General features: G+C 40.5%; 1 protein-coding gene across 1 annotated transcript; it reads right to left on the bottom strand.

Annotated features, from left to right (window-relative positions):
• Positions 1-36890: 36890 nt before the first annotated feature.
• Positions 36891-108243, bottom strand: PPARG (peroxisome proliferator activated receptor gamma). Its single transcript, XM_063113559.1, has 7 exons — positions 108162-108243; positions 83169-83396; positions 81621-81790; positions 72843-72981; positions 63211-63410; positions 53438-53888; positions 36891-37204 (listed from the first exon to the last, which is right to left on the bottom strand). Exons 1-7 carry the CDS (start codon positions 108241-108243, stop codon positions 36957-36959), a joined length of 1518 nt encoding a protein of 505 aa, XP_062969629.1. The 3' UTR covers positions 36891-36956.
• Between the last annotated feature and the right edge of the window lie 17577 nt (positions 108244-125820).

Here is a 125820-nt window from a genome sequence, read left to right as displayed (position 1 = left end):
CTTATCCTAAAAAGGAGGTATAGAGAACCTTTTGTGTTTTGTTCTCTCTTTCTCTCTCTCTCTCTCAAAATGACATCAAAATCTTTGTTCCAAGTTGCTTTTGTCTTATGTGTGACCCATATAGATCCCCACTTCTGAGCTCTGGATCATAATTTCCTTGGTGGCTGAAAAACTCTCTTGTCTGTTCACAGGAGAGAGGAGAGAAGAGGATCTCTATGGCCAAAACCTGGCTTTCCTGCTTGCCTGGGTACATCTGCCTCAGATGTCAAAAGGCCTGAATTCCAGGCAAACCAGGAATAATGCTCCAGTCATCAAATTTAAAACCAAAATTCAGCAAAGACATGTATTTGCTGCCAGAAAGCAAAGAGTTTTTTCTTTTCTTTCTCATTTTTTTTTCGCCCAAACAAAACATCCTCTTATGAAATATGTCCAATTTGCAATATTTACTTTCCCTTTATTTAATAACAGGAAAGGGTTTGCTGGACTTTTGTTGATTTTTGCATTTCTTATTAAAATTCTTAAGGGGGTTTTGGGGGAACTTAATCAGCAAAAAGGAGGAGGAAAAAAATGTCATCTGCATTCCACAGGACTTATTAATGGAGGAAACTTGCTGTTTGTTTGAGAGCATTTTCTGAGGGGAGAAGGCAAATTGTCATGTGTTCCAGAGCCTTCCTCTTGCTCTCTTCTTTACTGTCCTTCCTTATTATCTGTCTCCAAAGCATCTCTGAATCTCTTGTTCCAAGCTTTTTGCCGAAGAAGATGGAGCTGGCTTTCATGCCCCACCTCCAGACTGGGAGCGAAGCTAATATTCATTGAACACCCCAGCACAGTTGCTGCACCCACGAACTCAGCTTACCTCAAGCCAGCCCCCCAGGGCGGCTCTTATGTGTACATTTGGCAAATGAGGAAACCGAGGCTTAGAGGGGTAAAGTCCCTTGTCCAACCTCCCTTTCCTAGTAACTTACATTCCTTAGGACTAAAAGGAAAGGATTCCCAGTATTCATGGAGTTAGCCTACATCTGAGTCTTCACAGTGACTCTCTGAGATAGCTAGAAAATCTCCAATTTTCAAGGCTTAGAGAGGTAAGGTGACTTGCTAAAGATCACACGGCAGGAGGGTGGTAGGGTGGGGATCTGAGCTATGGTCTGCTTGACTGTCACGTCCATGTTTATTTCACTTTACCACATAGCCGTAGCCTCGTCAGGGCCAAGAGCAGCATAACGTTTCCTGTAATGGTATACACTCCTTGCCCAAAGGTTAAAATTCTCTTCCTCTGAAAGGTCTTGGACCTGCCTTCCTAGGTTCCAGAAGTAGACTGCAAGTAATTTCAAGGACTTGGTATTTCCATTCTACCAGAAAGGTTTATATTTGTGTACATTATTACTGAAAGCTTTATAATATTATTGTTATTATAAGTATGTATGTTTCTAGAATAGGGCCTTGTACAGAGTAAGTCTTAAAAAAATAGTATTGCAAGATAGTCAAGTCTCAATGTTCTCCTTCTACAGACAGGGAAACTGAGGCCTAAAGAGAATAAGGAGTTTACCTAAGGTCCTGGAAGACCAGAGCTGGAAGCCAGATCTTCTGGTTCTGTCCACATGGTTCTTTCCCCAGAGCATGCCTACGATACAACCTTCTCGTTCATTCAGTTCCTATGTGCTGGCACCATGCTGGAGGTTTGGGACACCCAGATAAACCAAACATGGTATTTGATGTCAAAGTTCTTATGGTCTAGCAGGGGACAATGCTCTGGAAAGTTACACTCCCATACAGTGCTCAGACTGAGGGTTTCCAAGGAGGGAGAAGGCTCAGGGAAGACTTCACAGAGGAGTGGACTTTTGCCAGATCCTAAAGAATGAGGAGTAATTGACCGAGTTGGGGAGAGCATTCCCGGCAGAGGGACCTGCCTGAGCAAAGGCCCAGAAGCATGAACACACATGGCATATTCAGCAACCATTGAGCAGTCTGCTGGGGGAGAGAAACAAGCCTGGAAAGGAAGTTGAGGCCAGGCTGTGAAGGACCCTTCATGCTGTCCTTAGAAATGTACATCTTGTCCCAAGGGTGGTGGGGACACAAGGAAGGTTTGAAGGAGGAGAGTGACTCAGTCAGGTTTGGTTTAGGAAGATCATTCTGGAGGCCTGGGGTAGAAGGAGATAGAGAGAGCTGAGGGCCCAGGGTGAGGCTGCTGCGTATTCCAGGCCAGAGATACCCAGGCCTCGCTCACCTAAAATCCTTTCTTCCCCCATCCCTTGAATGAAGTCTTTCCATTCCTCCAAGCTCCACCTCCTGCTCCAGAACCTTTCCAGGCCACCCAGCTACCTGGAACCCTCTTTCAGACTCCTCATTTTTCTTCTTTGGGTCACAGCATCAGCTCTTTTCCTTTGCATTCATGAAGTCTTCTGTAGCAATGGATCTTAACCTTTTGGAGGTCAGAAACCCCAAGAGAGCCTAAGGAAAGGCTTGACTCTCTCTCCAGGAAAATGCACAAGTATATAAATATGGGCTGCATTGTGAAGTTTCACAGGTCCCCTAAAGCTGTTTTTGTTTATGGAAGGGGACAATTGCCAGACAACCAGCGAGGCAGACACCCGAGAGGTATCAGCTACACTTTGTAAATCCCTGAGGAGGCAAAGGCATTAGGAATGAAAATTGCCCTCTGAGAGTCCAGGTATATGATGGGTCTTCAAAAAGTTCATGGAAGGATTCGCATTATCTTTTAATTCAACTTTCCACAAACTTTTTGAAGGACCTCGTACAATGCAGAAGCAATCCAAGGCCAGAGAGAGCCCCAGATGAATGTAGTAACATTCCTAAAGAAAGAACATGTCCATCTTAAGGAAAGTTGGGCAGCCAGAGAGGCAGAGAAAAGAGAGAAAGGGGGCAGGAGGATGCCCCAGGCCAAGGATTGGGAGGCCAGCGGTAGGTCTACCGTGCCCTGATGCCGTTAAACACTGGATCCTGTAACCAATCCCGCCCTTTTCTCATTCTGTGCTCACCAAGCGTTGTTCTGATTTGAATTTGGCTTTCTGTGGAGTGTGCCTACAGGGAGCCAATGTGTTGGCTGGAGGACACGTGTATCCGGTCCCTTTGGCAGTTGCATTTAATTTTTGTAAATTAGTAAATTGGGAACAGACAATTCACAGAAGAAGCAATGCAAATGACTAACAAGCATATGAAAAAAAAAAGTTCATCCTCAGCAGTATTCAAAGAACTGTAAATTCAAACCCAAACCGAGATTGTTTCCAACCTGTTAAATTAGGACTTCTTTTCTAAGTCAATGCATATTGCCTGGAAAGCTGCAAAGGCCACCCTTATGTTCAGACCGCGGGACTTGCTGGGGTGGGCGACTCTGGGTCCCATTGTGTGTGGTCCTTAAACTCCTGCAGAATCCATTGATTTGATCTCACCCACCTGAAAGGAATGGCCTGAGTTGTGGAATTGCTCAAATGTTTACTGAGCACCTACGCCATGCCAGGCTTACCAGATGCCATCTGGGGTAGGGCCCACCTAGAAATCCTTACCTCAAATGGTCTCAGACGAAGGAGGCTGGAGGCCACTCTTGGGTGGAGAAGGGGAAAAGACAGAAGGGAAGGTGACAGGGAGAAGAATCAGCTAAACAGTGTCTCTTCCCCTGGCCCCAATCCTTCTGCTAGCTCCGGGGCTTCTCAGACTTGGTCAAGCTGAGGCTCAGGTGCTCTTGTGGGAACACCAGGAACTTCCTAGAGCCGAGGTCTTTAACCTGAGAGAGAGGCTGGTCTAATTGGTCTGGGATAGGCTTGCCATAGCATTTTTAATATGCTATGATATTATGCCAGATATTTCAAGTGTGCAGCCTGGGTTGAGAACCCCTGAGAAAATGGAAAATAAGGAACTCAGAACAGGGTACTGGTTAAGAACACAAGCTTTAGGGTTACGCAGAGCTGGCTCAAGTGCCAGCTCGGCCACTACCTGGGTCCCCTCCAGCAAGACGCTTCTATTGAATCTCTGTTGTCTTCTCTGGAAAACAAAGATAAAAAATCTGCCCCATGTTGTCATGGTGACGGGTAAGCAGGCAGTGCCTGTAAAGTGCTCAGCCAGATGCCATCACATGCTAAGTCTCGGCAGGGACAGGGGCACTGGCCTCCAAAGGTTTCTGAAAACTACAACAGAGGAAAACTCAATTGAAACAGCCCTGGCCACCAGCTGAATTTCTTCGGTGAATTGGGAGAAGATCCCCCCGGATCCAACTTGAGCTCCAGAAATTCTCGTCCCAGCTATCTGCGATAGGGAAACAAGTGATCCTATCCCCAGAATCAAAGTATAGGAAGGGACAGAGCTGGAAAGCATCAGAATAGAGCTTATTTTTCAACACCAAGATTTACTGGCCCTGCTTCTGTGAAGACAGCAATTAACAGCATGGGCTTAGGGGCCCTCAGACTAATTACTAATTCTACCAGATTCTACCACTTACTAGCTATGTGACCTTGGGCTAGTGGCTTGACCTCTCTGAGTCTCATCCGTTTCCTGGGCTCTGACATGGGAATAAGGCTGTTTCCTATTCCAGCTGGCTTTGGGGAGGCTTAAGTGGGATAAATGCTGGTAGAGCTCTGAGCACAGGGTCTGGCACATGTGAGGCCTCCCTGAATGGCAGCCATATGGTCCTCTCTCCAGCCAGGAACAGCCCTTCCCACAATACTTTGATTCCCTGGTGGGGCTTAGCTGCCACACAAGGGGCTTGGGATGTAACTGCAAATGGGGGTCTTATTGGGGGCCTGGAGCTGATTCACCCCTTTCCTGAAGGCACTTGCTTCACTGTGTCACATTTGGCTGCTGCTTGGGGGATGTGTGTGGAACTGAACTGACCCCTCTCCTTTCGAGGCTTGATGATGGACGTCGCCGAGGGTTCTCACAGTGGGTACCAGACCCATGGTCTCCTCACTCTTCCTCAGCCACCTTACTCTAGCCTGGGTGCTGGGAAAGGATCCTTAAAAAGGGCCCATGCCTGGAGCAGGGTGAGGCCGAGGAGGAAAAGTAGACCATTGACACCCGTGGGGACTCCTGCCAGAGGTGGGTGAGGTGTCGCAGGTGGCTGGAGGGGTGGAGGAGGGGTGAGCGAGTAGCATTCACATTGTCATGGGTCAGGTGACTCATCTGTACCAACAGGCTGGTGAGACATAGAGAAACCCCAGGCGCAGGAAGATGACATGGGATAACGTGTCTGAAAGTTCTCTGAAAACAGTAAATCAACCTAAGAGCAGGGGCTCTGGCTTTGAATAGAGGTGGACTCTGAGCCTGCTTCTGGAACTTACCTGTGACCTTGGGCAAGGGGCTTAACCTCTCGGAGCTTCAGTTTGGTCATCTGAAAGACAGGGGAGTAGTAGTGATGGCCTCAGCCAGCCGCTCTGGGCTTTATGTGACACAATGTAGATCACACATTCAGTACAGTATTTGGCACATGGTCACACGTTTTAGCACATGATGAGGGGGGAGGAGCTGGACCCCCAGCCCAGGACACCCTCCTCACTGTGTCTTCACGGCCCATTCTTACCTGTCCTTCAGCCTCTCCTGATTCCCCTGAGCAGGAGGGCCCGCTCATGACATTGTACCTGAGCCTGTCCCACAGCTCTTGTCAGACTGGGCCTGGTGTTCATTGCCATTTCCTGAGCAGTCCTTATTGCCCCCAGTGGCCTGGGGGTCTGCAGGGCAGGGCCTGGGTCTTATTCATCTCTGTGCCCATGGGCCCCCACCCTCTCCAAAGAGTCATCGATGAACACACTTGTTGAATGACCAGAAGGCAGAAACGGCTGCTTGGTGGTAGCTTTCTTGGTCTTCCTTCCAGAAAAGAACATGTTATTTGCACTAACGAAGTACAGAAGTCCCTTGGAAGATACAGAATCCCACAGGGGATTGGTTCCAGGACCCCCTCCACCTGTGGACACCAGAATCTGCGGATGCTCAAGTCTCTGGTATCAAATGGTGTATCTGCATATAACCTACGCTCATCCTCCAGTATACCTTAAATCATCTCTAGATTACAATACAGTGTAAATGCTATGCAAATCGTTGTTATGCTGTACTTTAACATTTGTATTATTTTTATAGTTGTATTGTTATTTTTATTATTTTTTCTGAATATTTTTGATCCGCAGATATGGAGGGCCAACTGCACAGAGGAGAAATAAATCTGTAAATACATTAAAAAAAAAACAACCAACTACTGAGTTTTTTCAATTGATACAATTTAATTCATATTTCTTATGAATATAGTTTCCTGTTTGTTTTGTGTTTAGGCTGTTATGAATAAGAACTTCCTATATAACCCACAGGATGATAAATCCACCCGGAATATTTGTTAAAGAGCTGGGCAGGGAAAGTAGGCCCGATTGCAGAAAGTGCTATCACCAGCCATCAGCAGAGCCAAAACAGATAAAAAGAAAAAGAATCCACTCTCAAAGATGAGAGAACTTGAGCACTTGCTTCCATGTGCACTTGTGTGTCACGACCTTCCTAAGCCAAGGGGGGAAGCAGAGCGACCTTGCAAGGACATTGCAAGCTCTGAGGACAGTGTGCACAGTATGTGGCAGGGAGTGGGTGTACAATCCCGCCAGCTGCTATTCCAATTAGTACTTGGCAGTGACGTGAGCTTCTTTTTTGGACTAACAACATGAAGTTTAAAACGAGTTTACATAATAAAATGACCTGTATCTATGTCTAAGAGTGAGCCCAACCCAATCTCCTTTAAATGGATACATGTTTCACAATGGAGATTTTGATTTTGAGTCTTTCCATTAAATGGGAGGTAGAGTAGGGAGGAGTCAAAGAATCACCTGGCTGCGGCAATTTTCTTAAATAAGAAAGCTCAGGAACTTATTCAAATGGGCAACAGAACCCATGCTTTGTCTGCTGTTGACGACTTCCAAAACCAACCAACCAACCAACCAAGAAATAAAAAAAATTCATCTACCACATTTTCACTGGGCTGAAAAGAATTTCCTTCTCTGCCTCCCTCTTTCCTCCCTCCCTTCCTCCCCTCCTATCAGTGTAAATTGCCCTTCAGAAGCCCCCTTTCTGCCTGGTAATTTCCAAAATCTAACTCTTCCCATTCTTGGGATAGAAATGCTGGGATGCTTTTCTGTCCCTCCCAGCCTGTTGATCATGGGACAAACACACTGCTCCTGTCACACACAGCACTGGCCAGAGTCACTGAAGAGTGCAGCTCTGGCTGCCTGCCCTCCGCTTTCTCCTGGTGCGGTAGGAGCAGGAGATGCCTCTACCTCTGCCATTGTGACCCCAGCAAGGCCACGTGCCAATCTGGACTGGGGTTCCAAACTCTGCTCCTCCACCTCAGGCTGGGTCGCTTTGAGCAAGGTACACAACCATCACACTGCAGGTAACACTCGAACTTTCCCTTAGGGTCGGGGAGGGGATTAAATGAGTGCTCACTCTTGAGCCAGCACACACAAGCGCTCCATGAATGTCTCCCATTGCCACTATGCACACGAGTGTGCAATGCACATCAGCAGGTCTCACACGGACTGTGGGCCCAATCCCAGGGTCCACTCTCTGCCCATTCAGAATCTAGTCAGCAATATTGGCCAGCGTGGTGTCATCTCATATATAACACCCATGACCTTACTGGATACAGTGGCTTCTAGAGGGGCTCAGTGCAGGGCAGGGCCTTGTCTCTCTCACCCTGCTTCCAGGGGCCTCCCGCCTTGGTGCAAGGGTGGACATGTCAAGGCAAGCAGGTTGTGTACATGAGTAAATCCCATGGGTCCTGATGGAGGATTGGAGAAACATGCCCAGCCTGAAAAAGGAGATCAAATACTGTTTTCAAATGCTGCCAGCCAAACGAGATCCACGGCCCAATTCGGTCTGTAGGTTGCGTGACTGCTGGACTCGGGCTGATTAATGATCACTATCACTATTATTTATTTCTCTGTTTATTTATTTATATAACAGCTTTATTGAGCTGTAAGTCACACGCTGAGTCACCATTTTCAAGTGTACAATAGGACGGTTTTTAGTATATTCACAGAGCTTTGCAACCATCACCACAATCACTTTTAGAACATTCTCAGCACCTCGGAAAGAAATCTTATACCCACTGAGAATCCTCCTTCCTCTTGCTCCAGCCTTAGGCAGGCTTCATCTAGTTTCTATGGATTTGCCTATTCTGGACATCCCATATAAGTGGACTCTACAATGTGTGGTCTTTCATGACTTGCTTCTTTCACTTTGCATAATGTTTTCAAGGTTCATCTATGTTATAGCATCTGTTAGTACTTCATTCCTTTTTTTTTTAATTTAGTAAAGTTTATTGGGACCCAAATGTGAGGATCAACCCAGGAAACACAATCCAACAGAGTCAGAGAAGTGCTCCTAGTACTTCATTCCTTTTTATGGCTGAATAATATTCCATTGAATAGATATAACATTCTGTTTGTCCGCTCCTCGGTTGATGGACATTTGAGTTGCTTCCACTTTTTGGCTGTTATGAATAATGCTGCCATGAACATTCATATACAAGTCTTTGGTCGATATGTGTTTTCATTTCACTTTTGAAAGTGCCTGGGAGTGGATGGCTGGGTCATAAGGTAAAGTGTGTATTTAACTTCGTGATACACTGCCAAATGTTTTCCCAAGTGGCTGTACCATTTTGCACCCCCCCCTCAGCAAGGTGTGAGCGTTTAGCTGCTCTGTATCCTCGCCAGCACTTGCTGTAGTTGGTCTTTTGCGCTGTAATCACCTTGATTGAGGTGTAGTGATGCCCAGAAGTTTTTCTTTGCATTTCTGCGTCCACACCCTGAACCATCACACCCAGCCAGCGGGCCTGGCATTGGACACAGGGTGAAGAAGAGATACTGGCAGCCCTGGAGAGACCCACAGTCGATGTTCAGGGACCTCAGCTACTGCCTCAGCCTCTGTTTCAAAGGCTGTTTCTGCTGATCCTTCAAGGGTAAACAGAGGAGAGTAGGTGTCGCAGTGGAAAATCCGGCAAAGCAGAGAAAGAATGTTTGGGTGGGAGGGAGGGGAAGCTGGGCAGGGGCAGAGCAGGGCGCTTACTTAGCACTTTGCAGGTGGGCCGCCTTTGTTTGTTCAGCACATCGGAATCTCCTGGCTACTAGTCTTCTATTTCCTTTAATTAGCCTTCCCCACTTATGGCGATGGGTCAAGGTCTCTAGGAAGTGTTCCAGACAACTCTGCCTGACACACAGACATCCCAGTGATCCCAACCATGTTCCGTCCTTAGAGCCACAGCACATCTTATTCCCCAGCCCCAGACCTGATTTAGGGCAAACAGTTTTACTTCTGGTGCTTTGACTTGTCATTTCTGGCTTTCTCTCCCATACTGAATAAGTATATGATCTGCAAAATATCTCCACCGCCTAGAAGATACCTCCTTGGGAAGAATTAAACAGTTACACATTAAAACCCTTTTAAAATGCAGGCATGCATCATCTGGCATTAGTGCACTGGCCGCTGCAGACCTGTTTGGTAGAGAAACAGGTTACTGAAGTTAAAGGCAAAGCTGATTCCCTTGAAGGACACTTGGTTGTAAATCCGGGCACCATCAGAGATCCAAACAGCAACACCACACAGTCACCACTTTGCGGAGGGCAATTTACTAAATGTGGTGAGGACGTTTTAAAAGCTTAGAGCAAAATACTTGAGAATTAATTGAAGTTGAACATCAGAGGCAGAAATCACAGTGGCCAGTATCTTATGGTTTATACGACCCTTTGGCATTCAATTTCATCTAACCCTGACATTTAGTTACTTTTCCACTTCACAGATGAGGAGGCAGGAGGCCAAGAGAGGTAGATGGGGCTGAGAAAGCTTCACAGGTGTAGAAGAGAAGCCAAAATGTGAGCTTCTGACTTCTTGCTGGAGCCCTTTCCCCAGCTCCACATGCCTTGCTTGGGTTTTGGAGGAAATTCTGGCCACAAAATAATGCTTGATACTAAAGAAGATTTTAAAGAAAAAACTGGAGAGACTTGGTCATTGTCCCCTCTTGCAGGTAAAGATAGGTCAGAAAGAGATCAGCACTAGGTCTACAAACACATCCTGCTGCTCTCTCTCCAAAGACCTGTCTACAACTAGTAACTCAGTTTATTAAACTAATATGCCCTGGGCTCAGCACTGGGGATCTTGTGATAAATCAGACACATTTCCTAAGCTATTAAGCTCATGGTCCAGGTTAGGAGGCATATATCTATAGGAGTAAACAAGATGGTGTGATAGCTGTTATAACAGAGAGATGACAGGGGGCTATGGAAGCCAGAGGAGAAGGCGACTTTCAGGAGGATGTTTTGGGCTATCTTCACAGAAAAGGGAACATTTGAGTTGGGCCTTGAAGGATGAATCAAAGTTTGTTGGAAGATAACAGAAGGCACACCTGCCAGTCAGGAGAGCATGTGCGAAGCACCAAGATGTGCAATCATGGCAGGTTCAGGAAACTGCAGGTTCTTCAGTGAGTCTGAGGTGCAGGATGGTGAGAGAAATGGTAGGACAAAAGTGGGCCAGCTCAGGAGAGGCCAGACCGCAAAGAACCTTGAGGGCCAAGCGAAGGAGTTTGGGCCTAAACCATTGAAAGTTTGGAGCAGGGGAGTGACCTGGATCAGAGTACATTCTGGAGAGAGCATCGTGCCTTCCATGAGGGGAAATGGATGGGGAGAGCAAGGCTGGGTGCAACTTCATGGCTGTGTGATGTGCCAGCGCCATGCCAGGTCCTGGGATTGGAAGTCTGCTGGCAGTACTTCCAGGGGAAGCGAGCGTCTACTGGCTACAGCACCAACGACCTCTTCCCAGTGCCACCCGACTCAACCCCAGCAACCAGAAGGGGACATCAACCCTCCTATCCTGTCAGCACAGATCCCAGGACACCACGCAGCACTCTGATTCCAGGATGGGAAAATGGCCAGTGCTCAGCTGGGTCTGCAATGGCCCCAGGAATCCAGGCTCACCAATCCCTCACAACCCAGTGTCCTAAGCCTGAGTGATGTCCCAACACCCCTCACAGCCACATAACACTCTGGGAGGCAGGCAGGCCAGGAATGGTTAGACACCTTGCTTTTTCAGAGGAGGAAATCGAGGTACAGAGAGGTGCCAGGCTTGGCCAATCTCCCAGGATTAAGAAAGGGTAGAGTTTTTGGATTCCCAAATTACTGCTTCAGGCTGCTTCTCACAAAGCATCAGGAGCACGAATAATGTGCCAACGTGCTGTACATACACCTTCTTCCTCCAGTTCTCATAACTACTCCCATTTTGCAGAGGAGGAAACTGAGGCTCCAAATAAGAAGATTACATGCAGTAAAAGGTCTGTCAGTCTGAAGCCTCACAGATGCACTAAGCTGCCTCCCAATTCTGAAAACAGACTTGGATCAAAATCTCTTCCTGCACTGGCGACAAACATGCTGGCTTTGCTAAGCAAGAACTGATGAAGACACAGGCCTCTGGAGATGGCAATATTTTCCTCACTGACATGGCAAATGGCTTGCAAAATACCATGGTACTAAGAGAGATTTTTGCAACAGAATGATTGTGACAAAGCAAAGAGACCACAAAGGGACTTGTTCTTTTCAAAAATCATTTTTTTTTTTCTCTTTTTGACAAATAATTCAGATCCTGGGCTGGCATCAGAGCAGCCAAGGGAAGCTGCCCTTCCCCCCGGCACTACCCACTTCCTCCTGAAGAGAGAGGCCTGGCTGCTATCTGCCAGGCGGCGCTGCTCTCCCAGCCGGCCCCAGGTACCCGGGGTTTGTTTTATGGATGGGTCTGTTGTGAGTCAATATGATAATGTTTCCTGTGAGAACTTTATTTCCCTGCATTGTTTGCAAAGTCTGTGTGTGTCTGAGCACGTACTGCTAATCGCAGAGGAGTTTGCTGTACCCTGGTGTAGAAGACACCCCTGGGGGAGGGGAGCAGGGGCTCAGGAAGACTAGATGCAGGTTGTCCTCGTCCCCTCTGGTGGCATGGAGAGAGGATGGGGTGATTCACAGGCTCATGCCTCACCTCCAGCCTGAGATGGGTTGGCTTTTCCCCTTGCTAAAGCCGCTTACATCTGTCATATCCAGCTGGGGAGGACTCACTGCAGGCCCTGGGCTGCACCAGCTGCACCCATCCAGGGCCTCTGGGGCCACCTTGGGTGTTTCTGTTCAGGAAGGGCAGGAGGGGGCCCTCTCTTTCAGACCCTTGATTTGCAGATGGGGAAACCAAAGAGGTCGCGTGATGTGTCTAAGCTGAAACAACCAGTGGGGGTGGGGGCGAGGGGACACAGGACAGCAGGAATGCAGGGTCTTTGGAGCTTGCTGGTCCTGGGCTCAAATCCTGACTTGGCCACTCATCGTTGGGAAGTCACTTGGTCAGCCTCAGTTGTTTCAACTGCCAAATGGGTTAATACTCACCCCACAGACCAGCTGTGAGCTTCCTACCAGGAAGGAGACACACAGCACAAGCCCCAGAGGGCATTTGAAGGGTATTCGTCCTTTCTGCCATTGTCTCATAAGCGCTGCGAGTTGGAGCTGGGACTTGCAGGCAAGTGCTACATGAAAAACGTGCCTCTTGTTCGGCCTCCGGAGCTGTCAACGCACCTCGCAGAACAGTCCTCCAGGGACCATTTAATCAAAGCTACTGGGCTCCTGAGGTTTCTAGAACAAAGAGGAAGTCACCCTGGTGCTAAGAGATGGCTATCAGTATTAGTCAGTAGCTTAGCCAAGAGTTTTAAAAGAAGAAAGAAAAGAAGAAGAAGCTTTAAGTGCCCTGGTCCGCTCAGCTCTCCAGCCACTGCTTACTTCCTCCTCCACCCCTGCCCCCACCAGGACGCTCAGGGATGGGCCCACACGCCTGCTTCTGAGCCTGCCTGGCTTTGTGATATCGCTGTTAAGTCTTTTAACTCTCACTTACATCTTTTGCTGCTATAGAACTTTCCAGTGGGTAGAGGACATGGGTTGTTTTGATTGGCCCAGCATTTGTCTCCCCTTCTTCTAAAACCAGAACCCAGTTTTGGTTCTGAGACCCACCCCCACGCCCCCTTCATGAGGTACAGTCTTTAGAGGAGGGTCAATAGAAGCACCCGAGTATTTCTGGCCAAGGGAAGGCATCTGACCCAAGCCGATCAGATGCGCTTCTCTGGAATCTGAGTCTCCAGGGCAATGACACAATGGTTAGAGCTGGATCATCCTCTAGAGGTTTCTGCTGCCTAGACCCTCCCTTCCTTCCTTGGCGTGATGGACAAACCCTCTTCCTCACATCTTCCCAGTAAATTGTGTGCACCCCGCAGTTACAGTTGGTGTCTGCTGCTTGCAACCAAAGCATCCTAAGGAATGCCCTGGTGTATGTACATGTAGATATCTTGCCTCTTCAACTTGTCTCAAAGGCAGGGATTGAGCTATTTATTTACTTGCTCATTCATTTCTTCAACAGACCGTTACCAAGTACCTACTCTGAAGCAGGTCTGTGCTGGAAGTTGGGGGGTTCGGAAATGAGCCACAATGTCTGCCTTCAAGCAGCTCCAAGTCCAGTAGCATACCCTTATAAAGAATGTACATGATCTTCCTCCAGCCGTTCATTCACTCGTTCAACAAATGCTCAGCGAACACCCACCATGAGCCAGAGGCTGTGCTGAGACTGGGCTGACAGCATAGGAGACAGAATCTCTGTCCATATGTAATCCTTAGCAATTTGCACAAAGTAGGTGCAAAGAAATGAACTCAGAATTCCAGAAGGTCAGAGTCTGAAGGTCATCCAGAATCTACGCAGCCCACTGGTTTTCAGACAATCCTGTGGAGTCCTTGGGGTTGAATACTGATGTTTCATAAAACATTCTATTTTTTTACAGCTTTATTGAGGTATAATTTAATACCATAAAATTCAACCATTATAAGTGTACAATTCAAAGATTTTTAGGAAATATGTGGAATTGTGCAACTATCACCACATTCCAGTTTTAGAACATTTCCATCACCCTACAAAGTTTCCTAGTGCCTGTTTGCAGTCAATCTTTGCTTGAAGCACTCTAAAAAACAAAAACTAAATTTGTCAATCACTGATCTATTCAAAACCATTTATTCTACAGATGGGGAAACTGAGGCCCAGAGAGAAGGGGCCTACTGAGGACAGCAGTGAATCAGTAGCATTGCTGAGATTCACAAATCTCAGAGAAGCTTGAGTTCAAAGCCCAGGTTCTTTTCACTAATGGGAGGCAGTACCAAGGAGTGGTTAAAAGTCCCAGAATCACGCAGCATGATTCGAATTATGGCTCCATCATTTCTAAGCTGTGTGACTGCAGACAAGGTGTCTGACCTCACAGCCTCAGTTTCTTCATAAGCGAGTATGGAGAAGCATAGTACCTACTGCAGAGGGTGGGTATGTGGATTCTATAAGATCACATATGCGAGCATCAGACACTTAGCCTAGTGTATGGCACAGAGTAGCTCTCATGGAAAGTTGGCTGAATAAAGATCATTTCATCATTTGCCCTCAGAAATTTGGAAGTAAAAAAGACAGTAATTAAACAAAACCAGTGCAAGCCCCAAATGGAAATGCGTGTACAGAGAGGCTTTCTAAGAACGTGGTGCAACACCCACCCTGGGGTGTTGTCACCCTGCTTGGTGGCAGATGGCGCAATGCCGGGGGCTTGCTCAAGTCCCTCCGACACAGCAGGGCTGCTTCTCCTCCCCAGTTCCAGCGTTTCCTAACAGCCCCGCAACACCCGCATTTCATCAGCGTCCAGGGGAGCTTGGCGTCCTTCCCGCCCCACCCACAAGGGCCAGAGGTGATGAACGCTGGTTTTGTGATTCTGGACAGCATTTCTCAGTCATCTTTGAAGCATCGGAGCTGCATGGAGACTGGGCAGGGCACCCAGAAAGGAAGGAAGACGGCTTACCGCAACACCGCCCGCTCTGTGTTTTCTGTCGGCCCGACCAAGGAAGGTGTCAATTTCGTGAATACTTGATGTGGAGGAAACTGAAATTCAAAGAAGGAGGGTGATTTGCCCATGTAGACACCTCCAAAAAACATACAGTCTGCAGTTGGCCAAGAGACCGGAGGTGGGATTGGGTCTAGGAAATGTTGTTCCCATGAAGCAGAGTGATTTTTTTTTTTTTTTTTTAAAGCACACACACATTTAGACCCATTGGAAGAAGTTCTGCTTTGTGACTAAGTGAATATGACTTTGGGCAAGTGACTTAACCCGGGACTTTGTTGGGGGAAAGTACTGCGTAGGCTGTCCTGGTGGTTAGAGATCCTGCTCGGTGACTAGATACTTGCCCAGCTGCTCCTGAGTGCAGGGCACTGAGATTGCATAGACAAAGCAACACCCTTGACTCTAAGAGGTTCCCAGTCTTTGTGGGGGGTGGACGCACAAAATCCCACAGTGATCTAAGTTTGGTTTTGATGTGGACTAGAATAACAGCGCTATGGGAGTCAGGGAGGATTCTGCCTTGAAAGAGGTACTGACTGTTGACAGCTCGACGAGGCTTGTGGCCCTGTGTTGCTGGAACTCAGGGGTGGGAAGGGGTGAGGCTGGGAAGGCCAGCTAAAGTCAGACTGGGGGGAGGGTCTTGAATGATGGGGCATTTCCACTTTCTCATGTAGGTCAGAGGGAGCCATTGAAGGTGTTTGAGCCAGGGAATGACACCAGCAGAGAGGCCTTTAGGAAGACTGATCTGACGGCAGTTACACTCGAGCCCACAGAGAAAGTGGGGAGACCCTCTGTTAGGCCCCTTCCCTCGGCTCCATGACGGAATGCAAGACCAGCATGAATCGAGTGCCTACTGTGTGTTAGGCACCTGTTGCATTTAGAAATAATGTAAATAAATGTACTGCTGTAACTGGGTGAATACCCACTTTCCAGAGAGCAGACGATGATGTGGGGAACGGCAGCACTGCTGACACCCAGCGCTGGGGAGAGGTGCTGGCCCCGCAGAAGCAGCAGCAGAACCACCAGGGTGGCCGTGAGGTCAACAGTCCGGGGGAAGCACTCTGCCAGCAGCCACTCCATTAGAGATCACAATGATGACATGGGCAGCTAAAAAGTCACTGACACTCTGGATGCTTTGTTTGCCAACGCAGGAAGTGCTTGTCTTATCACTAATGTGAACAGTGTGCAATGAGCACAGACAGAAAGGGACAGACGCAGCACCTTCCCAGGCCCCCTGCCGGGCTCTCCGGAGCCCCAGCCGTGTGGCAGCGAGGCCAGATAAACAGGGGAGCCAAGGTGGGTGGGCAATGGGAAGGCCACTCTTTTGCCATTGGGGGTCACTGAGTGAGCTGGAGCCCAGGGTCCACCTTGACTCCAAGACCCACCGCCTCTCTTCTGCCTGGCCTCAGGCCACCTTGTGCAGCGTCGGTGCCACTAACTGGAAACATGGCTGTGGGTCTTGGGCCTCCCCATCGCTGCAGCTACAGAAAACGATGCTGAAGCTTCCCCAGCTTTCCCAATCGTTCCACTGGAGCCACAAACACCAGGTTTACCCTGACGCTTGGGCCAACACTTGCTGCTCTGGCCTGATGGACGTGTCCTGGGAGGGAATCTCCATGTGGCACTGGTGGACAAAAGGTTTGGGGGACAGATGTCCACTGTTCAACTTCATAACTCTCAGGCAAGAGCTGCTCCTGCTTAGCCCCTAGCTACTTTGTCCCAAGTATCACAAAGGGCAGGTGCAGACCCTGACCCCACCCTAGGCAAGGCACATGCCCAAAGACCACGCAAGTCCAGCTCAAGCAACAGTGGCTCCAGTCACTCCCCTTCCCTCAGGGGCCCTAAGATCCTTGATCCTGCAGCCTAAGAGTTCCAAAGAGACTGAGGCCACTGAGGGCGGGGATGATCGTGGACATGAACCAAGAAGGATGAAGAGGGGAGCTTAAGGAGGAGAGAACATGTTACCAAGAGACGGGATGGAGAAAGGTCACCAAACGGTGCGATCGCATTTTTGGTTAGTATAGGTGTACGTTCCTGGCAGGACGGTTTGTTGGCATATTCATTTCTGACTTGTTCTTACGAATGTAAGAGACTCAAGAGAGAGAGAGATCATCTCTCCCCAAATAAACTTTCCTCCAGAGAAGAGTTTACCAGCCTCCCACTGCCCCTGCCAAAGCCTGTGTTCTCAGGCACGATGGAGCTGGAATGTTCTGGATGAAGAGGGCTCAAGGGTTAGATGGTACAGAAATAGGAAAGAAAGGGCTGTGGCTATGGAAAGGTGGGGACCTGGAGGTTCTGAGCCGCTGATGTACGTAAACACTGGAGCCATGACCTGGGGACCTTGGGAAGGGACCCCTCCCACTCTGGCTTGACCTTCAGGGGTAGAGCAGCCACTCTGAGCGGCCGGTGAGAACTGCACGAGTAGCCACAACAGAACGGACACTGGAGGCCCTTCCTGAGCTTTTCAAACTGCCCCACACTGAAAACATACTTATCTGATTTAAAAAGAAAATGTGTCTTTATACTTGTGTGTTCAGTGGAACAGTTTTGTGCCCCATGATACAGGCATAGAAACATCAATCGAAAAGGAAATCTCCACCAAATATGGGCAGCAGCGTGGTGCTTGTTTTGTCTTCGTGCGTCCACAGTTTGTACTTTTTCTATCATGAACAGGGATTATTTTTGTCATAAAAATTTTTGTAAGAAGATGAAGCAGGTTTCCAAACAGGATTTTGATAAAAAATATTGTGTTAATGTATGTATCCACTTAGACAAAAAGTTTGGGAGATGTTAATCGCACTTAACCTCCTGGTGGTCAGCCTGCAGCTGATTCTTCATTTCTCATTTTCATTTTGAAATAAATTCATTTGAAATGAGTTTTTTTTTCTACCGTAAAATGAATAGCATAGTAAAGAAAAAAAATAAATGAAACGTTTTCTAAGGGGGAGATAGGAAACCCACCCCGCTCTCATCTCCAGCCCCTCCTGGACAATCAAGAAGAAGGAAGGACATTCAGGTGGGGGGATGGTCTGAGCAAAGGTCTGGAGGTGACAGCAAGGCTGGGTTGAGTTGAGGACAGTCCGGATGGCTGCCTGTGTTGAGTAATAAGTTTGGCTGGGCCGGGAGGGTGGGACTGGATTCCAAAGGCTGTCCGTCAAATCCTCATCCATCCCACCAGGAGCATTTGAATCAAGTGTTGTGAAAGTGCCCTTATCTACCCCTGCGAGGTACGCAGCAGCCCCGAGGCCCTGAAAACTGGATGGGGCCTCTCACTTGGCACTCAACGTGAGCCTTCATTACGCTTATTCATTCAACAGGCATTTATTGGGGCCCTGCTATGCTAGGCTCTGGGATGTGGAGATGAATGTGATAGGGTTGGTGGAAGGTGCACGAGCTTCTTCAGAGAAATCTGGGTTAGAGTCCCAGTTCCACTTCTTCATGGCTGTCAGCTCATTTCGCTGTAAGCATGTGAGAACAGGACGTCCCCTGCAGGGGGCTGTCACCAGGGTTACGTGGGGTACCCTGGGGGCTTTGCTCAGCCTGGAAACTGATTGGCACATAACAGATGCTCAATAAAAGTCATGCTCCTATGTCCTTCTCTTTGGTCTTCTGTAACTTCTCTACCAGGAAAGTCTGAGGGGAGAGGCATATGTAAAAAAGAAAATGTACACAATGGCCACAATGATGGTAAAAATAATGATGATACACCATCACTTCTTAAGCACTTGTGCAGTCCCTGTGCTCAGAGCTTGAACAGCATTTCATTCTCACAATAACCCTGAGAGGAGGGCGTCACCATTCCTATTTTACAGAAAAGGATGTTGGGGTCAAAGAGGCCAAGCAATTTGCCCAAGGCCACACAGCTGGAAAGTGGCAGAGGTAGAACTCAACTCTAGATCTGTCTTGCTCCTGGCCATGAAACTATATTCTTCTCCAATTTGATAAATGCCAACACAGAGGTCTGTCCAGGGTGATGAGGGGATCCAGAGGCAAGACCATAGTGATGGAGGACAGTAGGAATCAAGGGCAGCTTCTCAGAGGCAGTGACATTTTTGTTGTGCCTTGAACCATCCGTTGGAGATTGCCAGGCCCTGGGTTAGGTAGATGCAAGGTTTCATAAGACAGGACTGTACCCATAAGGGGTTCCCAGGCTCATATGGAAGTCAAGGTCCCAGATACAGAGCCTCTAACACCTGCCACCTTTCAGGAAGGCAGCCTAAATAGATTAAAAACACCCACCGATATGTGAATTAGCTCGATTTAGTCACCCCACAATGTATATATATTTCAAAACATCATGTTGTACATAATAAATATATAAGATTTTATTTGTCAATCAAAAAGAAAAATGTTAAAAAAAACCCATCAGGTCAACAAGTATTTACCAAGTGCTTCCAACAGGCTCTCCAGAGTCACCAGCTTGTAGAATTCCCTCAGCGACCTGCAACAAGGAGGCTCTTATCCCTATGCGAGGTATGAGGAACTGAGACTCGCACAGGTCCAGGACTTGCCTGAAGCCACAGAGCTCGCAAGGGGCAGATCAGGACTTTAATGTAGCTCGGTCAGGCATCTAACACCCACCCCCCCGACCCCTGAGCTACACTGCACATCTGGACAGTCTCTGTCGTAGGGATCCTCTTGTAAACACGAAGGATGGCCTCCCACCCAACCATGCATCCTGGGCACAGGGAGCTTGTCCTTCGAATGGAGGGGGTGGACGGTAGTGAAGGGGGGCACTGGGCTCAAATTCTGACCTGGACACTTAATAACTGTGACCTTGGGTGAGTCATGGCCCCTCTCTGGCCTCAGTTTCCTCATCTGTAAGAGGGAGTGGTGATAGATAACACTCCTCCCGTCCCAGGAATGTTGTGAACATATGAAATAATGTATATTCAATGCCTTTCTTATGTTGTCACTCCATGGACACCCAACAAAAGCTTGTTGTGTTTGTATCCAAGGAGCCCAGCGTTGTTTATCGGAGCCTCTGACTGGCAAACCCTTGACCCAAACCCTTGCACAACACTGGTCCTGATCATATGAGCCTTTGCGCCAGAGCTTGAGTCCCCTGAGTCCCCATGGCCCTATCCTAAGATGCTGAGCTCCACGCATGTGGCAATAATTGCCTAACATGGCAGCCGCTGTTCTTGCAATGGGGAGTATAGAGCCAGCCAACACCGTGGTGGTGTCACCTCCGTGTGCTCTGTCCCGGAGCAGCATGCCGTGCTTGGGGATTGCTAAATATGGCCATGTGTCCCTGGCACCATCCATGGAGCTCACACCAGGGCTGGAGAGGGCTGGGGAGATACACGGTCTCCACAGCCCACCACTGGTAGGGCACAGATGTTCGCTTCTACCATCTCTTCCCTTGACCCACCTTCTACCCCCGAGAGACCTATGTTCAAATCTAGGCTCCACCACTTCTTAGCTCTGTGACTGTGGAAAGCTCACAGTCTTCTCTGGGCCTCAGTGTCCTCAACTATAAATGGGTTTATGACTCCTACAGTTCAGGATTGCTGTAAAGATTAAATGACAGGATAGGTGTGAAGGGTCTAGCCCAAGACCTGGCCCAAAGCGGGTGCTGAGTGTATGTTTTCTGGTGGCCTTGAATGACCCCCTTTTCTCTCTGGGCTTCAGCTTCTCTACATCAAACATGACACCTGATGGCCTTGAGGGGTCTTTCCAGCTCTCAAAGTCTGTAGGCTTCTCCAAAACTGGAGCAACAATGTTGAGTGATATCAGGCATCAGGCAGAATCAGTTCACTGTCACTTGGCCACTCAGCTGGAAGCTCTGGGCAAGTAGCAGAGAGACCTAGAGCTTCCTACCCCCAACTTCCAAGCAGTAAGGAGTATCCCCTTACAGGGTCAGAACAGGGGTACAGTCAGCTCTCTGCCTGCCATGAACATATCTGGATCCTCTCCCGGGCCACTTTTAGCCACTGAGCCTTTTCAATTTATGGTTCTCTTGAGCACCGGTGCCTCCTTATTCAATCTGTGTCTTAACTTTCCAAGAATAATATAAGCTCTTAGGTTAAGGGGCTGTAGATTGGGCCTTGCATGGTGACAGGGCACAGTCAACAGTCACCAAATACTGAATACCTGTCCATGTGCTACCATTGGGGTGGGTGGCCAGCCTCCAAGATGGCTCCCAATGGTTCCAGCCTCTTGTTCACGCTCTTGTGTAGTCCCCTCCCACAGTGACTAGGGCTGGCCTATGCGACAAATAGGATCTTATAGAAATAAAGGAATATGACTTCCAAGGAAACCTAGGTCATAAAAGACATTGTGGATTCTGCCTTCCTCTCCTAGCTTCCACCTTCCTCTCCTAGACTGCTCACTCTTGGGGAAGTCAGCTGCCATGTTGTAAGGACACATGGGGGTGGTCTATGTGGCAAGGAATGAAGGCCTCCTGCCAGTAGCACTTGTACTAGTTTGTTAAGGCTGCCATTAACAAAATACTGCAGACTGGGGGGCTTAAACAACAGAAATTTATTTTCTCACAGTTCCGGAGGCTGGAAGTACAAAATAAAGGTGCCCGCGGGGCTGGTTTCTGGTGAGGGCTCTCTCCTTGACTTGCAGACGGCCGTCTTCTCGCCTTGTCCTCGTATGGCCTTTTGTCTGTGTGTCCATGCTCCTGGTGTCTCTTCCTCTTTTTATAAGAACACCAGTCCTGTTGGTTTATGACCATCTTTATACCTCATTTAACCTTAATACCTCCTTAAAGGCCCTATCTCCAAACAGTCACATTGGGAGTTAGGGTTTCAACATATGAATTTTGGGGGGACACATTCAGTCCACAGCACTGTGTGAGCGAGCCATCTTGGAAGCAGATTCCACAGCCCCAGTCAAGCCTACAGATGATACAGCTCCAGCTGACCTCTTGATGCAATCTCATGAGACACTCAGAGATAAACCTCCCAGCTAAGCCGTCTCCAAATTTCTGACCCACAGACACAAGGTAATAAATGATCATCATAGTTTTTAGCCACCCACATTTTGGGGTAATTTGTTCCACAGCAGTAGAATAACTGATGCAATAGGTGTATAAAATGACACACAAGTATCAGTATGATCAACTGCTCATTCCCTCTTCTGAGGGACTCTGGCTTGCTTCCAGCCTCTGGTGCCAACGCATGATATTTTATCGTGCATGGAGGTTTTTTCTGATTTTGGTTTACTCACCATCTCTTTCAGGACCTCCTGGGACTCCACACGAGACCTATTTTGCAGACGCCTATGCATCTGGTGCACCATGCCTCTGCTTGCTTCTGGTTTCAGCCACAGCTGCAGGGGACGGTTTGGTGCAAGTTCAGACTCACCTGTGCAGTCAACGCCCCGTGCCAGATACATGCAGCTCATCTCTTCATATTCTGTGCCAGGACCTTCTCCAAGGCTGCAGGAGCCTTCTCTGCTCACATACAAACATCATAAGGATGCCCCTGAGCATCCTTGGTCAGTGGGTTGGGGACTGTCTTTCAAAGGAACAATCTTGGGAGTATTTATCTACTGAGAGAACAGCAACTTTTACTCCTTGACTGTCTCCTTCTCTCACTCTCCCCCTACTTCTTCCTCCAATATCCTCCTCCAGACACCACCTGCACCCAAGTCCCTGTCTCTGCTTTCAGGGGAACCGAATCTAAGACCCAGTGAGTCAGACTGTGTACAGTGGGCCCTAGGAGATAGCATCTCTGGGTAGTTCTCAGCACCCTCGACATTGAAAAAGCTGCTTTGAAAAGTTTCCCAGCATATGGACCGAGGGCCCTGCTTCCAAGAGTTGCTGAGTTGGAAGATGTGCTGGTTGCCTTCCATTGCCCTCTGGGTCCACACCCCACATTTCTCTGCCCTACTTTGCACCCGGTAGGCTGACATGTATGTTTTGCATCAACACGCATACTTGCTGTCTGGTATCTGGCTGGCTTCTGTCCGTGGGACACATGCAGGAGGCCAGAGGGGGAAAGAGAGAGGGACCTGGAATTTATTCCCCTAGTTCCTCCCCTTGGGGTCCCCATGGGCTGGCTACCTCCCTGGACCAACGTCAGGCTCCTGTCAGGCCATCTTCTTCCCACAGCTGGCTCCCTCTCCAGGTTCTGGTGATTCTTTATGGCTGTGACTAGCCTGGGTTCTGCACTACCCCTGTGGTTTCCTTACACCCTGCTGAGCCCTTTGCAAATAATCCCTTTATAAGAAGCTCTTCGAGTTACCCAATTTAAGTGTGCCTGCTGTTTCCTGGTGGGATCCTGACACAATTCTACATGTGCTGCATGCCCCATTGGAGATGGTGTAAATCCCATGTTTCCTGCAGGTGACTGTCGTGGTTGTGAGGTATTTGCTCCCTCACGAACATCTTCTCTTCCCTTGGCAACAGCGCTAGGTTTTTGTTTGGAGAAGTTCTTGCCTCCCTGATGGGGTTTCGCTCTATCCCCTGCTTCTGGGATGGGTGGGGCAGGCAGGGATAAGCCTATTGGCTTTTTGCATCCCCTGGACACAGCGATTGGTTAGGTGGTGCCTCATGTGACCTTGGCTGGTCCAATCAGGTGGAAGTTGGGACATTGGCAGATGCTGCCTAAACCCCAGCAGTTTCTGGCCTGAGGCTGCCCTGACCATGCTGCATTTCTTGGGATGTCCAAGCTTCAGATGTCACCTGCATCTCAGACCTTGGGCTGAGATGCAGGGTGTGAAAATGGCTCCCTCCCTTCTATGCCAGCTTAAAAACTTCATGACCTTGAGCAAACTACTTAGCCATTCTGTGCCTTACTTGCCTTTTCTTAGAAAGGGGTGTAGTAATTTAACAAGTGCCTCACTGGGTTCTCATGAGACTAGAGGAGATGACTCGTGAAAAGAACTGATAGCAACTCTTCTAAGCTTTACCCAGTGGCTCTTCTGTCCTGGAACCCTGGTATAAGTGAATGGAGCTGGGCTGGAAAGAGGCTGAAGCTTGGGATTCCCCCGACCCCCAGCCCCGCTGAGGTTTTGTGACCAGACTGAGCTCCTCGAACCCAGTCACTCTTTGCTCTTCCAGAGGCTTTTCTTTTGCTCCCAGTACTGGTCTTTGGTGGCTCCATCACACTCGCTCACCAGATAGGCCCAGCCATGTCGGAACCACCCCTCCCCCATGCCCACACAGATGATCACACAAACTGGATTTTCCCAGATTTCCAACAGACAGGGATCTCTGAAGGAGCGCCCTGCGTCCTGGGAGGGGTCATGTCAGGGAGGGGCTTTGATGGCTGGTTTTTGGCTGATGAGAGGTGCTGGCCTGCTTGCTGTTCATCTGGTCTCTCTTTCCCCCGAAGCTCCCTCAGTCATCACTGCAGAGTCTGCCCCCAGCACCCTTTGCCAGCAGCCATTCGGTTCCAGCCAGGCCTGGAGCCTCAGTGAGAAGGACGAGGACTAGTGAAAGACTTTCCCTAGCACCACTACTCCTCTGGTGTCTGGAGCACACCCCTATTACAGCTTCATTTCTTGAGGTGAAACCTTGCTCTATTCAGATTTCCTTTTAAAAAATGCAAACATTCCAATGTCCAAGAGGCCTCTGAGGATCTGGATTCTGCTTTATTTCCCCTGTTCTTACAGGGGAGCCCAGGGTTCCCTCCGTAGACGACTGCTTAGTGTTTCCAGGCTTGCCTGGTTGCAACTCTGTGCCTTTACATATTCCGTCTCTTCTACCCGGAATGTCTTTCCTCACTGTCTCCTCTTGAGTGACTCCTGTTGGACTCTTGAGACTCAGCTCAGCTCTTGCCTCCTCCCTCCACCAGGCTGAGTGGGGGGCTCTCCTCCGGTGCCCGCAGCCTCCTGTCCTAAGTTCCATCGTTGCCCACATCACACTGACGGGTAAGTGTTGGTTTACTTGTCTGCCTCCCTCACTAGACAGTGCGTCTCTCAAAGACAGGGCCCCAGTGTCCCCAGCACCGACTCTAGTATACAGTAGGTGCTCAGCATGTTTTCACTGACCGTATGAATGGGTGAACGCCACCGCCCTAACTCTGGCCACCATTATGGCTAACCTGGTATCTCAGTTTGGGCTTCTGCGTCAGTGCACCCCGAGTAAGGATTTGAGTGTAAGTAGTTTATTTGGGAGGTGTTTCCTTACTCCAGTAAGGGAGTGAGGAAGTGAGACCTGGAAGAGAAGTCAGCCAAGAAAGGCACCTGCAAGCAGGTTACCACCATGAGAAACTGGATCTTAATCCCACTGGGACATGCTGGGAGCCAGTGCAGAACTGCTGCCTTCCCTGAGGAGTGGGGGAGCTGGGGTACTTACGTCTCGGCTACTGCTGGTGCTCGGTGCACGGCTGCTGCTGGGGACCGCTGAGATGCTGCTGGGGAGGGCAGCGCGGGCTTGTGGGGCTGGAAACAGGCCGTGGGCAACGGCAGGCAGGGGCTGGTGTGGGAAGTCAGGCCGGTGGGCACTCGGGCAGTGAGGGCGAGGGGTGTGGGTCATGGTCTGCCAGCTTCCAGTGTCCTCATTCCAGCCCCCACTACATACTGCTCCAGGGCAGGGATGGCCTCCCTCCTCTCTGTGTCCCTGGCATTCAGCATAAGGCCTGGCTCAGAGGAGGGGCTTGTGAGTGCTGAGTGAATGAATGAAGGAGCAGTGAAGAAGTCATTCAAAGGGTGCTGTCAAGTTAGCAAATGCCCCCCCCCACAGGAGAAATCGGGGGGCAGGTGGTGGCGCATGGCAGGGGGCAGGAAGGGGACACTGCACCGGCCGGACGATGGCTGAAAGGAAAGACTGGTTTCATGTGTTTTACGGGGCGGGGAGGCTCTGGGCTCAGGGCCCTGCGGCTGTGGGTTGCGTGACTCAGGAAGGCCGGGACCAGGGCGTGGAATGAGCAAACGCATTAGCGTATCAGCATCTCCAGGCACAGATATAGAAGTTTGAGGAGGCCCCACCGGCTCTGCCCGACTGTAAAGAGACGCTATTGAGGTGGGTCACCGGGAGGTGGCGGTGATTAGGGGGGGCAGTCCTGTTGACTTCCTGCCCAGCAGGTAGCTGCGACCCAGGAAGTCGGAGGATGGGATATTAGTCATAGCATAAACCCTCTCACTGAGCTCATAAAACCTGGGCACAGAGTTTGCTCGGGGACCTCCGATAGCAACAGAGAGAAAATCTGATACCCTGGGAGCTGGAACTGTAGCGCCCTGGGCTTATCTTCTGAGTCCACCTGGAACTACCTGCCCTGGGGCCTGGCTCGATGGGGCAAGTGTCCAGACGACAGCTCTAATAAGAGTAGTACTGACTCAGGGGTCCGTGATCGCTAGTTCACAGTGTTTGCAAAGTACTTTCTCCTCCCATGATCTCATTTGATCCTCAGAACAGCCTTGCTAGGTTTGTAAAATGACGATCATCTGCATTTTATTGATGAGAAAACAGGCTCCAAGATTTCAAGCCTGAAAAAAATGGGGGTGAAAATGAAGAATACAAAGGGATTCAAACCCGGGGGCTGAATTTCAACCATAGCAAATCTAGGTTTTGGCTGTGGCTTAAGCCCAGAGACATGCATCAGGGTGAGGCAGAGGGAGTTCCCTGGGCTGGGAACTGCAGGCAGGAGCCTAGAGAGAGAAGGAATCTGAGAGTGAAAGGACTCTGCCCTCTGGGGCCCCACCATGTGTTTGGGCCTCTGCCTCCTGACAATAAAACTCTCTCTCTAAAAGGCGAGATAGAAGGAGCTCCCGGGAGTCTTCCTTTGAGTTACCGGAGAGAATAAAGTCCTACGATGGAGTCAGAGTAAGGCACACACTTGAATGGTGTGTGTGTCTGTGTGTGCAGAGACTGGATGGAAATGCCCAAGGGGAGGTGGGGACATTTGCAGGGGTCTCTAACCCCTGATTCCTGGAGGCCCTTCATTCTGCCAATTTGGAGGATAGTCACTGAATTCAGAAGACCTGAGTCCAAATCCCAACTCTATCACTTACTGGCCTCAGTTTACTCACCTGTGAAATGGAAACCATACTACTTATCTCTAACGGTCCTTGTGTAGGAGAAATGAGATGACATATGTACTTACCCGTGGAAGGCTCTTAAGAACTGGTAGTTGAATTGGCATCCCATTTCTCCAACAGCCCCCAGCACATAGAAGGCACTCGATAAATATTTAGGGAACCAACAAATAAAAAGAAAACTAAGACAGTAAAACTTCCTGTTGACCTTAGTGGGAAAATGGGGCTTGGAGAGTCAAAAGAATTTACCCACGGCCCTGCAGGGAGTTCTGGCAGGAATATTTCTTACTGTCGCTGTTCTGTGACTGTTGTCACCTTTGGTGGCTCCCACACTTTTTCTCTAGCCTACCCACTCCTCTAAGCTCCAGTCGCCCATGCGTCCAACAGCCAACCAGACACCCTCACGTGGCCACCTGTCAGGTACATCACCCCCAGCATTTCTACACTGGTTCTTAGCCAAAAAGTTGAGAAGCGATTGCCCCCAGTATTTCTAAAACAGAACTTACTATTGCTGCCTCGAGTGAGCCCCCCATTCCAATAAAAAGCATGTCCCTGTCCCACAATCCAGGTTGCCCAAGTAAAACTCTGAGTGTCACTCTAGCATGCTGCCCCTACTTACCTCCACATGAAGGAGACTCCAGACTGTTCCCCAAATCTGTCTGTTCCTTTCTTCCCTCCCCTCATGCCACTGTCACCTCTTGTCTGCGTGACTGTCATAGCTTCCTAGTGGTCCCTCCACCTTCCCATCAAATCCTGTCTCCTCAACGCAGGGACTGCTAGAGTGAGTACTGATTTGCTGCTTGCCTGCTTAGAATCTCCCATGACTCTCCACTGTCCCTAGGATAAGGTTCGGATCCTTCAGTTCATTAGTCTAGGTCCCGACCATAATTTGATTCCGTTCTAGTGGAATCATTTCTCCTTCCCCCAGCCCCGTCATGTTCCAGCCTCACCCAAGTACCCATCCTGCCCTACATGCCACCTGCCCTTGCACACGAGCCTTCACCTGGCAGTTCTTCCTTGTCTGCCTGGACAACCCTTATGAGTCCTCAGGCCACCTCAGATGTCATTCCTCTGTGAGGCCTTCCCTTACCTCCCCGGGGCAGTTAAAACTCTTCCCCACTTGATGCAGCAGACACCACAGAACTCAGATTATCTGGGAAATTTAAAATAACCTCTTTGGATGTCGGATCACGGCACAATTTTGGGTTGGGAGACATGGCTGTCTTCTCTAGCCGTGGTGCCACAGTCCTCTATCCTGGCATCTGCCGAGTCAGCTGCAGTGCTAAGTGTGCTCGTGCTCCGTCTCCTCCACTGCTCACGTTGACTTCAAGAGGCAGGCGTGAGCTTGCCCAGTTATAAGAGAGGAAACCTAGCAAGGTTAAATGGCCTGCCCATGGTCACACTCCCACCTGCTCCAAGCCTGTCTACTTCCTTGCACTCGGCAGGTAGCGTCGTTGTTACCAGTTCACGTGTTTTCTCCTCCATGAGCCTGCGAGTTCCCTGGTTCATGAGTCATGCAGGGCTTATCTGTGTGTCCCCAGAGCACAGAGAGCTGGGAACAGAATGCCAGTGAGCATTTGCTGACATTGAGACCAAATCTTTTCCTCCTCACCGCTCTCAGGCTGACCGTGGGTGACCTTTCTTCCCTTCAGAGGCTCTCCCCTGGGTTCCATTTTGGCCAGATTTCCTTTGTCTCAACCATGCAAGGAACAGGGTCATGGGACTCAAAGTTTGACTATTAGCTGTGTTGTTGGGCAAGTGACCTCTTTCCCTGAAGAACAGGCCCTGTGTTTCTCAAAGTGAAGTACGCAGCCCTACTTTGAAGGCATAGAAGCAATATAGCACTCCATTCTGGAGAGTCTTTTTCTTCCTGAGGTTTTGGGGTAGGTAGAAATTAATAGAGTCATTTAACTTTTTTCCCCCTATACACTATGAAAATGCCTTGATGGTGATATATCTGTACAGCATATGATGTCAAAAAATAATTCGACTTCTGAAAAAGAATGAAATACTTCCATTTGCAACGACGTGGATGGACCTAAAGAGAATTATATTAAGTGAAACAAGTCAGGCATAGAGAGAGAAATACCACATGTTCTCGCTTATTTGTGGGAGCTAAAAATAAATAAATAAATGCACAAAAACCCGGGGGGCAGGGGGAGACTACATAACAATTACAATTCCTTGAAGTTGATAGGACAAGTGAACAGAAAGGACATTGTTGGGAGGGAGGGGGGAGAGGGAGGGAGAAGGGAGGTTTTGGTAACTGGCCACAACAATCAGCCACATTGTATATTGACAAAATAAAATAAAATAAAATATTTAAAAAAATAATAATTCGACTTCTAAGTGATATTTTAAACATTAAAGTGCAATATGTATATATGTATGTATACATGTATATATGGACTAAATTGCAAAGCTTACATTAACTTCCAGAATAAAACATGCGTGGGCTGCTTGAGACTATAGTCAGGGAGTATGTACAGGTCTCCAGGGAATGCGATGTAAATGTGTAGAATGCACCCCACAGGACTGCACCTGGTTCCCAGCTACCGGCATCCTCTGGCTCGGGGCCGAAGGCGATGCAGAATGAGTCAACCCTCTCTTCTTTCTGCCCCGCTCTCCTAGGCCTTCTCCTGCAGCTGGTCTAATACAATGGAAAAAGCTATGGCTTTGGAGCTAGACTGACCTGAGTTCAAATCCCAGAATGAACGGTTATCTCTCTGTGACCTCAGACTTGAGTTTTTGTTTTCTTTTCAGTACATGGGCTTAACAATACTGTCTCCCTGGACGGAATATTGGTTTGCCCCAGCAGATTCACCCTCCACCCTTTCTACCAGGCCGTGTGCTCCAGGAGGCTGAATTGTGTGAATTATAACCACTGGCTCTTTTGCTCTCTGGCTTCTGGTTGGATTTGGCCAATGACAGGAGGATGGGAGGAGAAAGAGGATGGGGGTGTTCATTTCCCGGTTTCCTCTCTGCCATACTGGAGTAAGCAGTGGCCACATTCCTCAGTGCTCAGGCTGCAGCTCCTGCCGGGGGCCCCTTAGGGTCCACAGCTCTCTGGAGTTCTAGGCGCCTTATCCTCCCCTTGCCCTTCAGTGCTGAGGGGCGGCAAAGGCTTTCCGCAGCGGGTGGCTAGCTTTTAGGTGTTTCCCATCCTTTCCTGGGTTCCCCTAACCCTCCCACAACTGTGCGTATAGCCCCTGCACTAAACTCTTGCCAGGATCCCTTCTGAATGTGCCATTTGCTGTCTGCTGGGATCCTGACCTATCAACTACCTTGCTGGGCTTGCAGGAAGATTAAATGGATGGAAAGCACTTTATGAGTAAAGCATGTACTTAGTGTTTGAAAGCAATAATTATCGTCATTAGGGGACAGAGTGGGGACACCAGGACGAGAGAGGCAGCCCTGGCTAGAATCTTGCCAGCAGGAGGCAGCTCCTAAAAAGGTCCCCCTCCACCAACAACCACTCCCCATCCAGGAGCCCTGGGAGGCCTGGCTGGGGAGAGGCTTTTCCAGGGCACGTTTCCCACTGTTGTGGCAGCAGCGGCAGCATCATTGATATCATGCTGGGCTCCTTGGAGGCCTAACTGGCTCCATCCCATCTGGCAGGCTCAGGCGGCCAGGGACCCCAGGCCAGGAGCCGCCAACTCGCTGACTCAGCACAACACCCCTCTCTCAGCAGCTTGGCTTTGGGTGGGAACCAACCAGCCATCCGGTGTCCCTTCCCCTCCCCTTGGAGGCAGCGAGCCCTCTGGCTGGACCGGCCCCAGGCCTTTAATGAGTGCTAGCTGTAGCCTGGTCCAGGCCTCGGTCGCTCCAAAGGGAGAATGCAAGCTTACAGAGACAGGCCTCTGATGGTCAGCCGGAGAGAGTCCTGTCTTCCTGCCAGCCTCCCCCAGAGGCCCCAAGGCATTCAGATGTTGGAGCTGGATGGGCAGAACAGGCCTCTGACTGTGCAGATGGGGAAACTGAGGTTCAGAGAAAGCGATTTCTCAAGGCCCACTGCAAATCACTGTCAGAACCCAAGCCAACACTGGACAATTTCTCATGGGGTAGAGGCTCATGATTTTGATTTCTTCTCTGGTTGAGGACACTGGTCACAAATGTCCCCTGGTCAGGATGAGCTCCTAGCAAATCCTGTGAGGTGGGAGGTTCTTGTCTTTAGTAGGTTTTAATTGTTGATGGGAGGTTGGGTACCTTACCTCTATATGACCTCTAATTCTCACAATCCTATATGGTAGGAACTGGGATCTTCATGAACTAGATGAAAAATCTGAGGCCCAGAGACAAGAAGCAACTTGCCTGAGGTTGCACAGCTGGTACGTGGCAGAGGTAAAATTCAAACTTTTTTACGCCATAAAGCTTGTGCTCTGCTGCCAGGCAACACTGTATTTGGTTCTTCCAGAGACAGCACGGCATACGAGGAAAGCCCTAGATGGGGTGCCCCTCGGGAAGCTTGAGGTCTAGCGTGGGCCCTGCCTCTGCCTTTCCCACCTGTGAGTGGTGGTGGTCAGGCCTGCCTGCCTGCCTTCTTCATCTGAGGTTCTGTAAGACAGACAGGGTAGCTATCACTATTCCCATTTTACAGACAGGGAAACTGAGACCCATTCTTTTATTCATGATGAATTAATTACACGTAATTTGCTGAGGGACTTCTATAGGCCAGGTACTATGTCGCCAGAGAGGTAAGTGACTTGCCCAAAGCCACACACCTAGAAAGTGGCAGAGCTAAGTCTCAGACTGACAGTGGAGACTTCAATATACATTTTATGGCTTCTGGTATTGTGGAAAAGTGGCCAGGGGATCGCAGCTTTCCAACTCTTGCAGAAAGCCACTGGGATCCTCCTGAGACCAGCCCATGGCACTAAACAGATCCTAGGAATGACACTCTCCTGGGAACTTTTGGCCTGGAACATATTTACAAAACTCCAGAGGGGACAGAAATATCCCAACCCACTCCCTACAGACTTAAATTAGCAATTTTCTTGTTCTTTATAACCCCTCTGGAAATTCAAACTATGTAATATTAGTCTAAAATTAGGAGCATAAATCACGAGAAAAGTCTCACTACTTTTGGAGAAAATGTCTTTGTAGCCTCATCCTGAGCATTTCTTCTAAATCAGAACACAGCAGTTTATCTTTCAAATATTTTTTTCTTCCTCATACTTATAGATTGGGGGCAACATCTTTTGAGAGAATGTATTTTTACTCTTGCCGAATGCTGGAATTCAATCCCTATACCTGGCTTTGAACTTATAGGTTCATCAAGCAAGGTCCACAGCACTTGAACAGGAAGAGCCTGGCCAGGCCCAGGACGCCTCTATGTTAATAACAGCAGCAATGTCATTCCCTGCAGCCAACACTTATAGACTGGTTAGGATGTGCCAAGAGACTGTGCAAATGTTTTACAACCATTATTACATTTAATCCTCACAATAACCCCATAAGATGGTCTTATTATCCCACTTCACGTATGAGGGCAATTAAGGCCTAAAGAGGTTAACAGATTGGCTGAAGCCTTATGGTTATAGAACCAGTAAGTTGTGGAGTTAGAATTTTAACCAAAATCAGGGTAGCTCTAAAGTCCACACCAGGATACTGTCTTCAATAACAGCTGCCATTTATTAAACACAAACTGTGTGCCAGACGCAGTCCAAAGTGTCTTGTGCAAAGTGTCTTGTGCAGTCATCTCTTGGTCTTCCGAAGAACTGTGTTCTACTCTTTTCCCTCACTCTCCCCTGCAGATATTCACACTAGCTTTAAGTTTGTCACACAACTTGAGATCCTTTTGTTAAACTGCCAGTGCCTCTGAAGGTGGTGTTAGTATTGCTAAGAGTACATGAGTAATTAAACACCTTTGAACAAATTAATCCTGATAGACTCCCAGGACTTCGGGCATGTTCCTTAACTTCTTTGATCCTCAGGGTCCACATCTGTCAGATGGCTGGCTCCTTTGAGACCTAATTTTCCAGAATTCTATGACAGATTCAGGGCCTTTCCGGAACTGGGATGTAGGACAGGCAGGTTTTGATACATGGGAATGGAAATGATGTTGAGATCTTCATGACCTAGGTGAAGAAGCTGAGGCAAAGCTCCTCAGAGAAGAGGGCTTTTTTAGATTAGGGATATACAAGGATCCGTAGGGAATGACAGCGGAGGGGGAGGGTGCCCATATCCGGGCCAAAAGATTGCAACTGGATTGGAAGGAGTGAAGTGAGTCAGAACCCGTGGGGTGCAGGATGAGCATGTGGTCTGTGTGACCCCAGGGGCAGAGCTAGGATAAAGGGCTGGAAATCACCAAGGGATTTAGAAGAGAGAAGAACTTCCATCTCTTTGGGTAGTTATTTAGGGATCGGACAGCCATTGGAAGCCTTGTAGAAGGGATTTCTACTTTTGGGAGTGTTGACTTTTGGGAGGCTGACTTTACAAATTGCAAAGTTGATCATGTCCCTCTATTGCTTGGCAACATCCACTGGATCCCAAATGCCTATGAATACAGCCAAGGTAGCTTTCCACCATGGATCACAAGTTTGTCACGATCTGATGCCAACTGTGCCAGGCTCTGTTCTCACCCCTGAGCTATGGCAGCCATACCATCCTCTTGCTGTTTTCTGAGCACACCACATTCTTTTACACTTCTGCACCTGCCCGCATCCTCTGAGAAGCCTTTCTCACATCTCTGGGCAATTGTCCCTTCTGCTGAATTGTGATGATTCGTCCAGACTGTTCCCCCTTGAGGACAGGTCACCCTCACCTTCTTATCCTGCCAGACTTGACCAGAGTGTGGACTGAGCCTATATTTGATGAACGGGTGGGACTGGATGACACCCGACAGGCTTTTGAGCTCTAAGATCCTGCTATTTTATTTCATTTCAATAGCATTAAATGGAGGGCCTACCATGTACAATCTCACGGCGAGGGCTGGGGACATGCAAATAATAATCATGACAGCGATGTACACAGAGACAATAGGAGCCGGGCCAAGAACCAGGGTGGGGGGAGGAAAGAGAAGAACAGGGAGGTGGCTACCTGTGAAGAACACATGTCCTGGCCTTGGTCTCATGATCCCCAACTGTTCCAGGGAGTGCAGGGAAAAGAGGAGAAGAAAGCAATGGAGGCAGCTGTGGTGGAAATGAACTTCGGTTCTTTCCTTCAGGATTTAGAACTAGTGGCCCCCACCCCCACCCCAACTCCCCAGGAGGTATTTCTAAAGGAACAGGTATCCAGGGGCCAACCCACCCCTTTCCCCGCAGCTCTTTCTTCAGCACCACACAGCGAGCAGCAGATACCGGGCAAGCCAGGCCCTACCCACAAGAAGGGTTTGCCATCGGTAGCCTCGAGGAAGCCAAGAAAAAGCCACCAGAATCCGGGAGCAACAGGTGAGCCCACCACAGAAGCTCATCCCTTCCCTCTCTCTCCTCAGTGGAGTTGCAGCTGTCCCTCCAGCTTCTGTCCCCCAAGCCTACAATTGGGACTTTGCTTTGTGACACCAGCTAGTGCCGTTGCCTCTTTTGTGTTCTTGCAGAGCCCCCCAGACCCCTAGCTCCTCAACCAAAAAAAAAAAAAAAAAAAGCTAGAAACTCAAGTCAGCCCAGTTTTTGACTGTGGCTGGACGTGGGGTGTGCAGATCCGGCTACTTCCACGCGCACCCTGTCCCTGCCCTCCACACACAGCAGAAAGACGGAAACAAGCCAGGTCGTCTTCAAGGGAGGTGCTGGGGGCAGGGCTCTCGTGGGAGCCCGGAAACCCTTTCTTGACTCTTGACCAAAGTTCTTTTTCTTCCTATTTTTATTAACACAAGTCCCTAAGTGTGTTTGTGTCCAGAGAAAGTACTATGAATAACTGATGATCCGTGTGTTGATTAACTGGTGAATCATCCTGGGGGAGAGGGAGACCAGAGAAGGGGCAGGAGCTTTGGAGGCTGAACATAATGTGTCGTAAAATATTTAGCAAATGGTCCTCCAAGCCACAGGGAAAAAGTCAGAGAGATGGGAATTTGAGAGCTGCCAGGATTTAAAAGCTATTTAATGTTAACCATCGGTGCCAAAGAGTTGAGAGCGGCTTCTCCTCCTCCCTCTGTTGGCAACGACAGCTCCGATAATGTGGAAAGGGCTTGGACGGGCTTGGAGCGCTGGTGGGGACTGAGATCAGGCAGCGAGCTGGAGACTTTTTGTTTGAGAAACCTCGTAAACAAGGAATCTCCTCGGAGGTGGACCCTTCACCTTGTCTACTGCTTGCCTTTTCTCCTCTTCAAGATTTCCCTGATGATAAAGTGTCCACATGGAATAAACAGAATGGAGACTCTAGTTAGTCATCTGGGTGTTTCAAAATATCCTGATGTTTGGCATCGATGAAGAAAAAAATAACCATATGACTGACTGAATTTGTCACTTTCCTTCCAAATGTTTGGATGTCACTTAGACAACGGCTTCAGTCTCTGGTCCTGAAAGGACTTGGCTGTTTCTGTCATTCTAGAGGTTTGAGCTCAGAAGTTGTCTCTCCTAGAGTTAGGGATCCTACATGTTTAGGACTGGGGTCAGGACTCACTTCTGTAACCTGACTCTTTGGATATGTGTTTATTTTTGAGTAAAGGATAGAAAGATCTTTCTGACCATTTTCACTTGAAAGCCTTAAATCTAAAGTTATGTCCTCCTGAGTATAAATACCATAAGGCAAGATTAAGGGAGAAATGACAGGGAAATAATTTAGGTCAGTGGAAATCATCATCCCGAGTCAAGCCAGTTTGGTTATAAGGCATTCCTAAAAGACACAGTAGGATCAGTTCATGGGTAGCTAGTGCTAGTGAATTTGGTGGCTTTGATCAACTAATCTATTCATTGTGCCAAGAAGGTCCCTGCCTCTAGGGAACTTATCTTGCTGGAAAAGCATGCATTTACATAAATGATTTGGATAATTAGCTTTTGAGTTTAGAAAAGTAAGAGATCTCTGGACAAAGTGGTCCCAAGAAGGATGGTAGGAATGACTATAGCAAAATCCTTCTACGTCAGTAAGAACCAGAAGGCAGCTCTTCTTCCTCATTCCTTTCCTCTTTTTCTCTTTTGTTGCTGTTCCGCTATTTTGTTTCACTAGAATGTCTTCTACGTTCTGCCTGTCCCAGTTCAACACAGCCTTGAAGCCCACTTCAGTGCATCTACAGATCCAATCTGGACAATTCCAACCTTCATTAATCTTTCCTTCCCTTGAACCCTGATGGCACCTGAACCATTTATCCGGCACATGATTCCTACTGTGCATTATAACCTGTTTTAAGAAATATAAATCTTTTCTCATCAATTCAATTGTTAAGTTCTTTTTGGCAGGTGCCAAATCTTAAGACACTTCTGTGTTACCCAGAGCCTCGAGCAGTTGCCGGTGCTCAGTTAATACCTGCCAGTGTCTGTTCGGGTATTCGTTAGTATCAGATTAGTAGGCATATATTGAATAGGCTGGTGGTGGTGAGCGAAAATTTTGGTTAGGATTGTGCCCAGAAGATCAAATTCTTGATAAGCCTAGGGATATGCCACCAAATCAGCACATTCAAGTTAAGAAACACATGCTTTGAGCAGTTTTTGGTCTTGAAGCTCCCCTTCCCTTCTTAGTTGTGATTGTTAAAGTGGATTGTTCAGAAAAGTTGTAAATTGATTAAACAGTTAATTTACTGAGACTGAAAGTTTATCAGCAGCTCTATTCACATTTTAAAAATGTCTAAAATACAAGGTTCTCAGAAAGTTCATGGAAAGATTCCTATAATCTTTTAATTCTATTTTTTCAAAAACTTTTTGAAGTACCCTAATAAAGAAGGAAATGGAAGAAAGGAAGGAAGGAAGGGAGGGAGGAAATAGAAGGAAAAAAAAGGCCAGAGGGGTAGTTTGGGGGACACACCAAACTCAATCTTCAAATACTACCAGCAATTTCATAATATGGTAATTTTTAATATTAAAAGTAAATTGTAAATGTATCCTTATAAACAATATGCATAAAATAGATCATATTCTAAAACCTTTTCTTTTTAAAATGCTTTTTCACAGTAAATTTCTTAGGTGTCAGATTTTCCCTCAAAATAATAGTGCAATGGGAAGGAAAATGTTGTCAGTGGATCAGGACTTCTCTGCTAATACAAGTCCTTGTAGATTTCTTGTAGGAGGGGGTGAAGACTCATGTCCGTCTCCGTCTTCTTTATCACTTGTAATAGCTGCACATGTTCCGTCACAATCTGTCTGAGGTCTGTCATTTTCTGCAGCAGCTTGGCAAAGAGCTGGGAGGACTCGGGGTGGTTCAGTTTGAGCTGGAGCTCCAGGGCTTGCAGCAGGTTATCTTGTATGTCCTCAATGGGCTTCACGTTCAGCAAACCTGGGCGATCTGAGGGAGGAGAAAGGGAAAAAACAACAGGAGGGTCAGTCAAAAAATTCCCTGGGCCCCTCCCCTAAGGCCTATGCAGCTCTAGTGTGCAGCACCAAAGTACTCATCCATTTTTTTGTATTTTTGCTATTTCCTAATGAGGTGGAGGGGAAGCAGAAGTGGGAAAGAACAAGGGATGGAATTAAAACCAAAATGATGAGAGCTCTGTCCAGAGGCATTCTTTTCCTGGCCAGGACAGAATCTGTATGGTCAGGTGACATAACACAGCATCAAAACAATCCTGCTCCCAAACTGAGGCCTCTTTCTGCCAACATTTCAGAAATCTCATTTCCAACTTCTGCTCCTTCCTGATGAATATGTTTTAAAGCCTCTACCTATTTTCTTACTACAACTTCAAATGTGCTAAGAAAAAAAGAAAGAAAAAGCTTTGTCTCTTTTTGGTTTAATATAGCATGTTACATTTTCAACATGACAAAATGTAGTTTTTAAATACTGTTACAGTTCAGAAGGGTAGACCCCAACTTTTTGTGTGTGTGTGTGTGTGGCTGGCCATGTATGGGGACCTGGACCTTTGACCTTGGTGTTATAACACTTGGTGTTATTTCAATTTGCAAATGGTGAGCTTAAATTACTTTAAAACTTTTTGTGTTTTTCTTCATGTAGATCTTGACAGACTTACCCTTAAATAATTTATAGTTTCTATTGTGAATAAACTCTTCATTATTATTACATTTTCTAATATATGCCTGTTGATATTTAGAGAAAACTATCAATTTTAGTATATTAAATTGATTCCAATTTTCTGAACTCTTGTCAGTTCAAATAGTTTTTAATCATGGATTTTTACTTTTTCTGGATAGATGATTACATCTGCAAATAATGGTAGCTTTATGTATTTCTTCTTTTCCAGTGTTTACAAGCCTCATTTCCTTTTCTTGCCTTACTGTGTTGGCTAACACCTCTAATATGGTACTAAATAATAGGAGAAATAGGAAACATTCTTGTTCCATTCCTAACTTTGAAGAAAATTCTTCTAAAGGTTTACCACCAAGTATGATGTTTGCTATAGATTATGGTGAATATGTTTTACAGTTGGCTTTCCAAGAGTTTTAAAGTTTTTAATTTGTTTTAGTCAGGAATGTTGTTGAATTTTATCAAATGCTATTACATTTTTCTTTCAAAAGAGATATAATATCTGAAGAGATAAGGTTTTATCTTAATCTAGTATAGTGAATTACATTAATAGATTTCCTCACACCCTTGTATGCATTTGCTAGTATTTTATTTAGTGTTTTTATATTTGTAGGTAACATTGGTCCAGAGTATTATTATTTTGTGCCATCTTTTGCCTGTTTTGCTAATAAATGTTAATTGGCCTTACAGAGTTGAGAAGTTTTTCTTCTGTTTCTATGTAGTAATGATCTGTTCCTTGATGGTTCCTTGGAATTTGTTTGTAGAACCACCTGAGCCTGGTGATAAATCTTCCTTTACCTTTAATTTTTCTTCCATGCTTTTAATCTATTCAGCCTTTCTACCACTTGTGAAATAAAATTTTAGTAATTTATATTAGAATAAAGTTGTATAAAATATTCTCTTAGAATGTGAAACCTACTATTATTTTTATTTATGTCCTCTTAATGCTCTTTACTTGTGTATATTCTCATTAAAATCTTTTTGTCAAAGGTTTATTTACTTTTTGCTTTCTTAAAAAACATAGCTTTTGGTTTTATTAAAGGCTCTGTTTTTTAAAATTGTACTTTGTTTTCAATGTATCTAATTCCTTTTTATAACTTTCTTTAGGTTTACTTTTTTCTCTTTTTCTTGTTTCTTGAGTTGGATGCAAATTCATTTAGTTTTGGTATTTTGTTTTCTAATAAATGCATTTAAGGCTATAAATTTTCCTCTCAGTGTCACTTTGGTTTCATCCCATAGGCTTTTTATTTATTTATTTTTAAAAAATGTTTTTGGCGGTTGGCCCATATGGGGATCCATACCCTTGACCTTGGTGTTATAACACTGTGTTCTAACCAACTGAGCTAACCAGCCAGCCCTCACCCCCTAGGCTTTTATACATAGTACTCCCACAGTTCTTTTCTAAATAGTCTGTCTTACAATTTTGATTTTCTTCTTATTTTTTACATTTCATTTTTAACCCACATAGACATGTGTTTTTAAAGTTCCAAGTACAAAGTTTGGGTTTTGGTTTTTGTTTTCTAATTTCTACGTTTTACTTTCTAGTTTCAAAGTCTATTGCACTGGGTGAGAATATAAGGTTGCCTCATTCGGGCTCACCAGAAGGCAGGGCTCACATCAGCGTTCAGTACCCTCATTTGACCATTTTGTATTGGCTTCAAATTGTAGCTCTTGAAGGCCATTCACTCTCTCTAAAATATGTTAACTGTATGAGTTTCACTTATCTTTTAATACTCTCCATGATCTGGTCCCGGTCACCCTCTAGCCTCAGTTTCTGTAACCATCCCTTTGCTCCAGTCATATTAAGCTACTTCCATACCAAGTTCCTCAAACATCCTATGTGCTTTCAGGACTCTGTGCTTATGCAGATCCTGTTCCTCCTGCTGGAAACATTCTTACCTTCCCTTCACTCACCTTAGTGACTTCAATCATTCCTTCAAAATACAGCCTGTGACGGGATTCCATCCTAGAATCTTGCCTTGACATTATCCCTTCCTCTCCCCTGTTCTTCTAATCTCCTTTCTCTGGGCGTCCCCAGCACCCTTTAAACACCTCAATCCCTAGTTTTTTGGTTTTTGTTTTGGTGGCTGGCCATTATGGGATCAGAACCCTTGACCTTGGTGTTACAACACTGCGCTCTAACCAGCTGAGCTAACTGGCCAGCATCAATCACTACTATACTAGATTAGATTTATTGAATGGTTATTATTTTCCAAACATTGTGTTAAGGACCTTATGCACAACATATCAGTTAATCTTCACAATAACCCCATGAGGCCATACTTTATGGAGGGTGGAATTAAGACTTAGAGAAAGGCATTACATCTTGCCAAAATCAGCCACTTGCTAGTAAATGGCAGAGATGAAATTTGGATCTAAGTCTGACCGATTCCAAATGCTACATTCTTACTCTTGTGACCCTATATTATAAGTACTGATTTTCTCGTTTATCTCCCCCTAGGCCATGAGGTGTTGGAGGGCTGAGACTTTGTCCTGATTGTCTCTGAACCACCAGTGGAAACACAGGGAGCACTTGGTTGACTGAGTTAATGAGTGAGAATGTTGTTAGCCAAGAGCCCTGGATCAAAGAGTACAATTCTCCTGGTTGGTGAACAAGCCTAAAAGCAGAACCACTACACTCCCGTAAACGGTGTTTTCCTGTATTTAATAAACTCTAGTAACCTTCACCCATTGAAGTGAGGCTCAAGAGACCAGTGTTAGAATCCAGAGTGGTCTCAAGGTGGGATTTTCAGAACTCTAAACATTCTGCTAAATTAAGTTTCTTATTTATTTTTTCATTACAGAAGGAAACTTGTCTTTGTTTTTTTTTTGTTGTTTTTTTTTTCTGTAACTTCTCTAACATCTCCCATTGACTGGAATAAGTATATATATATTTCTTAATTTCAGCATTTAATTTCAGAACTTTCAGCAAAAAATCTCAGATTCTGGGCCGGCCCCGTGGCTCACTCGAGAGAGTACGGCGCTGGTACCGCCGAGGCCGTGGGTTCGGCTCCTGTATAGGGATGGCGGGTTCGCTCACTGGCTGAGGGTGGTGTGGAAAACACCATGCCGAGGGTTGCTATCCCCTTACTGGTCAGGAAAAAAAAAAAAAGAAAGAAAAAATCTCAGATTCTGAGAATGAAACAAACAATTTAGTCCTGACCTAGAGAATAATGCCCCTGGAGGAGGTGTGCCTTGGTTACAGCTGTTATATGACAATGAAAACCACTTTCGCTTCTCGGAAAGCTGGATCTTGGATTGGAGCCTTTGGTTTAATGATTGCTGATCCTCCCTCTTAGCAAATGTTCAAGATTTCAAAGGCCAGTGGTGGTGTGAAGCCACGTGCACCAGAGTGGCAGCAACGTGGGTAAAGACAGGTGCTGAGCGAGGCTCCTCCTGGCCTGGGATCACACAGTCTTCATGTAGGACTCTGCTCACTGGGCACTGACTCCTTTTTTCCTGTTTCCTTTTGAGCACATCAGTGGGGTAAAAACTTCTGCTGAGGAGATGATGTTAATCTAGAAGTTCTCTTTTATCAAACAATCAAACTCTAAACTGCAACTGATCAGGCTTGCTGGAAACACTTGGCTCCAAAGCACTCTAGGAGTGGAGAAGGATCTGGTTTGGATTTTCAAACCTCTCTTTGGCAAGTTATTCTTTATGATGTGATGGATGAAACTTGGCTGAAGGGCTGAAATTTTGTGGCCACAGATTAGATGTATTTTCTCCAATGACAAGTTAGATCATTTACAGATCAGTCCCACTGTCCGCCTGACTAAGCCTCTGTCAAGGCAAAATGGTTTGGGGAAGGGAAACAGCAGAGTGGAAGAGTTGTGCTTTGTACTTCTAGGTCTTCACTCTCAGCTCTGTGACCAGGGTAAACCAACGGAGCTCACTGTATTCAATTTTCTCCTCTGTAAACTACAAGGATCAGACTAAACAGATGATGTCTAAAACCCTAATTCAAAAGTTCTAAAATTTATTCTCATTTGTAATTCCCTCTACATAATTCACACAATTCAACTGGGGAAATAAACTCAAAAACCTAATTGGAAAAGTATATTAACAGGCTTACACATTAAACTTAGAATACCTGGCTTTTTAAAAACAAAACTTCCTTTGGTTTTGATCAGCACCACACTCAGCCAGTGAGCGAACTGGCCATCCATATATGGGATCCGAACCTGGGGCCTTGGTGTTATCAGCACTGCACTCTCCCGAGTGAGCCACGGGCCGGCCCTCTTCCTTTGGTTTTGAGCAAGCCCTAGAGTCAAGAGCAAAAGAGTCTGTACACTCTCTACCCTCCGACTGGCTACAAGGCCTCCCTACTGCCCTCTCCTGCCTTTCTCTTCCCACTTTCCTCTCCATGCACACTCAGGCCTTTACTGGACTAAGCCAGGTACCACAGGTGTGCCATGGAAATCTGTCTAAACACACACCCCTGTGCCAGGTCCCTTCCCTTCCCTCTCACCTCCCATCAGCCTAGTGCCTGCTAAGACACTGCTCTTAGAAGGCCTGTTGGAGAACCTCTCCCTGCTCCTTGCAGAGGGTTAGAGTTGAGTCTGGAGTAGGAGCAGGGTCAAGGGCCCTCTTCACTGGACTGGGCTGCCTTTTGGGAAGTACGCATTGACTCAGACTCCAGGACTTCGCACTCTTTTGAGGAGGAGGCTGGAGTCAATTACTGGTTCCTCACTACCCAGGCTGCAAAGAATTGGGAAAGAAATCTTTCCGGTCTCCATTCACAGAGTCCTGGAATTGATTAGAAAGCCCTGTTGATTATGGGCAAGTCTATAAAGATTCCATCTTATCCAGATCTGGTTCTGCTAAGTGGAGAGCTTATCTGAAGCAGATTCAAATTCTCTGACCCTCTTGGGATCTGCCCACCTGGGCCAGGCGCTCCCCTAGCACAGATTTCCTCAGGAGGCATCTGGATTAGGGAAGCAGATGGCCACAGCAGAGTTTCTTGAAGGAGAGGGATCATTTTGTCTCTATTCCAGGAGCTGCTGTTGCAGCTTTTCCCAGCTTTCCCTACTGGCTTTCTGAGAGGGACAAATCTGTAATGGATTGTACCTAGGCCATTTAAGGAAAAAAGGTCTGATTGCAGGGTGGCTGTAAATTGATCCACAGACCATGAATGACCTTAGCTCAGGTATGGGGTGAAACTGAAGAGGTGGTAGGCTACTTAGGGAACTCTGGCACTTTGCAATTTAACTTCCTTTTAAGTTTCTTCTCTAATTTCCTTTACTGCATTGATTCTAAGTTCACGAATGTGTTCTAAGGAGCAGTGGATTTGGAAACTGAAGACTTGATTTGCGTCCTGTCTCTCTTCCACTTAGTTTCTGTTTGCCTTTGGACAAATCATTTAATCTTTCCAGGTTTTGTCTTAATTTTTAAACAATATTTCTTTCATAAGGTCATGGTGAGAATGAAATAGGTAAAGGAACTTTAGAAGATATTATTATTGTCTGTGTTACAAATAAATGTAATTTCCTGCTTGAGTCAGGAGCATAAGCAGGAATAGGTGGCATAGAAATGGTCTGGATATGGAAGGTTTTTGAGTTCTTGGTAAGAACAGAAAATCAGGGGCCCAAGAAAATAATTCCTGATGCAGACACATGTTTGGGGGTTTGGGCAAGTTCTCATTCCTGTAGTTGAATGCATGTATGAAAGATAGTTTAAGAATAGTAACAGAATGAAAAAGCCACGGTGCCCAAATTCACTCATTCTCTGAAGAAATGAGGCGAGGGGTTTCTGGGGTATTTTTCTGATCTAACCATCGGAATCACGATGAGCATCAGACAGAACTGTGCTTTTAGCAAAGTAAACTCTGGTGTGGCCTGCAGCAATTCCTTCCCACCAGCCTACCTTTAGGAAAAAATAATTTGAGAAAGTTTCACATGTGTTCTTTTCATATTTAAATTTGAATTGAAGCTTGACTTAGTGTGGGGATTCTCAATTTTGGCTACACACTGAAATCATCCGGGGAGGTTAAAAACAAACTATTGCCTGGATCCATACCTAGAGATTCTGGTTTACTTGGCCTAGCGTGTGACCTTCAAAATTTTTAAAAGCTTTCAGGTGATTCTCACGTGCAGCCAAGGTGAGCACTACTGGTTTAGTGAGAATTGGTGGGAATCTCAACTTTGCAACTTGCTGGGTAACCTTGGGAAAGTTCCTTAACCTCCCTGTATCTCAGTTTACTCATTTTAAAAAATGGAACTATAGAGCTGGCTGGTTCGCTCACTTGGTTAGAGCGTGGTACTGGTAACACCAAGGTCAAGGGTTTGGATCCCCTTACTGGCCAGCTGCCAAAAAAAAAAAGAGCTATAACAATAATCTAATTCACAGTGTTGTTCAGGGGATTAAGTAAGTTAATGTGTGGGAAATGCTACACAGTAAGTGACTATGCAGTTTTCGTTAGTGTTCCTTAAACATGCCTTTTCTTCCCGACTTTCCTTTTCCTCTCATTTCTCTGATTTTCCTGAGTCCTTTCTGTATCTTTCCTATTCTTCCATAATTTCTCCTTTCATCTAAGCCCCTGACCCCCTTTTTTCTTCTTTCCAGATGTTTTCCCCTTTCCACTCCCGGGACTGCACCTTGCTGAGGATTTATTAGGAATGCTAGCAGGGCCAGCCTAAAACAATCAGAAGACTGAGCAATGGATGATTTTAGGAGCAATGTAGTTTATGGCTGCTATCAGGGAAAGGGGATGACATAAAATAGGGATCTTGCAAATGCTTTAACGAACAGATAAAGAAAATCTGTAATGAGCACATTCTGCTGTGAACACACATATTGCTGGTGGAGTCCTCACTCTGAAGTGGGTTAACATTCGAACACTTCTGTTTCAACTATAGTTTCACACTAATAAATGCTTCCTCTGTCTATGTTCGATAACCATAATATGTATGCACTTAGCTGGGCTGGTGGAGGGGAAAACCACAACGACGAAACCAAACTCAGCCAATTTTTTCTTGAATCTGCCCATGAAGTAGCAATTACACATCAACTCACCTCGTCTGAAACACACAACTCCACCCTCAAAAAAGCCGACTCCCAAACTACAAAGCAGAACACAAGCTCCCAGTGGCAAGGTGGGAAACACTTTCCCCTCTGCCCTGTTCAAAGCTCTGCTTTCACTCAACAGTAGCTCCAGTGAACTGAGCGTGGCTCCGTTTTATTTTCACGTCTTTGAGAACAGAAATGGGACTTGAGATTTCTGTCCTGCCCTTTGGAAGTCCTTGTTCCTACCTCCTTGCACCCTGGGGTTAGGGCCCCCTTATTGCTCTAGTCGTTCAAGGTCACTCAGTTTGAGTTCAGCCATGGGGTTTGCTCCCCTCCTTTTTGTCAGGACAGGAGGCCAGGGGGCGAGGGGCAGTCTGTGGTTCTCCCCGTAAGCCGAAGGATGCACATGCTTTTCTGCTCCTGCTGTGTCGAAGATGGGCTCTGCTCAGGACTAGAAGTGGGGGTGGAGCAGGAAGAATGATCTCTTCTGAGTCTCCCATCAACCTGACACACTCATGCCCCTGATCCATCTGGGGGCTCTACTCTGAGATTTTCTGGGTAGGAGAAAGAATACAGAGAAAGGGAAAGGACAAGAGAAGGGAGGACTAAGAACTCCTTCTCTTCCTTCCTTCCTCCACCTCTAGAAATGGCAACAGCAAATCAAAGGCAGAAAGCCAAACAAAAAGTTGCCAAGTGTTATAATTCTCTGCATACCCTGCTCCTCCAACATCTTCCTTTCCAATGTCTTTGAGAAGAACGTGCAATCTAAAACATAGGTATGATCTGTAAAGTTGACCTCTAAACACATAATATTCCCCAAAAGTTCATCAGAATTCTGGGAGGGTGGGAACCTGCCTCAGTCCTGCTCTTCCCCATCTCCCTGGGGCCAACGGGGCTTCAAATTCCCCACACTCCTAAGGCCCCTCCCCTTTCCTCAGTATCTCTTTCCCTTGGGGTTTTGTTCTCAATCCACAACTAATCTCCTTACAGTGGTAGCTGATAAAGGGATTAGCTGATAAAGGGATCGCTTCCTAGGGGTATTTATATTGCAATAAGGGATTTTAAGAATGACTATCGGTGATCTGGTTGGTTAGCTCAATTGGTAGAGGTGCTGATAACACCAAGGTCAAGGGTTTGGATCCCCATACAGGCCAGCCGCCAAAATAAAATAAGAATGACCATTGGTGGTAGGACTGAGTGGAGCTACTTCAAATTATATCATATAGGGGAAAAGTGGAAATTAGCATCTACTGCGTGCTTCACATGTCCCAGGCATTGTGCCAGAGGCTCCACATAATGGTATTTCATTTGCTCAGGGAACTGATAAGGAAATTAAGGCTGGGGAGGTAAATAATTGCCTGCAATTACACATCTACTAAGTGGTGAAGTTGGGGTTTGGGGGTTTTTGCACTCCTGTCCATGGCTTTCACTATGCCGTCCTGCCTCTAAAGGAGACTTCTCTAGGACTGAGTGATTCCTTAACTACCTGCATGTGGCCTCTCTCTCAGGAGCGACTTGACCCAGTGCTCGGTTTCATTCTTCCTTACTTATAGATGATCTGTCTGAACATCTTGGTAAATTGTGCCAGTCTGGAAGGCTGCCTGGGGTCACCCGGAGTTTAAACACACATTGTGAGAGCCCAAAATGATAAAGTGCCCAGAACACAGCCCACTGACTGACTGAATCTCTTCCAAGACTGGTGTGGGGACAGGAATGACTCAGCAGTTCGACGCTCCATCCCACGTCTGTCTCTGAGGTCAAACACCACTGTGTGCTCACTTGCTGCAAGGATCCCAGCCTACCAAGCACCGGCTGAGAAGGGAATTTCATTTCTGAAGTGGTCACAGATAAAGATAATTTCATATTCTACAAACGACCAACACCCGTGTGGGTAAAGTCTGCCAGACGATTCCCGAAGGCTTCATCTCCTCCTCACCACCCCATCCCCACCCCCCCAGCTCTCTGGTTTTTAGAATTTGGGTGCCAGTTGAGAACTCATAAATATACCTCACTCCTGTCAAATCAAGTTCACGAGGTTGTGAAAATAGTGAACTAATGGGGACACTTCTAGGTAACTCAAGTTGAGTCATTATGCAAAGGTGAAGTTCTGCCAACTGGCTGTGGGAGGAGCGACCCTTCAAGGGAAGAGCCTCACACACTAGATTCGAGTGTAGGGGCCCATTAAGCAGTTTCCCAATTAGCAAATGAGCGCTATTACTCTGCAAACACTCATAGCTCAGATGGGGGATATGAACTGCGTGACAATACTCTTTGGCTGTCCCACTCAAGAGAAATCAGATGTCCTTGTTTATTCTCAACATCACAAGAAGAGTCAGAAAAACATCAGCTTTCACCAGTTAGGCACCAGCCTGAGTCTTGTCCAGAAAAACTCTACAGATAAGGTGGCTGAATATTTAGCTGATCTCAGAGAAGGAGAATGTTCGCTCATTGTTGTTCATGGTATTTTTAATATTTAAGTTTCAAAATATTTGGGGTTTTATCTCGTCCCCAGGTAACTAGTAAGGAAGTTGCTAACAGACCTGGACGATGTGGAGGCCACTGGGCTGTGCAGAATCAGAGGCAACCTAAGCTGGGTTTCCCCAGAAAAAGCATCGGCCGACTCAGGCACGTACACCCTGTCATTTGGTCCCGAGAGAAATGCCACATCGCCCATTGTAACTTGTAGAAACAGTTCTGCAGTTAAATGGAAAGATGACACTTTCCACTTCAGAACTAAAAATACTCTCAAGATTTTCAAGGGTAGTTGAGGGATAGGGGAAGAGAGAAGGAACACTTCCAAACCCAGTCCTCCTTAAACCGCGTGCCTGTGGAACACTCGTGTCCTGTGAGCAGGAATGAGGTACTTTGCTACTGCAGCTGAGTGTTCTTTTGTACGTTTCTGAAGGGCAGGATGAAATGAAGGTATTGAATGGTATTTTAACAATTTTACATTTCTCTCATTTTTCCTGCAACCACTTATTTATATTTGACCCCGGTATAAGATGGTGTCTGATAAGTAAAAATGTATTTATTTGGTTATTTAAAATATATGGTCCATTTTTGTGGTGTGTTCTGCAAACAGCACCATTTTTTCCAGGCGCCCTGTGATCTGAACAAACTGAGGAACCTCAGCACCAGCCTCCAGCCTCATCGCCAGGCTATTCCTTCCCAAGGCAATTTTCAAAACCAAGGGAGTAATTTTGTTAAGAAAGGTTAAAATGGTGTCTTAACAAGGGCTTTGAATTAATAACTAATATCTGAACTGTAACCCGGAAATTCTTAATTATAATATTTGGAGGCAGCATGGAAATAGGTAGTTTTCGAAAACTGCCAAAAACTGCAAGACCAAGGTAATTAATTGAGATGCTTACACATCTCAATCCACAAAGGCAGTAGAGCCTAATGGTTCAGTGCACCAGTGTTAAAGTCCAAGAGACCTGGGCCTGAACCTGGACCTCACCAACTGGTGACTCTGGGACCTTGGGCAAGTTGCTTAATCTCTCTAAACTTCTGTTTTCTTCATCTCTAAAGTGAGGATGATGATAGACAATGTAGAGCTGCAGGACAGATTAAAGTACTCAATGGTAGGTATTATTATTATTATTATTATGATTTCAGATTATTATTCATTCAACAAGCATTTATTGAGTAAGTTATTCTGGGCCAGTGCTGTGATTTTGATTCTATTTTAACTCCAACAAATTAAAAAGTCTATCTATTACCTATGTATCTATCTTATCTATCTGTGGTGACTCATGGGTGAGCCACAGGGGCCTCAGGTTATTGACCTGATAGAACTAGGTGTTATCTAATGAACATAGAACATCCACTCTTCCTTGATCTACAGTGCATAGCCATGAGAACAATCCCCCCTTCTTCTATCCCATTCTCCCTGCCCACTCAACAGTAGAAACATCCACGATCATTCCAAGAACAGCTGTCCAAAACTGCTTCTCAGAGAAGGAACAGTGCTGGGATTGCTGGAAAAAGACAGAGCTGCTCTATTGGTGGTTTGTGTAACCAAGCCAGGCTTAAGAGGGTGAATGAGGAGGCTGGATGGCTTGCCAGCCATGGCCATTGTAGTGATATTTGCAGCTTCTCTGTCATTAGGACAGTGGTGGCAATTTGCCTTGAAAGATATATCGTAAATCCAGTGAATTTCCTCCCCCATATCTTGGAAGTTTAGGAAGAACCGAAATAGATTCCAAACTGTTTTGAATTAACAAAAAGAGCTTTTTCCTGTTGCAGAGTTCCAGCTGGAACCCTCCTAGACTTCTTCACTGAACAGTACCCGCTCAAGGGGGTAAACCATCTAATCGAGAGTCCTGGGGCTTGTCAGCTTTACACTTGGCTTTAGTTGCTGGGTAGGTTTTGGGAGTTTGCTCGTGTGGCTGGCATGGTGCTGTGGCGCCAGCTGCAAACGTGCCCTTGCTGGAGGCAGTTTTATTGGCTCTTGACACTACCCATCCTGTCAGTAAGACGAGAGGGTACAAAGGGAAGCTATCACCACGATCACCAGGGTGCTCCTGCTGGCTTCCAGGCCCACACCTTGGGGAAGGTACTGAGGGCAGTGCAGGTGGTACCCACCAATGCAGGAGTGAGTGAGGTGACCACCAGCCAGGTAGCAGAGGGGACAGGGCAACTGGAGATGGCAGTGAGTACACCCGGGTTTCAGTCCCAGATCCACTGCTCACTAGTCGTTAGATCTTAGACAAATTGCTTAGGTCTATGACCCTTGCTTTTCTTTCTTATGAAATGAGAATAAAAATGCAGGAGCACTGTCAGGATCTAATGAGAAATGTGTATGAGATGCTCTTTAAAAAGTACACAGTGTTGAACTCTGGTTCTGGAGTGGTGTTCTTTTTACTTAGTCTATTTCTTGCCCCAAGTTCTGGGAAGCAAGAGAGAGAAGAACTAGGTCACCTTTCTCTGCAAGCTTGGTTTGAAAGCTGAGTGTATAGCAGAGATGCTAAGCACCAGGCAAATCTAAGTACCAAATCAAATGGTATCAGCAGTTTTAGGGTTGAAGTTGAACAACAGAGATCTTAGTGTGGCAACTCCAGTTTCCCCAGCAAATAGTTTGTTGGCTCAAATCAGTTACTTTTTTCCAAAACTCCCTTCTGGGTCCTCTAGGTATCTCACCCCTCTTAGTCTCTCCAATTCTTACCACCCCACTGTTGTATGGTGCTCATCTCCCTCTTACTTCCCTCAGTCTAGGGTCCTAAGCGCCTTCACCAGAGGGACGCTCTTCTGTGATTCTAAGGCTGACTTAGAATGAGGTCAACCGACCCCTGCCGAAGGCATTTCTTTCCGGAATCACTAAAACAATTGATAGACTTCAGAATAAATTGCGGAGGAGAAAATAATCACTCCTGTTAAGATTGGGTAATCAGAAATTTATTTGCTGAAATAAATCCTCTTGCTTACATGAATGTTTTCCCTTTCTGGAAAATCCAGGATAGGGAAAAAGACACTAGTTGAGAAACTATGTCTTACTATAATAAACCACAATCTGGGATATTGATCTCACCATCTACAGACGACTGAGATTCTGATCTCACCGAAAGCCAGTCTTTGGATAGGGAACGACTGGTAAGCAGCTCTTTGCCTGGCCTACACCCAATCAGCCTCTCTGAGTAAAGAAGAGAATTGAATTTCTGTGAGTTGGACAAACACGGGGTTCAGCTTAGTTTATTCATTCTTATCTACTGCCTGTATGTAGACTTCATCTACAAAAGTAAACTTTGATCAGGGAAGGATCTGGCCTTTGTGATAGGAAATTAGTCAAGGGTAACACCTATTTTTTTTTTTTTTTTTTTGAGGAAGTCTAAAGTTATTCATAGGGTTTTTCTTTTCATTATAACTACAGATATAAGATTTTTATAATCTAGGGCTGACCAGTTAGCTCAGTTGGTTAGAGTGTGGTGTTATAACACAAAGGTCAAGGGTTTGCATCCCTGCACCAGCCAGTTGCCAAAAAAAAAAAAAAAAAAAAAAAAAAATCTACGACAGGCTGCTACCTATGGATTTCTTTCATTGTTATGAGGATCAAATGAGATCTGGATATTGGCTATTGTGAAGACAGTCTGTATAAAGCTAAAAGGAACTTGATACAACATCTGCATTTAAATGGTACTATCTTTAACTTTCATAATTGAAAGCTGAAGCCTGTGGTATCAATTAAATAGAATCAAACTATTTCTTTACCAGTTAACGAAAATTTTAAAGGCCTAACGAATCACTGATTTTTAAATAATCTAGGCTGTGAGAAATCTATTCAGAGGCAGTAATGGCATCTTTTCTAGATAGAACCACTCTATTGTCTCCTGTGCTCATAGAACAACATTGCTCAGGTTCAAAAAGCCCTGAGTTATCATGATTGCTTTTTGCCTAGACCTTTCCTAGTTAGAAACCAAGCACCTTTAAATGGCTTATTTCAAATGCCTCCCTTAGTATCTGTGGTAGGTATATAAACTACTACAAACTTTTTTTATACATATGCATATATATGTGTGTGTGTATCTGTACATGTGTGTATGCATATAAACTTTTTGGTACGAGAAAGAGGACTTTGTTAATCTTATTTATTCTGAGGGCAAAGACCTTTACTTTTCACTTTGAATTATAAAATGGCCACGTATTACTTTTGTGAAAAAATAATAACAAATATTAACAATGTGTATGTAGTGACATGGGAAACTGATTAAGTGAAAAGAATATAGACATGGGATATATAGTATGCTTAGGAGAAATATTAGAGAGAAATATATCAAAAGTTAATATATTTCTACTCTTCATTAAAAATAAAATGTACCTTAAAACATTAGCTAGTCAATATCAATGTTTTTCAAAATTTAATATTTTCCTTTCAATGAACCTCATATACACTGGTCTCGCTCTTTGCTGAATTAATCAACAATCCCAGAGAGTCACAGATTAATTCAAGAAGTAGATTTGGTCAAGATATTAAAATGTGTTGAATAGTGCATGTTTGTCCTATTAAACATAACATCAAAAAGTTATTTTAAAGTGAATTGCAACTTGACACTGGACTGGTGGCTCCAGAGTTACTCTATGCCCTACTGCTATTGATTTGCACGTTAGTCATTTAAAGGATAGTATTTTGAATAGTGTGGAAGTTAAGAGAATAGACTCTGGATCCAGATTGCCTGGGTTCATAATCCTAGCTCTGTCTTTTGCCACCTGTATAACCTTGGGCAAGTGAGTGAAGCTTTCAGTGCTTTGGTTTCCTCATTTGTAAAATGGTCCTTACCTCACTGGGTTGCTGTGAGGATTAAATAAATGTGTATGAAGTGCTCAGAACACTGTCTGTCTGGCACATAGTAAGTTCTAGATTAGTGTTTGCTATTATTGTTATTATTATGATTACACTATGCACCTAATTTCAGAAGCATTCTGCTCTTAATTGGACAACAAAAGACTACAGAGTAGATCATACTCTTTATAATATATGGTGCAGCTGTACACAGTTTACATCTTCGGATCACTATCCCCCCACAGGTGAGCTTCCACCAACAGGATATTCTGTAGAGTACACAGAAAAAGCTCAGCTGAAGTCCATTCCATTTCAACATGAAAACTCATCACTTAAAAACAATTTTTATGAGAGATATGAAAGTAAAACTTTCTTTTACTTGACTTGGAAACATGAGAGAGACTAATGAAAATAACATTTAGTGTAAAACCTGGCCTTTGGAGTTGGTTAGTTAGATTACTTTGCAAGGCTAAAAATACAACAAATTGCTAAATAACTCAATTTATTTCTCTGCTGTGTGTACTTTGGTTCAGATTGAATTCTTAATCACAGCCAACCACCTCACAAAGGCACTTTAAGGAAAGCGGTCAGAGGAACTTACATGAGAGAGTGGGTGAGGTCATTAGATACCTATTCCTTGATTCCTGCTTTCAGAGAAGCAACTCAAGTAATATCTTAGTGACAGTGGGGCAGGAGCACAATTTAACCAAAAACACTTACTATGCCTTCTCTATGCCAAGTGAGCATCTTCTTAAGGAAAGTTACACATGTCATTACTTAAATGAAGTGAAGAATGAACTGGTTTTCTGGAAAGGATATGAAAAAGACAAGGAAAAAGGGCTGGCTGGTTAGCTCACTTGGTTAGAATGTGATGCTGATAACACCAAGGTCAAGGGTTTGGATCCCCATACCAGCTAGCTGCCAAAAACAAAAAACAAACAAAAAAAAAAACAAAAAAAAAACCAAACCCCACCCAAAGACAAATAATTTTAAAAAAGGAAAAGAAGACATTCGTTGTTTGGATTTGACTGGAAAAAATATCGTGAGAGATAAAAGAAAAGAGACTGGGCTCCTTATGGCCTTCTTACAGCAAACCTATGATATTCTCTTTTGGTATTTGACATGTAAAGGGACATTTTCGTGGCATTATGCCTTTGGCATTTTCCGTGTGAAAAGGAACATAAACAAACATTAAGGAAATTCAAAATTCTTTCGGCTATCCCACCCTCCTTTAGAGAAGACCAGAAGATGAATCTTACCTCCACTGAGAATAATGACAGCTATAAATATTGCCAAGTCGCTGTCATCTAATTCCAGTGCGTTGAACTTCACAGCAAACTCAAACTTTGGCTCCATAAAGTCACCAAAGGGCTTTCGCAGGCTCTTTAAAAATTCCCTCGTCATGAATCCTTGGCCCTCTGATATGAGAACCCCATCTTTATTCATTAAGGAGGCCAGCATCGTGTAAATGATCTCATGGACACCATACTTGAGGAGAGTTACTTGGTCATTCAAGTCAAGGTTCACAAAACCGGGAATATTTTTGGCGTACTCTGTGATCTCCTGCACAGATTCCACAGAGCGAAACTGGCACCCCTGAAAAATGCGGATGGCCACCTCTTTGCTCTGCTCCTGCAGGGGGGTGATGTGTTTAAACTTGATCTTGTCTTCTCCCATCATTAAGGAATTCATGTCATAGATAACAAATGGCTGAAAATAAAGAAGGGAAATAGTGGCTGAGTTGGAGAATTCTAATTCACAGTGAATGCCATACCCGTTCAGAAAATTATTTCTTTATATACATTTGCTTGGCTAACTAAAATCTTTAAAGTGGAAGACAGTTAACAACGAGGAAATACTCTTGTCTTCTTTTATTCACCTTAATTATCTTCTGAGACCAAACATATTGCACCAGTTTTGGTCTTCTTTCTCTTCAATTTACACTATAACACTTTACCTATGACTGGCTAAATAGTTCCGATTTCTGTTGTTTACAGAGTCTTTGTTGTTGATTTTTAAAATGATACAAAACCTATTGTTTACATTGGCTTTCAATGGAATACATTTTTAACGTTCTTTCAATAAAAAATTACTTCAGAAACTCAGGGTTTAAAATACCCACTTGAACATAAGGTAACCTTTCAGTTTTAGATGAAATCTACTCAGATCGCAAGTGAAACACAGTGTACATATAAAATATATTTAAGTATTAAGGCCGGCCCGTGGCTCACTCTCGAGAGTGTGGTGCTGATAACACCAAGGCCACGGGTTCAGATCCCTATATAGTGACGGCCGGTTGCCTCACTGGCTGAGCGTGTTGCTGACAATACCAAGTCAAGGGTTAAGATCCCCTTGCCAATCATCTTTATTAATAAATAAATAAATAAATAAATAAATAATAAAAAAAAGATGTGTTAAAAAATCACTCTGAAAGTAGATTAGGAATACTGAGCCAAGAAAATGTCCATTTCTTTTCTTAAAGTTCTGGAAGCCATCTGTTTCAGAAAGAGCAGATGTAGAAGCCCTGAGAATAAATGCTGCAAAAAATGACAAAATAAAAAGGATTCTGAACTTAATTTTTTAAATGTCCGTACTTACGGGTGGAGTAATCAATAAATACGTGCATCAATTACTCAAGCTTGCAACAGGCTGCTTCCAAAAGCAAGTTGTGTGGGTCATGAAATTCTCTTTCATTTCCTTACATAGAACTAATCAAAGGTTTGTGCTCATTGTGAGATTCTCAAGGGGACTCTGACTGAGAAGGGCAACATTTCACATACACTGGATATGCTGAACTATATGAGGAGTTAAACCCCCAAGCCTACTTAAATAATTGTATACCTGAAAGCACTGGAATAAGAGTTGAGGGTATCTGGGTTCTAGCTTTGGTTCTGAGTTAACTATGTGACTTCAGGAAAGTCATTTAACTTTCTTTTGTCTCAAGTCTCTCAGCTGAGAGGAGTAGATAAAACTGGGGGTCTCTTTCTCTTCCCTGGAGGAAATTCTAGTTGCATTTCTCAGAAGCAGTGTGTGTGTGAGTGTGCGGGGGGTGTGAACGGATATGTGTGTATGTTCCTGCACACATGCACATACGTGGAACATGAGCCTCTGATGTCATAAAAGTAAAGATTCTTCCCAGCAGAGATGCTGAGAATTCTCTCCTGAATAGCAAGAGGGAGAGGGTGCATGAGAGGCCAAAGTAGTCAGTTTCAAGATCTACTGGTCCGAGATTTTATTAATCTCTATAGGAGTCTATGATTTCCAACAAACTGTTAAGTCCACTCTACATTGGAGGAAATAACACTCACATTAACGACTCTTAGATATTGAATAAGATTTCCAAACTTGTACATTAAATCAACCCCACTTACTGGAGTTATTTCTTAAAATCTCACTTTTGTTACCAAAAAATTCACTTCAATTGTACTGTTTAGCAAACCCCAAAAGAGGACAAACGTGAGGATGCAAGAGCAGCTGTGCCTGGTAGCTCTAACTAATTCTTCAAGGAAATCAGGAGCCAATTGTGCTTACTTAGACATTTTGCTCCTGTTTTTTTTTTTTTTTTTTTTCCTTCACCTCTTCAGGACTTTTCTTATTAATGGGAGAAAAAAGAAGAGCAGAGTCAATGACATCAATTAAAATTTACTGTGTTTTCTCAGAATGTCAGAAATCTAATCATGAGAAAAATTTGAATGGATAGTGAAACTTTTAAAGAACTTAGAAAAAATGTGTTTTATGTCCTCCAGGCATTTCATAATGTATTATAGTTTACATTAATGAAATAATGGTTTTCTTTGCTGCCATGAGAATATGATGGTATGGACACCTGAAAAGACCAACTATAAAATCATCACCTCTTTTCGTATGAGAAGGCGGCACCCAGGACTGCCCACTTAACTTTCTGATGAGCTTCTGCTCAGCCATTTGGCTTCTTGGCACACAATGTATGCATAAAATTCTTGCAACTCCATGTAAGCACTTCATCTGGAACTATGCCCTGATAAATCACTCTTGTGACTCTTCCCCTTTACTTCCCCTGTCCCCTCATATAAAGCCCCAGGTTCCTGTTTTTGAAACTCTGTGACAGTTGAACATAGGGCACAAAATCCTGCTAATTTTCTCTCCCAATTTAACAACAATGTGACTTTAACCCCTTGGCAATCAATGTTGGTCAGGATATCCTGGCTGTAAACACTCAAGGACAGAGAAAAGAATCAGCACCCCCACCACCATGCCAAACCATTCCAGTTTTAAAAAAAATCCCTTCAGCATTCTGAAAAAGTGGTGAACTGGCAGAGAATTCTGGGTATGGACATGCAAATGAACACCAGGTGGAGTTTTTTTGTTTTCCATAGTCCTATGTGATTATACTATTTTCATAGCATTTCTGAAGTCTGCATAGATTCTTTCAGCCTTACGTGGATCTGTCAAACTGCAAGAGTGATCTGTCTTTCTTTGCAACCAATTCACCAATTCTTAGATCGCAAACAGTTCACTTGCACATCATGCTCACATGTCACACAGGACTTCCTTATCCTCAAACCTAGTGGAAAGATAGTGACCTGCCTGCTTTACGGAGGGCTGACCTCCTAATCCCTTGGGTGGGATTGGCTGGTAGAATTTATCTTAAATCATTAACTTAATATTACACTTCTGGTACGATATTATAATATAAAGTGTACTGCACTTCCATGGTCATGTTTCTGTATTTTTTACAAAGCAGAGTGGAGCCCTTATACTTTCGATTAGCTTTTACGGCATCATCCGATGATCTGCCATTATAGGAGAAGCCACATCATCTCCAAAGTTTGTCTCAATGATTTTACCCTTCTGGTTTGGGGCTAATAATGTATTTATCTTCGGATACCACACCAAATGGCTGATAAGCATCCCTCCTTAACAAGAAAGAAAGCTTAATGATGACTAGCGCATGAATGGGGTGGATCTAGGTTTTGTAGGGCCTGAAAGGTACACAATTGTTGGGGCCTTCTCTAAGAAAAATAACACAAATTCTGAGAATGAAATTGCTCAGGCCCTTCCCAGAGCATGGAAGGGGCTCTGTTCTGTGTGAGGGAGGGGCCCTGAAGCCCGAGCTTTCTTATCCTCAGGGTGAATCTGCCTTGGGCCATTATGATGCTTGTACTTTTCATATATTGAACAGACCAGAAAAAGGTGAGAATAGAATGAAGAAAACTATAGTTGAACACGGTATCTTTCTAGGGAAGCAAAACAGTTTCTATAAGGGGAAATCAATTTCCTTTGGAGAGGTACATCAAATATAAGTTATTAGGCTATATTTTGATTTTCAAAAATGGCTCCACATACCGAAGCCAGGATGGGATTAAGGGTACTGTTTTATATAGATGATTAAATTTAGTTTTAGATTTATGGCATGCCTGCTGTGTAGAATGTAAAGATAATGGGGGAAACAGGCTTAATGATAAAACACAGTAGAGCAATAAAATCTTACTTTTTTGAATGGAGAAATAGAACAGTAGTGTTCCGTCACATCAGCATTTTAATATACGAGTTAGGAAAGAAATTTTATACACGAACACTCTAAGTTTAAAACTCCTTTTGAACAATAAAATAGCAAGCTAAAGGAGATAAATCAGAAAATAAAATAATAGAGCACAGGTTATTCTAGGTGACGTCTCTAAAACGACCGACTGAAATTAGTGTAGCAGGCAACTCTGCTCTCACAATCCCTGGGGTAACCTTGTCAGAGTTAAAACTGGCTTGGAAAAATGTGGGCCTCTCCTGATATTCTAGTTTTCTCAAGGAAGAACTTGGAACTTGTAGGGTCTATCTTCGTTTTGTTTCCTTCTTTCTTTCTATACTGCTGCCTTCCATCACCTGCAACACAAACCGTTCTCCTCGACTCGCTATAATGGGTAAATACTAATCCAAAATGCACTGGTTTGGTTTCCTCAGCCTCTTCTTGGTTTCTGTTCCTGTTTTCCCCTTGTTGAGCATCATGGGATTTATAGAAGGAAAAGGGTCTATCAGAAATAATCTGCACCATCATTCTCTAAGTTGGAATAAACTGAAGACAAGAGACTTCCCAAAGTCAAATAGCTATTTACAGCAAACCCTGAGCTAGAACCAGGGCTCTGACTCCTGGTTGAGTTCTTTTCCCTTTCCATCCATGCCTTCCCCACTTCTTTTTCCTTTTTCAATAAAATGACTGTTCTGGGATGAATTGGGGCTTTTAAACTGAGCTCTTCTATGCTGAGATCTTGAGGTGGGACCTTTTCAACTAGTGTTTCCTAGAGGTGCTGGTTAAGTGCTGTGTGTGACAGAAGTTTGAAAGCCTGTCAAATGTAATTCCATTTTCCAGAGTGGTGTAGAGATTTAAAGACAAACAAATGAAAACTTCATAAGAGGAATTATTCACACTCCAATGAACTAGCACATAACCATAGCTCTTCAAAAATCATCTATTGCCAGCCAAAAAGTTACTCAGCAGACAAGCAAGGGTATTAGCCAACTGAGACTAACCATTTTTCAGAGAAAAATCCAAGAATTTTTCTTCTTAACCATATACAATATTATTTTTTACTTATTCTCTGAAAGAACCCTATTGATTAAGATCTATTATATCTTTAGCTATTACTGACAGCCGTGGCAATTAAAGAACTTATTCTGCTCATATCGATATATACATTAATGATCCCAGGAGCCTACTATCCTGAGCTTCATTTATACTGGGGTTCCTAAGCTTCTTTTCTCCAAGAGCTAGCCAGATGTCTTTCTTCTCAGGGGAGCAGATTCCAGCTCACTGGGGTTTTTCCAGAGATACAGAGAAAACAGACCACGCTTTCTCAAGCTGTAAGTGTACGATTTAAAAGAACAGATATCTTTCCAATAGTTTGAGTCACTAGATTTCATGGCCATTATAAATTTTAGAATGCACACATTTAAATGGGTACCGAAATGTTTTCACCAAAGTTTACATTTCCATATTAGTTTTATTATTCAGGAGTTTCATATTTCATACACTATTTAGAATGACCATTTTTCTGATGGTACCAATTTGCTCTTGTAATTATAAAAACAGTGACTCCACATGGACCCATTGTAAACAATGCGATGCTTTGGAACCCAAAGTCCAATCTAGTACAAATAAAAACTTTTATTCCTTATTTGCAGATAGAGTGCAGCCAGGGCTTCACCATCTCTTAGATATGGGGTGAAAAGTTGGCAGGCACTCCAAGGGTTCTCTATTTATTGTTTTATGACAAACCATGGCACTGAAAATGGTTTTTGAAAACCACTCTCTGTTTATTTTCATCAATAAACATGGGATCATGTGACAATAATACACCCAGTGTGATCATCGCACCAGAGTAATAGTCAAACACCAGGAACTTCCAAAGTCCATCTAGTTATCAAACTGCCTTCATGAAACACAGCACCTTCATTCTAGCATATTCACAGGTTTCAGAGTTCAGTAGGATCTCTTAAAGAAGGGGCCTTGGCTGGAACAAGCTACTGAAAGGGAAATACGTTGTAGGGAGAGTCAGTTCCATCCCATCTGAGGCTGGAGAAAAGACCTATTGCTCTTAAAATTTCTTCTCCAGTGATTCCATATCCATTTTCCCCAGCCCTATGCCTAAAATTGCCAAGCCTTATTCTTTTAGACAAGACAATGAAAAGTAGGGGCATCATATTCCAAAGATATGATGTTTAAATTGATAGGAGGGGAGCAGGAGCATTTACTTCATCTCCTTTGAAAGGTGCCAAGTGGCCCCAAGGAACAAGGTACAGGAGAAGGAAGTTTAGTTGGGGAGAAGGAGAAGCCCAGGTTGGCCTGGAGGCAAATTCTGAGAGACATCAAGCTTCCATAATAGGCAATGGTTAAATTGAGCAGTAAGATAAATTTAAAGAATGGCCCTTTCAATCAAGTCATTTCCTTTTCCAAAGGTTCTGGTAACTGGTCCTCCAGTATACTGAGTAGCCTCCCCTAGGCTTGGCCTAACCAACACTGGTGACATCAGTCTCAGGTAGCGTGTATAATGAGACCCAAGCTGCTCCACTGCACAGCCACTGCCACTATTTTACACCCCCACCCTCTCAAGAGTCCACACTTCTGCAAAACTTTTCCTATCCATGCAACTCCTAACTTTCATGAGTCCTGGCCAAAAGATAACATAACCCGCCTGAGATAGATGCTATCAAATGAATAACATGACCATGTAGATAAAGAATAAATCTCTAGTCTCATTGGAAATCACATTTTGGATTTTTTTTTCCCTCTCTCATATTACTCTGAACTATTTTTTTCCACTAGTGCTTAATTTGATTTTACAAGATAAGGAGAAGACAGTGCCAAACAATTCTATTTCAGTTTTGTATAATCAGCAAATGGGTTATTTTAATTTGGCCCAGTCTCTCTTTCTTTTCTAACTAGAGGCAATTCTGCCTCTATACAGATCATTAATGATGTCCAGTTTGGTGAGCAAATATTGAGCTAGTTAGAGGCTCTCTGTTGAAAGTCCAAAACTACAAAGGTCATAGGCAACAGTTTTTAATTCCATTAAGCAAATACAGTCTGAGTAACCACTAGGGGCAAGGCATTGTCCTAGTTACCATAGGGGAAAAAATGACAAACACTTGGCCTCCGAACTTAAGAAGGCTATCGTCAAGCATATTGCAGCCATTTCCCTTAAAATAGCTTAATACCTTTTTATTCCATAAAGAGCATCTGATTATCTTATTTTTAAATCGAAGATTTGCAGCTAAGGTGTCAATTGGAAAGAGATTTTAAAGTGATTTACAGTGGTTTGGGCTCTGTGTCCTTCAATAGCACAGTACATTGGCTACCAGTGGTATAAATTTAAATTCTTCACTACTGGGGATTTTAAAAACAATTAATTGTCTTCCTCCTATCTTCCAGGTACTATTAAATCGATAGGATTTCCAGCATGGATGGCAGGTCTGGACTGGGAGATAAAGAGAAGGTGAGAAAGCAGTTCTTGGAAACTAGACAAAACTGTGAAGTAAGAAATTTGCGTTCTTTCCATCTCAGCAATCCTGTCCCCAGTTCTGGGTCTCCTAGCCTCCAGTTCCTTCCTAGACCTGCTGTCAGCAAGCTATTGTAATCTGTCTTAAAGTGTCAACTCTCCTTAGCCACGTTGCTCTAGTTCTTTTATTTCTCTATCTGGACATGAACACAGCTTATTTTCCATAGTCAAACCAGTTACAAAGAAGTAGGTCCTCACTTACTTTTGATTTGCTATGGCCCAATCTTTTCAATGAATGACACAGAGCCTGAGCTTTACTATCACGTGTATTCTGCAGTCCTGCGCATGTGCAGGGCAGCAGTCCTAGTCACTGTAATTCAAGAAGAACAAACAGCACAAGAACAATTTCCTGACTGTGAAAATACCAGGATAACAGAATGGGATGAAAAATTCCTGCCATTCTAAAAACTGATAAAAAGAAATCATACTCAGAAGGTTTTCCCAGGGTGAAGCTTTCTTATTGTACATGTCTCCCTGGCTCATTACCAGCCAAAGGGTTCCAAAAGTATTGCAGTATTGAGGGAATATCATGCTAGGAATGTTCTGATGTAGAGGTCAGAAAGCCTGCATTATAATCCTGGTTCTTCCACATGCTTTCTGTGGGATCTTAGGGCAGAAAGCTTAACTCTCTGGACTTCAGTTTACTCCTACTTAAAAAGAAGATAATATCCTTGTATCAGCCAGCCACACCCATACCCCCCAAAAGATAGTAGCAGTCATAAGATAGCCATGTGGCCCAAACTTAATAAGTGTGCGAGATTTTTGAAGTTGTGAAGAGCTGGATCCAGATATGTTATTATTAAGGCATCAAAGACCTCTTTTGCAGGTCAGAAAACTCATTGTCCTCATTGGCACGTGGCTCTATCCTCCAGTTTTCTTTTTCTATTAGCTGATTCTATTCTTCCTAAAGTTTCACTAAAAGGAAAAAAATAACATCTTGAGATAGTCATCAAAATATATTAGAGAGTAGTAAGATTTTCCCAAAAATATGTCTGAGTGAGGAAAAAGTTACATGTATCTGTCAAGTAATTGCACAGCTCTTCTGGAGGTGCTCATTTGAAAATAAATGATTGCGTACTAGGGCTTTCAAGGGCTGGAGTGGTGTCTTTTAAATGTATTCTGCAGCTCTCACTACCCTGGGAACATTCTGCAGACTATATAATCAAAGCCAGATCCTGTCTTTAACAACTGAGGTACAGAGACATGATCCAGGTCACACTGAAAGCCGATGGCAGAACTGGGATAGCATCCAGGTATAGTTTTGCTTTGTTTATAATTCCACGTTGCTTTCTCAGTTTCCAATCAGGGAAGAGTTCTGCTTCTTGGAAAACTTGACTCAGTAACGATTATAACCCATTCTGAGTTTTCTAAATAGTACTACTCAATGAACCACTGAGAATCCACTGGAGTAGCCCAGGCAGCTCAGAGCCTTGCAGAAGATAAAACTCCTATGTGTAATAAAAGGATAGAGCTTTCAGTTCCCCAGCAATAATCAATAGAGTGCTACAAGGAAAGAAAAATAATATAATATCTGGAACGTATTTTTATATCCCATGTTGAACTTCAAAACAGTGGGAGACTGAATACCTTTTCCAAAGCTAGGTCAGGCCCTTCCCAGAGAAAAGCAGGGCTGCTTGAACGAATATTGTTGTGGCCAATTATTTTGATGCTAAGAAAAGAGATGGATCCTGAAAGAAGGTGGTAGGATGAGGGAACCTGAGTTCATTCATTAAAAGTTAAGACCATCTGTACATTCTTACTCTGTTCTCAAAGATTTTATTAGGACTTGGAGGACTTTTTCCCTTTTCAAAACAATGTTTACTTAACCTATCTACAAACATTTCCGGCATTTCAGACTCGGCCTGCAATATGTTAACAGCCAGCAGCTGAAAACTATTCTGCATATGCATGTGTAACATGGTAAGTCATTTACTCAAAGGATAAATAAATAAATAAATAAATAACCCCAGCCACCCCCAATACAAAGACAGCAGAAGAGAACTAACTGATTTGTCTGTTGTTTTTCCTGTCAAGATCGCCCTCGCCTTTGCTTTGGTCAGCGGGAAGGACTTTATGTATGAGTCATACAAATGTTTTGCCAGGGCCCGGAGATCAGCGGACTCTGGGTTCAGCTGGTCGATATCACTGGAGATCTCCGCCAACAGCTTCTCCTTCTCAGCCTGTGGCATCCGCCCAAACCTGATGGCTATAGAGGAAGAGGAAAGACAGCATGAATCACTGAATTATTACTGCTCCTAACATACACGGTTCTCTCCCTGGCTCTAGTTCCCACATAGGAGAAGACCCTCTTCCCTCCACTAATCTTAGGTTCTGGTTTCTATCTACCACTTTGCTCATGTTTTTATTTCACAACAGTAGCACAGACTATAAGTAAAAATTGTTCACTTCTTTAATTAAAAAAAGTAATGCATGATCCTGCCCAGAGGGTGAAAAATTTAAGACTTTAGCAAAGGAAGGAAAGTATGTTTACTTAATCATGAAATAATTGAGAGGTGACTCCTATTCATCCCTCAAGACCCAATTCAAATGTCACCTTTTTTTTTTTTTTTTTTTTTTGGTCTTTTTGTGACCGGTAAGGGGATCGCAACCCTTGGCGTGGTGTCGCCCTCACCACGCTCAGCCAGTGAGTGCATCGGCCATTCCTATACAGGATCCGAACCCGCGGCAGGAGCGCCACTGTGCTCCCAAGCGCCGCACTCTCCCGAGTGCGCCGCAGGGCCGGCCTAAATGTCACCTTCTTTGTGGGGATTTCCCTGACTTCTTTAAGCAGAGTTCATTATTCCTTCCCCTATATTCCACAGCCCTTAGTACATACTTCAATGACAGCAACTTTCACGTTGTACTACAGTTATTTTACATGCCTATTTTTCCCACCGCAGAACAATGTCCTGAAGGCCAGAGACAGTGTCTTACTTATCTTCGTATCACCAGCATTTGACATAAGGTCAGGCACTAGAAGGGTCAACATGTTTCATGAATTAAAGTAAGGAATTGTGCAGTATAAGTTGTATAAACACAGGCTTTGTTCTCAGGGAGTTTGTGTGATCTGTTTTGTCCCTGTTAGAAGGAAATACGGGCTGGCCAAGTAGCTCACTTGGGAGAGCTTGGTGCTGAGAACGCCAAGGTCCAGGGTTCGATCCCTGTCCAGCCAGTTGCCAAAAAGAAAAAAAGAAATATGGATAATACTTTATTTCGTCTTATTTGGCCAGAGAGGACTTTTACATGTAGTGGAGAGAAGCCAGAATTATCCCCTTGACTCTCCAGAATTACCACTTCATGGTGTTTGTCAAAAAGACAATATTCTTAGCATCTGGATTCTTGTTGGGGTTAGGAAGTGTGAAAGAAGAAAAGGAAAGAAAGAAAGGCAAAGACCAACACTTAGGAGAGATTAGTAAGGCCTAGGTTGAGGGAAAAATCATCTATTTATACCTCTTTCAACTCAGATATGTTTTCTCCTTCCTCCCTACTGATAATATCTGTGAAATATTACTTTGAATAATGTCACTTTGGGGATGCACTTTGGACACTGCGTTTTTCCATAATAAGGGCATTTGGCTATTGTATCCGATATTCCCCTCCATTACTACACTCAGCAGCTGGTGTCACAGTGAAGTGTTTTTATGATGATCTCCTTCACTAGACTGTAAACTCCCTGAGGGCACAGAAGGAGCCACATTCGTTTATATCTCTGGCACTTAGTGGTGCTCAGCCAATGGTTGCTGAATAAAGGAATGAACAGATGGATGGTTCTTTGCTATATATTATTATGCTAAAGGCAGCATTTCTACCATAGACATAAAAATGCATGGAAACATTTCCATCTGAGTACGTGGTGAATTTTATTTTGGATTTGCCAGAGAAGAGATCTGCACCCTTGATTTTGAAATTAATGTCAGTTGACCCTAAATAACCGTTATTACCAACGATTACAAACCTTTATTACCTACAACTATTGTGTTGTAGGGGCCTCCTTAGAAACCTTGGAGTTAGAGGGAAGAGAATTCAGTTAGGATTCCTTTAAATTAGTTTCTATTTAGACATTTTTGGTAAATATATCCTTTGTACATGACTCCTTTAAATAGAAATCTTTAAAGGATTGCTACTTTTTAATTTTTTTTGGCAGAAGCCCATGGGTCCCCACCCTCCTCTTTAGTTCCGCAGGGATGGGGACTGCTGTTCGCACTCCTGCCTCCTGATGATCCCCCTCCCCTCTGCCCCTCGCTTTATTTGAGTCCCTCGGGATCTGATCTCATTACTTCTCTCACAGCATCAGTCATCCTAATTATCTACAGCTGCTTCCCTTCCTCCCCGGCTACATAATCTCCATGAAGGCAGGAACCTTCTTCATCACTGTATCCTCAGCACTTAGTACAATGCCCGGCACATATTAAATCCTTGTATAATACACATTTTGAAATAAAACGAACAAATAAAACAAAACAAAACCCAGAAGGCAGATTCCTTCAAAATCCTCTGTGGAGCTGTTCCTGATGGCTCTGCTCAGAATCGATCTTTTGCTTCCTTATTCATTCATAGGTCTCCGCTGGGAGTGGGGAAAAGAGGGAAGGCACAGCAAGTAAGACCACTTGTGAACTTTCTAGAATTATGTGTCTTCCATGGGACATTCTGATAGGCCATCCCTACGTTAGGAGCATATCAAAAACCTGGGGCGTGGGACAATTTAGAAAAAGCTTCCTACATGATGATCTCCTGTTATGTGCTTACGTTAGTCCATGTGTCAAACTATTACTATACTACTATGTTGGCTTACAATGGTTAGTCGACTAGAATGTAAATTATATGAGATGAATACCAGGTTTTCTCATCTTTGCTCTTGGGTGTAACAAAATACACATAGTAGGTATACAATATATGTTAATATGATGAATTAAACTCCAAAACATCAAGTTTGAAAACAGACAGAAAATGAGACAGTATGAACACCGGGAGGTTTGGGAAAGTGATCGTAAGAGAAATCACCAACTAAGAATCATAACAAATTAAAAGAAGAAATCTTGGTGTAAAACTTGGAGAAAATCAGAGTTATATAATGAAATCGAGGTGGCTAGAATCACCAACTAATTGTTGCTCTTGAACTTGAGTTATTTCACAGACTGCACAATACTGTTTCTTTTCACTTGATGAATAATTTTTGAATGACTGTCGTGTGCCGGACATTGTTCTAAGCTCTGGGTAAATTTTTATAGGTGAGAAACCATACACAAAATTTACATGCTGAGGAAAGCATTTTTTTTTTTTCTAATGGGTAATCAAAAAAGTTAATTTACAATAAAAAGCCAAAGATAGCCACATATTACATTTGCTAGTCCTGCTTTTCCATAACCTAACAAAAATAGCCCAAAAATAACTTTAAAAATCATTTTAGAATTAGGAGATATTAAAGCAAAATCCTTATGCTAGAACCTAAATAAAATGTGAATTTTTATAAGTTGAAGTTCCCCCAAAAGGCTAAATCTTCTCTGTATTGTTAAATGCCCATGCTACAAGTTAGCTCCCATTAACTATCAGTGCAACTAACTATGTAGGTGATTTTAGCATTTTTACACACCAGAGATTCAGAAAAGGGATGAAAAATGCATCCCATTTGGTGGGACTAAATTTGCATAAAACATACAGAAATCTGAAGTTGTGGAGGAAATAAAAATTTTCATTTGTATGCATTTTTAAGGGGAAAAAACGTTCATATTTTGTTACTTTTGAGTCTCACTAATCATACCTGCTTGCCTCATGTGAAGTAACGAGAGAAGGCACAGGGTGTTTAGCACAGTGCCTGGCACAAGGCAATGCTTAATAGACACAGCTTTTATTACGTGTGGACCAAGTGGCCTAAAGTAAGTATGGCTGCTGTGGGTTCTAGACCAAGACTGTAGCCATGGCACACCGACCTCCCCCACAGATAAAGAACAAACCCTGAAAACCTAATGTGTATTTCTGTCTGTCTTTAAATTGTTTGGTGGTGGTGTAATTCTTGAATCTCAGTGTCCACCCTTTGAGTGGAGAATCTGAGAACCAAGATGAAAGAGGTTATGGAAGTTGGATTGTTGTTTCCTATAAGACTGAATAAAGAACTTAGAAATAGAAGATGAACATTCTAGATTGGGCACCAGAAATACAAAGGCTGAGTGTGCCCATATACAAGTATACTTTTCCAAATTTTCTACCATTGCTGATTAATCTCACAAGACAGAAGGAAACTGCTCCATGTATTACTGAGTCCCTGAGCCAGAGCTTTTGGCCTCTCCAGAAGTCGGGACGTCTACTTTCTAGTTCAGCTCAGTGACAAAAAAGCTATGTGGCTTTAAGAAAATGACAATTTCTCTGATCCTCAATTGCTTTATCTATAGAATGAGGAACTTGGAAAAGATGTCTAAAATTTCCTTTCTTTAGCATACATTTAGCTCTAGAATTCTACAAATGTTCATAACACATAGTAACTCGGGAACACGCTCTGCTGTCTTTTTTTTTAAAGCAATATTTATTTAGTCATTAAGGCCTAAAAAAAAAAAAGACACATTCTGTCTGTTTTACAGATCTAGAACCTGTCACATACAGCAACTTTCAGAACACTGGCATTCGGTATCATATTTGGGATAATTAATCATGTACACCTACAGAGAATTCATGTATCTTAGTTAAAAACAAACAAACAAAAAAAAAACTCAATATCAGAATCAGTAGGCTCCCTTCAAGAAGACTAGGTTTGATAGGGACTCATTAATTCCTGGTGAAAGTAAACTAGCATAACTTTACACAGCACATTTTTACTGAACTGAAAGCAGCTCACTCCTAGCATATAGGTTTCAGCATTGTATAGTTCGTACTGATATTACTGAACACAAACTCCAAGCACGCGAAATAGATGTCCTGCCTTTTAGATCTGGGTATGGTACTAAAAAACAATAGATGTGTTTTTAAAACAACTACCTAATTGTAGGAGTGTTAAAGATAATTGTTACTTAATTACAAAGATTAATTAAAGCACATTTTCAAAATAATAAATCAATAGAAAAGAGAAGAATGAAATAAGTTGAGTCTTATTAAAAATATTTTTGTCTTGCAACATCTAAGGGGTGAATTTGCAATCATATCAGGCCTTTGACAGTTAATTAGTAAGGTGATGTCTCATGGTCAATTTTTCCACTTTTTACATGTTTGTTCATCTAAACAAGACTTCTACAACACTGTTGCTTTTCATATGGCTGTTGCCAATAAGTTATGTTTTTCCACCTCTCCTTCTTAAAGGAAAAAAAAAAAAAGACTTGCACATTTGGAGGTTTTGCAGGATCTTGCAATCTAATAGCTATGATTTTTCTAGTTCCTCTACAGTAAAACAAGGAGCAACTTTAATATCAATATTAAGTTATTTTTATGTAAGGATAACGTTTTTGAAACTATTCGTTGAGGACATTTAAACATTTGCCTAGGTTTCTTTCCAAAGTAGAGATGAGCAAAACACCATCTCCTCACCTTCGAACTCAATCTCTGACTCCCCGAAGTCTTACCTGACATCATTTAATTCATTCACTGAACATCAGTTCGATGTAAGACACTGTGCTACACAGACTGGGCTAGCGGGCACAAGGATGAAAAAAGGACAGGGGGAGATTGGAAGTACACACAGATTATCCTCTCTCGGGTACCTCTCCTTACTCGCTCCATCTTTTCTGCCTCAGTGGATGTTTAAGGTTCTGAGCCTAGTATCAGCTCCCCTTCAGGCTATCTTTCCTCCACCACTTAACTTACTGAAAGAGTAGTCTCTCTCTCTCTCTCTGTTTGTCACTTTCTATTTACTTCCCGACCCACTGCAATCTAGTTTCTGCCTCATTTGAATTTACAGAAACTTTGCTTGTGGAAGTACTGAATGCTTTTCTCATGGCCACACCAAGGGTCCTCTTCTAGGTTCTCAATCTACTTGAGCTCTCCGGCATTCTCCCAGCCTTTACTACTGTGGACCAATCCACCTTCTCAATTCTTAAATCTCTTATCCTGGTTTCTGCTTTTCTGGTTCTCCTGTCCTTCTGCCCACTACATTGCAGATCTCTTTGGTGGCCCCTCTTCCTTAGCTTATATTCTGTTGTCCCTCACTTCATTTTCTAATTCATAATAGGTGCTAATGACTCCTGCTCTCTCTTTCCTGAAAGTTTATTAAAAATAAAGAGGACAAATTTTAGAAATATGATTAATATCAAAGACCGGACAGCAGGACTTTAAAATAAAAATTACTACTTTCAAAAACTATAAAAATGTATGCGAACACCCATTTGACTGAAGAAATAATATTATCCATGACAGTATTTTTATCAAGATTCTGCAGATACCAGCTTCACTAGCAAATAGTAGGTGATGCAATGATCACTTAGTAAGTAACATGCACTTCTGGGTAGTCTAGGAAGTGGGTCTTTATTTCTGCTTTACTTTCGTTTTGAGCTTTCCTGTAAAGGTGGTGTCTAGACAGGGTATTGAATCGGTTGTGCTTGGGATGACTCAGGAAGACTTCTGAGCAATCAGTGGGACTGACCCATGGTCTAGAAATGATGAATTGTTAAATGACCAAAATAATTGGCACATGTGTTTATGTTGATTACTTAACAGAAAAACAAAAAAATTGTTTCCAATCAATCAATCCAACACCTAGGTGCTTTTTCTATCCAATGCTGAAGATGAATATTTGAGAAACAACAGTTTCCAACTGGGAGAATTCTGCAATCATGTGTTTTTCTACGATGTTTAGGCTATGTGTCACAATCAAGATGAAAGTTCCATCTGAAGAGCTTTACTGCATAATCTAATATACCACTTATACTTTCTCTAGCCCAGACTGCTTTGGGTTTGTACCCTGGGACTACACAATCATCAGACTAACTGCCTTAAATTGCTGAACAATTGATCAGAACATACAGTCCTGATTCGGGCACATACATTATATTTTTATGGCACCAAAACACATAGGTGAACAGTTTTAAATTCAGACAATTGACATGCCAGATGCCTACATATTTGGGGGAGTGTAACATTGTCTATAAGATATGGCATAGGTAGATGAAAATTAAAAATTTATCCTCATTAGTAGAGCAGTTAGTAAAAAAAGAAAGAAAAGTGAAAAATTCAGTGAGTTAGGTTGTTTCATTATATACAATAATAGAATTTTCAAAACTGAAAGGACTTAGTGATCACTAATTTTCTAACAATATTCCCCAGGGCCCTTAGGGTTCCTCAGTGGTTACTTCAGAAGTATCCTTCAAAGCTGGGAGGGTGTGGCTCAGGAGAAGCTGAACATATCAAATGGGCAGAGACCAAAGAGCAGGAATAAAAGTAACGAAGACAGAGTAAATTTAATTTGCGGCATGTTCATTTCTTATTGTGCATACTGAAAACAGCTAGGTGCTGATTTTGGCACAACACTGGAAGACTCTTTTGATAACTTAAAAAGGCATTCTATATAATGGAAACCTTGTTCACTACTGTTGGCCTCACATTGGCCAAAATAATGAATTTTAAATAGTGACTAAAAAAACCCTGTATTTATTTTTTTTATTTTTTAAATAGATGACAAGGAAGGGGATCTTAACCCTTGACTTGGAGTTGTCAGCACCACGCTCTCCCAAGTGAGCTAACCGGCCATCCCTATACAGGGATCCGAACCCATGGCCTTGGTGTTATCAGCACCATACTCTCCCAAGTGAGACATGGGCCGGCCCTGAAAACCCTGTATTTAGAAATGTTTCCTTTATCAGGATAACTGGAAAAATTAATCCAAACCTAGTTGTTGAGTTTCCCTCCTTATGCCTAGACTATATGGATGTTTTCTGTGCAGCAAACACGCCTTTGAGAGAACTAAATACTCCCTACCAAGATTGCCCACTATCTCTATAAAATAATTGCCACGTGAAGTAAAAAAAGACTTTATTATCAAGTTTATGATAGCTTTCTTTGACTTTTCTGGGAGGGAAAAATTCTACTATCAATACTGCATAGGTTGAGCTTTAAATAATATTTGCTTGTAAACAATAATAGGAGACACATTTTACATCAATTTGTGCAGTGCCTGTAAGTATGGGAAATATATTTTTCATAAATGTGTGGAGTGACAATTTTTTAACAGGCAGACAAAAAATAAATAGCAGTAAAAGATGAACTGGCATGTTTTCCTAGGCTGTCTCAGTGATAATGACCTCAAAGTCAATGATTTCTTCATAAAGATGAAATAAGTATATTGCAACTTGATTGCATCACATAAACATATAACCCTTGACTTGAAAACTTGCCACTATATTTTATGAGGTCTGAAATAAAAAGGAAACTGATAGAATTAAACCAGCATATTGTTTCGCAATCAATGACTGCTGCTGTTACTGCTAAACAGCAGAAGAAAGTTGGACCAAGTTTCCATCCTCTCCTGGACTGCTGATAGCTCCATTCAAAACACGTCCTTGCCTTTAGAGGAACTGACCCATATTAATGATACAAATATCATTTTATAAACTATTTTTAAAGGGTAGGGTATCAACCAATTAGTGATTCTCAGGTATCTTCATGGTTTCTTACTGTGAAAACCAAACATCTGCACGACAGAACAAAAGTTTAATTTTCTCAGATGCTTTAGAGTCCCATATAGATGAAGACTGATTTCAAAGATTATCTTTTCACTAGATCAGTTTTAATAGGGATGAAAGCAAAAGAAAGAAAAAACAGGATATCAAATGAAATGAGACTTTACATTTAATGTGATCACTTTGGCATTTTTTTATTTCTTGAGCCCATAATGATTTTTGAAAGAACTGAAAATACCTGACAAATATACTATCAAGTTACTTCTAAAATTTGTTCTGTGAGCCAGTCAGCCAATCAGAACCAAATGGTGACGAAGAATTATTTCTTCAAACAGACCTATCTTTCATGATTTTACTGAGTTAGTTCTATAGTTCCTGAAAACATGGGTCTTCTCAGGTTTTCTATATTATCTCCTTTAAGTTGACACCTGAAGTCATAAGCTTGATTTCAGGTACAGATTTTAAAGGTAGGAAGTTTCATTCTCTTATGTTTCCACAGCATTGAAGTTTTGTGGAACTTTCAAATGTTTGCTTTATCCTTTCCACAAGTGTGTATGTTCCTTGAAGTTAAGGATAATGCTATATTCATCTTGGCATAGTAAAAAGCATTTTTAAAAGTTACATAAATCTAAATTCTGATATACCACTCAAAGTTCCTTACCCAGAAATTGTCAGGATTTTCTTACATTTAAAGTAGAAATTATTGATAAAGTATATTTCTGTTTTTAATGCTATTAAAGCAACATAAAAATTAATCACAATTATTATTATATTTGTTTTAAAACACTACAGTTTTTTCCATCATCACCCAGATCTTCAAGTCTCTTCTTCTATCAAGGCAGATGCTCAACCACAGAGAGAAGGATTCCATACAAAAAAGCTTAAAAGCACTGACCTAAATGAGAAATGCTTTATCAGCATGCGATATTCTGAAATCTGGCATTTCGTGAAAAAACTATAAACATTTTCAGCAATGGCCCCAGTGTCTACTGACCTAGCAGCTATAATGAGAATAATAAAGTACATGGTGATAAGTGTTAACTTACCATTATGAGACATCCCCACAGCAAGGCACTTTTGAAACCGACAGTACTGACATTTATTTCTACTTTTTTTGTGGATCCGACAGTTAAGATCACACCTATCATAAATAAGCTTCAATCTGATTGTCCTTCGGAAAAAACCCTGCAAGGGAACATGGAAAAAAGGAAGCAACTTTTAAGTCTTTTTGACACATAGAAGCAGAAATGTAAGGCTAAAGATGCACTGACCTGGGTATCAAAAAATGTTGGTTCTTGACACAGTTCTGTGACTGGTGACTTTAAACAAGTCACCTAACCTCTCTGGAACTCAATTTTCCTTGCTATAAAACAAAGAACCAGAGGATTTCCAGTGTCCTTTTTTAGCTCTTAGACACTGACCACATCCACTGATGTCATTCAACGTTTCTTGGCTCTGCATTTGGTTTTCAGCATGCTCTAAGAAGTGCTCTGGATTTAATGTAATGCAAATAAAACACCATGTAATCAGTTCAGTCTTTCTGCAAGTTATTCCAGCAGCATCCCCCAGTCTTTATAGTTGTGCTAAGCAGTTTGGCAAAGTTATAATCATTTCATTCTAAAGCATGATCAGGGCCAATAAAAATCCACATGTGGATAATTTTTTGGAATTCTCTCTGTTGCATAATTTCCTGCAGAATTTGTTTCATTTATTTACATAGTTGAAAGAGTGCCCCATAATCACTGTAGCCCATAGACAGAAATAACATGAAAAGTAATAGATAAATCCTCAGAAAATCTAACGCTATTTCAAAATGGTAAATATATCAATTTGAGACTGAGTATTCTGCTAAATTTATTTCTTTTGGAAAGAACTGGAAAAAAATCTAATCAGAAATGTTTTCTAACTCCATTTTTTGGGTTCATACTGCTCCTATTCATTTCTATTGTGCTCATCTTCATGAAACTCAGTTCTTAACTCTTTCAAATTTATCTGGCCCTGTTTGGTACAAAAGCACTGAATGAATATTGGTTTTACCACTGACATGCATTTTGACTTTCTCCGGATTTTTATCTTGAGCTCTAGACGAGTATGTTTTACTGCTCACTTGACATCTTCACTCGAATATCTAATAACCACCTCCAACCCTGCAGGTCCAAAACTAAAGTCCTGACCTTCCCCTACAAACTCACTTGCAGCTTTCTGCATCTCAGCTGATGCAACCCCATCCTCGCAGTTTCTCAGCCAAAATCCTTGAAGTCACTCCTCACTTTCTCTCACGTGGGAAGTGCTTCCTCTAAATATACTCTTACCAATCTCCCTCACTGCCTTCAAGTTTGGCTAACATCTCACCTTATCAATAAGTCTTAACCACCCTATTTAATACTAATGGGCCTGTTCCTGCCCCACCTCTCTTCTGGAACTCTTGATCCCCTTGACTCTGCTCTAGTTTTTCTTTTTCCAATAGCACTTGTAACTTTCTAACATACCATAAAATCTACTTATTATGTTGTGTTTCTTTTCTGCCCCTCCCCCACTGCTCAATTAAAACAGTGAGCTCCACGGGGGCAGGGATCATCTCTTACACCCCTGGACGTAATCCAAACCTACAATAGTGCTGCATTAAATTGTGTTGAATGAATACGTGTGCCACTTAACTTCCTTCCCGGGCCTCACCTTTTCCACCTGTAAAATGAGAGAGCACTTCCATCTCTGCTATTTTGTGATTCTAAATTGTGACTGAAACGTTACAAGGCTATTGGCATGCTTTTTTCCTCTTAATTTTTATTACATTATTAAACCTAATATTAGTTACAAACTAAAAAATACACATAATTATAAAACATCACACAGGAGCCCATTGTCCAACCCTAGATTTAAAATCATGACCAGCAATTTTCATTTACTTATGTATTCTTCCTTTATCCACCCCCTGCCCCTTGTCCCATCTTCACAAAGCAATAATTTTTCTCAATTTTGTGTTTGCGATTTCCTTTCCCTTTAAGAAAATATCACATAGTATGTAAAACTAAATATATTGTATAATTATGCTTGTTTGAGACTTTATTGATATCAGTATCATACTATATATAGTTTCTGAAAAATTTGTACTAGGTTTCTAAAATTCATCTGCTTTCTGGTGAGAAGCTGTGATCATTCATTTTCACAATTACGTAATATTCCATTGTACAACTATACAATTTATTATCTATTTGCATATTGATGTATGTTTGAGTTGTTGACAATTTCTTGCTATTATGAGCAATGCTTCTATAAATATTCTTATAAATATTTTATGATGCACATGTACAAGAGTTACCTAGGAGTGGAGTTTATAGATTGTACAATACATAAATGTTAAATTGTACGAGATAATTCCAAATGGTTTTCTATATGGGTTATATCAATTTACACTCCCACAAGCACTTTATAAAAGTTCTAATTTCTCCCACACTTGGTGTGGCCAGACTTGATTTTTGACAATCTAGTATGTGCAAAATAGAATATAAGTATGATCTCCATGTGTATTTCCCTGGATTTTCACTTTCCAGTTTCTAATGGATTGTTTTTTTCTTAAAATTGATTTTAGACACTCTTTATATATTCTAGGTATTAATCTGTTGTCTGTTACAGGTGTTGCAAATATCTTCTCTCTATGGCTTACTACCCTTGGAATACATTTTTTCAGTGTTTTTCCTTTTTTAACCTGTAAACATTTTCTTTTCACCCTCATTCGTGATATTACAGGTATTCAGTTATCTTCTCTTAACACTTTGAATTCCGTTATCTTTGTGCCTCTATTGTCGCTGTTGAGAAGTCTCTTGTCGATTGACTTTGAAGGTGATCTTTCTTTTCTTTTTGGTTGTTTTTATACATTCTATTTGTCTTTGGTATTCTGCAGTTTTACTGCAGTGTGCCTGGGCATGGATCTTTTTTCACTTATCTTCTTGGACATATTTCTGCATCGTGGCTTCACGTGCTCATTTGTCCTTGGACTCCAATTAGGCAAGTGCTAGACCTTCTTATTCTGGCCGTCATATTTCTGAACTCTTCATTTGTATCTTCTATCTTCTTTTCACTAATTACTCACTAATGTTGATTGCAAGAGTAAAAATCATAACAGCAGCCAAGAAAACACACAAAATATGTAATTACACTGCCAAAAAAGTAAACACAAACATTTCTTACCAACGTTCATTAGTGAAAACAGTTCTGTACTGTACTCTTCTATCAGTGAAGAAGGTACCTTTTTAATATTCAAAAATCCTATGAACTCTTCAAGAATTAAAAGTGCCCTCAAATCCCAGCAGATCCTGAATAAGACATATTCTTTAAGACACTGTTGGTCTCAAGATTGGTAATTTTGGTGCATGTATCTTTCAGTTTAATAATCCTCCCTTCTGCTTTGTCCATAACCCTTCCATTGAATTTTTATTTCAATAATTGTATTTTTAACTTTTAAAAGCTTCACTTGGCTTGTTTTCAAATATGCCCTGGTTATTCCTGATAGTCTATTGTTGTGTGTTCATTGCTGTGATCCTGCCGTCTTTCTTTAAACAATTCTTACATAGCTGCTCTATATTCTGTATCAGGCAATCCCAATACCTGCTTTCCTTGGGTAGGCTGGACCAAGGAGTCTGTATCAGTTTTTTTGTTTATTTTTGGTGAATGTCATTCAAGGTGATTGCCTTTTGCTTTGCTTCCTGATATTTTATTTTGAACTAATATCTTGACCTTAAACTGTGAGAATCCTACAGGGTATAATTGGGAATTCTTTCCTTCAAGGAGAATTTGCAGATGTTTCTGCTGGAAGCTGGGGGCACCACTGACTTATGACTATTTCTGACATTCTTGAGCATCCTAGCTTAATTCAGAAGCCCCAGACTCAGTTCCTCCTCACTGAGGCTCTTGGGGAAAACTGCTACAGGTGTCTGCCTTTGGGGTGATGCTCCATCTCAGTACCTCTATGGGCATCTATCATGAGGAAAACCCTGCCCCTCTAAGTGTGCCTGCAGCTCATGCTCAGGACCTAGAATTTGTCTGGTTTTGCTGATGTTGTTTTGAAGAATTCCCCCTACCTGTCGTGAGATCAGCAATATCTCATAGAATATGTCCTATGTAGGATCTGTTGGAAATTGAAGCCTCCTGAACTCTCAAAGAGTCCTGAGGATCTTTGGATATAAAAAAGGTATTTTTTCGATGATTAATAGAAAGCTAATGTATAGAACTGTTCTCGCAAATAAATGTTGATGAGAAATTTTGATTTTTGTATTGATCATATATATTTTAAGATATTTCTTAGGGCCGACCCAGTGGCTCACTCGGGAGAGTGTGGCGCTGGTAGCACTGAGGCCGTGGGTTTGGATCCTGTATAGGGATGGCTGGTGCGCTCACTGACTGAGCGTGGTGCAGACAACACCGTGCCGAGGGTGGCGATCCCTTTACTGGTCAGAAAAAAAAAAAAAGATATTTCTTGACTTCTGACTTTTACTTTTTGGATTTTTGTTTTGTTTGTTTTTGGTGGCTGGCTGGTAAGGAATCCAAACTCTTGACCTTGGTGTTACAAGACAGCACTCTAACTAACAGCTAACTGGCCAGCCGCTGATTTTCACTTCTTAAAACTAATATTAGTGGTTGAAATGTTGCTTGGCTAACTGACATTGGGATGATGGGTCACAGAATACTTGGTTATTTGGCATGGCTAGAGATAACATTTTTGGTAAGAGAATTATGTTATTTAAGTTTAACCCTTTAATGCAAATTTTTGGCTTGGCTCACATGACGCCTTTCAAAAGTAAATCATATTCTTTTTGTGATGACGTAGGGTCTTCCAATGCTAAAGAATAATCATTCTGAATATAATTTATGTGCTGTTTATGTACATAAATTCTGGAACCGAAGACATACAGACTTCAGCACATACCTTGAACTTGCTTTCACTATTCTTTTTTTTTTTTTTACACTAAATTCATGATAATCAATTGTTATCTTATCATTCGACTCTTCAAGAAATCTAGAGAGGAGATGTAAGGATATCACTGAATGCTTTTCTGTAAAATTATTCACTGTTTTGAAGAATAAAGCCAGTTTATTCAACATCCTTCTTTAATATTTGAATCCATAAAACGATGTGCATTTTCAACAACTTCCTCTTCTAATTATTATGAAGTCTGTGAATCGGTGTGATGGACATGCATCAGTCAACATTTCAGAAAATTATTTTGTGTATATATTTATTCTAAAGTCTTCACATTTGTCTGTGAGAAGGTAATACCTGTGGGGATTTTTTTGTGTGTGTATCATTTTTTTTTATTTCCTACAACTTCTCCTTAATTACTTTACTTTTAACAAAACATCAGGTGCAATGAGACTTAAGAATGGTATTGCTAATTCTACAATGAAATCAACAACCCCAAGTTGGGCTCGCATTCAGCTTTCCCGTGAAGTGGTCTGGCTCATAGCAGCTGAATCAATGAGCTACTACTGGCAGGCGGGGACAGATTAAAAACCCTTTCTGATAGAGTCCTTCATAGAAATACAAAAGTAGATTACATTGTATTGTGTGGTAGATTGTATTTACTTATATCTTTAGGTAAGTTTACAGTCTTAAAATGATCTTTCATTAAAGATAGAAAAATAGAATGAAACCTACTAAAGAAAACGAACAGGTGTCCAATTTGTAAGCACTAAATGATGGCTTTGCAAAGTTCTAAGGTATCTTTCAGTAGCTAAAGGTTTTATTTTATATAAGTTTGCAATATTAACATACCCAAGAATCTGTCACTGCAATCCAAACCAAATCTATTCGTTCCCATCTGTTTAACTGAATTTTGGCAAGGATCACTAATATAAACCTGTTTCACTGGCATTGTAAAATTGTTTAAGAAGACCTGCCAACAGCTATTTTAAGCAATGTAACTATTCTTTTCAACCCATTTGTCTGCAGCTACAGTTGTGGTCAAGTGTAATTTAATCATGGGTATATCCCACATCCTACTAAAATAGTAAATGATAAACTAACTGCCAAAGCATCTTTCAGAAAACGCACAGAGATGAGTCAAGCACATTTGCTAATTTCACTGAGTATTGGTGATAAGTTAAGGAGACAGCTTTGATTACTGACAGCTACTGGTCTACTGTAATCGTATTCAGAATGTGGCAGCAACTTTGTTTAGTTCCAAAGCGGCAAATGAGTCATTGTATCACTTCAGCCTCAATGCCTTATAAAAGTGGGTCTCAAACTTTTTGGTCTCAGGACCCCTTTACTCTCTTGAAAATTATTCAAGACCCCAAAGAGCTTCTGTTTATGTGGGCTCCCTCTACTGATATTTATGAGACTAGAAATTAAAACTGAGAAATTATTATGTAGAAGAACAGAGAAGCAGGCATTCCATTAGCCATCAGAGCTTTGTCATGGCCCCATGATATGTAGCTTCTAGAACACTTCACTTATCCTCCTGAAAGAATGAGAGTGAACGAGGTAAATAACAAGTTAATATTATCATGTAAATAGTTCCAACCTTATTGATGCCTTGAAAGGGTCTTGGGGATCTCTAGGGGTCCCTGGGCCATACTTTGTGAACTGCTGACTTGTATGTACTTGGAGAAGCCAAATTATATTGCTCCATTAATATTTTTCTTATTCTTATCTTTAAAGTATGTAGATGTCTATTTTCCCTTCCCAGGTGAGCATAATTTTCTTTTTACATTTTAGTCTAGGAATTCTGTAGTCCACCTCTTGCATGGTTTGCAAACTACTGCAGGTTAATTTATAAGACTCTTAGTTTTTTTCTAGATTTTTGTCTGTTTCTGATCTATGGTAGGTTAAGGACTCCCCAGTATTCTTCAGGTTTTAAGTGTTTATTCTTCATCTCTGCCTTCTATCCTTTCTAAACCTAACTAACTTGAAAGACACTTGGATTTCCTTCTCTCTCTTCTTGCTTCTTTTGCTACTTTTCTTCTTTGCTTGCTTCTATCTTCTAAATTTTAGTGCCCTCAGAACTTAGCTGTTACCCCTATAACCAACTTCTCACAATGTTTCTCTCTTTCGATTTTCACCTGTGTTCTCAGTGATATTAACTCTCCACAAATATGTGACTAATGGAATTACAGTGGGAACTATTTGCTTAAAGGCTCTAGTTTTCTAAGTGCTTTAGTAGCCCATTAAAAAATAATAACTTATTGTGGAACTTAACCAATCATGCTGTTTTTATTTATTTATTAATGTAAATTATCAAGATGACCCAAACTGAATGGTTTCTTCAGATAAATATGGCTGAAGGTTTAGCAATTCACTCAAAAACTGTGTAGATCTAACTCAATAAAATGACATGCTCTTACTACTCATTGAGATCTTAGATAATTGACTATATATAATTATTTTTTATAAGGTCACAGATATTTTAGGTTGATTTTAATCATAGAACTAATGGGTTTTAGTGTTTTAAATGAAAGCACCTCTTGCCAGGAACATTTTAAGGAGTCATTTGGAAATTACAGGCCTTAGAGATAAGACCTTGGATAGCCAATGGAACCAAGCCATCTGACACATGAGGTGACTGAGGGCTACCATGTTTATGTGTTTGGCTAGTGATTTAGGCAGGTGACAGAGCTGGCTACTAGTTTGTCTCTTTTCACTATACTAAGATTGCCTTTAGAGTAACAAACTGTTTGAACTGAAGGGACTTTAGAGATCAACTAATTCAACTCCATCATTTTATAGATTAAAAGCACTTAGGCAGAATGTGGTTAAATAATGATATATGCAAAACTACCTCACACAATATCTGGTGCATCACAAGAATTCAAAAAAATTAGTTTTTTCTTTTGGTCCATTATCTAGTTAGGAACCCACATGTTCTAACCTCTTACCTAACTGCTGTTCTGTATCTTTATTCTGAATAAGAAGCCCAACTGAAGAAGCATTTATTTTATAAGGTAAATATTTATGAACAATTTATTCTGGGCCCTGGAGCATATAATAAATTAAATACTACTTTATCCACTGAGTATATTAAAATTGTTTTAAAAGAACTGCATATCAAAATAGGAGTGGATTAACATATTTTCTTAATATTTGGGCAGCTTAATAGTATATGTCTGAATTTTCCAAAATGCCCTTTTTCACAGAGGAAGGAGGTGAGGAGAAACAGTATCTCCTTTCAAAATAGTTATATGCCTTTGCCTGTCCATACTACATGGCTCAAACTGATGTTGGAATAAGGAAACAGAGAGCTAAAACAGGGTTTAGGAGTCCTGCTCTAAACCGAATCCTTATTAATGATGATCGTGGGCAAGTCTTGCTGATCCATAATTTCCACCTCTGTAATGTGGCCATCAATAAGCTCAACCTTATGAGTGTCCTAAGGATCAAGAGACACACATAAATACATAATCTGTCAAACCTCACATACACAAGATTTTACACGGTATAGTGAAAAAGACACTAGAGAATTCAGGAAATCTGGGTCTTGGTGCTGCCTTATCACTATCCTGCCATGACACCTTGGACAAGTCACTCTTTTTCAAATCTGCAAAATCTAAGGGTTGAATTTGATCTTTGCTTCAAAGGACCAATTTGGAGAAAGGAAAGCGGGGGCAGAGAAGCCCAGCTTTTATCAGTTTTCTTAGGTTTCCATGCATTATATCATTTGAAGAATGGGTTCTGCCAAAAAAAAAAAAAAAAAAGAAAAGAAAAGAAAAAAAAGCTTGACAATTTTATCTCAATTCCTTGTAATGTGTTTGTAACAGGAAATGAAATAACAGGTAAATTTTCAGAAAGTTCTTCGAAGAAAGAACTTTTGGTTCTGGTTTTGTCTTTTTACCTTGCATCCTTCACAAGCATGAACTCCATAGTGGAACCCGGAAGCTTTATCTCCACAGACACGGCATTCGATGGCCATGAGGGAGTTGGAAGGCTCTTCATGAGGCTTGTTATAGAGCTGAGTCTTTTCAGAATAATAAGGTGGAGATGCGGGCTCCACTTTGATTGCGCCTGTGTATCAAATAATGTGAGAAGATAATTACCACATGAAAAACAATCCTAAAAAGGCCATAGGGCATATTTTTATCATTTCGGTGTAGAAGTACTATGGAACATGAAAAAACACTGGAGTTAAGGCAGGAAAAAATAAGCTTTGTAATCACAGGCAAGTGACAACATCTCTGAGCTAGCTTCACCTGTAAAAATAAAAAGGGGCAGGGAATTAAGTCTGTGGTTCTGCCATCCCTAAACACCCTGCAGTACTAAAGCTCTAACAGACAGCATATAGGATTTGAGATGATGAAGCTTATTTTGCTAGGTAATGTGCTATATTTGGCATTTATCTCACTATTAAATTATACATGTCATTTAAATGTTGCACTTTCAAAGTATTTTTAAAGTTTTAAACCTCTCTTGAGAAAGAAACACAGAGGGCATTGCTGTGAGAAGGTCATGGTATGCCCAGCTTGAAGGTACATGAAAAATAAGAGCCCAAGTTACCAAAAGAGTTGAGTAAAAAGAGTAGTCAAAAGAGGTGGTTGGTGAAATGATCTTTAACAGAGAGTGAGAGAACCTATGGAAAGTAAGCACTACATTTTACTGGTCAGGTTCGGGCCTATTAAATTTCCATATTAGGCTCTAACTGAAAAATCACACAAATATAACCTAGTATATAATTTATCTAAAAAAAAAAAAAACTAGAAATACAGGAAGTTCTTACTTATTGTCAACTAATGGTTGCCAATTACATAGTGGTGGCTTTGGAAAACCAGCGTATCAGCCCACAAGAAGATAAAAATCAAGGAAACAGCATCACAGAAATAGGTTTTATCTTGAAAAGTGCTGTTCTAGTTTTTCTTGAGTTTGATGTTAACTTACTTAATGGCATGAAGCTTTATCAATAGGCCAAATGTTAAAATATAAATTTGTGCTGAAAATAGGTATCAGTGTAAACTTCTCAAACTACAGATTAGAAAAAAATGGACTACAGCAATAGTGCTTTAAGTTATATAAGGGAACTTGTAATTGTTACTTATCAACTTATAAGGGCCCAAAAGAATTCAAAGTTAAGATGATGGACTGTTAGCCTGAGAAACAAATGGCAACGTAATCACACTAGAAAATGTTCCTAAGAAGGAAACAAGCAAGAAAGGAAAGAAAGAGGGAGAAAGGAAGGAGGAGGAGAAAAAGGAAAGACTGACCTGGTGCATTCACACACCACTTCCTTTCTGGCATATCACAGATACCTAACATTTCATGGGTAAATGGGCAAGTGAATGGTAAACGCCTTCTCCACAGTGTTAGTCTCGGGAGCACTTATTCCAGGGTTACTGAGAGATTAGTCCAATTGCAGTGTTAGTAGTCTGAAAAGTGAAAACAAACATCATACTTTGGTACTCTTGGAGCTTCAGGTCATACTTGTAATCAGCCACTATTGGGTCGGCTCTTGTGAATGGAATGTCTTCATAGTGTGGAGTGGAAATGCTGGAGAAATCAACAGTGGTGAAGGGCTTGATGTCGAAGGAGTGGGAGTGGTCGTCCATCACAGAAAGATCCACCGAGCTGATTCCAAAGCTGGTGGGCCAAAACGGCATCTCGGTGTCAACCATGGTAATTTCTGAAATGGCAAAAAGAACAGCTATGTTGGGTTTTTTTTATGATTGTTTTTATTTATTTAAAACTTTTCTCCAGCTCTATTGATGTATAACTGACAAGTAAACATTTTCATATTTAAGGTGTAAAACGTGATGTTTTGATATACATATACACTGTGAAATGAGAACCACAATCATGCTAACTAACATACTCATCACTTCACATGGTAACTTTTTGTGTGTGAGTTATGTGGTGAGAACACTTAAGGTCTAACTTTTAGCAAACTCCAAGTATATAATACAAAATTATTAACTACAGTCACCTTGCTGTACATTAGAACCCCAAAACGTACCTTGCACAACTGAACCTTTGTCCAACATCTTCCCATTTCTCCCATCCCATTCCCTGGCAACCACCATTCCACCCTCTACTTCTATGATTTTGGCTTTTTTAGATTCCACATGTAAGTGAGATCATGTAGTATTTGTCATCCTGTGCCTGTCTTATTTCCCTTAGCATAATGTCCTATAGGTTCATATATGTTGTCACAAATGACAAGATTTCCTTCTTTTTTAAGGCTAAGTAATAAGCTAAATAATATTCCATTGTGTATGTGTTATGTATACACACACACAGATACATATATATTGCATTTTTTATTCATTAGTCCATCAACAGACGCTTAGGTTGATTTCACATGTTGGCTATTGTGAATAATGTTGCAATAAATATGGGAGCACAGATATTTCTTCAACTACTGATTTCACTGCATTTGGATATGTACCCAGCAGAGGGATTTCTGGGTCATGTGGTAGTTCAATTTTTAATTTCTTGAGAAACCTCCATTCTGTTTTCCATAATGGCTGTGTCAATTTACATTCCCATCAACAGTGTGCAAGTGTTCCCTCTCTGCCACATCCTTGCCAACACTTGTTATCTTTTGTGTTTTTGATAATAGGCATTCTAACCGGTGTAAGGTGATAACTCATTGTGGTCCTGATTTGCATTTCCCTGATGATTAATAAGGTTGAGGATCTTTTCATGTACCTGTTGAACATCTGTATATCACCTTTAGAGAAATGTCTATTCAGGTCCTTTCCCCATTTTTTAACTGGGATATTTGTTTTGTTGCTATTGAGTTTTTTGAGTTTCTTATATATTTTGATATTAACTACTTATCAGATGTATGGTTTGCAAATATTTTCTCTCATACTGAATGATTTCTTTTTTTTTTTTTAAAGATGACCAGTAAGAGGATCTTAACCCTTCACTTGGTGTTATCAGCACCACACTCTCCCAAGTGAGCCACAGGACCGCCCTTGAATGATTATTTTTAAAGAACATAGGGTTCTAGGACAATTTTACTCTCTTAAAATTAGAAACCCTAAATATTTTTCTCTTCAGGATGAAAATTTTGCTATTCAATTTGTGTTTATAATGCTTTTGTGTAATAGAAAAGTTGGTAAAAATTGAATTTAGGTAAATGAATTTATTCTTTAACTGCATTCTAAAATAATTCTGTTCTTAAAATAATACTAAAATAAATCTTTTTAAAAAGGGAAGGTCCCAGGTTCAGATCCTTTTACCAGCCAGAGGCCAAAAAAAAAAAAAAAGAAAGGTCCCTTCTGTACTATAAAAAATGACTCAAATATTTATCTTTTCTGTGGATACAGCTTTTATTAAAGGGGAGAAAGTTTTTCCTATATTGAGAACAGAAAGGTTAGAGATACATGGAAACATTTGGATTATAAATGACAGAATGTCAAAATCAGAATCTAGCTCAGCATTAATTTTAAACCACCCCCAAAACAAAAACAAAACAAAACAGAGATAGAAACAAACAAAAAAAACATTAAAAAGATAAAGGGAAAAAACTTATATGGATTCTAAAGCCACATTATAATTAGTTTTGTGAATTGTTCATGATGACACATGTCACGTGCAATTTTCTAAATATGATTTGTTGTCATGGTAACTGAAATAAAACCCTGGTCAGTTTTGGTTCTACATACTTAATGTGAACTGGTGAGCCTCTGGAGTGTGTAGACTCTAAACCTTTATGCAATAGGTACCTGTCTGACTTGGTTTACCCAAAACTGATTCACCGTTCAAAGTGGTGCCCAAAAAGGAGTCACTAAGTATTTTAAATGTTAACTCTTTAGTCAGAAACGCTGGTGGAGAGCTGTGTGAATTTAGGATTACTGACACTGGAGACAAAGAAATGAACTGCTCATAAACTTCAGGTCTCCTGAAATGACAGGTTTATCTGTCCTGTCCACAGTCATATTCCCACCATTTAACAAAAGGGCCTGGCTCATAGTAGGTGCTCATTAAATACTTATTTATTAAATACTAAATGAGTTGATGACTGAATAAGATGTCTGTGAATTTTGGTAGAAGGGGCAAGGAAACAGGGAAGCAAACTGATATTTACTGAGCACCTCCCATGTCCCAGACATAGTCTACCTTTCATTCCATGTAATCTGAGATATTATCCCCACTTCATAGATACGTAAGCCAAGACAAGAGAGGCAAAGTGACTTGCCCAAGGTCCACTAGCCAGGAAGTGGAAGATTCAAACTCAAGATTGACCCTATTCTGTATATATTATTTTCATTCTCTCATTGATGAGAAAGATTTATGGAGGAAGGGCTACTCTCCTAGGGGTATTTGGGAAAGGGCTTTTTGCTTTTTCACAGCAAGCAGAGAACTAAGGAATCTGCTCTCGAAGGCTAACTCTTGCATGAGATTAAAGGTTTCAGTTGTGGTCTTCATAAGAAAAACAAAGTGCCTTGAAAATACAAATAAGGACACTGGTCCTGTGAATGTGCTTCACTGCTTCCAAGAGGACTCACTAGGCACCGTTTGGGTTCACATGTCTGAATATCTATATAAATAAGTGCCCAAACAACCTTGAGTTATCTGTGTTGCAGTGTAAACACTACACACCACAAAGAGGAATGTGTATTAGTGATAGCTTAAAGGTCATACCAGGTCTTAGTGACATCCAGAAAAAATTTTGTGTTCCTAATGACAGGGGCACCCATTGAACAGTGTCTTTTGTTTCAAAATTCATCTAAACCTACCTAACCCAGGTCACTCCATTGACCTTGCCAATCTCTTCAGCATGCTTAATTTTCATTTTTCTATCCATTTTTCTTGGTACAGTATAAGTTGCTTTCATATCAAAGTATATCTCTCTTGTCTAGATTGTAATATCCACAAAGGTGAGTTTATCAACTATTTCTCATTACGCCTACTGCAAAATTTCTGCATACAAAATAAACGTTGACTAAGTGAGTCAAAGGTACTACATAGGCCTCTATATGAGTACTAAGAAGTGAAAATAAGAGTGCAAAAATATCTGGGTTGCAGGAAAAATTGGTCATTCATCATTTTAGTGGTTTAATCTTGTCTTGTTTCTTTTTCAACATACAACTTCAATGACTCCCTGCCGATCAAAACCATGCTTCTTAATACAGGAACCATATCCCTATGGGTCATCTATTTTACTGAGAAGTTTTGGGAAAATTTTTATGTTAAATAGCCATGTATGTGTTAAAGAATAGAATTAAAAGTTCACGAGATTTTTAAGATATAATAAAACCCCCTGGCTGGCTGGTTAACTCAGTTGGTTAGAGTGTGGTGCTGATAACACCAAGGTCCAGGGTTCGATCTCTGTACTGGCCAGCTGCCAAAAAAACCAAACCAAACCAAACCAAAAGCAAAACAAACAAACAAACCAAAAACACCAAACCAAACAAATATGAAACCCCTAAAAAAATTTGTACTTGTAGTATACTTCATGGCCAAAAGGATGCTGGGGGATTTTTTGTTTTTTTTTTTTCCTTAAATAATAGCCTTTAATTTTTCACGTCAGTTTTAGGTTTACATAAAAATTGAGCAGAGAATACAGAGTTCCCGTGTTCCCATGTTCTTCCTCCTCCTCCACAGCACTTTGTACCTTTCCTTTAACTCTGATATAATTATTTAGAAAAACACCTCCACCATTATGTTTCCAGTCTGGAGCAAAGGAACAATGTCTTATTATTCTATTTTTCCTTTAGTCCTTATGTGCAGTTGTTTACTAAATTCTTGCCAATGGCATGATCTTATTTTACAGAAAAAAGTAGGATGAGTTTCATTTTGCTGTGAAAAATGGAAAAATACTTTCTCAATGGTTTAGTTTTGCTAAGACTTAAGCTCTACCCAAAAGATGTTAATCTTCAATATTACAAGTAAAATACAATATAAACTATAACCCTTCCTCTCAACAATGTATACTCAGTTTTTTTCTCTTTTGTTGTTTACCTGAGGAAGATTAGGGTCCTATAAAGTTTTCTTATTTTTCTAAGCAGAAAGGACAAAGCAAGAAAGAAAAACAGCTTGCCTCTTCATCTCTATGAAAACATATTGCCAAACACACATTTTCCCTTCCCCCTGCCCCTTCTCCCTTTCCTTTTATTCTGGGACACTTTGACCTAAAGAATATTACTGCATGGACCATAGTTATGGGGAGGCACAGACGTTCCCTGGATGTTTTATTTTATTTTGACTTAGAGACGGGTCCAGGAAGCCTGCTTCTCATTTTGTCTCTAGAAAACATAAGCTACTGTTTCTGCCAAGCTGTAAGTTGAGTAGGTGTTTTTTGTTACTCCATGCAATTACCCATGAAAGAACAGATGAACAAAATATTTGCATGAACAACAGCCCCTCTCAGGAACAAGTAAGTGTCTTAACTTTCCAGCTGGGTGATACTGAGCTGTGTTGCATCAGGGTATATCCATCAATTTCACAACCTTCAGTGTGTTTCAAGCCGGCAAACGTCTTTAGGCAGACCTTGTGAGCAAGGACATGAATTTGTGCCATTTATGTTAAGACCTTCAAACTTGGCTTTAAACTCTGTTATAGTCAGAGAAGACTTTTCACAATACTCCAAAGTATAATGTATTTCCAAACAAAAATACAACCAATTTCATGCAAAAATAAAGAAACTTTTCTAATCTGTTAGGCATCATTATCTGTGAATATGAAAGTGGGTCAGAAAAGATGCCAAATTATAAAATCGAGCACTAGCACTATGTGACCTACCTTTGGAGTTTTATGTTGTTCCTTATGAAGAGAAAAGAAAAATTTCTATTAAAACAGCTGGGGGAAATGTTGCATTTCATTAATATTTACGTTAGTTAATATTAATAGTACCCTAAATCTTTGCTAAGTATTATGCCAAATACTGTATTTGGATTGTCTCATTTAATTCTCACACCAGCCTTATGAAGTAGGTACACTTACAATTTTCCTTACAGACGAGGAAACTAAAGTACAGACATGGAAGTAAGTAACTAGTCTAAGAGCACACAGGTACTAAGCAGTAGAGCGGGGTGTGGAACCCAGATGGTCTAAAGTGCCACAGCCTGCATGCTTAGCTTTCTAAACTGAATACCCGCTAGAAAAACATATCCTTTCCTGATCTTCCAGTTCTATATTAAACAACAGTTAATTTCAACAAACTTTCACTGAATACCTATGATGTGCCAGGCAGACACAGGGGCTAGAGATATAGTATGAAGAGCAATTCTCAAATAAAAGCTTTATTAGAGAAATGTGTTAAGCTGGGCAAGAAGAGTATGTACCAGGAAAAAACCTTTCATAGAGTCTCTAAAACTTAGTAGCCTTGTTGGAAATGGCCTCAAAGAGACACTTCATCACTGATTTTTCAGTCTCTCCTCATTTATGTCAGTTTAATGTCATGGTACTCATAAATATGGTCCCAACTTGTTTATCCAGCCCCTCCTTACTAATTCATGAAAATAATTTTGCAGTGTAAATTAACCCGGAAATTTTCTAACTCCTCTCCTATCGTGATAGCTGACATCCAGAGACAAAAATCATCCTGAAATATTAGAGTGGAAAAGGTCTTTTTGAGAGACTCTAAGTCCCTCACTTGACAGACAATGAGGCAAAGTGATTTGCCCATGAATGCAGTTATTAGAAGTGGACTGAGTGAGAGCCCAGCTCTTCTTTCTCCTAGCCTGACATTCTTTGCGCTGCACTATGAAGTTGTTACTATATGTAAATATGTTTTTAAAAAGGGACTTTTAACCTATGCCAATTTTCATAGATCCAGATTTTGGGGGGTCTTAATGAACATATCAATGTTTAAATGAATGATATCAAATTTATGGAGGAAAAACTCCCATGCAAGGAACCATTTACTGGGTGGCAAATTACTGCAGAAGAAATAAATCTGTAACAGAATTTGTTCCTAACCAAAATAATAAACTCTGAATTAATCAAAGATTTAAAAAATAGTCTTGCATGGTCTAACGAAATAAGCATTGTATTGGTCCAAGTTTTTACTTAATAAATACAGATATACCTATTTCATTTGTTTGTTGCAGGTTGCTGCTCTGAATGTTAACAGTGCAGAGGGGTGAAAGCATTATCTTGCCCAATGTCATGGGTTCGGATGCTAGCCTATTGGTTGTCAGTTTTGTGAGCTCTCTAATTATCCCCATCGTTAAAATAATAATATTGCCTACCTCTTTAACTGTTGTGAGAACTAAATTACACAATATATGTAAAGCAGCTAGCATAGGACCAGATACTTACGTTCTCAATAAATATAATTATTATTATTAGTAGTAATTTTTGTACATACTAGTAACCAGAGTAGTGTAGTCATAAAAGGTGGGCTAAAAGCTTCCAACACTACCACTAGGGGACAGGAAGAGGAAGAAACGCCAGCAAAGTCCTATTGTTCAAACAGGACTACGCCTAAAACAGATGTCCTGTTTTACAGTTCTCTGGAAAAGGAGAGTCCACAGCTTCTCTCAGTTACTCATTCTAATGCTTAATAGCTCTTTTGTAGCCGGGAAAGTCTATGCCTTACCTGGCATTTCCCCAGCTCTTATATATATGTTAATGATGTTCCTCTAAAAATAATTAAAAAGAAAAATTAATCTGGTAGTCAAGTAAACTCAGGAAATGCTAAGCTAAGCAAGGTTAAATAGGTTTATTGCAAGACTTCTTAGACTAATATGCTAACGATTCATAAGAATATAAAAAGGGAAGGGAAGGCACAATATGCAACATTTGAGAAGTTTAATATTTGATGAAATGTAGTTTGTGAAATGATGGTCTAACCTATGTTGGAGTTTCCAACTTTTCCCCCCATTTTCTAAACATATATTTATTATGTTCTGCATATTTGCCCTTTACCACATGTATTTAGAAGTGTTATTAAGTTGTTGCTCAGCTTTTCTTTAACTTTAGAACGACTAAGACCAAGGATTTATGTTGGTTAAAACAACAACAAAGCCCAAGAGAGAAAGGATTTTTTTATTTAAACCACATGTAAAGGAATCACTGTGAAGGTCAATGCCCTTCCTATAGAGACTATCCTAAGAACTTCCAGACAGGAAAAAAAGTCCCATGGAAAGAAACAGGAATCAGAATGACATTGAACTTCTCAACAGTAACACTAGAAGCTAGAAAATCAACAGAACAGTTTTCAAATTTCAGAGAAAAAAATTATTTCCAACTTAGAATTTTAAACTCAGCCAAACCATCAATCAAGTTTGAAGGTAGGATAAAGACATTTTCAGAAATATAAGATCTCCAAAAAAGCTACCTCCCATGTACTCTTTCCCAGAGTTCTCCACTACAACAAAGAAAGGCAAAATATAGGATCCAATCCAGGAAACAAAGTGTCTAATCACAGGAGAGAAGTGAAAGGAAGTCCAAGGACAATAGATACAGAGTAACCTAGAGAGATTGGAGCGAGAGGAGGAAGAATGCCATGTGGGATCACACAAGAAATCGGAATACCTGGGGCACTTGTATCTGACCACTTTGAGAGCAGTTTTTATTACTCAGTCAGAGTTTGATGGGTTAGTGATGGGTTCATAGATAAGAAACAACCAAAAAAAAAAAAAAGAAAAAGAAAAAGAAAGATATGGAGGTAAATGCTGGAAGAGATGTCTAAAAGAGTTAAAAATCATTACCTTTGAGGAGTGGGAACTAGCTGTAGCATCAAGGATCACCGTTCTTCACTGAAACCTTTATACTATCTGACTTGTTAAACTATGTACAAGTATTACTTGATAGAAGTAAAAATTAAGTTAAAGTTAAATATCTTTTGATTGTAATATTTTCTCATGATTTAACCTAATAGAGAGAGTAAATCTATTCCTTACATGTGTCCCAGTCCTCTTGAAAGGAAATATCATGCAATAATCTAGAAAAGTAGAGAAAATTTTAAGGTACTTTCAAGTAAAATGAAGGAAAAATCAGAAAAGATTTTGATACTTGACCAACAGATGGCTGTCCTTCTGACTTAAGCATTTAAAAAATAAGTTCTACTAATTCAGTTATTTTCCTTCATGTAGTATTGTGGGTTTTGTTTAGTAAAGAAGGAAAAAGACACAGGAACCCATTAGCAGAAGTACAACTCAATAATGATAGCTAACAATTTTTAAGTACTTATATGACAGGCACTGTTCCCTAAATGTATTATATATATAACTTATAATTTGTAAATGCATATATAATATGTAATATATAATTTACAGACATAAACAGTCCTATGTATTATGTATATGTAATAATATATACAATTATAATTACCACCTAACAGACTAAAAAAATTAGACAGAAAACAGCTGAAATGATTTGCCCAATGTTACACAGCTAGTAGATATTAGAGCTGGGGTTTGAATTCTGTTGTGGTTTCTCTGAACCCCTTATTTTGAACAGCATGAATTAAGAAAAGGGTTAGAAATAAATTCTTTAGGGGCTGGCCAGTTAGCTCAGTTGGTTAGAGCATAGCCTTATAACACCAAGGTCATGAGTTTAGATCCCCATACCAGCCAGCCACAAAAAAAAAGAAAGAAAGAAAGAAATTCTTTGGTGTGTCATTTGTTTCTTTGAATAAGGAAATATATTTCCACTCCGCTGTTTACTTAGACTTTAATGAAAACCAAATACAGTGTTTCTGTGGTTTGGTTTCCCACTGATAGTCTTGGCAGAGGTTGAAGCATTCCAATATGTATATATATATATGCACACACTTCTTTATAATAAGCCAGAAGGTCTCAATAGCAAATTTTCAAATTCAGATCATCAGAGAGTACATCATCAGCTTTAGAGAAGACCATATTCATTTGTGCTTTTCAAAAGTTCATTTTCTCTTGCATGGGCCACATCTTGTTTAGATAGGTGGCTTAAGCCAGTCCTGAGGTATCAGGAGACAGGAAAGATTAAGGATCACGCCCTCACTCATACTAGTCATTTCTTCTGCTTCCTTAGCTGCAGATTCATTGTTAAACTAGTTCAAGCTTGATCTGCTAAAACTATCTTCAAGCATTTCTAAAGGGAGATGGGAGATCTTACTAATAATCTAACTAGGATTAAAGCTAAATCTCTTGAACAGTTACTCTGGTTTAGCTGAAATTCCTTCTTTGCCAAGCACACACGGACAGCAAGTGAAGAATTGTGCTTATTCAGAAATGAAAGAGGGGACATCATTACAGATCTCATGGACATTAAAAGGATAATAAAGGAATATTATGAATAACTTTATGCCCACAAATCTAACAATCTAGATGAAATGGACCCATTCCTTGAAAGACAAGGTGAAGTAGATAATCTTAACAGGCCTATATTTATTAAGCAAATTGAATCAATAATTAATAACCTCCAAAACAAAAAGCACTAGGCCAAGATGAGTTTATTGATGAATTCTACCAAACATTTAAAGAAGAAATTATACCAATTCTCTACAGTCTCTTTCAGAAGATAGAAGCAGAAGGAATACATCTTAACTCATTCTATGAGGCCAGCCTTACCCTAATACTAAAACAAGACAAAGACATTATAAGGAAAAAAAAAAAAAGACCAATATCTCTCATGAACATAGATGCAAATATCCTCAACAAAATATCAGCAAATTCAATCCAACAATGTATAAAAAGAATTATACAAGGGTACTTCAAAAAGTTCACAGAGAGATTAATATTATATTTGAATTCTATTTTCCTACAAACTTTTTTTTTTTTTTTTTTGTCTTTTTCGTGACCGGTACTCAGCCAGTGAGTGCACTGGCCGCTCCCAGGGCTGCACTCTCCCGAGTGTGCCACAGGCTCGGCCCAAAGCTTTGGGTATTTATTTATTTATTTATTTTTGTCCTTTTGTGACCTGCCGCACGGCGCTCAGCCAGTGAGCGCACCAGCCAGCCTTATATAGGATCTGAACCCGCGGCGGTAGTACTGGCGCGCTCCCAGCGCCGCACTCTCCCGAGTGCGCCAAGGGGTCGGTCCGTTTCCTACAAACTTTTTGAAGTATACTCACATACCAGAATGAAATGAAATTTATCGTAGGTATGCAACGCTCAACAGGCTAATGAAGAAAAATCACATGATCATATCAATAGATGCAGAAAGAGAATTTGAGAAAAGCCAACACACATTCATGATAAAAACTCTCAGCAAACTAGGAACAAAAGGGCACTTCCTTAACTTGATAAAGAACATCTACGAAAAATGTACAGCTAACATCATACTTAATGGTGTGAAACTTAAGCTTTCCCACTAAGATGAGGAACAAGGCAAGAATATTCCCTCTCCCCACTGCTTTTCAAAGTCATACTGGAAACCCTAGCTAATGCGACAAGAAAAGAAAAAGAAACAAAAGGGATACAGACTGGAAAGGAAGAAATAAAACTATCTTTGCAAACAACATGACCATCTAAGAGCATATTTAAAAAATCTGAAAGAACAGACCAAAAAACCTGGAACTAATAAGCAATTATAACAAGGTTGCAGGATACAGGGTCAATATACAAAAGTCAATTGCTTTCCTATATACCAGCAAAGAACAAGTGGAATTTGAAATTAAAAAAAAATTACCATTTACATTAGTACCACCAAAAATGAAATAGGTATAAAACAACATATGTACAAAATCTGTATGAGGAAAACTATAAAACTGGTAAAAGATATCAAAAAACTAACTAAATGAAGAGATATTCCGTGTTCATGGGTTAAAAAAACAAATATTGCCAAGATGTTGGTTCTTCTCAACTTGATCTATAGTTTCCCTGCAATCTCAATCAAAATCCTAGCAAGTTATTTTGTGGATATCAACAAGCTGGTTCTACAGTTTATATGGAAAAGCAAAAGACTCAGGAGAGCCAACACAATATTGAAGGAGAACAAAGTCGGAGGACTGACACTACCTGACTTCAAGACCTGTTATAAAGCTACAGTAATCAAAAGACTGTGGTAGTGGTAAAAGAATAGACAAACAGATCAATAAAATAGGATGGAGAGCCTGGAAATAGTCCCAAATAAATGCAATCAACTGATCTTAGGCAAAGGAGCAAAGAGAATGCAAGAGAGCAAAGACAGTCTTTTCAATAAATGGTGCTGGAGCAACTGGACATCCATGAGCAAAAAATAAAAAGAATTTACACACAGATTGCACTCCCTTTATAAAAATTGACTCAAAATGGATCACCGATCTAAATGTAAAATGCAAAACTCTAAGATTCCTCTGAGATAATACAGAAGAAAACCTAGATGCCACTGGGTGTGGTAATGATTTTTTACATAAACACCAAAGGCATGACCCATGAAAGAAAGAATTGATTAGCTGGACGTTATTAAAGTTCAAAATTTCTGCTCTGTGCAAAACAAAGTCAAGAGAATGAGAAAGCAAGTCACAGAGTGGGAGAAAATATTTGCAAAAAACACATCTAATAAAGGACTGTTTTCCAAAATATACAAAGAACCCTTAAAACTTAACAATAAGAAAATAAACAACCTGATTAATAAGTGGGCAAAAGGCCTTAACAGACACCTCACCAAAGAAGATATACAGATGGCAAGTGAGCACATGAGAAGATCTTCAGCATATACTCCATCAGGGATTTGCAAATTAAAGCAACAATGAGATACTACTACATACCTATTAGAATGGCCAAAATCCAAAACACTGACGCCACCAAATGCTGGTGAGGATGTGGAGCAACAGGAACTTTCTCTCATTCATTGCTGGTGAAAGTGCAAAATGTCAAAGCCACTTTGGAAGACAGTTTGGCAGTTTCTTACAAAACTAAACATACTCTTACAATACAATCCAGTAATCACATTTATCCAAATGAACTGAAAACTAATGTCCACACAAAAACCTGCACACAGATTGTTGTAACAGCTTTATTTGTAATTGCCAAAACTTGGAAACAACCAAGATGTCCTTCAGTAGGTGAATGGATAAATAAACTGTTGTTCATCCAGACAATGAAATATTGTTCACTGCTAAACAAATGAGCCATCAAGCGATGGAGGAAACTTAAATGCACATTACTACATGAAAAAAGCCTATCTGAGGGCTGCATACAGTACAATTCCAACTACATGACATTCTGGAAAAGATAAAAATATAAAGATAGTAAAAAGGTCAGCATTTGCCAGGGGTTGGAGGGAGGGAGGAATGAATAGGCAGAGCACAGAGGATTTTTGGGCAGTGAAACCTGTGTGACACTACAATGGTGGATACGTGTCATTATACATTTGTCCAAACCCGTTCAATGTCCAACACCAAGAGAGAACCGTAATTTAAACTATGGACTTTGGGTGATAACAAATGGATCAGTCTGGTGGGAGATGTCAGGAGGGGGTAGCTCATGGAGAGAGTGGTCTAAAGGAAATTTCTGTACTTTCTGCTCAATTTTGCTCTGTACCTAAAATTGCTCTAAAAAATAAAGTTTATTAATTAAAAAAAGAAAAAGAATGGTGCTTAGGTCAGAAAAAGAATGTGGATGGTTTCCCTGGCTAGCTGTCCCTCCACATTTTAGGTTAGGCTTTGCAGTGATTGCAGAATGAAAATGGGGGAGAAGCATAGAAAAGAAAAAAATGAAAGAATGCTCCTCAAAAGCTTCTAACTACTCAGAAAGGAAGGAGCCACCAAAGATCTGCCAAAGGACTGTTTCTCTTTGCTTTGCCCACCTCTCAAACACTTTTGTAAAGGTCCTCCTGCAACGAGGAAAAGACAGACTCGGTACATGGGGTTAAGTAACCCTTGACTACTGAAGTTCCTCTAACAGCTTAAAATTATCATAGAGGGAAAAGCCATTTTCCTTCTCAGAGTTGTTTAGTCTGGCAAAATGATGTGATACGCTATGCTCCTTTATTTTTAATTTACTGTACCAAGCAATCTTAATGAGAAGATAATGGTCTTAAGTTAAACAAACACTGAGAACAAAAGTGTCAAAATAGATGAAACTAGATCACTAGTGGTTATAGGCTGATGTGCAGATTTTCACTAGCTATCTCATATATTATCTTAAAATATTTTACAATGGATATTAAAATATCCATAGTAAACATTTTTTCCATATTTAAATCTTCTTCCTGAGCTATTATAGCATTATTAAAAATATCCTATATGAAAGCATTTGATAAAATTCAACATTCATTCATGATTTTTTAAAAAAATTCTTAACTACTAAGGAAAGGGAACTTCATTAGTCTGATAAAGACTATCTATATAAAACAAACATAAAACCTAAAGTGGCCATCACACTTTAAAGCTTTCCTCCTGAGATCAGGAGTGAGATAATACCAGCTATCATTACTTCTATTCAATACTGTACTGGAGATCCTACCCAACACAATAAGGGGGAAAAAAGACACGAGGATTGAAAAAGAAGAAATAAAACTAACATTACTCACAGATGACATGATTGCGTTAAAAAAATCCTACCCCAAACCACTAGAGTTAATAAGAGAATTTAGCAAAATTCCTTCATACAGGGTCAATATTCAAAACCCAATTATATTTCTATAAGCCCAGCAAGAAATACAAAATAAAATTTAAAAACAAATTTTACAATAGCACCAAAAACATCAAATACCTAGGAAAAAAATCTACCAAAATATGTGTAAGATTTCTACACCGAAAACCCCGAAACATTATTAAACAAAATACTAAAGAATATCTAAATAAATGAAGGAATATTTCATGTTTATGGACTGGGACACTCAATATTGTAAAACTGTCAATTTTCTCCCAATTCATCTACAGATTCAGAACAACTCCAATAAAAATCCCAGTCAGAAACTGACATGCTGACACTGTGCCAGTGCCTCGGAGCCTGTCTGGGAAACTGGGGCATGGAGAAGGGGACTTGAACCCCCTCCTGCAACCAGGCACACCATGCCAATGCCTCGGGACCCACTTGGGGATCTGGGGCGGGGATCTGGGACACTCTCCACAACCAGGCACACCGCCAGCACCAAGGAGCATGCCAAAAACATCTCCTCCATGTGGGTGGCCCACCACAGCCACCATGATAACCATGGCTGCCACAAAGGTAGCTAGACGTCACAACCACCATGCAGATGGTCCGCCAGCCCCTGGAGTGCATTAACACAAGGAGAGTCAACAGCAGAGATAAAGAAAGGAGGAGGATGTCTCTCTCCACAGAGCCCATTTCAGAGTGATGGAAGAGGCATCTGCTCTATGATAGTATTGGGGGACCTGATCACACCTCTCAGCATTGGACAGATCATTTGGGCAGCAAATCAACAGAGTAACCATTATTCTTTAAGAGGGAGAGAAGAAATCTAGGGTGATTAGAGGGGGGAGGGAAAGGGGGATGGGAAGGGATTGGACAAGGGGCATAAATAATAATTACGATTTGTAACAGTATATATGCTAGTGATGTTGATTCGATCAACATATCTCAGTGTTGAACCCCCAAAATTTGTATAATCAATTTTGATTCAATTAAAAAAAAAAAAAGAATTGACACGCTGAGACTAAAACATAGATGGAAATTCAAAAGGCCAAGAATAGTCAAGGCAATCACGAAGAGGAACAAAAACGCTGGCGAACTTGTACTAACAGCTATCAAAACCAATTATAAAGCTACAGAAATTAAGACAATATGTTAATCAGTGCAAAGATAGAAAAACAGACCAATGCAACAGAGTAGCAAGTTCAGAATCAATCCAACATGTATATGGTCACCTGGTTTATGACATAAATGTCACTACTGGGTAGCTGGTGGGGAAAGGATGATCTTTTCAATAAATGTAGTAGGTCAATTGGATATTCATATGGGAAAAGATGAACTCCTACCTTACAACATACACAAAAATCAATTCCATGTGGATTACAGATCTAAATGTGAAATATGAAATAGGAAAGCTTTTAAAATAAAAACTAAGACATTTTATCAACCTTTCTTGAACAGGATATAAAAAGCACTGACCATAAAAGAAAAATTTAGTATATTGGGCTATATTAAGGTGAAAAACTTCTGTTTATTAAGTGAATGAAAAAGCAACACAGAGTGGGAGAAGATATTTGCAATACAAGTACAGGCATTTAACAAAGTATACTTTAGAACTCTTATTTAAAGTACCTAATGTAAAAAAAAGAAAAAAATAATAAAGTACCCAATACAAAAGTAGGCAAAAGACTTGAACAGGCACTTCACAAAAAAGGATAGCCAAATGGAAGACAAATATTTACAACGGTGCTTAACTTTTTAGTCATGAGAGAAAGGGAAATTAAAATTACAATATAATACCCACACATCCACTGCTGAGATGAAAAGGACAGAATGCCACGTGCCAGTGATGACGTGGAGCAATAGAACACTCACACACTGCTCATGGAAATATAAACTGCTACAACCATGTCCAAAACTGCTACAACCATGTCCAAAACTGTTTGGCAGTATCTACTAAAGCTGGACATATTCTCTGGCCCAAGGACATAGCTACCAGAAATGCATAAATTTGTTCACTAAAAACCTCTGCAAGAATGTTCACAGCTGTCCTATTTACAATACTGGAAACTGCCAGAATGCCCATCAACAGTACGATGGATAAATATATTGTGAAATAGTCACACAATAAAACACTATACTGTAATGAGAATGAATGACGTACAATTATACTTGAAAATGTGATTAATCTCACAAGCAAATGCTGAGCAAAAGAGTCCAGACACAAAGAAGTAAGCATCTTATGATTCTACCTATATAAAATTCAAAATAGGCAAAGCTAACCTGTGGGTTAGAAATTAGAATAGTCAGAAGGCTTCTGGGGTGTTGGTATTATTCTGCTTCTTTATCTGGGCGCTAATTACACAAGCATGTTCACTTGTGAAGATGATTTAAGCACTTTTCTCTATGTATGCTATACTTTAATAAAAAGGTTAAATAAGAGAGGATGTTCTGTAAGGGTCCTGGGAGTGGGATAGAAGGAAGCATACAGATCAGCCAAAGAAACCAACAAAAACTCTTCTGGTTGAGTTAAAAGGATTGTTATATGTACTGACCAGCAGCCAAAAAAAAAAAGAAAAGAAAAAAAAGGACTGTCATATAGAATTCCAGGGCATTCATTTAAGAATTGTTCAACTCAAAAGTTATAAAACATTATTAAAATTAGTCTTAATAGGCTATCTGTTTTTTCTCACTGGCTTCCTTGACAATAAAGACTATATACATATTCAACCACATCCTCAAATCTGTGTACATTGGGTAGGTACAAATTCAAAAGGTGCACATTTTATCCTAAGGAGTGAGTAAGTAATAAAAGTTTTGTTTTTGCTTTAGAACTGATACATCTGGCTTGTGTGTCAGGCCTGTTTCTGTTTTACAAGGACACCATATTTTTAAGCAATGCAGGAAATTTTTTTCCAAATACTAATGCTTACATCAGGAGTCTTGTGTTTGGGCCATGAACATGCTTGGGTTAGTTGAATTATCTTTTGAGCCATTCCACTTAAATGAAATAAAGGCAGTGGGTCGAATCCATTTGAGCTACCAATTTTATGCTAATTGTTTAACTTTTCTTTGTATCAACAATCTATTTTATGAACCTTGCTTCTTGGAAGAGTTACCATTATATTTTATTACAGTATTTCTCTTCCCAAAGCCTTTCCTTGTTTTAGTTTTCTTTGATATTTTTCTTTCTCAATATCTTAAGCTCAGTAAATGTTCAATCAGTACTACAAAACCAAAAACATCTCAAATCAAGACAACCAATTGCCTAATACTATATGCAAGGTGTTTTTCAGGCTTTACAAGAAATACATTATAATGTAGTTTTGACCTTGAGAAGCTTACAAGGGTGAAAGATGTCTAGCAGTAGAGGGAAATACAGAGACCAAACTACTGAGAGAGACAATACGCAATCTAGAAATGTGGAGAAGAAAGAGACTCATATGATCTGAAATAATTAGGGATAGCTTTCTGGTAAAAATGAGTTTTGAATTATGTGGGGCCAATGGATGATTAGGATTTGGATTGTTATTAATATTCCAAGCAAAAGGTACTTGTCCCTGTCATTCAGCATGTCCCTTCTATTACCTGACATTGCTTAAGAAATAACTAAATGTATTTAATATCCAAGATGATTAAATTTAATATAGGACATACACTTGAAAATTGAGCTGGTTTCTCCTGGGTCAGTTGCTTATATCTTGGGCAATTGGGGCTAGAGATGTGATTTATCAATGGCAAAGAAATTTCTTTGTAAATGGTAAAAAATTCTATGTAAATCTGGCTATCCCAACATCAAAGTTACATTAAAAAGAAATTTTTTTTTTTTGGCAGCTGGCTGGTATAGGGATCCAAACCCTTGATTCAAACACATTTTTGACTGTTGTTAGCATTATATTTTAATCCACTAAGTAATCTTGCCCAATCTATATAATAGATTTATAACTTTAATTACCAAACTAAGGAGGATTTTAGGTAAAGTATAAGACTATAGCAAGATAATATCTATTGATCATACATCAAACATTTAATTGCTAATGTAGTACAAAGTAATGTGTAATAAAAATAATAATATAAGACGATTTACTTTTTCTCAAAGAAGTGATTTAATTAAAAGACTTAATTAAAAGCTATAGGGTTCACATGTCTGGAACTTGTGAAAGATATTAGGACTCCTGTTTTGTTACTTAGTTTTGCCATTGGCTATCTGCCAAAACAAGTAATTGAAACTTAGTTTCTTCTGGAACAATGATTAATAAAATATATCTATCAGCTAATAGTTAAATATTCTGAAAAAATGCTAAAAATGATAACAGAGTAAGCAGTAAGTCCAACTTAATTAGGTATGGCAATAGAAAACTTTAGATAGCATGGATAATGAAAATCTATATTATCCCAAAGTGGTAACTTCCATTTAAAGGGTGAGAAAAAGACAGAACTAACATCTGTTAGGCTCCTATTATATATCAGGTAATAAATGCTTAAGTGCTTTATATATTGGCTATTCGTTACTTTATCAAATAAGTTTCCTTTTTTGAGCATTGCTAGTAGAGGTTCAAATGTATACTTGGAAATATTAAAAGGTGGGCAGATTTGCAGAAGCTGCCAAGATTTGAATAATTCACAAACAAATGACATTAAAATTAACATTCAAATGATATTATACTAATGATAAACTAATGGAGGGACATGGTGCAAGTAACTCTAAGTAACAGGTAATTCAAAACAAATTTGTACTGGTTTGTAAGCATATATACTATTGCTGGTTTTTCTACATTAGAATTGGTTTTATAATAATATTAAACATTCACTAAACTTTTGTTTTTATTTACTATAAATATGCCCATTCCTGACCTCAGAAGCTTGTTGAGGTACAGAAGATCAGCTTGGTATTGATAAACCTACAAGAACATCTTAGATACCTATTATGTGTTAGGTATTTGTTGAATAGAGAATAAAACATGGATCTTTTCCTCAGGAACTATGTAATTGGCTTAGGGAACATATAGAAAAGAAAATAATACCAGACACTCTCTAATTAGAGGCTAAATTGTGTGATAGAGACCATAAACGTTAGAGGATTTTACTCTTCCATCTAACAAATATTAATGAGCACTACTATTCACCAAGCATTCTAGTTATTTGGAATATATCAGTGGGTGAGCAAAGTGGACACAGACCTCTGCATTTATGGGGTTAATAGTCTAGTGAGATAAAGTGGACCATCAACAATAAATATAATCAATTAATAAATTATATAGTATGTTAGAAGATGATAAATGCTTTAGAAACAGAAAATTGTAGTGCAGAGGAGGGAAAGATGGTGGGGAAAACAGATAATAGGATGGTCGAGGTAGTGCTCACTAGAAGTTGAGATCTGAGCAAAGATTAGAAGGAGTTGGAATCAGCCAAAAGGATGTCAGAGGAAGAGGACTCCAGCCTGAAACAAGAACTAGAGCAGATGCAGGAAGGAGCAGCATGTCTGAACTTTGGAGGAACAGCAAGGAGGCCAGTGTAGCTGAGCAGAGTGAGTGAAGGGGACACAGACAGGGAGGAGAGGGGATCAGAGAGGTCGATTGGGGGGGAGGGGGCATGGGGCAGATTTGGGCTTTGGTTACAAGTGAAATGGGGAGCCACTGCAGAGTTTTGAGCAGAGTGACAGATCTGACTCACATATTTTAACATGATCCCTCTGGATGACAAGTTGAGACCAGGCTGCTGGGAGGTAAACCTGTCAAGAGACTGGCATTCAGACAAGAGAGGGTGGCTTGGAGGGTGCTGGCAGTGGAGGAGGGAGAAGAGATATATTCTGAACACATTTTCAGTTTAGAGGAGATGGACAGCAACTAACAGTAACGTATACAGAGAATGTTCCCTGGATGTGCTTGGATGACAGCAGGAATTTGAAAGATGGAAGAATTAGGAAAGGAATTCTTGGGACAATAAGTCTGAACACAACAGGGCAGGCTAATCCCCGAGATGAGGTGGGAAATCAGGTAAAATATAGAAAGTAGGATGGCCAGTTTCCTCAGTTTTTTAGAGCATGGTGCTGATAATACCAAGGTATAGGGCTTGATTCCTGTACTGGTCAGCCACCAAAAACAAACATACAAAAACCACAAAGTAGAGCCAGATTATAAAGACCTTGGAAAGCCAGACTTCACAATTTCCACTATGGTGCTTGTAAATAGTAGGTGCTCAATAAATATTAGAAGACATACTAAAAACAGGCTTCTCAGGACTGCTAATCTGGCAGTCTGGATTGGATGGCAGAGAGTTTCTCATTCAGAAGATCAGCTAAAAGGTCATACAGAAACCTGGCATGAGGTAACAAGGGATAATTCACATGTAGGTAATTGGCAGTTATTTTAAATCTACTTTATAATGTTAACCACAAGTGCCATTCACTACTTGTGGGAACTTCAGTCGTGTTGGCAATCCCATGCTCAAATAAAAATAACATGAGTCTAAAACACTGTGTACTCAGATAGCCATGTGATCTTAATTCTGAGTTGTAAAAGTTGGATTGTGATTGTTATCAGTTACATGTGCAATTTCTTTATATTTTTTCCTGACCTAGTCAATCTTGAACACGTGCAATTTCTGTCTCTAAATTAATTACAGGTGCAAAACGGTAGATACAAAAAAAAAAAAAAGATTATCTGATAGAAGTTTATAGAAACTTAGTTCCTTTCAAATGAGTCCAATTCATTATCACACATATTTTCACAAATATTCAACACTAGTAGATGGATATAAGCCATTTACTGGACCACCTCTAGCGCCTATTAAAGTGTGTACAAAGGAAGCTAAAATAACAGCTCTGTATCAGTTCTGTTGATCTAAGACAATGAAGAAATTTACTTTGCTCAGATCTCTTCTGACCCAAGGAATGTGCACCTAAAAAAGAGCTATGATGATTTTAGAATTTCCCAAGGGTTATCCTATTAAAGTTGTAAGTGAGAATGCTGACAAAATTACTAATCTATGACAACCTCTACCAGGGTTATAAAGTTGTTTTTCATTTAACGTCCCACATTTTATACTGCAATTAGCAGTTTAAATGGATAATTGCTGTCAGGTAGCTTTTAAGACAAGTTGTATTCATCAAGGCTGTAAAGGGAAAATAAGATTTTTTAAAAAATCTTGTGTTTTCTTATAAACATCTAGTATAAATGACATTTATTTCAGGCATTTCCCATAATTCATAATTTTTGGCAAAAGTACAAGAGAAATGACAGTTTTTGAAAAAGTAGTAAGGAGAGTCTCATAGGCTAGAAATCTACCAAATCTACTAAATCTTGGTGATCAAGAAAGAGGTCCAAACAGTTAAGTAAGAAATAAATGATAAAACTAGAGCCAAACTTAAAAAAAAAAATTAATATGGACAACAGTAAAATTCTAGAAAAAGGTCCTGAATTGTTATTACATGTGAGATTATGAAATTCAGCCTGTGTTAATAACTTAAATCTTTTCTAAACTGCCACTTCATCATATACAGAACAATACAATCTAAAATAGTTTTTCAGTGTCTCTGAGAAGAAAACATGTAATCATTGCTCCCATTTAGGCCCAAAGAATTATTTTGACCTTTGGATATTCAATTTCTTCACAGATAAATGTTAATGAAAGTGGGAGGTAGGGCCGGCCCGTGGCTCACTTGGGAGAGTGTGGTGCTGATAACACCAAGGCCACGGGTTCGGATCCCTATATAGGGATGGCCAGTTAGCTCACTTGGGAGAGCGTGGTGCTGACAACACCAAGTCAAGGGTTTAGATCCCCTTACCGGTCATCTTTTTTAAAAAAAGAAAGTGGGAAGTAGTTTCCCTACTTAAAAAAAATAAAAAATTTTTTCAATCAAATCCAAGATGTTTTCTCTCAGTTCAATTCTGTCTTTATCAAAATGCCTGTGGGAGGTCATGCAGAAGCTTCGTTTCACTCAAATAACTGCCACTTATTTTATTTGTTTTTTTATTGGCGGCTGGCTGGTAAGGGAATCTAAACCCTTGACCTTGGTGTTATCAACACTGCGCTCTAGCCAACTGAGCCAACTGAGCCGACTACTTATTTTAGTGCAATAAGGAATTCTTCAGTTTTTTTTTTCCATATTCCATAAAATGCTTCAGACTTGGGATACTGTGTCAGAGCTTCTTTTCTATCCATAAGAGATTAATACTCCAAGTCTAGAACTATAAACTCCATATAGGGCTTTAGATCTGCTTTCACAAATATTGTCACTTAATGCTTATGAGAACCCTCTATCTTCTGTTAATATATATGGAAACGGAGGGACAGAGAGGGAAAACGACCTGCTCAAATTTACACAGCAAGTATGTAGCCAAGATAGGATTGGTCCTTATATCCCACATGGGTCCTTTTAAACTTCTGGAAAGGTAAAAACTTTGGTCAATCATCCAAATGTTTCTGAGTATTGAGTTGCCTGGAGTCATGCAGATACAGTTTAAGTCTCCCTCGACAAAAATGGTGTGCAATCACTCAGTCACTCCTATCTCAGGAAAGACTCCCCTCGTGAAGGATTGTCTATTGCAGCATTTATCATGTCTCTAAGGCATATTTTCATTGCACAATCAGCTCCAAAGGACAAGCATGTCATCATCTTTCAGTGCTCTGGTGCAACAACTTAAAATTATAGAATTCACACAGGACTAAGTCTGGCACTAAAAGCAGGAGGCATATTCAGCTCAAGCTTGTGGAAGCTTCCCTTCAATCTTGCCAATTTTTACTAGTGGAAATGGTTGCAGCGCCAGCATGGGGTTACTTGGGGTTGCTTGAGGAACCCTTGATGAAAAAAGAAAGGGGAATAACATAAAGAGGTCAAAGTAATAATGGAGCCTAGGAAAAGGTGTGGACGTCCTCTTTGGGTGTAGTGGATAAGTACAGTAGAGATTTTAATCTCATGCATATGGCCAGTACAGCTGGACATCCCAAACGTGCCACTTTTTCTTCAACCCAACTACTTGCAACAACCCCCAATTCCATATTGCCTTTGATGAAGAAGAAGAAGCACTTATACTAATCACTGTACTTAGAAACACTCTCCATAGTGTTTCATCTCTGCTAGCCTCAGATAGCTAATGATGAGCGAATACCCAAATTATTTTTAAGTTCGTCTGTTTGTTTTTGCAGGGATGGAATAAATATTTAGTGGTCATCTGCAAAATACAATAGAAGCAACAATCATAGGTCTTCGGCTTTTAGGAACTCACATTTCTAATAGAAAAACAATACTTATTCATAAGAAGTAGCCAGAGATCATAACACAAGAGTTAAATTGTTGGTAGAAAATATAATATTTTAACTGCTAATAATTCTATTCTGTCCCGTGTTAATTAAGAAGAAAAGTACTGGGTCATTCTTTTGGAGGAATACGAGGAGACAAAAAAAAAAAAAAAAAAAAAATTAAAGTCAGGGCAAATTCAAGACATAAAAATAGAGATTAGCACAGAATGAAAACTAACTTGAATCACATAACCATCCCTTATTATAAACAGTACTTGCCCCCAAGTTAGCCTAAAATATTTGTTGTGCTGCATTCTAGACATATTCTTTTCAGACAGACAAAACTATCAAATTTGGGCTCAAGAACTATTTTACAGTATAGACAGGACATTCTGCCCCGAGGCAGGCTAAATTAATAACTGAAGAAAGGCAGCAGCAATTTTTATGGCATACAGAAAAACTGAATAACTGCATAATATAGAATGTAATAAAACTAAACACTTATTTAAGAGGCTCAGATGGTAGAAATATTCATGGAGTCAAATGACTGTAATAAAATATAATAGTATTTTAGGAAACATTTTTTCCTTTAATTTTTAAAAAGCTTGATGTTTTAAAAAATTGTGACTAGTATGTTCAAACTCAGACTTCCAGGAAAATTAAAAGGTTAAAATGTAAAACCATCCATTTGAATGATTAACTGACTTAATTTTAATGCTTTGGCATCTATATTGTAAATCCTGACTCACACTAGTTAACACAATCTATTTTATGGAATCTATGAGAAGAGAAAAAATAAAACAAATAGAAATATAGAAATAAATACGAAACAATACAAAACAGAAGAAGCTGTGCTAAGAAACTCCAGTAGAAGGAGCTGTAGAAATGACGAACTTATATTTTGCAATGGCCATGAAAGAAATGTTAAAAAATGAGCTATCTATTTGAATCTGACACATCCAAAGAGGAGTAATAGATAATCATTTATTTAGCATGGTATGGGCACATAACCTTTTAGGGACCCCATTTTCTTTATGTGTAAAATGAAATGCTTAGAAAAGATATTCTTCAAGGCCCCCACAATCTATTCTACAATGCATTAGACACTATGCTAGGGAGTATCCTAAGGAATCCTAAAAAGGAATATAACTTGGTCCTAGAGCTTACAATTCTTTGGGAGAGATATACACACACCTATCTAGATTTCAAAGTAGAACAGAAAAGTGCTGAGAGTACTTTAGGAGGAGTAAAAATACTGTAAGAGGGATTTAAAAACGCTGTGAGAGATACCTAACATATAAGATTAAAAGTGTTATGAAAAATATCTAACACACAAGACAAAAAGGAGAAAAAACAGCCCTTCAAGTATTCTAAAAAGCCCTTATGTATTTTTGGGAAACGTATGCAAACTCAGGAAATAAAAATGAATAGTATTGTTTTTGGATATAAATATACCTTGAATGCTTAAAATTCAGGAAATAGCCATACACAGAGATAAAATATGGATTAGGTTAGCTTTTTTTTTTTAAGGTTCTGAATGTTTATAAGTGAACACTATAGCAGCAAGCTAAGCATTAAAATACAGGAATACATTCATGATAGTTTTAGAACAAATACAATTTGAAACACACTGTAAGAGCAATTTTACCTTTATATAAATGTCCAAAGTATAATAATAATAATCATAATAAAACCCACAAAATAAACGCCCAAAGTATCCCCAATAGCCACATCTGGAATAGACTTTACCTCGTGAAGTGCTTGCAGACAGTATATCAGTGAAGAAATCGCTCTCTGGGTCAATAGGAGAATCTCCTAGAGTTTCACCCATAACAGCATAAAATAGGAATTTGCTGTAATTCACACTGATATTTTGTCTATATCTTGCAAAAGATCAGTCCATTAAAAGAAAATGACTTGCGTTAATAACACTTGTAAATACACCAATGAGTCAAGACATCAGTTTCCGAATATTTGGGAGAGGTGGGAATAAACACAGAAAGGATGGGGCCTGAACTGGCTGGCGCTGTCCTGTTTAGAGAGCCAGCTGTGACAAAATGTTGTGTCATAGTGTGGTTCAGTGCTTTGGCAAGACTTGGTACATTACAAGGAAAACATTGCCACACTGTCTCGCCAGTGACCCATATGTCCAGTATTTTGTGAGGGGCGTGAGCTGTACAGTATTTAGAATCATCAGAGCAGAGACTGTTCAATATTCGATATTTTTTTATTGTGATAAAATACACATCAATTGATTCTTAAATGGAAAACTTTACATTTCTGGGTTATGAAATGGTAGACAAGCTTATTTAGGCAAAGTTTTCCTTAGGTGTCCACCTCTGGTCGAATCTTTAATCATGTTATCTGAAGACTACTTTGGAATTCAAATATGTATCCATATTTTATTTTATTTTTGCAGCTGGCCTGTATGAGGATCCGAAACCCTGATCTTGGCGTTGTAACACCTTGCTCTAACTGACTGAGCTAACTGACCAGTACTGTATCCATATTTTAAATTTTGCTATCAGCATGCTACCAAAATGTTGTAATTCCCAAGGTATTTATTCTACTACTTTACAAAGCCCAAAATGATATTGACTGCTACCCAAATTCTATAAAAGGTAATAGTTGAGAGAATGAACATAGGGCCTGATATGGTTTCAATTTTATATGTCAGGGTTTGCTTTTTTTAAATTTAAGTTTATCCATCAATAACAAATGCAGCAATGCTGCATCAGTTGATGTTTGAACTTCGGTTGATGTTTAAATGGTAAGTGCTATGTCATAATGAAAAAATGGAGTTCTCTCTCTCCGAAGAATAATGCATTACCAGAAAAAAATAGACTTACCCTGTTAAGTTGGCAAGGAATTGTGGTCAGTTTTGTAATCAGGAAAAAGCTGGCTTCTCGCTCAAGGCCTTTGCCCTTTTTGGCAAGGAGAAACACTAGCTGTGCCAAACTACTAATGTGGGAGAAGATCTTGTCACCTAAGTGGCCTAATAGAATTGCAGTGACTTGTGGATTTTAAAAGATGCGCCTCCTTAGGGCAGTATATCAGATGGCAATAATTCTCTGAACTACATTTATCCCCATATTCCCAAAGTGGAATAAATATATATCTGGTTAATCTACGTTGAGTAACTATTCATTCTTTAATGGGACTTGTAAGAATTTCTTTGTCAATCATGGAGCAATAGCTTGATGGGAAAAAGCTTACTGGGTTTGAACAGTGCAGAATAAAGTGGAGAGCTGGGCAATTACATCGTTATTTTAAATCTAAAACCTTTATTAAGGTAATTCAAGTTAAAGGAAGTTTCTTGACGGTCCAAATGACTGAGGTAATTATAGTTGTGTAGAATCAGTTTTATCTATGTTCAATTTGGATTCTCAACAAAGGAATTTCTCCTTCCCTGTCAATACTAGGAAATTTAATAATATTTTAATCCAGACGCAATGACATAATATTTAAGGATGTGATTGAATCCACGATTCTTGGTTGAACTTATGATAGATCAAAATCAATTGTTAAAGTCAAGAACATTTTCCATATGCTCCTTGACTTATGATGGGGTTACCTCCCAATAAACCCATTGTAAAGTTGAAAAATCATAAATCAAACCATTGTAAGTCAGGGACCATCTGTATTCCATAGCTCCTGAACCTGGTAACACCTAATCGTACAGCACTTGACCACATTCTGTCATTCTTTCTCCCCCTAGACTATTTTTTACTTGAAAGCAAAAACCTGTCTTATACATTGTATTTCATTCATTTGTTCAACAGATATTTATTAACAATATAATATATGGCAAGCATTAAGCTCAGTGCTAGAGATACAGTGATGAACAAGATGGGTGTATTCTTATCTTACAGAGTTCAAAAATAGTCAATAAACAAAAATTACAATTTTGATAAACATAGAGTCTGGCATATTGCAGGTTCAATAAATGTTGCTTAAACTCTTGACAGCATATACAAACCAAGCAACATATGAAGCATCCCAAGTTACTAACAAAATAAGTAACAATGTGGATTGCCTAATCATATTTTATGTTAATGAGAATATTTTGTCCTATCACATTGTAGTGCTAAGTCACTTAAGAAATAACTTGCTCACGTTGACATTAAAATGGAGGAAAACAGGCTAGCTGGTTAGCTCAGGTAGTTACAGCAGGGTGTTAGAACACCAAGGTCAAGGGTCTGGAGCCCTGTACCCGCCAGTCGCTAAAAAAGTAAATAAATAAAAAAAATAAAATAAAATGGAGGAAAATAAACTGAGCCAATCTCATTTGTATCTAATTATGCATCTGTTTTGTCCTTAGATACTGAAAAGACTTATTAATTTAATTTTATTTTATTTCTATCCATCCATCCGTCTACCCACTTATCAAATACTTACTAAGTGCCATGTATTATTATAGAGATAAGAGATAAAAACATATTAAAAAAATAAGGTTCCTATCCTCAGTGAGTTCACATTTAACCACATCTATCAAAATTATTGAAATATATCTAAAAGAGTGATCTTTTGGTTTGCTTAACTTTGAAGGTCAACTAGCATGCATCAATATCAGAAATAATATATTTGCTTAAATAAAGTCATTACTATCAGTGAGCAGTGTGTGTTCACCAGAAAATGCATAAGGGTTTTGACATGCATGTGCATGTGAATATTCCTATATTTCAAGACTTTATGATTCTCCAGTGTCCTACTCTTTATAATATCAAAATTGGAAGTATATTATAAGACACATAAAAGAGCACGCTGGTGAAATACTTTATATGAGGGTACTTCAAAAAAGTTCACGGAAAGATTAGTATTATATTTTAACCCTATTTTTCCACAATCTTTTTGAAGTATCGTATAAGATCCTGGAGCTTTAGACCTTGCCTGGGGTGCTTTGTACAGCAATGTGTTATCAGTACTTTCCACCTCAATATAGGAGTCTACTGCTATCCGTCCTGTGGAGAGCCCCCTTGAAGTCCTTGGTAATTTTACAGAGGAATGCTGAAAGATCACCTTCCTTTGATGCACTATGCACAAAAGCGAACTCCACTCCTTTTGTTGAGGGATGTAGGGCTTTGTGCAATGTAGATGCTAAAAAGAAGGTGATCTCTCCTTGGACTTTGGAGACGTAGGGGTATTGATATAGTTGTGAGTACAATACTACACCCCCAACAAGAGAAACAGAGTGGGAATAATGAAGACTGCTTGCTTATATAATGAGGAGGATGGAAAGCTTTTTCAACTCTCCTCCAGTTCATCACACTTGAAAAAAAACTGACAGTTTGCAATTTGAGAAGGCTACTCTTCCATATTCAGTCTTCAATATCACTATATGCAACCTGTCTTTGGCCAAAAAAATATGAATATTACTAAGCCAAAAACTCCCAAAATTTTAGTACATTTGGGAGAAAGCAATTAGATCAATAAAAGCTGTGAATGATTCAAGAACAAAAAGAAAAGGCCCAAAAATCTATAGCTAATAAAAACCATCATATTATATCTACATAAAGGTTTTTTTTAGCATTACTTGGTTTCAAATAATTTACATAAAATATTTCCATGACACAGAATATTAAATTTTTTGTGCATTAGCATTATTCTCAAAAGCTAATGAAAACCTTGTTTTTTGACTATACATTTGGAATTTATTCTCTAGATTGAATTTGGGTTTTTAAAATTGCTTTAATTGCTTTTTCTTTTGTATAAAATTAGGCTATGTTAGTACTGTTATAGAATGGTATTGATAGTATTTTTTTTTCTTTTTCTATAATCTCTTTTAAAAAGTTGCTTCATTCAGTGCTATCAGTGCTACTAACATGCTAACTCTTAGGAGTCAGGATAGAAGCTCCTTGACATCTTATACCTCTTTGTATCCCTATAGCCTAGCACAGTGTCCCTAGTTGGCATTAAATAACATGTTTATTGTTTTGTTGATGATGAGCATGATGAAAGACAGCTGCTTACCACATCTGTGTCACATGTGTCATACAAAGAGGAGTTCAGAGACCTAATGAACTGATAACAGCCTCAATTTTCTTCTTGTTCCAACAAGACTTAAAATTTCCCAAGGATGCTCCAAAGGAAGCCAGATAATTGCTAACAACCAGAATAACTACCTTAGCTCACTTTCCCTGTTTTCCTAATGCAACTCAAGTTGTCTTGGAACCTCATCTTCAGGTCCTGGTTGCCTCAGATCAGGGTTTCTTCGGCCACAGGGGAGACAACATGGGAGGAATGATGTGCCAAGGGGACACATGCCTTTGAGAAGAACAAATAATCCTGTATCCTAGACGTAAATTCCACCAAACCATGACAGCAAGCCAAATATTCCCATAGAAAGAGACAAAAGAAGGCCACTGTTAAATACATCTGGGTCATTTTTTTTGAAAGGCAAAATCCACAAACTACAGTTTTGTTCAGATTTTCAAGAAGTAACATACCAGGGTACTTCAAAAGGTTTGTGGAAAAATGGAATTAAAAGATAATACAAATCTTTCCATGAACTTTTTGAAGATCCCCCATATTTTCTAGACATAATTAATATCTTAAACCATATTATTTTAACTTAAGGAAAAATAACATGACGAAATGATGTTAACTTGAAGCCAATAGCTCCAGTAGATGTACATTGATAATTTAAGGTCATCTTGACTCTGAAGCAGTAGAAAAGAAAAATGGAGCCAGAAAGCCTAAGTTTTAGGTGTTTATCTAGGCTCAGCCACAAACTTGTTGTTATCACAACCCTTTGGGTCCACATTTCTCATCTTTGGAATGGGAAGACACCCTTTCTGCAAAACAGAATAATCCTTAAAGTACTTTTGAGTTCTAATGTGGAAATATTTAATAGTATGCCTGTAATTAGTTTAAAGTTTAATGGAAATCCTATATATTGTATTCTTATTCATGATCTAATCCTAATTTATTATTTCCTTTTCATACCTGACTGATAACTAGGTAGCATTATACAAGGGACTTTCATCTGGAAAAATAATGCCTGATAGTAAACTGAAAGTCTCAAAAAGAAAAACCAACTCTAAGCATCCTTTTTTTTTTTCCTTCAAAAGTTTACCTGACTATAATACCTGAAAAATAGCCTAACCTGTCTAACCACTTTCTAGGGATAAACCAAACACTTTTCAAATTACTGTGCCTTTGAACCAAAGACGTCTTAGCTAAACTATGTTAACTTGTCTTTGCATGTAATAGCTAAAATTCTCCAGTAATTTGGCTTCTAGCATAATAAAATACCATGGGCTATATTATCAAAGGATACATATTCATATTGCAGTAAACCTAAACCTTGAAAACATGTATCTTCTTCAGTTTTCAGATTTTTTTTTTTTTTTTTTTTTTTTTTGTCTTTTTCGTGACCGGCACTCAGCCAGTGAGTGCACCGGCCATTCCTATATAGGATCCGAACCCGCGGTGCGAGCGTCGCTGCGCTCCCAGCGCTGCACTCTTCCGAGTGCGCCACGGGCTCGGCCCCAGTTTTCAGATTTTATCAATTAATTTTACAAGATCATCTATATGGAGATTTCTTAGGTAACATATCCTGTCACTGGTGAACCATACTGGGAATACACAAAGATCCTACAATAAGCTTGGAGACACAGAGGTATCTGCAGCTTTAGTTTATGTAAAATCAGGAATTTGCCAGTTTTGCAATTGTCTGAGCTAAAGACATGGACTGTTGAGATCACAGACTCACAAAACTTAATACCAGGGAGATTAACACATTCAAACTCTTAATTTTTCACATAAAGAAAATGGGTTCCAGAGAAATAAAATGATTTGCCCAAAGCATTACCCAGAGTTGGAACTAGCAATCAGATTTCTTGATTCCCAGTCCAAAGTTCCAAACTGTGATCCACCTCATTAAAATAATGCAATAAAATGTTCAGGTAAATTGTTCAGATCAATTATCCTTAATGCCAACAGTCATGTTAGAAGTCTATTATCAGCAAGAAAGTATTTTACTATGATATGATTCACTTAATGGGGATGAAAATGCCATAGTTCACCAAAGTTCAGATGCAGTGCTCTCTACAAAGTAAGCACTCAATAATGACTTGGTAATTAAAATGTGATACGATTTGAACATCAGCTCAGTAATTCATTTCGCTAACAGATGTTCTCTTGCCTCATTCACAGATTCTTCATCCTAGTATTCTGGGGTTCTTCTGGTACCAATATCTTTTGTTTCTATTGACATAGTTCCTTGCTCTTGTAAAAATAATAAAATTACTGTGTGAAAATTTCCACTTCGAGGTAACAATACTCTTAAAAAAAATAAAGTACCTCAGCGCTGTACAGTGTTCTTATTTCATTTGAAGCTGACAACAGCACTGGGAGGTTATTCAAAGCAAAACAGGAAAATAATACAAGTAGTGAACAGGGCCTCACAGTGAAACCTGGCTACTGTTTCTGGCTGAAAAGTTTGGCCCGTGTGTCTTCAGCCAGTATGATACGAAGAGTCAACAGACCTGGGTTTGAAATCCAGCTGTGTCACTTACACGTGTTTTTACTTTGGACAGGCCATTTTTTCTTTCTAAGCCTTTTTTTCCTCATCTAAAAGAGTTGTGAGAATTAGAGGTGCATTAAATAAATAGTGCCTGGAATAGAGTAGGCGGTCAAAATGATAATATTTTTAATTCTTATAATCAAAAATTGAAATCTTATGCATGACACATGGTTAATAAAATAATAGGAACAGATATCAAGTAACACTTTTACTGCTTTTATGTTAAAAGGAGCTGCATAAATACGTTTCAGGAGGAACCAGAGTACAAGCAGAGTATCTTGTACTTCAAAAATCTTCAAAAACAAGTATGGATTTTAAAATTTCACTCAGCAGAAGTAGACATATTTTATTCTTGACAGCAAATAGAGATCTGATAGAAATTAAAATATAGCTGTGAAATCTTGCATAATAAACTGAATTTTTTTTTTTTTTTTTGGTGGGTGGCCAGTACAGGGATCTAAACCCTTGGCCTGGTGTTATAACACCACGCTCTAACCAACTGAGCTAAATAGCCAGTCCATACACTGCATTTTGATGACAATTAAACAATAGGCTGTATAGAGTATATTTTTATATCCATTTTCCATTAAGTTTCACCAATCAGTTAATAATAGCAGATTGGGTCAATCTAAAAGTTTGTCTCTTTAACAGTCTTTATTAGACACAATATTATAAATTGTGTTTCAGTCTAAAACTCTAAATTCGAATTTACAGAATATATCTTAAAGCAGCACTAGGCAAGTAGACTCAAAAAGCATAAAGTAGCTTTAAGATTCAGATTCCAATTTATTGAGCACCTACTCATCAGGTTCTGTATTAACTGTTTGAAAATATGAAATCTTATTTAGACTTTATAAAAATTCTGTGAGGTAATTCCATTTCACACAAAGGAAACATGCTCAGAACAGAATGAGGCCAGTATTATGATCAGATAGTGGACAGTTACACACCAATCAATATCTTAAGTGTCATACGAGCAGGAATAGAACAGTGAGTAAGACCGAGTCTCAATTCTCAAGCCATTTTCCTACTTTTGGTAAAAAAGGATTAGACAAGTACAAAGCACTCTACTACAAGAGTGGGTGACTTTAGAGAAGTACAGATAACAATTACTGTCATTAACTACTGTCATATGCCGTATGATGATGTTTTGGTCAAAGATGAACCTCATATGACGGTGGTCCCGTTAGATTGCGATGGAGTTGAAAACTTTCCATGGCCTGGTGATACAGCCATTGGTACACTGCAGCACAACTTATTACTCACATGTTTGTGGTGATGCTGGTGTAAACAAACCTACTGCAAAATATGCTAAGGGGGAGTGCCTAGCTTACCCACCGGATGACCCTCCCAAAGGTAGCTCAGACCTTTAAGATGGAAAATCAAGCACTTGGCACATTAGGAAACCCAAGTGAAAAGATTGTTGTCTACTTCAGAATTCTTGCATTTTAAAACGATTCCCACCCATCCCCACAGCAAAATAATAGTTAACAACAGTTAGCTAACACTCACTGGGTGATCGCTGAGTGCCAGGTGCAATTCCTACCTGGAGTTTAATTTTCATAACTTTGTGGGGGTGGCATTATTCTAATCCCCATTTAACAGATGAGGAAAGTGAGGCACAGAGAGGCTGAGTAACATAATCAGAGGGCCCACGCTCATGCAACTAGTGGCCATTGTAGATAACAGGAAAATCCATTGCTATTCCTTTCATAATACACTTTGGCACAACAACAAAATCACCTAACGATACATTTCTCAGAAAAAAAAAAAAAAAAGGATGGCTGTGAATATGTATTGAAAGCATATTGTCTGTGTTTATTTGGTGCTGTGTTGCTGGAAAGTTCTTTTATACATATTCAGTCAGCTTCCCATTGTATATGAAAGCAAAGCTATCCCATCAACAAAATTTTCTTCTCTGGTGTTGGAGACAGGGTTTTGGGGGGGAGTGATTTCAGTGGAATTTTTTTCCTTCCCTATTTGTTTGCAAGGCATATTGCTAGCCAGATGATATAATAGTCTTCATTTAAGTTTTTCTCAATCATAGTCTAAGGTCTTGCTAAATAAATCAGCTTTGATTATCAAAAACAAACAAACAAACCCCCCCATATTCCTGTCATTAAGTGAGGCATGACTGTACTGAGTTCGTGTGGAGCTACATATACTACATATACTATAGTACTAGCCACTGACTTCCATCCCTTATCTCTAATGCCTACAACCTTGAGAAGCAGTTTATTATCATTTTACCAATGAAGAAAATGAGTCTCAAGGTCATATAGTAATAAGGTGCAAAGAAGAGATTTAAACCAGATGCAATTGGGTGCTAAGAAGGTTGATTCACAACTATGAATATTCTAACCATCACTGAATGGTATAAAATGGGCAAATTTTATGGTACATAAATTGTATCTCCATAAAGCTGTTACTATTATTGTTTTTTTTTAAAGTAGGTTCAGAGGATGAACAAAGCCCTTCAGATTGCGTGTGGAGATGGAGGAATCTGAAAAGGCTTCAGGAAAGACAAGATATTTGAGAGGATCCCTGAAAGATAGAGAAGCTCTGGATGGGTGGAATAGAGTGAAAAAGGTAGGACTGAACCGAGGGACGAGTGAGAATGAATGAGGATGACAGGAACGCACAGTGTAGGTGCCCATGGAAAATGTCGGGACATAAAACTCAAAAGGGGACAGGGCAGTGAATTCCATCAACTTAGGGAACCAACAAAACAAAAATATCTCAGAACTACTGTTTAAAGCTGACAGAATTTTGTGTGCACATCGTTAAGTAATACTGTACGTGTGTAGAATAGGATAAAAGAAATCTCTCATAAAGATATTGAGAGTTTCAAATGAAGTATAATACAGTTTACAGATGTTAAATTGTTAAATCCTTATACTTGATCTGATGACAGTGCCCACCCCCCACCCCCACCCAAAAATCTTCGTGCTTGAAAGGTGAAAGCTTGGTGTTTTTGAAAGATGCTGAAGTGTTTTCTAGTCTTTATACCGTCTTTTCTCAAAAGAAACATGTTTATTTTCCTTAAAGGACAGAATACACTGTTGCTGTTCTACATGAAAAAGTATACCGTTTTTAAAAAATTACCTTTCATTATTACAGAACCAATCCACATTCATTGCTGAAAATTTAAAAATACAGACTAGTAAAAATAAAATCATTATATTTCCACTACCCAGAGATTATCAGTGTTGAACTCTTACTGTTTATCTATCTGGATCTTTTTCTGGGCATATATACAATTGTAAGTATATACAAGGGTATTTCAAAAAGTTCATGGAAAAATAGAATTAAAAGATTATACAAATCTTTCCATGAATTTTTTTTTTGCCGGTGTCTGGCTGGTAAAGGATCCACATTCTAACCAACTGAGCTAACCAGCCAGCCTTTATTAAGTTTTCATTTCAAACAAGACCCAGTCCACATTCAAGTTGCCCCAGTTGACCCAAAATGTTCTTCCTAGTTGGCTTGTTCCAACCTGAATTTAATCCAGAATGAAGAAATGCATTTAGTTGTATGCCCCTTAAGTCTTTTTAAATATAGCACAACTATCCCCCTCACTAGTCCCCTTAATTTTAAGGCCACTAACTAATCGAAGAGATGAGTCCAGTTATCATGTAGAATGTACCACGTTTCAGATTTGTCTGGTTTTCTTGTGGTAACAGTTAGCTTTTTTTTTTTTATCCACCGTGTTTCCTATAAACTGGATATTATATCTAAGTATCTATAGATTCAAGTCAAGTATTTTTGGCTTGAATATATCATAGGAGATGTATACTTCCTATTTCACCTCATCAGAAGACACACAGCTTATGACTGGCCATTAGCTACGCTAAGATAGAGCACTCATTTGTAATGATGATAGTCTGACGTCTCCATTGTATGGTTAAAGAAAATAAGCTGTGCACTGTTACTGTGGCATTATAAGGATGTTCTGTTTCATTAATCATTCACCTAAAGATTTTAACAAACTTCATAATCTTTTCCTGAATCAATACTTGAATTCAAGTTCATGAAATGAAGTTTTTCTGATTATATCACTCCTGCATTTATTAACTGACATTTTTCTGTAAGGGAAAGCTTTCCTTCAGGAACTAAAGCTATGTGATTACCCTGAAATGTAATTTCTACTAGAAAGGAAGACTAGATGTTTAATTTGTTCTCTTTTATTAAAAAAGGTACATATCTTCAATATCAAACATTCTTGGTTAGGCATATTTATTTCCTCTGTTCATTGAATGTTCACATCATAAAGCACATATCTAAGTTTCTCTTTTTTTCAGCTAACTTTTAGACAACTTTTTTTCAACTGCACTTTTCTGCATTATCCTTGGCCCTATGACAGTTACAAGAAGAACACCCACTTCCTGGTTCTTCAGATATTGAAGACTTTTTTTCTTTTTATTGCATATACAAAACCACTTACTAACCCTTAATAATAAAACTCATGCTTCAGTGTTACCTAACGATTTCCATTAACAGGGATTTTCAGTTTTTGGCAGGTGGGTATTCCTCAATTATAGGGGCTAGGTACAATACAAACTTAACTGGCTATTCCAAAGTTATGTTGTATGTTAACATAGTTTTAGAAATGGTGTCTAAGATTCCTGACAGGTTTGTGTACTAATTAAACCACATTCCAACCATTCAGTTTGCTTTTTATTCTCCAAGAGTGCTTTTCTTCAGGTATACTAAGCACTAGGAAGTAAGATGTTATGTTTTTATATTTACAAACACATTCTCCATTTTAATAAACTTTTCATTTGAAACATTCAGAAACCTTTTCTTGAAACACAAAGGGAAGGAGGGGAAAGCTAAAACATGAAAACAGAAAAGAAGTAACTTTTCAATCTAAAATGAGCACACCCCCCCAACACTCTCCAAATAAAAATAAAAATAAAATTGAGTCTTAACCCAGTCCTCCTTCTAACTATGTTTTTTACTTATCTATTGCACACAGTCTGATGAACAGCTCCAAATGCCTGCAGTCACTCTGGGCTAGTTGACAAATATCCTACACATTGAAATGGGAAGTGGGAAGGAGGCCAGATTGCTTAATTGTTACTGGGGAATTCGAGGAGGTGGACAAGTCAAAATCCTTCTGGGGATCCAACCAGCACAACTTCTTCCTTAGGCAGCAGGAGAAAACAATGGGTCAGATTCTCATTCTGTGTAATCTTGTAGGATAATTCCATTGTATAGTCCATTGTTTCTCTCATGTACTGCCTGAAGGGGAAGTGTATTGTTATCTATGGGAGCCGGCGGGAGCGGTTCCATAAGAGAGTTACACAGGATGAGAACATAGCCTCTGGAAGACTAATGAATGATAGGCATTCAGTTTAGTATGAAACTTTCAGATAAACATTTTGGGAACTGTGCACCTGAAAGACTTGTGCATTAAGGTCAGGAAGTTTTGAAGACCAAGAAGTGAGGCAAGCAATATGCCAGACTGAATAAAGGGGCTTTGAAAAGAGTATGGGGGGGAGGAGATAAGCAGGGGGTTGAGATTCACAGATAACAAAGATAAGAGTATGAGATTGTCATATGTGCGAGAAATCCTAGAGAACAATTAACCTAAACCCTTCTTCATTTACAGATGGGGAAACCGAGGCACAAAGAGGTAAAGTGACTTGCCCAAGATACTAAAAAGTTAGTGGCAAAGTGAAAGATAGAATGCACGATATCCTAATCACTAGATCCATTCTTTGGTTCTACTAAAACAGTATTTTATCAATGGGGTCTCTAGACTATGGGGGGCAGAGCAGGGAGATATCTAATAGATACGTATTCTTAGGAGGTCCTAAAGCTCATTATAAAAAGATTTTTAAAAATATGTAAAATATATTTTATATATCATAAAGTTCACCATTTCAAGTGGGAAATTCAATAAATTTTAGTAAATTTGCCAAGTTTTGCAACCATCACCATGAATCAGTTTTAGAACATTTTCCTCACTCAGTAAGATCTCTCACGCTGATTTACAATCAATCCCAGTTCCTACCCCTAATCCCAGGCAACCACTATAGATTCTGCCTCCACAGATGTGCTTCTTTTACTGGACAGTCCATATGAGTGGAATCATACAATATATAGTCTCATGTGTCTGGCTTTTTTTCACTCAGCATAATATTTTTGAGGTTCTGAAGTTGAGTTTTGAGATTCATGTTGTAGCATGCATCAGTAGTTCATTCCTTTTTATTGCTGAATAGTCTAGACTAAACTGTGTATTGATCTAACACATTTTTATATACATTTAGTTGATGGACATTTAAACTGTTTCCAATTCTTGATAAAAAGTTTTTAATTCTATGTTTTCAATTTTGCTTTCCTTTTATCAGCACCGCACTCTACCGAGTGAGCCACGGGCGGCCCTTGCTTTCCTTTTAGTAATATAAAATTTGAAAAAATTCACATTTTAGATTATCTGGATGATTTTATAACTGAATACTGACAAGCAGCTCTAATATCACAGTTTATACTTATGATTTCACTGGGGCCCAGTATTACTACTTTAGCTTTCTTAGGATTAATGAAAGAAGGACAAAAGTCGACTTTTAATATGTAAATGATTCATTTGAGTTAACTGAAGGCCAAATGAGATCCAGCAATGCTGTAGAAAGGAATGTTTCACAGAAGAGTTCAAAAAAAGTCCAGGAAAAATTTAATCATATATATGGCATGGAGTAGCAGGGGATGTTGAGCCCTAAAAAGCATGTGTTATAGTAGTCATTTCCATATTTGCACTTATAATTTGAATGTTAAGGGTTTTGTAACTTCTTATTATTTAATTTTTTGGGTGGCATAGATATATGAGAGCTATAAACACAAAGAGTTACAGCTAGCTTACACATATTTAAGTTACATCTAATAAAAATTATATGAACGGTGAGAATCATAAGAAATTCTCTCCTTGAAGTCTATGCTTTACTCAGGCAATAGTGAGACACAGCTATAAAAAGCCCCCCCAGGAACCTGAGGCAGCAGGCCATGGGCCCCGGCCCCACCTCCCCCAACTGCAGCCAGGCCAGCGACTGGGCCAGCAACTGGGCCAGCCGTGGGCCAGTCCCATCCCCTTTCTACCTCCCCCCACCACCAACACCTTAGAATGTACTTCTTATTAAAAAACAAACAAACAAAAGATATAGCTATAAAAAATAACTGAATGGGCTGGCTGGTTAGGTTAGTTGTAAGAGTGCCATGTTATAACACCAAGGTCAAGGGCTCGGATCCCAGTAGCAGCCAGCTACAAAAAATAGATAAATAAAAGATCTAAAAGAGACTTTAAAGACTTTTTAACTCTGTCACTGTATATACAATAAAGACAAAAGAGGTAACATGACTTGTCCAAAGTCATACAGCTAGTTAATGACAGAGCTGGGTCTAAAACATGACGTTTCAGTTTCAGTGCTACAAAACATTTCTTCCAAGTTGTGTGTTGTTAATCTCATTGAGCCTTTGGTCATCTTATAATTAAGACATTCACTGAAATTGAGACATCAAACAGATTCATTTTTTAAGTCATATTTTTCTCCTGATAACTGAATGATGATTACAATCCAAACCTTTAATTTAGGATCTAAGATTTGGTATTCACATAGTTGACACAGGGAAGGAAAGATGTAGCTGACTTCAAGAATGAAGAGGCAGAATAGTATAACTAGAAAGAACTGGGAAGAGCCTGGCTCAGCCTTTAGCTCTGCCACTAACTCAGTTTATGATCTTATGCAAGTCACAACAGCTCTGGTCTCAATTGCCCACTTTTCAATTAGAGATAGGGTAAGGAGAGCAGGTTAGATGGCTTCTCAGATTTTCTTCAAGCTCTTCCATTCAATGAATTTTAAGTGTTAAGGGCTCATCTACTATAAACTCTTGTCCCTAATCAGAATCAGCCTAACCTCTGCATAGGTTAACATTATTGCTATACTCTGCTGACACACCCACCCATCCTCACACCTTATTTTCACTACTTCCTAACATGTAACTTAAGTTCTATTCAAAAAGACACATCTCACTTCCATGTGCCTATGATATATAGTTGAGTGGATGTGTTAATGTATCAATGAACATGTGTGTATTCTTATCCACAAGGACTTGTATCTGGCTTCCTGACCTTATTTATGCTATAACACTGGGAACTTCTGGACTTCAATTTTGCCATATGTAAAAAATAGGAAGTAATTATCTGCCCTGTCTTACAGGAATTTTATTTGGATCAGATATGTTACTGTATGAAAGAACTTTATAAAATTTAAGCTTCAATGCAAATGTAAGATATTATTATTTTCCTCTTGTCACCAGAACACTAAAAACATTTTCCTCAGGTTATAATTTAAAAGCTTCACTGAACAAACTTTTATAAATATATGAAACTTGAAAGGAAACTATGCTGTAATGCTAACATTAGTTATTGTGGGTGATGGAATTATGAGGGATTATTTTTTTGCTTTATATTTTTTGTATATTTTGCAATAGTAGCTATTACTCACATAAGCACAAAAGTTACTTTAAATAAAGACACTGTGTGTTAGAGTGCAGCCTTGGAACACCGAAGTCAGGGGTTCAGATCTCCATACTGGCCAGCCGCAAAAAACATATATTAAAAAAAAAAAAAAAAACCCAAAACACTGAGCAACAATTGAGTATTAAAAAATAATAGCTATGAAATCTGGAAGACTCTTTAAGGGAGAATATATACACAGTAAACCTTCTATAGTTGATAAAATTAAATTTCTGAGCAGATTATTAAAGTAAATGGCAGGGATGTTTAGCTAAGCTTTTTCAAAGAGCAAAGTCATCGAGAATAATGTAAGTGTTTCCATTTCTCTAAAGAACTATTATCTTCCATCTTTTTTTTTTCTTTCTCTGAAATGTTTCTATTAGATATCAGCATTGCTAGTTCTCAAAGAGTATCAAGAGGTGAAGTACTCACAGCATGGAAAACCTCAGGCAGGAAACTTAACATTAGTACTGCATAAGAGATACCACAAAGTCCTGACCTGGTTACTATCTTCCGCCTCCACGAAACTCCCCAGTGCAACCAGCATTAAGCTGGTGCATCTTGTGATGTTTAGAATGTGTTCATAATCAATTTCCAGCTCCATTTTCATCCATTACTGGGAATTATAATCAGCAGCTTTTTGGTTCCAGCACTATCTCAACCTGAATATCATCATTCCCACTACGTAACCCTGCTGATTAATGTCTCTGAGATAAAATAATTAAATTAAAATGACCATATACTTCATTACCCCAACTGGGACACTTTTGAGAGTAAAAGAGGGCACTATTAAAAATTATGTTAGGGGCTGCCCGGTTAGTTCAGTTGGTTAGAGTGTGGTGTCGGTAACACCAAGATCAAGGGTTCGAGTCCCTGTACCAGCCAGCCGCCCCCCCACACAATTATGTTAGGATAACTGGCATAAACTGGGACTGTCACAGGTAAACGAGGGCATATCATCACTTTAAGATTAAGCAAGGCGAGGATATTGAGAGAGGAGAGAGGTGTCATGACGTCTTTGGTCCTGGCAGTTAGAAACTAGGTCAATGCTGCCATAGTTTTTTTTTTCCATTGCATCCACCTCTAACAGTCAGCTCATTAATCTAGGAATCTTATTAACACTTTTATTGGAAACCTATAATTAGAATGTGGTAGAGTGAATTTTCTTTTCTTTTTTTAAATATTGAAGGTTCACACAGGGCAGTTGTTTTGCAAAACAGAGTGGGAATTGCAGTGTTTGCCCCTGGGCTCCCTTGCATTAAGAACTGTTGCATCTGGCCACATTCCAAGCAACCAGATGTGAAGTAAGTCATGCCCATTTGGATTACAAATCTCATTTTAATATCTTTCAACATAAATAACAATAACAATAGTCAATTTATGTATTTTGAAGCTTCCAAGAGGTAAGAGACATTAACCACACATGAACCACACTCTTTAAAAAGCTAGAGAAAGTAATTATCCTATTAAAAATATTTTTTATTTTTATTTTTATTTTTTGGTTTGTTTTTTTGGCAGCTGGCTGGTATGGGGATCCAAACCCTCGACCTTGGCATTACAAGGTGGTGCAAAATATTTTTTAAATGATAAAAACTTATTACAGTGAAGCTTATTTCAATGAAGATAGTGAAATAAAGCTCGGTTTGATGACTACAATTTGCCAAAGCATCAAAAGTAGCAAAAACCAGAATAATTCAATTCAGTAAATTCTTAACACTTGGGAAGGCTTAATAATAAGCCTTAGCTATTGAAATTATTGTATTTGGGTACTATTACCAGGTCTGCCAAGGAACGGTAAACATGACCTAAGGCAATATATGCTTTGATGGTACCAGTCTTAAGACATTCTTTGGAGAGTATACAAAGCTGTAATATAGACTATTCTTTTGTTTGTTTGTTTTTTGTCTTTTATAATACAGAGTAAAAAACATCTCAATATCTGACTCCTACCAATGAACCCTTTCTATCATTCTGAAACTGCAAGTAAATGGATTAAACTACCTTGAAAGATAATTAACAATAATTTCTGTTCCTCTCAATTTTGTAGTATGATGGGCCCATGAATCTGATGGACCTTGTGATCCATCAAGATGAGGTGAGGTAGTCTAATGACAGTTCAAACCATTTAAGTCCATGGTCATACATAAGACTAAGATTTGGGAATACACAAAATAAAGAAGAAAAAAATTTAGAAACAAACAGTGCAAAAAAAGATGTTAAACTGTAAAGAGCTAGATGGTTGGATAATAGAGATAAAAGTAGGTCAAATGAACTGCTGAAGTAAATGTTGGAACATGAAGGGTCTATTGGAGCAATTCAGGACAGGGTGATTTGACCACAAAGTACAAAACTATAGTAACACTTGT

Source organism: Cynocephalus volans, chromosome 11 (assembly GCF_027409185.1).
Source record: "Cynocephalus volans isolate mCynVol1 chromosome 11, mCynVol1.pri, whole genome shotgun sequence".
Taxonomy (NCBI): Eukaryota; Metazoa; Chordata; class Mammalia; order Dermoptera; family Cynocephalidae; genus Cynocephalus; species Cynocephalus volans.
This window is presented reverse-complemented; position numbering and strand designations above follow the sequence as displayed.

Coding starts and splice junctions, on each gene's coding strand:
- PPARG (XM_063113559.1), bottom strand. CDS start 108,243: ATGGGTGAAACTCTAGGAGATTCTCCTATTGACCCAGAGAGCGATTTC. Junction 83,397..108,161: donor GTCTGCAAGCACTTCACGAG/GTAAAGTCTATT, acceptor TTGCCATTTCAG/AAATTACCATGGTTGACACC. Junction 37,205..53,437: donor TGTCATTATTCTCAGTGGAG/GTAAGATTCATC, acceptor CTCCTCCCTCAG/ATCGCCCAGGTTTGCTGAAC.